Raw genomic sequence first — 137670 nt, forward strand, 5'->3', positions numbered from 1 at the left:
AGCCCAGCTGTGGGGACATCCACAACCCCCCCGGTCAATACACCCAAACTCCCTCCCCCCAGAGGCCAGATGTGGGGCCCCCCTTGTCCAGGTACCCATACCCCCACCCCGCAGAACCCAGCCACAGGGCCACCCCTAGCCCAGACACCTGCCCCCATACCCCTCAGAGCCCAGGGATCAGAGGGAGAAATAGCCTGATGCTTGGTCCCAGGCTTGTGTAGAGTTTCCTGTGCACTGCCATCTCCTTCTCTCAGAGCACGAGGGGAACTGCGGCCGCCGGATACTCTCAGCTCCTCCTCCCCCTCCTCCTCCTGGCAGTGTCTTCTATGTATGAGCTGGGCTCTGCCAGGTCCAGTGGCCCGTAGTGGTGGCGAGCAGCACTGCAGCCCATTTCTGTGTGAAAGCCAAGGGGAAAGAGCTGGTTCTAAGAGATTTCCTGTTTGCAGGTGACGCAGCCTTGGTTGCCCACAGTGAATCTTCCCTGAAAAATCTCTTCGGTAGATTTTCTGTGTTATGCAAGAGCTTCAGCTTAACCATTAGTTTCAAGAAGACTGATCAGTGACGATGAGATGGTCGAGTTCAGGATCCTGACACAGGGAAGAAAGGAGAGCAGCAGAATACAGACCCTGGACTTCAGAAAAGCAGATTTTTGACTCCCTCAGGGAACTGATGGGCAGGATCCCCTGGGAGAATAACATGAGGGGGGAAAGGAGTCCAGGAGAGCTGGCTGTATTTTAAAGAATCCTTATTGAGGTTACAGGGACAAACCATCCCGATGTGTTGAAAGAATAGTAAATATGGCAGGCAACCAGCTTGGCTTAACTGTGAAATCCTTGCTGATCTTAAACACAAAAAAGAAGCTTACAAGAAGTGGAAGATTGGACAAATGACCAGGGAAGAGTATAAAAATATTGGTTGGGCATGCAGGAGTGAAATCAGGAGGGCCAAATCACACCTGGAGGTGCAGCTAGCAAGAGATGTTAAGAGTAACAAGAAGGGTTTCTTTAGGTATGTTAGCAAAAAGAAGAAAGTCAAGGAAAGTGTGAGTCCCTTACTGAATGAGGGAGGCAACCTAGTGACAGAGGATGTGGAAAAAGCTAATAATGTACTCAATGCTTTTTTTGCCTGTCTTCACGAACAAAGTCAGCTCCCAGACTGCTGCATTGGGCAGCACAGCATGGGGAGGAGGTGACCAGCTCTCTGTGAAGAAAGAAGTGGTTCGGGACTATTTAGAAAAGCTGGACGAGCACAAGTCCATGGGGCCGGATGCGCTGCATCCGAGAGTGCTAAAGGAGTTGGCAGATGTGATTGCAGAGCCATTGGCCATTATCTTTGAAAACTCATGGCGATCGGGGGAGGTCCCAGACGACTGGAAAAAGGCTAATGTAGTGCCCATCTTTAAAAAAGGGAAGGAGGAGGATCCTGGGAACTACAGGCCAGTCAGCCTCACCTCAGTCCCCGGAAAAATCATGGAGCAGGTCCTCAAGGAATCAATTCTGAAGCACTTAGAGGAGAGGAAAGTGATCAGGAACAGTCAGCATGGATTCACCAAGGGCAAGTCATGCCTGACTAATCTAATTGCCTTCTATGACGAGATAACTGGCTCTGTGGATGAGGGGAAAGCGGTGGACGTGTTGTTCCTTGACTTTAGCAAAGCTTTTGACACGGTCTCCCACAGTATTCTTGCCAGTAAGTTAAAGAAGTATGGGCTGGATGAATGGACTATAAGGTGGATAGAAAGCTGGCTAGATTGTCGGGCTCAACGGGTAGTGATCAATGGCTCCATGTCTAGTTGGCAGCCGGTATCAAGTGGAGTGCCCCAAGGGTCGGTCCGGGGCTGGTTTTGTTCAATATCTTCATTAATGATCTGGAGGATGGCGTGTCTTGCACCCTCAGCAAGTTTGCAGATGACACTAAACTGGGAGGAGTGGTAGATACCCTGGAGGTTAGGGATAGGATACAGAGGGACCTAGACAAATTAGAGGATTGGGCCAAAAGAAATCTGATGAGGTTCAACAAGGACAAGTGCAGGGTCCTGCACTTAGGATGGAAGAATCCCTTGCACCGCTACAGACTAGGACCGAATGGCTCGGCAGCAGTTCTGCAGAAAAGGACCTAGGGGTGACAGTGGACGAGAAGCTGGATATGAGTCAACAGTGTGCCCTTGTTGCCAAGAAGGCCAATGGCATTTTGGGATGTATAAGTAGGGGCATTGCCAGCAGATCGAGGGATGTGATCGTTCCCCTCTATTCGGCATTAGTGGGGCCTCATCTGGAGTACTGTGTCCAGTTTTGGGCCCCACACTACAAGAAGGATGTGGAAAAATTGGAAAGCGTCCAGCAGAGGGCAACAAAAACGATTAGGGGACTGGAACACATGACTTAGGAGGAGAGGCTGGGGGAACTGGGATTGTTTAGTCTGCGGAAGAGAAGAATGAGGGGGGATTTGACAGCTGCTTTCAACTGCCTGAAAGGGGGTTCCAAAGAGGATGGCTCTAGACTGTTCTCAGTGGTAGCGGATGACAGAGCGAGGAGCAATGGTCTCAAGTTGCAGTGGGGGAGGTTTAGGTTGGATATTAGGAAAAACTTTTTCACTAGGAGGGTGGTGAAACACTAGAATGCGTTACCTAGGGAGGTGGTGGAATCTCCTTCCTTAGATATTTTTAAGGTCAGGCTTGACAAAGCCCTGGCAGGGATGATTTAGTTGGGGATTGGTCCTGCTTTGAGCAGGAGGTTGGACTAGATGACCTCCTGAGGTCCCTTCCAACCCTGATATTCTATGATCGTATACCGAAGGGTGGAAGAACCAATGCCTGACATAACTCTGGAGGGTAAATCTCATGGCATCGTAAACAGCTTTTGCTACGATTGGCAGGAATCTTGACCCTCAGACTGAACCAACAGGATTGGAAAAGCAGCTAAGAATTTTGGGGTATTCGAGAAATGTGCATGGAATAACAGCAAACGGTTGACTGAGGTGAAGATGCAAATCTGCGAGACTCGTATGCTGTCAGAAATGTGGGCTACATGTGGTAGGCACAACAGGAGACTGAATAGCTTCCACATGAGATGCCTACACAAGATCCTGGAAATTAAGTAGGAAGACAAAATACCAAATGCAGAGGTGCTGGAGTGTGCAGGACTGACACATTTACAGACCACTATCAAGAAGAGGAGGTTGCAATGGCTCGGTTATGTTGGAAGAATGGGAGGAGACCATATCCCCAAGAATATTTTGTGAAGCGAGTTTCGAGATGGCCCTAGAAAGTGGTCGCTTTTTATGGTGGTACCACAATGTGTGCAAAAATAATATGAAGTCGTTCAGCATCAATGTAGAAGGCTGGGAGGAGTGAGCAGAATCCTGTCCAATCTGGAGGGACTATCCAGCAATGGGTGCAGCTCATCATGAAGCAGCTTTGACCCAGAGGATGAAAACAAAGTGAGAAAGAAGGAAGTGTGCTGTAATCTTGGACTCCAACTCAGACAACCCATGGATCTGAGATTTATAACAAGCTGTGTCACTCTCGCATTGGACTTGGCAGGCACGTGACTAGACCTCTTACGTGTACACCAGGATCCAGTGGATCAACGGTTGCTTATGGTAGAACACTGTTCAGATCCATCCACACTGACCTATCAAATGCTGTAATAAATCCTTTTAGTTGGAAGAGTCTTCAGTTTAAACACAGTTACAAACCTGGTTTAAAGATAGGAGCCTACCCACACTGGGCTAATGATCCTTACATGCTGTTTTGCTCTTTTCAGTTTCCAGGTCAAGCAGGGGCTCAGTAATAGAAGAGTCTTTAATGCTGTCCTATTCGTGAACCTACATTTTGAGACAGTGACCATTTTAGCAAAAAAAGATAAAATAAAATAAAAATTATAACTTAATGGAAGACACCATCTTAACTAAAAAAAATTAAGGACAAAGAGTGATTAGTACTAGGATACTTTCAGTGCTCTAAAATGGAACAATAATCCTGTAACAACATTTAGACTAAAAGAAGTGTGAATATTTACATTGCATTGACAGTGATATTAGCTTGCTATGCTCTTCATTTTCAGGTTTGTTTTTTTAAACTACTTACTAAATATGTCAAATGGATAAGTACAGTAACTCCTCACTTAAAGAAAAGGAGTACTTGTGGCATCTTAGAGACTAACCAGTTTATTTGAGCATAAGCTGTAGCTCACGAAAGCTTATGCTCAAATAAATTGGTTAGTCTCTAAGGTGCCACAAGTACTCCTTTTCTTTTTGCAAATACAGACTAACACGGCTGTTACTCTGAAATCCTCACTTAAAGTTGCATTTTTCAGGAACATAACTACAACGTTAAGTGAAATGATGATAAGCAAATCCAGTTTCCCCATAAGAATTAATATAAAGGGGTAGGGGGTTAGGTTCCAGGGAAATATTTTTTTGCCGGACAAAAGGCATTATATACATTTTTAAACAAGCAATTTAATACAGGTATAAGTTTTAAACAATTCAATACTACAGTCATCACTGCTGAGTATGAAGCTTGGTTGAGGTGGTGGAGTCAGAGTGGAAGAGGGTGGATTGTTTGGCTTCTCCTTTTGCTGAACTTTCTGAACTCGAAAAAACACATCTAGAGATTGTTTTGCTTTCCTTTTTTTTTTCCTTGGTAAATTTCTTTATAGCAAGTCATTAGATGACCAACTCCCCGAATCACTTTGGAGCTGTGTTCCCTGTCAGGGTCATCATCACTCAGGATTTGCAAGCCAGCCTTAACCTGCCTCTTCTCTCCCCCCGCCTCCCCCCCCCCGCCCTTTACTCCGCATGCTGTGTCCTCCCCCCTCCCCGCAGCCATCAGCTGCTTTGTGGCGTTCAGGAGGGAGGAGCCAGGACTTGGTGCACAGGCTCCCCTTGCCTCCTGAATGCTGCAAACCAGCTGATTGCCGTGGGCAGGAGGCGGGGGGAGCAGGGAAAAGGTGCTGATCCATGTGGTCTGCTGGTGGGCGGGAGGCATAGGGGAGCTGCCAGCTGTGGACAAAGCTGGCAGCCAAATGACGTTCTAGCAGAACATTGCACAACTTTAAACGGAGTATCTTTTGTAATGAAGCAGGGACGTAAGATCAAAACAACGTTAAGCAAGAGGATGTTAAGTGGGGAGTTACTGTATTTGCTATAATTCCACTTTGATTTTCTTAAATCAGGTATCTTACCATTTTGATAATACTTTTCATCATATAGAATGTCTAGACTTTTTAGATAATATACAGACTAATGCTATTAAGTTTGTCAGCGCTTGCCATAGTTTGCTCCCACAGCTGTGGCTGATTTACTGATGTAATTTAAAAAATAGCATTTTTTTTTTTTAGACACTTTAAAGAAGGCTGTTTTTCTGTCTTAGATGGTGGCCATGCAAAGAGATGTCTTCTTCTGGAAGCTGGTTTCACATGGTGGCTTAGATTTTCCCATCTTTGTATCTAGCACCATTTGAAATCAGTGTTCTAGGAGTAAGAATTACAACATGGGAAAAGAAGATCCAAGAAGCAGCTTGCTAACTTCATCAAATGGGTCAACTCTTCAGGTTAGTTTTAGACTGAGTGGCAAGTTTTGAAGCATCCCTTGTTTGTCAGTTTAGTTAGCTATTGGATTTGTAACAGTCACATTTAGGGTTGTTGCAAGGAAGAACTTCTTTGGAATGTATTTTTACCCAAGTAAGGATGAGCATAATGGGTGGGATCCACAAAGGTACTTACTGATTTCAATAGGAGTTAAGTGCATTAGTTACCTTAGTGGATCCTCATCCTTCAAAGTGTCCACAGTGAAAACACTTATCAGGTTGTGTGAAGACTGAAGAGTGATTAGTACTGTATCTAGATAAGCAATATGGGAAGCTTAAGTGACTGGTATGATGGGTAATTTCATATATCCATTAGTGCCATAATAAATCATGGCATTTTAGCGCCTGCTTTTCAGTAGTGATAAAGTCAATGGGAGCTGCAGGTGCTTATCTGGGACTGTAGGTACTCAGCACCTCTGAAATTCTGACCCCTTCTCTTACCAGTAGGTGGTGGAAGCTTGTGTACTGAATATCAGGCTATTTTCTTGAGAAAGATGTTACCGTTTAAAAAACAAAAAATCAAGGATTACTTATTTCTAGTAGCTCCTGTTACAAGTAAAGCCATAACCCTCCCATATTTAATGCAGACCACTGAAGATACTGCGTTCTACGGTAGGCAAGTTTCTTCAAACTGACTACGTTTCAGAGGCTTTTGTGGCATGTCCAGAAGCATCCAGTCAGACCATTGGTACAGCAGTTTTTTTTCAAACAGACCCGTTGGCTGTGACCTAGAGGACTCCCCTCCTTTCAGCTGGGAAAACATCTCTTACACAGGCTGACCGATCTCTCTTGGTGTTCAGAGTTTGTTTTTGTCTAGCACCATTTGAAATCGGTTATGATGTAGGGGGAAAAGCAACACTAATGGAAACTCACTTTTTCCCCTCTCCACAAGCACCTATATTCACATCACGGAGGTCCCAGAATGCTTTCAGCAAAAGTGTCATCTTGCTCCGTAAGTGTGTGTATTAATGTAATACTTGTGCTTGTATTCTGTTGAACTGGTAGGAATAGTTTCAATGAAGGGTCCTGTGTTTGGGTCACACATAGGGTAGTGCAGATTCTTCCTATTCAGTGGACAAGGAGGCGCAGGGGGGGTGAGTGGGTGTGTGTGTGTGTATACACACATATATATAAAAAACCACCCTCCCCCACTTTCTTGGTGACTTACATTCAGCAAGCCAGTAAAACAGCTATTTGTCTTTCAACTGTGGGTGACCTACTTTGATTTAATTTTTCTTTTAAATCAAGATAGTATTGGCCTCTGGCTCACGTAAAGACTGACAGGTGCAAGCATGGTTTACTTTCACTCCTCCAGTCCAGTTTCCATCATCTTTAGTAACTGACAGTTAAATTTATATTTGAATATAGCTCCCCTGATAGATTAATACTTGCAATAACTTGTGTTTAGATTGAATATTTCAAATGTTAAAGTTAAGTTTGAAGTTAAAAGTTAAAATTGAATATTACTTCATGCAGTTTTAATTTACCTACTGGATGGTGATACTTTGCATCCCTGTAAGTCTAAAGTGAGCATAGTATAAAATATGTATGGAGTAGAGCTATGCAAGTAACTCATTTTTTGATTTATGACAACCCAAAATAGTATTTTTTTTCCCCAGCACGATGATTGATGAACTGGATCAAACACTTTTCATTATTTTAAAAGTAAAATTGAAATGGCAAAATCTGAAATAAGTCAGACTAGTAGTCACATAGCATGCTGCTTATTAAAAATCAAAGGAGAATGAGTGACAAACACTTCACTTAAAAATCATCACTTTATTAAGAATACAAGACAAATCCTTCTTGTGTTCATAAACTGAACATTAATAGTATTAAATAAGGAATATAGTTAAAATCACACTGTAGCATTTTACAATTGCCTTGCATTTTAAATAGCTCCCCCCCGCCCCCTTAATGCTGAAAGGCACTATATAACAATCCAATGATTGATATAATAGGCATTTCTAATATACCCTGTAGTTAAAAAGCAATTCCTGGAATTAACAATTTTACCCCCAGTCTAACAATGTTTTCTTATACACATTGTGAATAGTCCCACTATGTAAATCTTTGCAGGACCAGGGTCCTAGCTGTTAAAGCTTTTTTGATAAGCAAAATGATTAGTAGACATTTTGGGCAACATTCACAAAAGGATGTATGCATCTAACTGCCACTTTAGGCAACTAAAGCCTAAACCCCAGAACGGTGTCTCAACCAGGAAAAGGGAGATGGTTCTCTAACTCATCTGTGGGGCCCTATCAGGTAAGCATGCTCAAACCTTGCCTGCTGGATCAAGGCCCTATAGATGAGCTTGCACAAAATGACTAGAGGACAGGGAAGAGGGGACAGATTTTCCTTCCAACTTTTAGCCCAGTGAATAGGGTACTCACTTGGGAGACCCATGGTTCAAGTCCCCCCTCCACCTGAGGAAGAGAAGGGATTTGAACAGGGATCTGCCACTGCTCAGTGAGTGCCCTAGCCATGTGGTAGGAGTCTTTCAGTATCTCTTGTTGAAACCTGTTCCACTGTGAATAATTTTAAGAGTCACTGGAGCAGATGCCTCTCTCTTAAGTGCATGCTCCCTTTTGCTGGACCAATGTAGAAGCTGTTGTATGATGGATAAATGTTGACTGAGCGTATGCAAGCTTGAGCAACACCCCAGGCTTCTTGCAAAAACAGTGTAGGTACTTTACCCCCCAGGATTCACAGCAGGGAGGTACCAATCTCAGAGAGGGGTAGAGCTTAGCACATATGCCTTGGCTTTGTACCACCTATTGGCTACCTTATGCAAGGAGCATCTTAAAAACATGCTGGTTTTTGTGAATCCCATGCTCTGGCTTCTGACTCTCCCAATTCATTGCACAGCCAGCCTAGACTTCGTGAATTCCAGTGATTTTCTAGGCACCAAAAAGTTGTTGTGAATCTAGCCCTTCCTTGTTAAGCATGCCCCACAGAATATTACTGTTTGATATTGTGCTAGGGGATCATAATTATTCAAACAAATGTTTCTGATCAGAAATGTTAAAAGTACTAATACAAATATATACATCCATATCACACAGAACAATGAATATCTGAAATAAAAAAAACGGACTTAAATTGCATCCACTTCCTTCTGTGGGAAAGTGAACCTGTAAACAGAACTGCCTACATGGTCTGTGGTAAAAGAAAAAGGGTTGGTTTATTAGCTTTGCCACACATGGCTATGAGATAAACAGATCATGACAGTTTTCATAATGATACACATTTAGAGTTATAGCTGCTGAGTTCAATCCAAGCTTCAATTCAGAGCACACCATATGGGAAAGTATATGATTTCAGATATGCACCAAGACCCCCAACTCCAGTAGGAAATCCCCTGTCCAAGATCCCTAATGTAATAATTTTTTTGAGCTGTTTCAGCTGACAAGTGTTTGCTGGTCCTTCAGCAAGGGGGGAAAAAAAGTCTGTCCTCATCCAACTTCCACCTCAAGATTGTATTTATATTGCAATTAAAAGAGTGTATGTGCCAGCACTTTGTCCAGTTGTTTGTATCTTCCATTACCTCCAGTGGGAAGCCTTCATTATCTAGCAAGTCTGAGGCGCAAAAAATGTTTCTGATGTGGTCACTCTCTTAATTCCCCATTCAAGGTGGTCCTTTGCAATCTTAACTGGGACAGAATTACTACCCAGACTCCCCATGTTGCCCACCAAGACCAATTAATTGCCTTAAGAGGAAGGTTACAAAAACCTGGTTTAGATGCACAGTATATCCAAAAGCAGTGGACAGCAAGAGAAGTAGTTTAGTTTCATATTTAGTACTTGCAAAAATAAAGGGAATGATGTGCAAAACTTACGTTATGAAAATTAAACTAGGTACCATATCTTTCAGTAGGTAGTCACCTTCCTCAAATAGAGGTAGGTAAATTTAAACAATATGGCCACTAATGCAACATAAATCATATCAAGAACCTACCACGCACTCTCCCATTGCCTAGTCTCTTCTGGAAGCAGGAGGATGCTGCAAGGCAGAGAAAGAAGGCAGCTGGCATAATGCCCTGAATGCAGAGTTTTAGTATTCCAGGCTGCTGTGACAAGGCTATGGGCACAAAGCTTTGTATAAGTTAATTTCACACAGACAAGTGAGCTAAAAGGGATGGTACTGGTATACATTCTGGCTTTGTGCCTTAGTAAAGATGCAGTAGATGTCTACAGCAGTCAATCACAAAAGGAGAAGAAAAATCTAAGATGAAAGCATCTTCAATTCTGGTGAAAGTAGGTGCTAAATATTCCACTACAGAAATATAGTGCAAATGCAGTCCTTTTTCCATCTGTGAAAGAATTCTTTCAGCACTGCTCCTTCCCCTCCAATCAATCAAGTTTTACACAAGGTGTATTCAGCAGTAGGTGAAGTGGAGACATGTTTCCTGCAAAAACAAGAATTAGAATTTTTATTTTTCATGTAATCTCATTTGTTTTAATTGGTAATTTAGCATATTTCTTCCTGTTAACAACAAAACTGGCGATATTTTCCAAGTCATCTTTTCTATTACTTCAGAGACATACTGGCTGCTGGTACACTTATAAAAAGTTAAAATGCAAATAGGCTCCTATGACGTTGGGGTGTTTTGTTTTTTTTTTAAACTAAAGCAGTTATCAAGCTGTTAACATCCTGCATTTCTGCTCTCCTGAAATGCTTGTTATATATGGATTATTTTGGTTGAAGAGATTGTCACAATGTTGGTAACTACAGAACACTAACGCTGTTTATTTTACAATTAGTTAGGAATCCCATGCTCCTGAGAAGTCACTTCCTTAAGCATATTTAGGACTGTTGGAGACATGTGAACCAGTGGCATAAATTAAGAACCAAAAGCTGCATGGCTGTAAGGGATGTAATTTGTAGTCCAGACTATCCAACTTGAAACTAGATACCTAAAATTTATCAGTTACAATACAGAAGAGAGTTTAACCTTAATTTTTTTTTTAACTGAATATCCTCCTAATAAACTTTTTGGAAGCAGCCAGGATTGAGATGTTAGATCTCCAGTCCATTACCACCACCTTCTTGGAAGCCATACTGAAGGATTTGAGACTGGGATAAAGGGAAACTCTGGTTTCAAAGGACTTGTTATCTCTGCATGTAAAACTGTCCAGCATTGGGATTGTCCAGCACTCAAGTGCACACCCCTTCCAGAGTGTAAACCCAAAATTGTATTGTTTTGTCTTGCACTGCACTAATATATATTAGTGTTAAAAAACACTGCCAGAACTTTGTCACCACTGAGCACAGTGAACAGCAGCACGTTGGTCCCTTGTTCTGATAGGTTTGAAATATAACTGATTATTTTGAAATAAACATTTTGACTCAACTGAGGTGTAAGAATAACCACAATTGTTGCCAATTATACAGGTCCACCAGGTTTATCAATTAAAGTACAGTAGAACCTCAGTTATGAACTTGGGAATGGAGGTTGTTCATAACTGAAATGTTTGTAACTCTGAACAAAATGTTATGGTTCTTTCTAAAGTTTACAACTGAACATTGGCTTAATACAGCTTTGAAACTTTCCTATGCAAAAGGAAAAATGCTGCTCTTAACCATCTTAATTCAAATGTAACAAGCATAGAAACAGTTTCCTTACCAAGTCAAAACTTTTTAGACTTTCTATTTTTAGTAGTTTACTAAAAACTTTAACACTTTTTTTGTTTCGAAGAGGATGGTGATTAATTGTTCTCCATGTCCACTGAAGGTGGACAAGTAGCAATGGGCTTAATCTGTACCTAAGGAAGATTTAGATTGGCTATTAGGAAAGACTTTCTAACTATAAAGGATAGTTAAGCACTAGAATAGACTTCTAAGGGAAGTTGTGGAATCCCCATCATAAGAGGCTTTTGAGAACAGACAGGACAAAACTGTCAAGGATGGTCTAGTTGTACTGGTCCTGCCTTGGTGAGGGGGCTGGACTAGATGACCTCTTGCAGTCTCTTCCAGCCCTACATTGTTATGATTACTTCCTTGTAATAACTAAAGAGTATTTTATGAAAATTTTACTGAAAAACTTAAGCCACTAGTATTTTAAAATGAAAATCTGAAATATTTCATGCATGCCTTTAAAAAAAACCACTTTAAACCAAACTGCATCTGATAGGGACCACTGTACATCACCAGGTTTGAAGTGACAATATTTCTCCTTTATCAAAAGGAGGTTAACACATGAGAATGAATTAGTCCAAAAAATACATACCATACAGGAAGACCTATGAAAGTAACTTGTGGTCTTCACCCAATACATAGCAGTTACATACCACATTTCCCTTGGAAATATGAATAAGGCATCTAATTTGGACATTTTCAAGTGGAAAGGAAGTTTAAACAAACTATACCTTTTAATGTTTCAATTAATTCTTTAATGCAGATACTTCAATTTAATCTGGTGCTTTAGCCTTTAACATGCATGCTTCTTGGCCGTTTTCATCGGTTTGGTATGAGCTGAACAGCAGAGGAGGGGGAAGTCTAATTGATTAATATTCTCTATGCATGGTGAGTTAAGCCCAAGGGAGTGGAGGAAAGAGGGAAATAGCTGGTGAGATTATTTTTACAGGAGCCTTAAGTTTAGAAATTGAATACAGAGATTGGTGCCTGCAGCGATTTCCAAAATAAGCTCTAGTCTATATCTAATATTGGAGCCAAAACAGTCTGTTGAATGGTCTCCATTTTCAAATCTCCCTGCCCTTCACAGAAGACAAGTGGGAGCATAAACCTCATTTTGATTTGTTAAAAATTAACCTGGCTCTTGCACTTAAAAAGTGTCAAAGGTTCATGGAGTATAGTTAATGAAAAAAGCACATGGTGTGCTAATGCTCTGGATCCAGCAAAGCACTTAAAGGTAAATTCTGAAGTCAACCGTACTATTCACCTGCTTAAAGTTGGGCATGTGTTTAAGTGCTTTGCTGACATGAGGCTTAAGCCCTGTATTTTGTTCTTTACATCCCTTTGAGTTTCTCTACACTAAATATTTTTGAAAGTATGTTCTGTCCCCAACCCCCTCCCCCCCATAAGATTCTAACAAATGCTTATCACCATCGTAAAAAATAAATAACTTGTCCTAGAAAGTGGACCTCATGAAAAGTGTATGCAAGGTATTAAAGAGGAAACTCCTCATGAATTCAGTTAGGCTCCAGTCCTTACCTGAGAACTACATGGATGCAGGGCCCACTGTTCTCAGAGCAAGGTCAGGTTCTAATGTTCACTTTTTTTTTTTAAATTTACAAAAACTACTTCTGCCACTATACAGGTTTGCTAGGAATCTATACAAATGAAATGTCAAACATTTGTATTTATTGGGTAGTTTCAAAATGTAAACACTATACATCTTTTTTCTATACTACCTACTGTTTTGTATTATGAATAGTATGAAAGTATTGTATAAAATAAAAATTGAACGTTACACACGTGTGCATGCTGTTTTAGCTTTCCCTTGTGTTGTGGGTGTGCAGGGGGATTTAATTTACCTGTTAAACATTTATTCAAATGGATTCTTGATGAGATAAAATAGATATTTTTGAGGAACAGACAGACATGAAAAATAAAGTATTTTGAATGGACAAGCAATGGGTCTTACAGATTCTTCCCTACTGATGTCAGCTGCCCTGGAGGCAGCAGAGTAACAAAACCTGATGAGGATGGCACAAGCGTGTGCTACCATCTAAATTACTGGGGGAAAAACTGGTGTGCTTCTGAGCAGGGCACAGGCATATTCCTTCCACAAGAAAATTATTGTATTCCTAGGGTCCTGTGTCAGAACTAAGCCTACCTCAGAATGGCCATATTTAGTCAAACTAGCGGTCCATCTAGCCCAGTGCCAAATGCTAGCGATCCATCTAGTGGCCAGTGCCAAATGCTTCATGGGGAATGAACAGAACAGGGCAATTTAATAGTGATCCACCCCCTGTTGTTCAGTCCCAGCTTCTGACAGTTGAAAGTTTAGGGATGCCCAGAGCGTGGGGTTGTGTCCCTCACCATTGTGGCTAATAGCCATTGATGGACATCTCCATTAACTTAATTCTTTCTTGAACCCAGTTATACTTTTGGCCTTCATGATGTCCCCTGACAACGAGTTCCACAGGTCGTCTGTTGTACTCCCTTACTAGTTTTCAACCGGCTGCCTATTAATTTAATCAGGTGACTCCTAGTTCTCATGTTATGTGCAGGGGTGAACACTTTCTCCTCACCAGTCATAATTTTGTAGATCATATTCCCCCACCCCCAGCTGGGTCTTTTCCAAGCTGACTAGTCCCAGTCTTAATCTCTCCTCATACAGAAGCTGCTCCATCCCCCTCATCATCCTTTGTTGCCCTTTGCTATAGTTTTACAATTTTAAGTATCTTTTTAAGATGGATGACCAGAACTGCATGCATCCTTCCATGTGTGGGTGTACCATGGATTTATGTAGTGGCATTATGAGCTTAAATGCCTTACTATATGGGAAAAGGCCATGTGCAGTCTTTAAGGTTAATTCACAGCTTTATATGGGTAATTATCAGAGCCAAGTGAGAACAGGTTCAACACTGAATTTGTAAAAGTAGATTAAAAGCTAGAATTTTTCATAGGTTAGTGAATACAAAGGCTAATGAAAGCTCAAGTAGCTACCGTACTGGCTTATGCAAAAAGGAAAGGTATCAGGAAGCTGACAAACAAGCACAAGGAACAGGTGTAGACTTACCTTTTCTGTGAAAAAATTTTCTTATAGACCAAAGTTACTATCAGCATCACTGCAGCGATTACAATTACTTGAAAGGAAAAAAAAAAAACTGGGTGACAAGTCACTGTTAGCTCAAGAACACACCCATGATTAACGAACGTCACAGGTTTAGAAATGAAGTTCATGATGCTTTTTAGCAATGCACGTGTTCAACCACAATACAATCTCCCCCCACCTCTGAATCTTTAATCAAAGTATTAAATATTCAGTGCTCAAAGGAACACACAGCTAGTGAACTTATCTCAGGGGAGAGGAAAAAGCAGACCCAAAATGGTAAAGCTGCACCCATTGCATTACAGGGAGCTTCACTGGCATTCTCTCTTTTTTTAAGAATTGCTGTGAACACCTTATCACAACCACCCTTGAAGGGGTTAAGGTGGCTCAGAAGGGACTAATTAACCTGTTAGGCTGCATGGGACTTGGTTGACAAGCACTAATTGAAGATAGTGCCCATCTGGTGGGAGTAGGTGGGGCTTGTATAAAGCCAGGAAGGGCAAGCAAAAGGGCTGTAATGTAGAAGTTTGTAGTTAGTGAAGACAGAAGGTGGAAACTCACGGAAGTAGAAGCCCAAGACCTAGGCTCTGAGGGAAGGGTTTACTCAGAAGCGTGGTGGAGAAGAAAGCCAGCAGAGGGCAGTGTAGGAAGCAGCCCATGGAAATGGCAGTAAGAGTTGAGATGGTGCAGACCTTGGCTCCTGATTGTAGGGTCCCTGAGCTAGAAGCTGTAGTAGTGGGAGGGCCTGGGTTTCCTTACCAGCTACTGGGAGTGGCACAATCTTGAATCAAAAGACTGCCTGGAATGACACCTGGTCTGGTGACTTTGTTAACGTGAAAGGGGAAAGCTGTATAGTGATCTGGCTGGAGAGCCAAACAATGGAGAGGAAGCACTGAGTCCTAGAGACCAAGAGGGATGGTGCTTAATCAAGTGATGGAAGGGAATGTCAGCCTCAGCAGAGTTAATCCCCAGCTGCAACCACAAGGGGTAAGTAAACCTTGTGACTATGCCTAATGCTGCTTGTTAAAATAACCATGCTCTAGGGTGGCCAGAGAGTTGTGGCACTGAAGTAAGAATGCCAGAGAGTCCAAGAGAGGATCTTTTTGTTTTAAGCAGTCCACAAAATTTAAAAGTTGAAAACCAAGTACTAAAGAGGGAGGGAGAGGAGAAAAACCTTTTGTAAGATGGGGGAGGCCCAGCTTGTTCATGATGGACCTATTATTGCCTAATTATAGTTCCAACAAAACCCAACAGGTTCCAATACAAAGCCAAAAATGTGCTTCAAATTCTTTGCAGAATTTAACAAAAAAAAATTTGCTCTGATTTTTATTACATAGATGACAAACAAGAAAAACCCCACTTTACATTAAAACTATGATTTATAGCAGTTGATGCTAATACACCTGATCAGTTTTTTCAGGAACTTTACAGCACTGCAAAGGAGTATGCAAGTAATTCAGTAAGAGAAACTCCCAAATCACTGTACGTTCCTGCAGTCATGTACAACGAATTGAAATAGAAGTAAAACACTGATTTTATACAGTGACGCTTATTTTATATTTCATGTATCTCATTTGGTGTTAATAAAGTACTTACCACAAAGAAGAATTATGATGTACACACCTAGAACAAAAAAGGGTGAATTCAATTTAAGAGCATGAATGGTAATTATACAAGGAGGTGTACATGTATTATTCTCTACTGGACTGTCTCCAAGAAAATCCAGCATAAGTGTTAAATTAGGACAAGAACCAATTAAAAATAAAAAACATACTGAATAGTCTTCCAAGTACTGTGTCTAGATAAATAAAATCTAATAGAAGGCTAATTTATATAATAAAACTCTCAAATAGAAAGGGATTAGCCATGTCTCACCCCAAACTCTTTAAACAATGTGCATTAACAATACCTCTTTAATGAGAAAGTGTCCCCAAGTGACAACTTCCTGAATCCCAGATAGCATTCGGGTGTCAGACATATTTGGAATATGCATTTTTTTTTGCAAAATGTTTTTTTAGAATTTATCACATTTATACTTACTTAGTCTACATTCTGGAATTACAGGCTCCCATTTAAATTTATCAGTGCAATGAATCTTAGGTTCACCAGGCATTGTGTAGGCTGCATAACATTCAATTGTAACATGATCTCCAACAACATAATGAGGTTTTGCTCCAGACTTTACTCTTCCATGAGAGATGACCAGGTCTGGACAAACCCCTGAAGATGAAAAAGTGAAACACACACTTGTTAAAACAAAGTAATACAAAACCCAAGTGCAAATGAGATTAGGCTTCCCATTTTAAAAATATTTCCTTTCACATGCATTTTAAAATACATACCCCATTGAATCTTTCTGCTACTTTTAAGATGTTTGGTTAGAACCAAATATTTCAGAGCACCTGTTCCGTACCTTACTCAACATTTTTCATGTTTGTCTACTTTGCACCGATTTACTGAAGGAGTGGAAAACAGCCACATTATGTAGACAGGAATCTTACAGTCTCATGGACCTGTTTATTTCCAGTGATTTACTATTATTTATGTATAGGCATTTATACAATGCTTATCCTACCAAATGAGCTAATGAGAGGCACTGGAAGAGTTAAAATAGCCATCCAACCAACAGTCTGAAAGCCCCTCACACAGTGTGGAGCTAATCTTCATCAACAGAGAAAGTATTAGGACAGAAAAAGGCTCAAAAACTGTATTAATAAAGCTGTTTGTCATGTCACTTAAGGAGCTCTATTAAGAGTTCATTCCCCTCCAATATGAAGAATGCAGCATGCACTCCCCTTGTGGGGAGTGCATTCTTTGGTGCTCTTGGCATTGGTGCTTTACGAAAGATCAGAGAAAGACAGCAGAGACAGAGCTGGTGTGAAAGTTCCACTTAAATGAAAATTAAACTCCACATACTAAATATTGCATTTTACTCAGAGGGCATCTATTAATTGTTGGTACATTAGTCCTCATCTTATATAAAATCACATTAGAGCAACAGTTACCAATAAAGCCAAACAAAACTTCAGTTGTACCTGTGCTATGCCCCACCCTTTAAAATAGTTTTCATATTTAAAAAACAATTTAAAAAAATCTGTAACCTCCCATTCCACACCTGTATACATCAAGGTGCTTCAGATGATAAAGCAACAGACAGATCTGCAGTGCTCCTGTGAACAAAAGCCCTTTGCCTCAGATTTAAGAGGACAAGAAAGCACATGGTTTTAGAACCTCTAAGATAGTCACTCAGTCCATTTAAAAAGGTAAAATGTTAACTCCACCCTCAGTACAGAATCTTTATTTACCTTGTAAGAGAAAGTTTCCTTGTGCCTAGACTCTGCAAAAGCAACATCTGTGCTAATGCATGTGCCTCTGAAGCAGGAACATGACAGTCTTATCTAGACTTATTTAGGCAAGTTTGTACAGGGGGATCCCACACAGTTTCCTTTGCAGTGAACAGTCATTGATTTTGCACCATCAGGCAAGACATAATTCACCTCGCAGGTCAAGATAATAATAGCATCTCCAGTGACATACTGAGGTTTCGATGGAAGCATTTTTCCATTTGGGAACTGTGGAGCGCCACAGACACTTGGAGGTACTGTAGTAAAAATAAAGGGGTGACATGCCCTGGACTCAGATTTATTTTAAATAATTTAATGACTCAACAATATTTATCATGTCTGGCCAAGGACATACATCCCAGAAGCTGGGCAACTATCATTCACAGGACAGCTTGATGTACTGTCCTTTGGCAAGGGCAGTGTAGGGAATAACTACCAATCTCTCCCAAAGAGCTAATGTTCTAAGAGACATAACAGAACATGCAAGCAGATTACTTGCCTGATTTTCTGCTAAGCATATTAGAAGGGCCTCCTAAGGAGAAGGAGCTGGTCTGGCAAGACAAGAAGGGTGGTCTATAGGTAGGATATAGAGATAGTTGCTAGAGAGGCAGTCACACGGAACATCAAGGCTAACAAATGAAAAAAGGACAGGTAAGCAAGGGACAACTGTGTACAGCCTTAGAAGTTAAGACTAACTTGTACCTGATGTGGTGGAAAAGGGGTGAAGATTTCTTGTCCTAAAGATCTCGTCCTCCCCATAGACAATGCAGATGCTACACAAAGGTCTGTCCTCTTGGCTTCTGTGGGATTCTCCAAGGCAGTCTCTGGGCCCACACATGCAGCCAGACATACGTTAGAGCCTATCTTGAGCCTAGCAGTGGCTATTGAGACACCACCAGTGTACTACTCTCCTGGTCTAACCACCACCTCCTCCTCATCCAGGCAAAGATCAGAGGCTTCCTCCTTCCACCAAAGTAGTGAACAACCACAGCTAGTATGCCCCTAAAGACTCCTGAACTCCTCTAGGTTTTAAACTTTCACAGTCACACACATGCAAGGCCAAGCTGCCAATGAGTTAGTACATCTAACGTCCACTGTCACTGATGCCTTGGCCCCAAGCTGCTCAATTCTCCACCACTATCGCCACTGTTCACAGATGAACTATGGCAGATAAAGCACACTAATGAATACAATATTTTGAATGCACCTGCCAGCAGCATTGGCTCTTACACGACTATGTCACTGCAGTGAAGGCAGCAAAAAGAGCATTCTATTCTGCCATCAGAGAGTCAATATCAGCGAGCAAAGCTATTTCACATAGCCCTCGGGTTACTCAGCCCAGACATCAGACCCAAGCATTGACCATTACCAAGAACTCTCAGCTTACTTCACTGATAATCAGTCAAGCTTAACTGGGAAAGACAAATCCATCCCTGACCAGATCATATTATCCACTCCACAACTCAACAGCACGACTCCACCATGTATGCCATAGCTCAGGAAACCCTAAAAAAATATTTAAACCACAAGCTGTGAAATGGGTCCATGGCCTTCCTGCCTAGTAAAAGCCAGTAGGGAACTACAGCCACTACTTCTCTCTGAGAAGTACTATTTCCATAATCACCAAGCCCCTTGCAAAACAGTAGCTTCCCAATCCTCAAGAAGCCATAACTGGACCCTGAAAAACTCTTCAACATCCCATTCTTGGGCAAAGTAACTTAGAAAATAATAGCTACTGCGTACATTTAAGGATAATCAAAACCTTAAACTCCCCCCTCAATGCAGAAACCCTAATGGCTGACAATTAAAAGCTATTTATCTTAAACTTGAGTTTAATAGTAATGTTGCTTCTGCAGATTCTAGGCACTAGGAAACATCTGTGTTAATGCACATGCCTGTGAAGCAACAGCGGAAAGGACCATGACATTCTTATCTAGACTTACACTGACAAATTTGTACAGGAGGATCCCACACATTGTTTCCTTTGCAGTGACTAGTCATAGATTTTGCACCATCGGGCAAGACACCATTCGCCTCGCAGATCAAGTTAATACCATTTCCAGTGACATATTGAGGTTCTGATGGAAGCATTTTTCCATTTGGGAACTGTGGAGCACTGCAGACACTTTGAGGTACTGTAGTAAAAAATAAATAAAAAGAAAAGGAGTACTTGTGGCACCTCAGAGACTAACCAATTTATCTGAGCATGCATACTGTGGAAACTGCAGAAGACATTATATACACAGAGACCATGAAACAATACCTCCTCCCACCCCACTCTCCTGCTGGTAATAGCTTATCTAAAGTGACCATCAAGTTGGGCCATTTCCAGCACAAATCCAGGTTTTCTCACCCTCCGCCCCCCCCCCCCCCCCCCACAAACTCACTCTCCTGCTGGTAATAGCCCATCCAAAGTGACCACTCTCTTCACAATGTGTATGATAATCAAGGTGGGCCATTTCCCTGCACAAATCCAGGCTCTCTCGCCCCCCTCCAAAACCCACACATATAAACTCACTCTCCTGCTGGTAATAGCTTATCCAAAGTGACCACTCTCCCTACAATGTGCATGATAATCAAGGTGGGCCATTTCCAGCATTAATCCAAGTTTAACCAGAACGTTGGGGGGGGGGGAGGAAAAACAAGGGGAAATAGGCTACCTTGCATAATGACTTAGCCACTCCCAGTCTCTATTTAAGCCTAAATTAATAGTATCCAATTTGCAAATGAATTCCAATTCAGCAGTTTCTCGCTGGAGTCTGGATTTGAAGTTTTTTTGTTGTAAGATAGCGACCTTCATGTCTGTGATTGTGTGACCAGAGAGACTGAAGTGTTCTCCGACTGGTTTATGAATGTTACAATTCTTGACATCTGATTTGTGTCCATTTATTCTTTTACATAGAGACTGTCCAGTTTGACCAATGTACATGGCAGAGGGGCATTGCTGGCACATGATGGCATATATCACATTGGTGGATGTGCAGGTGAACGAGCCTCTGACAGTGTGGCTGATGTTATTAGGCCCTGTGATGGTGTCCCCTGAATAGATATGTGGGCACAGTTGGCAACGGGCTTTGTTGCAAGGATAGGTTCCTGGGTTAGTGGTTCTGTTGTGTGGTATGTGGTTGTTGGTGAGTATTTGCTTCAGGTTGGGGGGCTGTCTGTAGGCAAGGACTGGCCTGTCTCCCAAGATTTGTGAGAGTGTTGGGTCATCCTTCAGGATAGGTTGTAGATCCTTAATAATGCGTTGGAGGGGTTTTAGTTGGGGGCTGAAGGTGACGGCTAGTGGCGTTCTGTTGTTTTCTTTGTTAGGCCTGTCCTGTAGTAGGTGACTTCTGGGAACTCTTCTGGCTCTATCAATCTGTTTCTTCACTTCCACAGGTGGGTATTGTAGTTGTAAGAATGCTTGATAGAGATCTTGTAGGTGTTTGTCTCTGTCTGAGGGGTTGTATCGCAGAGCTTGGCTGTAGACGATGGATCGTGTGGTGTGGTCAGGGTGAAAGCTGGAGGCATGTAGGTAGGAAATACATTTTTACAAATCAAAGCAGAAGCAAGGTGTTCTGGAAGTTCCAACAGCATGTGACCAGGATGCCTCAGAATTAGGGCTTGGACCAGGACATAGCACAGAGACTGTTCTAAGTGTACAAGACAATAAACTTCTTGCCTATGTCCCTGATCACAAGATTTGCTCATATTCTTTGACCTCTATTGCTGCCTCTGAGACAGTGGACCATAAGCAAACTGCTAATCCATCTACATGACATAGCAGGAGCAGATGACTCAGTACTCAAGTGGTTGAAACTCAGTGGTTGATGGCTCCTCCTAATGGATGGCCCTCACCTGTGAGATTCCACAGGGAGCCATGCTATCCCCTTTCCTCTTCAATATCTACAGGAAACCACTGGGAGAGAGAATTAAATACCATGTGCTCAGTTGCCAACACAGTATACCAACACTCAATTGTATTTTTCATTCTCAATAGATGCAACCACTGCTACTACTGAAATGTCAGAGTGCCTCCTCCCCCCACCCAAAAAAAAAAAAAAAAATCAGCTAGTAGAGATTAACTCCCTTAGGAGCTTTGGAGAAATCCCACATTAGGTCTAAAGTTTGCATTTCCTTTCTTCACTCTGAACAACCCTGTAGTCTAACCAAGTCTTGGAAGAACAACTGTAGACTTTTATAATGCTGTGTGCGCAATGTGTAAGGGAAGTTGACCTCTCAAATCCCATTTGCACTTACTTTCACAAGTTGGTACTGGAGGAGACCATAAATTATTTGCTTGGCATACAATCACACGACTGCCAACCATGAAGTAGCCAGCCTCACATCCAAACGTAATGGCATCTTGATATGAATAGGAAGGACCAAATCCACTTAGTTTTCTCCCATTTTCAACTTCTGCGTTACTGCACTTGACCACTGAAAATGGGTAAGAATGTGAAACTCATCTTCTAAAGAAAAAATAAAGCCCTGAAACATGTGAATAGCATATCTTTACATTTTTTAAATGGTGGCTTTAATTCTGCATCCCCTTCTCCCCCTGACCTAATTTTAAAAGTTTTTCTACAACAGCTACCTTGGAGCTAGACAAGGGGGAAAAAAATTAAGTATATCAAAATGAGCCTTCAACTAAACCACCAGACAGATGCATACAGATATTAAATCACAACACTGCACTTAATTGGATTCCTATTCACAAGTCTAAGAAATAACAAGGTTAAGGAAGAAATTCCCTTAGGTTTACCACAACCATGCTACGTGTGACACTTTAAGTAGACCAATGACACAATTTCACTTCAGACAAAAAACCCTAAATTTTACTGAGGGTGTCCATATGTCCAATTGACAAAACATTAACTTTGCTACTCATACTTAGTGGGTTTATGTCTTCTAGGACTTTTCTTTGCTTCTTCACTCTTCATTTAGTGGATTTGTTGCTCTTGACCAATCAACACTACTCTCCCTCTTGTTCCTCAGCTCTCAAGATCCAACTCTACTATATTCTTGCTTCTTGTTGTCCTGCTTTTATTGAACTTTATATTCTCATTTCCCCTAGCCCATCCTATGATTACACTTTCCATCAATCTTCTTTACAAACAAACACTGATCCCTGGTCCTGGTCCAAATTCTCAGCTGGGGTAATTATACAGAATCATTGATTTCAAGGGCACTACATGAGTTTATACCAACTGAGGATTTGGTCCCTTGTGTCTTTACTAGTTCATTATCCCTTGCAGAGGATAAGATTCTCTCTATTTGACAGCAACACAAAGCGAACACATCCAATGCTACTACGAAGAGAAGGGAGAATTCCAAGCTTTGTCACTAATACAAACGTTGTCCAAATCAGTTTGGGATTGGCTGGTTGGGCTCATTAGGATTCTATTCTACATAGGTTAGAATACCATGCTCATAATAATAGTGGACTGCCTTCCATTAGTGCAGAGGTCTCAAACACGCAGCCTGTGTGGTCCGCAAGCTTATTTTCTGTGGCCCGCCAGCTCCCCACGGCACCCCCCCCCCAGCATTTACCTAGAGCGGCTCCGGGCCCACATGCACCGGGGCAGGGCAGGCTCCCTCCCTGCCTGCCTGCCCTGCCCTGCCCCCCCCACCGCTCCAGGAAGCGGTCGGGACCTGGTGGGGGCCTCACAGGGGTCTGTGTGTTGCCCTGGCCGCTCCTCCAGGTACCTTCCCCGAAGCTCCCATTGGCAGCAGTTCCCTGTTCCCGGCCAATTGGAGCTTCGGGGGAAGTACCTGGAGGAGCTGCCAGGACAACACACAGACCCCTGTGCCCCCACCTCCCCCAGGTTCCATCTGCTTCCCGGAGCAGCGCGGGGGCAGGGCAGGCAGCCTGCCCTGCCCCCGGTGTGCACCGGCCCGGACCTGCCTCCCAAGCCCCTCCTGTAGCCGAAACCCCTGCCCTGAGCCCCCTGCTGCACCCTGCACCCTTCCTGCACCCCAACCCCCTGCCCTGAGCCGCCTGCCACGCCCTGCACCCCCTGGGGTGGGGATTTCAGGGAAGGGGTGGGAAGAGGTGGGGCCTCACTGAAGGGGTGGAGTGGGGGCGGGGCTGGGGCAGCAGTGGGGGGGGGGTGGTCAGTGGTGGTCATTGCCCTCCAGCCAATGTACTAGTCCTCATGTGACCCTCGTGGTCATTTGAATTTGAGACCCCTGCATTAGTGCATTAAGCAACATGCCTACATATCTGTCAAATGTTGATGTCATACCATTGTTTAAAGTCAAGTGAAATACAAAGATAACATCTGTGTGAGTGGGAGTAACCTAAAGCTGACTCACCTGTCTGGGCACTTGGAAACTGCCCTCATGTGAGGCACACTGGGGAGATAACTGGTTAAGGACTGGGTGATTAACCAGTTAACAGGTTGGTTCAGCTCACCAGCTGAGGACAGCTAAAAGACAGGAAGAGAGGTAGTCTGGAAGGAAGGGTTGGAGAAGCCCAGGATCACAGGGAGATAAGATCCCTCAGCCTGTCCCTAGGGAGAAGGTAAGAGCCTTGTGCTGTGGGGAGCCTGTATTGTTATTTCACAGTATAAATACAAGCACATGACGCTGAGCTTGCCAAAGAGTGCTCAAGGACGGTTTGCGGTGAGGGAACCCTGCCCTATGACAATCAGCTACACCAGATCTCCTTTTTGTAGTAGTAATCTATATCATGCGAGTGGGAGATGAAAACTGAGCTCAGAGATCTTTACCACTACTTTTAAAGTTCTGAAGGGATGTACTACAAGTTTTTAACCAGCAAAAACTATTTGTCCTCCTGTCCCACACAGTTCAACACATTCTGTTGAATCTTTTTTTCAAATTAAGGAACTCAGGGGAAGAGACAGGATTGTCTAGCAGTGGGGATTTTTAAAGAAAAATACTAGTCTCCTGATGCCACATATCTGAAAACTAAACAGCGACACCTTTGAACAACTAAGAAATCTGACATGGGAATGTTTAGGATTTGAACAAATACCACAGAAGCAAAGGAATTCAAAGTTAAAGACAAAACACAAACATGACATCTGGGGTACCCTATTTTATCCAGCTGAGATGTTTAATCTTGAGTATCCTTTTGGTATGATTTTATAGAAGCTACAAAAAATAGTGACCTTTACACTGAGGGGGCTCTCCACTCCAAATTCCCTTTTGGTCTTTGTCAGATGTACAGTGAATAGATGCCTCTCCAATGAGTGAGAAAGGGTCTGTGCCTCTTGGTACAGTATTACAGCTGTAAGTTACTATTGAGCCATAGGTGTATTCAGGATTGGAGTCACCGGAATGCCTCCCATTCTTAATGTCTGGAGGCGGACGACATGGAATTGCTAGAAAATATTAAAAGTTAAGAAAAAAAGCATTTAACTGAAAGGAGAAAAACTGCCGTAGCAACAAGCAGAACAACAACAAGGTACACGGTCTACAGGCAATAGGGCAACAGTCATTCAGGCAAGCGCAAAGAATTACAGAAGCCTACGGATTTTTACAGCAATATTATTCAAGGCAAGGGGATTTCCAATAGATCTGATGCATGAAAGCCTGCAATCTGACCTATTTTAGGTGTCTAATACACAATTTTTTAAAAGTGATTTCACTGAATCAGCTAAACTATTTGATAAAGGGGGTTTGTGGTTAACACAAGTGCAAAACCACCAAAAAAGGTCAGAAAAGGAGAAGATGGAGATGTAAATATGTACAATTTTATGTTAGCAGTATATTGGGGAAAGGAGATGGTGAGATGGTAGATGAACAGAAAACAGAGGAAAAAAGAACTCTCTGAAAACCTGAAAAAAGTCAATACATTTGCACTGGAAATCACAGACTTGTTTTCTCAGTGCCTTCTGAAGGAAAGTTATGAATATTATGTTAACATCTTCCGGCTATTTAATTGGAAAACCTGAATGTATTTTGATAAAACTTTTCTATTACTTAGGAAACCAGAAGTAAAAATGTAAATGTTATGGACATTAAAGGAAAGTTAGCGTAATACAACTTTTTCTAGAAATGCAGCTAGCCTGTATGCTTGATTAACCCCTGTATGTGGTGAAGTTATATTTGAATCCTTTTCCTTATAATTACTCAAAATTATTAAAAGAACAAGCCCCTAAGGTATGCAGAAATCTAAAACTTAGTCTAGAATGAAATCATCTGACTAGCCTTCCATTAAAATGTATCTGAAAAGAATTTCCATAATAAATATACATTTATGGCACTGGATGAATAAAATATCTTAAGAGTCTGAAAAAAGCAAGCATGGTTTAGCTCCTACATAAGAACAATAAATCTGAAACCGAACACGGCAAAACAGAAGTTGAAATCATAAAACTGTCTACAAATAAGTCATGGAAAAAAGCCTACTGTGATACAAAGGAAGTAACAGGATAATTGGGTATCAGGATTATAAATGAAAACATATCCTGTTCACTTAAAATCAGTCAGAAACTCAAATCCGTTGTAGAACTATTTTCTTCAATATAGTGTAGACAGAATGAATTTGACACTGCCATAAATTCCACGTAAACTATTAATCACAAGGTGACAGTTGTGCTACCAGTTATTCAACAGGTAAAGTTTACTCCTGATTTTCAATGAGTGAGTGAATTTGACCCATATGAGCTATCAGTAATCTCTGGGCATTTTCAACAGACTGGTACCTCCATTAGCTTTTAAAATGGTGAAATAAACACAAGACTAAACATTTTAACAATACTTATTTTCTGTACTACTGAATTCCTTTTACAGCACAATTTACCTAAACTAGTTGCATGAACTGGCAATACCAGAACTGAATCATAAATGTATAAAATCCACTTACCTTCACAAAATGGAAGTTCATGATTCCATGTGACCCTTGTTTCATCAATCACACACAGACTAGTATTAGGTCCAACTAATCTGAACCTAAACAAGAACATTTTTTAAAAGGCAAAATTGCTTAACAAATTACCGAACTTCTAAACCATCAGCTCAGATATTTTGAGTATACTTCTGTTCTGCCAGCAGGTGGTGACGACACACTGAATTTCAGGTGATGCCATTCTTATTATAAGACAAGAGTTACTTATTTTGCTAAGTATTCTGATCAAAGCCAGAAAATAGCAAGTGAGAAGAGTGACTCCATCTAACAAGGATCGACATCTGAGACTTACATATTAGAGATACCCAGTTCACCACTGCTGATTCTTTGAAAATTACCAAAGTAATGCCAAAGATACTGTAGAAGAAGGAAAATAATTGGCTACCAAATTCAGAACTAACTCAGTGCAAGAGCTCAGTGCATTCTGTTTTTATTTGTTTGATGCATGACCCTATATCCCAAACATCTAGAAAGAGGCAGATAAAGTTAATACAAATTACAAAATTCTGCCCTATGTACCTATTTAATTATACAATTATAGATGTGTACCAAAATATCAACACCAACCATAATATTTGAAAAAATTTTATAAAGGGGAGGCGTATTTAAAAATTTTTGAGGACCCTATTTAAAAAAAAGCCATTCCAAGATTTGTAAGCAAATCTTTTCAAATTTGAATACAAGGTACTAAAAAGGGAAGGTTCACACAATGGAAACATTGACCCAACCTTCTTTGCATTGAACATGCAGAACAGCTAAAAGGTTGCAGCTATTTATTTCAGGAACTTCGTATTCCAGAATGCCCCACTGAAGGTTTGTCATAATTTGCTATCTAGACCTTTGTACTGACAACAGAAGTAGTATGGGGGGGGGGGGGGGGGGGGGGGGAAATCTTCGACATCCTTACCCTTCGTCACAAGAAAATGTAATGTTCGAACCAAATCGGAGATCTGTGATATGAACCTTGCCATTAGCTAGGTCTCTTGGATGTCCACATGATTTCCCTAAAGAGAGAATATAACGGGAATTAGATTTTTCTTTCTGTTCTGTTACAAAAGATAACTAAAGGTAAATAATAAGTGACCCACATTTTTGCACGTGACTAATGTAAAGTTAAGTGTTTATATTAATTTAAAAAACCTATGAAAACAAGAAAGGCCCCCAAATGTGATGAATTTACATATTATTGTGTTATGAGTGGAATGGATAAGACCAGTGCCCTTCTAGTGAAATATCATCCCTATTGGTTATAAGCAATCACATTGCCAAGCTACAGATTGAGTCCTGCTAATATACCATACAACTTATTCAAATTACTAGGAACCCAAATCAAGTGAATTACACAAAAAATAATACAACCAGATGCCAAAAATTTTGTGGCAGACTTAAAGAGCTCTATCCTGCAAGATGCACTTTTACTTTCCAGAAGGATGCGAGAGCTAAAGAATTCTATCCAACATTTCCTTTCTCAAGGAAAGCATAACCCTCCACACAGCACTCCCAACCCACAGAGAGAGAGAAAAAAAAATTTAACTGATATCATCACAGCAATGCAAATCAGTATCACCAACTCATAGGCTTGGCATGCTTTTGTCAATAACTACATGCAATGTCTGCATTAGTTTAGTCTCCATGTACAATCCTGGCCCTATTGAATGGAAGTGTTGCCACTGACTTCAAGTAGGCCAGAACTTCATCTTCTGTGTTAAAGTTTTACATTTTGATTCTTTAGGGGAGCTTTATGCACCTCCTAAAAAACAAACAATTTTGTCTGAAAAACTGTGTCCCTTTCAAGCTCCAAATCATGAAATGTTACAAAATCCTCATTCCAGTCCAGAAGAGCCTTTAACCTGTTAGTGTTTTCTGACCCAAGTGTGGAGGGGTGGCAGAGGGAAGAGAGGAGAAAAACCTTACCTTGACAAAACATTTTGGGTTCTGACCACACCGATTCTCCTTCACAAGTAAGAGTGGGTGACTGTCCAGCGACTCTTTGGTAACCTGGGCGGCAATTATATGTCACTGTGGTCCCAACTGGAAACTCTTCCTTGGCCTTAGACTCATCTTGCAGTTCAGCAAAGCTTAGCCTTGGTGGGGTACCACAACTACCTATAAAAAAAAAAAAAAAAAAAAAAAAAAAACAGCATTTTAACTTTGGGGAAAAAACCCCAAACTCTTTAGTTTTTGTATTTTAAACAAGCCTTAATTGACACAGAGGATGGGATTTTCAAAAGAGCCTAGGAAAGTTTCAATGGGTTCTGGGCATAGAACTTCCTTAGGCCCTTTTGAAATCCCAGCTTGAAATCTTAAAACAAGGAGTACAAACAGTAACTCGCACTACCAATCTGTGAGGCACAAGGTAAGAAGAAGATAACATACAGTACTGTGTTTAGATACTTATTGAAAAGAAAATCCTAAATCCACAGAACAAGCGTGACTAGTTAAGCAGTGGTAAGATCAATAGAACTTGAAATTTGAAAGCAAATGTTATCTGCCACTGTGGCATGCAATTTTCAGAGATACCAACCCTTTAACTTAATTGCATGTCCAACAGCAAGAAGCAATTTGATTCAAGTCCAATCAACAAGGATGTTTGTTGAAGAAAAAAACGCTCCCCTTTTTCTTGATCTGCTTCTTCACCTTATGACAGTGTGACAACTCCACTTCCAACTGCATTTCTCTAAATCTGTAGCATTTTGACCAGTTTGCTTAGGCAAACAAATCTGCAGAAACATACGGCTGCACATCAGACCTCAACTTTCCACTAAATGATACTTACTCTGCAGTAAAGGAACAGCTACTTAATCTACAGTATTTATGGTTCCAGATGTGTTGGACACAGATTCCACTCTTGATGCACATGAACACCATGCACTAGAGATTGGAATCTTTTTGGCTAGCAGTATCTGTTGGGGCCATATCTGGATCCTTGATCAATCCCTGACCACCCTCAGGGCATAAAGATGAGGGAAACCTAACCATCTCTCAGTTCATGTGCCAACATAGAATCCCAGAGGATTAGGACTCCACATTAGGGCGGAGACGGAACTGTCTGTTCAAAGCCCCAGACTGTGGAGCACCTGAGGAAGTTGCAGAGGTTGCCTGTGGTGAAATCTCTGCTTTTTCTTCAGAGGCTCAGACAATCAGGGAGCACTGCCTGAACTATGGCTGTTTTTGTTGTTCTCTTTTACGGGATGGGACACTGCACTCCTTAGGGCTCAAAGCAGCCCTGCAATTAATCCTTCAGAGTCTGGAGTGCCTCATTGTTACCCTCAAATGGAAGATCTTCAATTTTTGCCTCTTGGAATCCCTGAGGGTTGCAGTCATGGCAATCGCCTCATAGAAATGGCAATGGCCACTGTTCACACTGCAGTGTCAGACAGTTAGTCTGCAGAGGATGTTCTGGCAGTTTTAGACCTCTGCCATAAGTGTGTTCAGTTCTTCCTAGTGTTCCTTGGATAATTTATCCACAAAATTAGGCAGTTCATCCCAGTTTAATTTTTTTTTTTTTGTAAACCACACAGTAATGCTTGGTAACTTGCTACCCTCATTTATAGACTTGTGGAAGAACAGACCTTTCAGCCAGAGAAGTCAAGCTTTTCAGAGAGGAGGCAAGGAGTCTCTCTCTTGAGGGATGGACTTTAGAGGCCCGTACTGTTTTGTTCTGTACTGTACTGCTTGTACAACCACAGAGCCAGGTGTAGGTACCTCAAAAATATTTAAGCCTCTTTGTGGGGACCTGATTGACAGTCTGCATGCCATGTTCATTCTTTTTTAGAAACTATGATGAATTTTGTACAAAGTATGCCTTTTGAGACATGTCCTGGGTAGATAAAGCCCATCAAGGGGCGTCTGGTCACATAGTCAGCAGGGATTTTACACCCCAACTGCTAGTGTCTCTGACAGCTTAACACACAAAACAGGAGTGTGTGACCTAGCAGTCTCAGTCCCCTAGGGCTTCCCTTGCTACCAGGGTAGCACGACCTAGCAGTCAGGGTAGATTGCACCATCACCCAAGATCTCAGGCCCTCAGTCAGGGCAGAGCAGCAAACACACACACAGTCTCAATAGTCTAGCATTTTGACTCTGGTGAATAGTAGACTGTAAACCTCTAGGTCTATGGTGGGGGAACTGCCACCCCAGTGGGGGTTAGCAGCAGGGGGACCCAGCCCAGGACCCTAACAGAGTATTATGCCACTGGGTCAGCAGGAATCTGCCCCAAACAGTGAGATCTCAGTCCTATGACCAGACTAATGTCTACTTCCCCTGCGCCACTTCCTACCTGGTCTCCTAGTACAGCAGTCCATGGGTGCTCTGGGGACATCTGCTGGCAAATTCTGCAGCAACTCAGTCCCCCCTCCCAGGTTACCACTGGCTTTCCAGTGTCCACCAGGGGTTCAGCATGCCAAGCCTCTATGAACTGGGGCTCTCCCAGGTCCATTGAAGGAGCTCATAATAGACATCCTTTCTCAGCAGTCCAGCCCAACTGAGCTGCGCTGCTTCCCTTTATACCCTGTCTCCAGGCTGAGCATGTTCAGCAGGGATGGAGGGGTGTGGCTTCCTCAGCATGCAATGCACAGTTAATCCCATGGGGGCCAGTGTGGGGTAGATAGACCTCATCACAAGGCATCATGTGAAAACTCATAATCTGCTGGACCTTATTATCCTGGTAAAATATGTGGCAACACTGTATGTAAAGTTAGAAGATTCTACTGTATAATGTCACTGTGACATGTTCCAAAGTTAGAAAAACAGGCCCAAACCAGTTCTTCAAAGACAAAAGACACACTGATGCCCTGGCTACGCATCAACATAATCAAATGGACTACTACGTGGCCATGCTCTGTCAGAAAGAAGGGCGTGAGCTAGAACTTTACATACTGGCTATGGAACAGCTGGGGGTTTTCCATGTAAACAGACTGTTGCCTGAACCCCAGCTGTAGATAGGCCTCAAAGAGGGGAGAAGGTTATAAGACTGAGAAACAGAAACTCCCAAATCACCTCTCTCCACTCATGACATCAATAATGTTTGAAACATAAAGGAAGCATCACTGAACTGGGGGGAGGTCCTAGCTGAAGCAATCCAGCCAGACGGCTATACGCTGGCGGGGAGGCAAACCTTTTTGCTTTTAAGCATGCTTAGTTTGTGAAATTAGGTATTAGTGTGCATTTTACCTTTTATTTCTTTTTTTGTAACCAATTCTAATTTTGATGCCTCATTACTTGCAATCACTTAACATCTATCTGTAGGTAATAAACTTGTTTTATTGTTTTATCTAAACCAGTGTGTTTGGATTGAAGTATTTGGGAATCTCCACTTGAGAGAACATTTGTGCACATCATTTTCCACTGATGAAATGATGGCCTTTATGTGAGCTTCCATTGTTCAGTAGAGAGCTTGACAGTACAAGAAACACATTTCAGGGACAAGATCTGGGACTGGGAAGTTGCTGGTGGTTCCCTGTATGTAATTCATGAATGGCTGGCCAGAGCATTCATGTAATTCAGCTGGGCATGATTTTGCATGCTTGAGGCTGTGTGTGATCTGGCCAGGAGTGATTGTTCTCACAGTAAAACAGTGTACAAGGCATCCCAGACTGGAAAATTGAGGGGACACAGTTGACCATCTGTCCAGACTGTATCCTTGGGAATATCACACTGATATCTTCCGTCCACTTTCTTGGAGGTAGCAGAGAGAAAAACCAGTGTGTGAGGTTCTGTCTTGTAGTCATGGGAAGTAAGAAGAAAGTGAGAGGTGGCTGGGCCCACTCCACCCTTTGTACCCCCTGGGGGAGAGGATTGGAGGAAAAGGGCACAGATGCAGCTAAATGGATACCACTAGCCAAAAAGCCCTGGCTTTTCAACCCATGGGGGGCATGTGTACCAATCGTGGAATCTGTGTGAACAGTCACTCAAAGAACAATCTGTTTTTGCAGAAGAAAAATATCGGCAGCTGATTAAAGAGGCTCAGCAATAGGGCAGCAATAGGCGGGCCCTATAAAGCCCAGAACTGAAAGGCAGATACACTCAGGAGAAAGGGAGGAGCAAATGGAGACTACAGTCACTTCCTGGGAAGAAGAAGGAGACTTTTGGGAACTAACAGGCCGAGGAACAAAAAGGGAACTAGAAGTAGGAAGTAGCCCAGGGATAGAGCAGTGAGACGGCCCAGACTGCTAAGCTGAAGGTCCCTGGGCTAAAACCTAGAACAGAGGGCAAGCCTACGTTCCCCTACCAGCCACTGGCTGAACGATACTGAGGCAGTGAGCGAGAGGACTGCCTAGGATTATTGATGGCTAAACCACCCTTGGAAGTGGGGAGCACAGTCAGTGACATGGCCAGAGGGTTGAGCCATGAAGAGGACACTATGGTTTCTGAGGCTGCGGGAGGAGCTAAAGGCAGATGGAGTGACGGTGTGCGAACTGCGGGGGGACTGGCCTTGAGCTAATCCCCAGAGTATCAGGAGGAGGCACCAGGCCAGAGGTGAGTGGTACATCCTGTGACAGGCAGGCTTCCTTTCAACACCTCCCCATGGGGCCTCCCCTCCTGAGGGTTGGCAACCCACCCACCTAGAGCCTTCCTGCAGGAAGTCAAATACAGAGAAGTCACAGACAAATCTAGGAATCACAGTATCCATAACATTCTCTGTACTGAGAAGCACTTGCAGTATGATACAAAGTGGGAGACTAGGCTATGGCTACACTACCGCAGTGCTACTCAAAGTGGTGGTCCACAGACCGGTGCCGGTCCGCGAGCCATTGGCTGCCGGTCTGTGCGCACATTGGGGGAGAAAAAATTGCCAGCCCCCCCACATCAGATAGCTTGAGAAGCACTGCACTAGAGAGCTTACAATGGCCCAGCTGCAGCAACGCAGCTGTGCTGATAGTGTAGCTGCTCTAAGGCAACTGGAGAGACCTCTCCCATCAATTGAGCTACTGCTGCTCGTTTGGGGGCATTAATTATGTTGATGGGAGAAGCTCTCCCGCTGATCTAGCACTGTTCACACCAGCACTTAGGCTGGTGTAACTTAGGTCGCTCAGCTGGAGGTTCATTCACATTTGAACGACGTAATTGGTAGTATAGACATAGCCCCGGTCTACACTAGGGGGGATCTATGTAAGATACGCAACTTCAGCTACGAGAATAGCGTAGCTGAAGTCGGCGTACTTGGATAGACATCTTCACGGCAGTGAGTTGGCTGAAGCCACTCCCCCGTCGACTCTCGCAGCGGTGGACTACCGGAGTCGACAGGAGAGCGCTCGGGGATCAATTTATGGCGTCTAGAAGGCGGGTAGTGTAGACCTGCCCATAGCTATAGTATAAACAAGGGTCCTTTGGGCTCTGGCAGCATTAGCACCTGGTCCATTAAACCTGTTCTATTTTCAGAGACGATAAGCATTAATAAATCCCAAGGAAGACAAAAGAATTGCAGGTCCCTTAGTACCTCTGAAGACTAAGCCTGGTCTCAACATAAAACTTAGGTCGTAGCAGCTAGAGGGAGGACATGCCACTGCTTCTGGGAGCTTACTGAGGTAAGCGCTGCCCGGAGCCTGCACTCCTGATCCCCGTCCCACCCTTCGAACCCCTTGGCCCCAGCCTGGAGCACCCTCCTACACCCCTCATCCCCAGCCCCACCCTGGAGCCCGCACCCCAAGCCCCAATTTCGTGAGCATTCATGGCTCGCAATACAATTTCCATACCCAGATGTGGCCCTTGGGCCAAAAAGTTTGCCCACCTACGATGCAGACACTGCTAGACATCGTCCATTGATCTAGCTACTGCCTCTTGAGGGGGTGGATTTACTACAGCGATGGAAAACCCCCTTCGGTCACTTTAGCAAGTGTCTATAATAAGCAGTGTAGTTGCAGCTGTGTCACTGTAGTGCTTGGAGTACAGATGTACTCTGAGACACTTACGTTTTTCAAGTAAGGAGTAAGAAAGTTCAGTTACCCGAAAAGACAGATGAACTTGTCACTAAATATCATCACAACTAAAATGGAAAAGAAATATGGAATGAAAAAGAGAAAATTGGCTCTTTAATTTTTCTTAAGATAAAAGAGTCTCCGGAAGAAGACCTTCCAAAAACAATGGTTGTGTTTGTTTGTTAAAAGTTCAAAACAGCTTATCATTGCAAAACTCTGATATCTGCCCACCCAGTTTCAAGACAGGTAAGTGTCTTCACTTCCAGACATTTTAACATAATTTTTATTGCTCCTGTATTTAAAGACGGTATTAACAGGAAGGAAATCTGGAAGACTACCACTTGCTGGTTTGGCATTGGTAAAAGATGGCAAGGTACTGGTATCACAACTGCCTAATGATTCAAGATTAATGCTATTATGTTCCTAATTATATGAACTCCAACTGGGAAAAAAGTCATTTCTTGGTTACTAGTACCTAATGGGTTACATTTGTTAATAATGGTGAAACCTAATATGCTGAAAGTCCAGATTCCAAATAAAGATCTGCTACCAGGGTAAACAGTAAAGGGTAAACAGTTAACAATGTAGTATGATACTTTTTTCAGTTTTAATAATAGATAAGCTTTTTTAAAAAAGCTTATCCTAATATTGCATTAACATAGAGATGAAGTCAAGTGATATTCAGTGAGTCAGATTTAAAAAAACTAAAAACATTCAAAGGAGAACTTGGAGAGAGGTCTAAGTCTTCACATCCAGGCTATGTCTACACTATGGACCTCGCAGCAGAGCTGTAAGGTCTCCTGTGTAGCTGCTCTTGTTGGCAGGAGAGCTCTCCTGCCGGCATAATTAAACCACCCCCAACAAGCAGCGTTACCCATGTCAGCAGCAGAGCCTCTCCTGCCAACACCAGCACTTTGGCCGGTGAAACTTATACTGGTTGGGGGAGTATTTTTTTTTCACACCCCGATGGACAAAAAGTTTCACTGACAAAAGTGGTAGTGTAGGTAGACAAAGCCTTAGTCTCGCAGATTCTTTCTGCATAACATCTTTAAGATAGATCTTCCTTCTATCCACACAGCTAAAACTCTCGTCTAAGCTCCCATCACCTCATGTCATGATTACTGTAACATCCTTTTCCGGCCTTGACAAATGCTATCTTGCCCCACTCATAACCATTCAGAAGGCTATTGCAAAGATCATTTCTTTAGCTCATGCTTTGATCATTTCCACCCCAAACTTTACAACCTTCCACTGGCTCAGTCTTCTCCATTGTAATGAACATAAGCTACTTGTCTTCACTTTCAAGGCCCTTCATGACCTATCCTAACCCTATCATCTCTCATTCAGTCTCAAAAGTCAACTCCCACCTCCAATTAGGCTATGATGCCAGCCTCTAAGGCCCACTTGTTACATTTGTGTTTTTTGCCATGCTGCTCTTCATAGTTGGGAGGAGCTCCCAGGTAACATCTGCACATATTATCTGCCTTCAAATCTCCTGTGCCATGCTGCCTACCAAAACAATTGATAATAATTAGGCTGCTGGTGGGCTGAGACCACAGTCCATCATGCTGACCAACATCATCTATTCCCCTGTACTCCTCCATTGGTCTGTCTATGTCCATTTGTTAACTCTTGTCTTAAACTGTAAAATCTTTGGGGCAGGGACCATCTTTTTGTTATGTGTTTGCACAACACCAAGCACAATGGGGTCACAGAGTACCACCGGAGCTCCTAGGCACTACAACATTACCATCTCATGGAAAAGTTTGTGTGTGAGATTGGAGCTGGCTAATAAAAGTGTGGGGTGCAGCTTTCATTGGGGGTGGAAGGAAAATACTGCACTCACATTTTGAAAAAGGATGGAGTCGGGGTCAGGAAGTAATCCAGCTATAGGACCAAGCCATACTAGGTCAGACCAAATTGTCCACCTAGCCCAGTATCCTGTGTATGACAGCAATCAATGCCGGATGCTCCAGAGGAAATGAACAGAACAGGGCAATTAACTAATAATCCATCCTATCATCCAGTCCCAGCTTCTGGCAGTTGGGAGCTTAGGGGGATACAGTGCATGGGGTTGTATCACTGACCATCTTGGCTAACAGCCATTGAAAGACCTAGCCTCCATGAACTTACCTAATTTGTTTTTTAAACCAGTTATGCTTTTGGCCTTCACTACATCCCACGGCAACAAGTTCCGCAGGTGGACTGTGCCTTATGTGAATTACTTGGTTTTCCTTTGTTCTAATGCTGCTATTTATTAATCTTGTTTTCTGTGTTTTACAGACTCCTGTGTACAAATATCACCACTCAAAAATGGGATCTGTCATGGTCACTCATACATCCATTCTCCCTGCAGATCTTGTCAAAGGAAACTCAGCCTGCCCACTGCAGACCACAACCTTCTCCAATTCCTTTTCTCCTATTTTTTGCCAAAGAGCTGCTGACACTCTGCTAGAAGAATACCCTACTTGCTCTCCATAGTGAGATCTGGAATGTACCAAAGTCTTTTGAAAAACCATTAGTAAATTCATGCAGTAGCATTCACCAATTGCGTTTCTTCTGTGACGCTAACAATAGATTCAATCCCCTTATGTATCCTCTCTTTTTAAGACGGAAGAACTGTGGGGAAGAGACCAAAAAGAATGTTTGTGAAGGGCCTCTATGCCGGTAGCGTGTGGCCTGCCTGTTAATCATGGTAGTAATCCTGCATTTCTATTATACTTTTCAACCTGTTAGGACTATTTCATCTGTCAGAGAAATGCAGCTATTTCACCAAGGCCCCAATTCAGAGAAGCACTTAAGCATGTGTTTAACTTTAAGCATGGGAGTGGCCCCATTGAAGTCAGTTTGGCACTCATGTACTTAAAGTTGAGCAGAAAGCCAGGATTAATGCTTTAAGAATGTTGCAGGATCTTCAATGATTACATGGGTGTGGGACTTTGCAATCAGCACCCAATGTTAATATTGGAACAGTCTTAAGAGAGATTCTGAAGTGAACAGGGTGGAGATGTGAATTCACATCCTGTTGCTATAACTGTTCAATTAGAGAACGTTTCCTTTGAGTTGATTTACGCATTGAAGAGTCTTTAACACATAAGAAGGTAATTTTACATTACACAGTCTAAAACTTCCAAAAAATAATACAGTTGCCCTTCGTTTATCAGTGTGGTGTCACTAGTTAAATGTAGTCTGCCTACTTTTGTATATAGCTAATGTCAGCTGAAGGGCTGTTGCACTTTTTGTCAGTTTAAATATCTAGATTCCATTTAAAAATAAACCACAGAAGTATTTTGAAACAATTCGTAGTGCACGTTACCCAGAGATACTTGGTTCTTACCACTGTACAATAAAGGTACCAGTCAGTCAAAACCTGGTGATTTTGAAAACGCTTCAGTTGAGTTAGACTGCAGTTACCTATATTTAACTTTTGCTAGTGTTACTGAACACACGCTACTTAGGTCAGGCCATGAATTCAAAGTAATGCCCGTAATTTATAAAGCCTTCAACCAGCAGAGATGTAGTTGCCTACTAGATGGTCGGATCATCTTTGATGTGAGACCATGCTTGAATGTTTCTGCTCTTTGACCTCAAAAGTGCTCATGCTGATGGCAGTGGAAGCAGGCATATAAATGACAGCAGGAAGGTGGAGAGACAAGGTGGGTGAGGTAATCTCTTGTATTGGACCAACTTCTGTTGGTGAGATAGCACTAGAGCGCTGCAGCTCTGCTACTGTAACGCTGTAAGTGTGGACAAGTCCAAAGTGAGGACGCTACCTATGCCGATGGGAGAACCACTTTCATAGCTATAAGTGCTCCGCCTCCCCAAGAGGTGGTAGCTATGTCGACAAGAGAAGTCCTCCTATTGACACAGCGCTGTCTACACTGGGAGTTCTGTTGGTATAACTGGGTTGCTCAGGGGTGTGTGTTTCCTATGCCCCCAGCAACTGTAGTTATACTGTAGTTATACTGACATAACTTTGTACTGTAGGGCAGGGCGGAGACAAGCTTCCCAGCCATGCAGAGCTCTTTTTCAGAGCTGGGAAGGGTACGCCAAGCATCACAGCTAATCCAAGATGAAACAGACTGTTTTGCGTAAGGAGTTAGCCCCTACTCTAAGGGGCCACGAAATACAGAGTGGCCCATCAACACAGGACAAAAAGTGGGAGTCAGTGCGTTACAGCTTGTTCTAATAAGCCATAAATCCAGAGTCTCTGTTCGGTCTATGATTTTTAATGTCTAGCAGAGTTTTGAACTAAGTGCTAAGTCTTGTCTGTTCAAAGTGTTGTGCAGGTTACCTTTGAGGATGAGGACCGATAGGTCAGACATACAATGATCGCTCTGTGAAAAGCATTCACCTATAAGCGTTTTTTTTTTTTTTGGTCTTTTATCATGTTTGAATAAACTCATACAGGAAAATCTCCAATATCCCTAGTATGTAGCTTAACTACAAACTATAAGGGGGCCCCTTCTTCTTGTTTTGGCCAAATTAAAGTGCAACAGCCTCAAAGCAGGAAGACTGAGAAGACTCACTGGTCAAATCCCTTCACCTTACTAGGTAGAGGAAGGAATTGAAGAGGATCTCTAACAGCATTGGAGAGTATCCATACTAGAGGACGTCTCGTAGTGGCATTGGCCCAACGAATATTTAATTAAAAGAAACCAGCTTCACCGAACAACGAAGAGTACCCTACACCAGCATACCTCATAGTCCACTACTTAGGACATTTGCTTTAGTAGCAGGAGAGTGGTGTTCAAATTATTTCTAATCAAGAAGAAGAGGGACTGAACCACAATTATCCACACCCCATGTGAGCACCCAAAACAAAGGACCATAGACTGTCTCAGGGCCCGCATCGGGTAGCGAGAGGAAACTGCACCAAGCTCTCCCCTATCCTGGATGAGTACTGTAACCACTGAGCGAAATATTGTAAGGAAGGCCGTGTCCTCCATAACTGCCTTGTGGGGTGTGAGATGGCCTCTGAGTAGGCATAACTCCCTCTGCCAGATCTACAAAGGGCCTTAGCTACAGCAATAATCAATGTTGCCATCCCTAATTTTTAGATGCCTAGAAAATCACTGGAATGACAACGGGTGCCCTGAAGCTTAACTTAGGCACCTGGGCTCCCCCTTCAATGAATGGGGAGGGATAGGCACCTAAGCATGGGATGCACAAAAGCCAGCACACTAGGCTAGGAGCCACCTAAGCTAGCCAGTGGGAAATGATGATGCGAGGAGAATGACCAGGGCAATGCTAAGTGCTGCCTTTCATGGAGTGCGGTGCTTCTCTCTGCTCGAAATCCACAGGCAGGAAATCCTTGCCTGAAGTCAGCTGACTTAGGTGCCTAAACCATTTCTTGTGAGATTGCTAGCTACCTGCCCACCACCACACAAAACAGAAGAGGGGAGAGGGGGGAAGATGACAGAGGTCTTACATTGTGCTGTTAGCTTAGGGGTTAGGGCCGTGGCCTGTACCATGAAAGATGGTTTAATTAACTTAAAAGAAGGGAGATGAATCTGGAACTGCCAGCATATAATGCATCTGCCCTAATTACTGTATTAAGGGCTAGTCCACTGTGGGGTGTTCTTTTCTAGTTGAAGCTGGGCTACGTTAATTAAGCCCTCTACAGTGTGGGGGTTAGAGAACACCCCCTGCTACAATTTCTCCCTCTAGCTGACGGGACATGAACTGGAAGCTCCTCAGGCTTTCCCCTTGAAGCTGTTCCACTTTAATTCAATATTGACTGGGCCAAAATAAGCCCAAGAAGCACTCAATAGTAGAGTGGTTACATGACTCTCATAGGCTCTTGGGGAGGCTGATTTAATTCCTCCACCAGCTGAAAAAGAAGGAATTTGAACTGGGAGCGCCTGTTATCTTTCCTTTTCAAGCAGTTCCACTGGAAGAAAATATTAATTGGGCCAAAGCACATGTGAGAAGCCTTCTGTAGTATAGTGGTTACATTATTCATGTGGGACGTTGAAGATGTGGCTTCAATTCCTTCCTTTACTTGATGAAAAGAAGGATTTGAAGAGGGAGCTTCTTCAGTCTTGCCTCTTGAAGCTGTTCCACTTGAATTAAATATTAAGGGAGCCAAAATCCAAGAGAGAAGCTCTCTGTGGTACAGTGGTGAGGCTAAACATGTGGTGCATTAAAAACCCTGCTTCAATTCTTCCCTTTGCCTGATGAGGAAAAGGGATTTGAAGTGGGCACTCCCTCAGCTCCTTCTCTTAAAGCTGTTCTACTTTAATTAACTATAAATTGGTCTGATAAACCCCCAAGGAGCCTCTATAGTACAGTGGTTAGGCTTCTCCCTGTGAGAACTCTTAGCTAATGTGGGTTCATTTTCCACATGTACCAGATAAACTAACAACTCTGTTTCTCTTAAAGCTGTTCAACTTTAATTAACTAATAACTGGGCCAAATCAAAACAGACAAGTACTCTACAACAGAGTGGTGAGGCTATTCCCCTGGATGGTTGGAGCTGTGGATTCAAGTCTTCTCTCTATCCTTTGCAGGGATTTAAACTGGGCATGATGCAGCTCTTGTCTTGTGAAGCTGCTCCACTTTAACTCAATATTACTTGGGTCAAGCAAAGAATGAAGAGTCCTCTATAGTAGAATGGTTCAGCGCCTCGCTTGTGAGATGTGGATTTACTGATTCAATTCCTCCCCCGACGAAATGAGGAGAAGGTGTTTGAATGGGAGTGCCCTCAGTCTGACCTCTTGAACCTATATCACTTTAATTGGGATAAAAAACACAAGCAGCTACTATAGTGCAGTGGCTGAGTTGATGCCCTTGGAGTCTAATTAAGCAGGTTCAAGTCTCCCCTTGAGATGACAGGATTTGAAGCAGGAGCTTCCTAAATCCTTCCTCTTGAAACTATTCCACATTAATTAAATAGTAATTAGGCCAAAACAAAAACAAGCAGCTATCTATGTTACACTTGTTAAGCTAGTCGCATGGGGAAACTTGGAGTCGCTAGTTCCATTTCTCCCTCTATTGGACGATGAGGAGAAGTGGTTTGAACAGGGAGCTCCTGACGTCTTCCCCCTTGGAAGCTGTTCCACTTTAATTAAAAATTGGGCCAAAACAAATGTAAGAAACTCTCTACGGTACAGTGGTTAGGTTACGCCCCTGAAATCCTTAAAGTCACTGGTTCAATTCCTTTCACTGCTGAATAAGGAGAAGGGGTTTGAAGTGGGAGCTCTTTCTGTCTTGCCTCTTGAAGTGGTTCCATATAAAATAAATAGTAATTTGGCAAAAGTAAAAAGAAGCAGCCCTCTACATTACAGTGGTTAGACTCCTCCCATAGGAAACTTAGCGTGGTTGGTTCAATACCACTGTCTCCCTGAGAAGAAGGGGACTGAACTGGGAGCTCTTTAGGTCTTTCCTCTTGCAGCTGTTCCATGTAAATTAAATAGTGACTGGGCCAAAAAAAAAACCAAGAGGCCCTCTACACTAAAGGAGTTAGGGAAATTCAAGGTTACTAGTTCAATACCACTGTCTCTCTGAAAAGAAAACAGGGATTGAATTGGGAGCTCTTTAAGTCTTTCCTTTTGCCGCTGTTCCATGTAAATTAAATAGTGATTGGGCCAAAAAAAAAAACCCAGAAGCCATCTACACTAAAGTGGTTAGGCTACTCGCCTGGGAAATTTGGTGTGTTTGGTTCAATACCACTGTCTCCCTGAAGAAGAGACAGGGATTGAAATGGGAGTTCCTTAGGTCTTGCCTCTTGCCGCTGTTCCACGTCAATTGAATAGTAATTGGGCCAAAGGCAAAGCAAGAAGCCCTCTACACTACAGCGGTTAGGCTACTCCCCTGGGAATCTCAAGGTTACTGGTTCAATACCAGCACCTCCCTGAAGAGGAGACAGGGACTCAGTTGGGAGCTCTTTAGGTCTTTCCTCTTGCCGCTGTTCCACGTCAATTGAATAGTAATTGGGCCAAAGGAAAAGAAAGAAGGGGTCTCCCACAGCCTGACCCATGGGGGGGCAAAAGAGTGATCCGCATTTTTGGACCCCCAAGTCACAGCTAATTACAAGAGGAGCCTACAGTGCGCCGGGCCCCGCTCTCCCCACGGCCCCTCCTGCTCCCACTCGCCAGCCCAGCGGAGGGCGAGGCCAGCTCAGGGGGCGGGGCTGGGGCCCGGGCGGAGGGGGCGGGGGGAGCCCCCTTCCCCCCGACACTCACCCAGCGCTCCCCTGGGAAGCAGCGCGAGCGCCAGCAGCGCCGAGAGACGCGGGATCCAGCCCGGCCGAAGCATCTCCATGGCGCCGAGCAGCGCCGCAGCCGGGCACCGCGCCGCGCACTGCGCATGCGCCGAACCCAGCCGCCGCCGCCGCCTCGGGAGCGCGCTCGCGGGTCGCTGCGGCCGCCGCAGGGCAAGGGCAAGGGCAAGGGCAGGGGCGAGAGAGGCGGCGGCCGCCCCGCCCGGGAAGCCCGCGGCGAGGCTCGCACAGCGCGGCGCCGGTCCCCGGTCCCCGCCCGAGGGAGGGAGGCCGCCAGCCAAGGCCTCGCTGCGCCGCCGGTTTTCGCCCAGCTCCGCGGCTCCCCCCGTCGGCCCCTCTATGTTGCGACCCAGCGGGGACCCGGGCCGGGGGCGGCTGAAGGCGCGCAAGCCGGGGGCAGCAGTGCCCCTGCGGGATTCGGGCCTGAGCGCTGCTGTCTGGGCGCTGGCAACTGCTGCACCTTCCTACCCGAGCTTGTTTTCTCTGCCTGGCTGCATGCCCGGAAGGGGCTGCTCGCAGGCGTCTTTCTCCCCGAGTTTGTGTCGCTGCTCAATGGCGCAGGTCCACCCGCTTCAGACTAAAGGGTGAGTTAATCCCCCCCCCCGACCCCCTTAGCCTGATGCTAATCATTGGCTGGGGGTGGGACGGGGCCCCTCTCAGTGGTAGGGTGACGGCTAGAGACGGGTCATCTGTTGGTTTGTCCCAGGAAAACTGTTCCACTCTCGCTTCCCGGTCGGACAAACAGGCTTTAAGAAAGACCAAAAGGGCCTTTAGTCCTCGGTCAAAAGCAGAGCGAGAGAGAGAGAGCGTTTGCTCCACTAAGTCATGCCACTTAAAAGCTTGCCACTAAATGTTACATTTCATTTGTATGAGTCCCTAGACCCGACTGGAGAGCGCATTGCCGCAGGCCAGTGATACTCAGATTGAGGCTCTTGAGCTGCAAGTGGCTCTTGAATGCTTCTCTTGCAGCACATGAGAGGAAAACAATGCATGATATTAAATAAGTAACCAATCAGAATGCTCTTACTAGATGAATGCATTGTAGTTGATAAAACAATAATAATACTTGGCCAGTTGTTTTGCTGTGCGAATAAAATGTGTCGATATAAAACTGAAACCTTTCCTGTGTCCTACTATAGTAAATAAAACCATTAATTTAACACTGTGGCTCTTTAGGATGATGGTGATTGCTAATTTGGCTCCTCAACTACTGAGGTCTCAGAGCAGCCATCCTGAGTACTGAACACACAACCAGTCAGAGACAGTTTCCTATCTGTTTCTCTCCTTATCCTTACCCCCTTCTCCCCCCCTGCCCAACTCTACGCATCGCACTTAGTTTGAATTTGGTTGCAGTACCATACAGCAATCCTACTGAAACCACTCTTTTAGCTTCACTTATCGGAATGCTTGTCAACCACAGGGCTCTCTGGCTTGTTCCAAGCAGCTTTATAGTATTTTACCTGCATCAGTTATTGAAAATGGGCTGAAAGACGGAGTGTCACACCCATTCAGGAAAGGAGCGATGAGGCTTTTGCTCCTTCTTAAAAACTAATGCCACTGAGTTGTATATTAAAGTGTACGGTAGAATGCTTGTGTCAGAGCAACTGAGCTGACTTATCTTCCCAGTTAACAGTGGGAAGTTGGAGAAAGACATGTGCATTGTAGTCTGTTCACCACAGCCTTGTCATTTGGGCCCCTTTTCTGCACAAGTAACCTAAATGTAATCACCGCACATTTATCTCATCTTGGCAAACTGCTTTGCACTTAAAAATGACACACTTCACTAATGCTGACCCACAAACCAGCTTACTACTGTTACAAGAAGTTGCGGGGGGGAGTGAGATAAATGGAGCCGAAAGTCAATGAAGTAAAAGGCTCTCTTCTGTAGAGGCTCTCACCCCGTGCCTCTTGCTGTTTCTCTGCACCACATCTTAGGCTGCAAGCTCCTGGGAGAGGAGACCTGTTTTACTTGCCAAAAGCATCGCACAAACCTAGGGCAATGTCTAAACACCACAGGAACAGTAAGGTCTGAAATGAATCCAGAAGCTTGGATGCTCTTTAGCATCTGTAACAGTGCACATTCTTTGGAGACCCTGCAGTAGCCTGCGTTAAGCATAGAAAGAAAAGGCTGCATCCTCAAGGCCGCACCTTGAGTCCTGTGAAATCAGTGGGAGTTCTGCCAGCAACTCTACTGGGCCCAGAAGGGACTTATTCCTGAAAAGTTTGTCTAGTTTATGAAGTTATGCAGATAAGATCCCTCCCTCAAGCTTTCGTGAAGCTGTTCCACTTTAATTAAGTATTAATTGGGCCAAACTTAGAACAAGAGGCTTCTATGGGACATTTGGAGTTGCTGGTTCAATTCCTTCCTCTTCCCAAGGAGGAAAAGGGGATTGAACTGGGAGCTCCTTATGTCTTTCCTCTTGCAGTTGTTCCACGTCAATTAAATAGCGACTGGGCCAAAGGAAAAGCAAGAAGCCTTCTACGCTACAGCGGTTAGGTTACTCCCCTGGGAATCTCAAGGTTGGTGGTTCAGTGCCACTGCCTCCCTGAAGAGGAGACAGGGACTCAATTGGGAGCTCTTTAGGTCTTTCCTCTTGCCGCTGTTCCACGTCAATTGAATAGTAAGTAATTTGGCCAAAGGAAAAGCAAGAAGCCCTCTACGCTACAGCGGTTAGGCTACTCCCCTGGGAAACTCAAGGTTACTGGTTCAATACCACTGCCTCCCTGAAGAGGAAACAGGGATTGAATTGGGAGCTCTTTAGGTCTTTCCTTTTGCTGCTGTTCCATGTAAATTAAATAGTGATTGGGCCAAAAAAAACCAAACAAACCCACAAGTAATCTACACTAAAGTGGTTAGGCTACTCGCCTGGGAAACTTGGTGTGTTTGGTTCAATACCACTGTGTCTCCCTGAAGAGGAGACAGGAATTAAATTGGGAGCTCTTTAGGTCTTTCCTCTTGCAGTTGTTCCACGTCAATTGAATAGTAATTGGGCCAAAGGCAAAGCAAGAAGCCCTCTACGCTACAGCGGTTAGGCTACTCCCCTGGGAAACTCAAGGTTGCTAGTTCAATACCAGCACCTCCCTGAAGAGGAGACAGGGACTCAATTGGGAGCTCTTTAGGTCTTTCCTCTTGCAGTTGTTCCACATCAATAGCGATTGGGCCAACAGAAAAGCAAGAAGCCCTCTGCGCTACAGCGGTTAGGCTACTCCCCTGGGAATCTCAAGGTTGCTGGTTCAATACCAGCACCTCCCTGAAGAGGAGACAGGGACTCAATTGGGAACTCTTTAGGTTTTTCCTCTTGCCGCTGTTCCAGGTCAATTGAGTAGTAATTGGGCCAAAGGAAAAGCAAGAAGCCTTCTATGCTACAGCGGTTAGGCTACTCCCCTGGGAAACTCAAGGTTGCTCGTTCAAGTCTGTCCTCTACCAGATGAGGACAAGGACTTTAAGTAGCAACTCCTTCATTCTTGCCTCTTGAAGCTGTTCCACTTCATGTCAATAGCAATTGGACCAGCAAGACAATCAGGATCACTCTGTAGCCCAGTGGGTAAGCTACTGACATAGAAAGTGGGAGACCCCAGTTCAAATCCTCCCTTGGCCTGTTAAGAAGAGGCTTGGACAAGGATGGATCACCTCCCAGGTGACAGGGCTGAGGGTGAGCGGCCCCTGTTTAAATTCCCTCCTTTCTCAGGAGGCCCTTGTTTTTCTGGAAACACAGGAGGTCTAAACAATGATCCCCCATCTCTCAGGTTCCCTTGGGTGTGGGGGTCGGGGGGTGGGGTGGGGTGGAGGTGGCGGGGAAAGAGGTCCCTGGGAGGTGGGACACCCCTGTTCAAATCCCTTCACAGAGGAGGGGTTTGAACAGGGGTCTCCCACAGCCTGACCCATGGGGGGCAAAAGAGTGATCTGCATTTTTGGACCCCCAAGTCACAGCTAATTAAAAGAGGAGCCTACAGTGCCAGATGCCAAGGTCAACCCCACCCCCCACCCCCGCCGCGTCACGTGAAGGGTCTACACACTAGACTAGAGAGGGCTTCTCCTTCTTTCTTGGGCCCAATCAATATTTCCTGTCAGCTCATACTGTCCTGTGACTACAGACTTCTGTTGTAACCAAAGGCAAAACAGTCCAGACAAATGCATAACCTGCATGTGGCCTGCCAAATCTGGTCAACATTCAACTGGGTCTCTATGCGTTACGGCCCTTTGGGTGATCTGATGATCGTGTTCAGGCGGGATGCCCAATAACGTCTAAACACGAGGCGATGCAGAAGAACTGCCCCACTTCCAGCATCTACGGCCACGCTGCGGACCACCCCAGCGCCAGCCACATGCCTCATGCCACAGCCATGAATGGCTTCCAGCCCGCGGGTGACCCTGACTCATTACTAAGCCCCCTTCGCAAGCCTGCCCGGCAGACTCGGGTCGAGTCCAGGGAGCTGTCAATGGCAGACAGGGCCACGGCCCCCAGCCCGCCAGGAACGGTCTCCCCCTGCTGCCCCCACCCCTCCGGATTCACGCCCCGCCTGCACCCGGGCCCCGCTCTCCCCACGGCCCCTCCTGCTCCCACTCGCCAGCCCAGCGGAGGGCGAGGCCTGCTCAGGGGGCGGGGCTGGGGCCCGGGCGGGGGGCCGGAGGGAGCCCCCTTCGCCCCGACACTCACCCAGCGCTCCCCTGGGAAGCAGCGCGAGCACCAGCAGCGCCGAGAGACGCGGGATCCAGCCCGGCCGAAGCAGCTCCATGGCGCCGAGCAGCGCCGCAGCCGGGCGCCGCGCACTGCGCATGCGCCGAACCCAGCAGCCGCCGCCGCCGCCTCTGGAGCGCGCTCGCGGGTCGCTGTGGCCGCCGCAGGGCAGGGGCGGGGCCGAGAGAGGCGGCGGCTGTGCCGCCTGGGAAGCCCGCGGCGAGGCTCGCACAGCGCGGCGCCGGTCCCCGCCCGAAGGAGGGAGGGAGGCCGCCAGCCAAGGCCTCGCCGCGGCTCCCCCCGTCGGCCCCTCTATGTTGCGACCCAGCGGGGACCCGGGCCGGGGGCGGCTGAAGGCGCGCAAGCCGGGGGCAGCAGTGCCCCTGCGGGATTCGGGCCTGAGCGCTGCTGTCTGGGCGCTGGCAACTGCTGCACCTTCCTACCCGCGCTTGTTTTCTCTGCCTGGCTGCATGCCCGGAAGGGGCTGCTCGCAGGCGTCTTTCTCCCCGAGTTTGTGTCGCTGCTCAATGGCGCAGGTCCACCCGCTTCAGACTAAAGGGTGAGTTAATCCCCCCCCCCCCCCGACCCCCTTAGCCTGATGCTAATCATTGGCTGGGGGTGGGACGGGGCCCCTCTCAGTGGTAGGGTGACGGCTGGAGACGGGTCATCTGTTGGTTTGTCCCAGGAAAACTGTTCCACTCTCGCTTCCCGGTCGGACAAACAGGCTTTAAGAAAGACCAAAAGGGCCTTTAGTCCTCGGTCAAAAGCCCAGAGAGAGCATCGTTTGCTCCAGTAACTGCTGCCCCTAAATGTTACGCTAGATTTGTATGAGTACCTAGACCCCACTGGAGAGCAGAGTCCCTTTCCTGTAGGCCAGCGATACTCCGATTGAGGCTTTTGAGCTACAAATGGTTCTTACCTGTGTCCTTTGTAGCTCTTTGTAGCAGAACCAATCAGGCTGCTCAGCGTGTTAGTAGTTGATCAAATGATTATACGTGGTCAGTCATATTGCTGTGAGACTATTTAAAAACTCAATTTCTCGTGTTTTCCTGTTTAAATATGAATAGACAGTTTTATAGTAAAGGAAACCATGAATTCACAGTACTTGGCCTCTGTTGGATAAGGCGATTGCTAATGTGGCTCCTCAACCACTGAGGGCTGAGTATCTCTGTTCTAAGCATTGAACATACCCCCAGGAAGTGACAGTTGCATATCTCTGTTTCTCTCCCGTTCCCTACCCTTAACTACCTCTTCTCCCCAGTGTCCCAACTTTAACCACAACATTTAGTTTGTGTTTGACTGCAGTACAGTTACTCTATTGAAACCACTCTTTTAGTTGGACTTATCAGAATGCTTGTCAACCATACAGCTCTCTGGCTTGTTCCAATCAGTTTTATAGTCTTCACCCCATCTGTTACTGAAAATGGGCTGGAAGATGGAGTGTTACACCTATTCAGGAAACAAGTAATGAGGCTTTTGTTCCTTCTTAAAAGCTAATGCCACAAAGTTGCATATTAAAGTGTATATAGTAGAATGCTTGTCAGAGAAGCTCAGCTGAATTGCCTTCCCAGTTAACAGTGCAAAGGTGTGAAGCCAGATTAAAAAAAAAAACAAAAAACAGATTAATGTGTGTACAGAACAGGCCTGTCCCCGTAGCTGTTTTCTCCACAATTGAACCTAAATGTATGTCACTGCATGGTTGTCTGATCTCTTCAAACCACTCTGCATTTACAATGATACTTTTCACCAATGCTGACCCACACTCCAGCTTATGCTGATACAAGATATTGAAGAAAAATAGGGAGCCCATAGTCAAAGCAAAAATAAGTAGCCCAAGGCTTAAAGGGTAAAAGGCTCTTTTGTCTAGAGATACTCACCCCTGGCCTGATGACATTTCTATGCAGCATGTCTTAGTCTGGAAGCTCTTCAGTGTAGAGACCTCTTTAACATGCCAAAAGCATCTCACAAACCTAGGGTACTGTGTAAACACCCCAGGAAGAGGAAATTCTGAAGGGAATCCAGATGCTTGGAAAATGTATGATGTCCTTTAGAGTCCCTAATTGTTGCTTGTATAAAACAGTGCACGTTCATTGGAGACCCTGCAGTAGCCTGCATTAAGCATAGCAAGAAAGGGCTACACACTGAATGCCAAAGCTTGAGCCCAGTGAAATCAAGGGGAGTTTTGCCAGTTACTCCTCTGGGACCAGAATTTAGACTTAAATCTACTGTCTTTGGTTTCAACTGACAGTTTTTGGGGTTCATTTTTGAATCCTAAAAAGATGTCACTTAAGGCTTGCCTTTGTGAGGGAAATTGATTGGCACAGCTGTAGCAGAATAGCTTTTGGTGTAATTCCCTTGTGGACACTCATTGTGGAAGAATATTCTTACTTTCAAAGTAACTAGTTTGAAATAAACAATTATTCTAGAAAAAAGTCACTTTTATTCCAGGACACAGTGAGGGGGAGTTATACTGGAATACAAGTGTTCTAGAACAGTCATTCTGCTATAGTTATGCTAGTCCGTTTTCCCCAGGTCAAAAAGCTATTAGGCTACTTCCCACTATCTGACGACCCCACTATCATTGTTACAAGTCTTCCCCTGGTAGCACAAGAGGCCTGGTTTGTGAAACTGCCCATTCTTAATCCCTGGATCAAGGACACAATGAGTCACACCTTCTTTGTACTGCAGCTGGCGTTCACAAATGCCTCCAATTAATGTATAATTGAGGGATTTTACAGGGATGCAAGATCAGTCCCTTTACCGGGTTTAAGGGAGGCATTTACTTCTTCGTGTGCAGGTTCTTTTAATTGTAGTTCAGATTAGAAATTCAGGGTAGGAACCTCTGCCCAAAAATATGGCAAGGTCTCCGAAGATGGAGGCATCATCAGGATCTGCATCACAAAATTACCAAGATTGGTGAATTTACAGCAACACATTTTTAAAATCAATCTCCCTTCTAAACAAATATTTTCTCTTTTAGAGCACAACATTATAAATTGCAGACATTTTATACACAGCTTTTGATTTAAAAGCAGTATTTAAAAAGTTTAATCTGTAGTTTCACACCCATGAAGTCATTTTAAAGTAAGTGATCCAAGAAGAAAAAATTAAATATTGAAGGCAAAATTTCATCTGAGTCTTATTTTTAGAGGGGTTAAAAATTACAAGGGGTTGTAAAAGAAGTTGATTGTATCTCTACTATAAGGTGAAGAACATTAAGTGCTGTGTCTTTGAAGAGCAAGTAAAAGGAAAGAGATACAGGGTTGGCAGTCATGAAGCCCTTTTATAAAATCCAGCAACTCCTCAAAATTAAGGTTCCTTTCACACACAGCCTTCCGAAACTTTTCAAGAAGACAGCTGTGGCAGTTAATGAAGCATGCTCAGGAGGAAGTTCAGGGTTTTGTGCTTGCAATTTTTTATCAAGGCAGGCTCAGCAGCACTTGCGTCATCTCCTCTTCCTGGTGACAGATTGCTTAGTCAACTGGTCAGAAACAAGAAGTTCCATTAAAGGGAAAGAAGGCCAGAGCATAATCTGAGGAGTGAGCATCCTTGATGCTGCAGGGTGGTTGTTCATCTCAGAAGTCTGCATGCAAGACGTTTTCATGGACAAACAGCAGGAGGGCAGCCTAAAAGCTACAGTCTGGTGCTGTGTAAAGTTGAACTTCATGAACTAAACTGCTGCTATAAGGATCTAATGGAAGCAGCTGCATAACGTCGTCAACTATATGCTATGGCTTTGCATTTTCCCCTAGAGAACTTCATTGCAAGAATGTAAATTACCCACAAAGAAGGTGAAGGAAATGCTTCCATGTTCTCCACGCAAAATGCACACCATGAGGAGAAGTGGTTTCCTGCCTGCAGAAAGGGATACATCAATGTTAAAACAAAACTTGGTTCTTCTATGCTCCTGCCAATCTTTAGAAACATTTTATTGCAATTTTATTACTTTCATTTGGACAAAAAGTAATCTTTTTGAAATGTTTACATTTCCTGGGGAAAGATTGTCAGATCAGCCTACTTTTAAAAAAAATCTGTTTACAAGTCAAAATAAATAGCACATTGTGAACTTGTTCATGTCAGACTGTATTTCATGCTGTATAATACACAATCATGAGGTAGTAGGTATATTTGAAGTATAAAGGCAGGTAGCTGTTGGTGCCATTATGTTAAACGTCAGTATTCTGAAGAGAAGCAACACCAGCAAAAGTTGGTTTTCATTATGGACAGTGACAGCCACAGGACTACATGCAGATTCAACGGTAAGCGGAGCAGCCACCGCAACACATATTTAAGCAGACAGACCCAAAGAACTGTTTGAGCCTTATTCTAGTGTGGTTAGAAGTAAGGTGTATAGAGAGCAGATTTCCCCACAACTTTACAAACAAAACATGGTTTCTAAGGTGGGTAACATTTGACCCATGATTTCCATCTTCCTTTGTACTAGATGGAAACAGAATTAATGCAAGTAATGCTTCAGAACTGATTTTGTTGTACTACCTTCCAAAAAAGTGTTGTGACATTGCAAATGTGATCTGCTCGTTTGCTACAAACAAAAGGTTAGCCAAACCAGAAGTGTTTGTGGTTACAACAGGTGCTATTTTTATTCAAGAAACATAGGAGCAAGGAGACTGGGAGAAAAGTAGTCATTTTCCATTCAACATACAGTGTCTTTGCATTAGAGCAGTAATACTCAGATCTCTTTGGTTCAGGAGCCAAATTAGCAATCATTACCCAAAGAAGCCACAATAGTAGAAAATTATTATTCTCACAGCAAACAAGTTAATAACTCAGTGCACGCTGGTAATTGGTTAACATAGTAAAAGCATCCTGATTGGTTAATAACTTATGTGCTGCAAAGAACTACAGGAGACACATTAAAGAGCCATTTACAGCTCTCAAGCCTCAGTCTGAGTAACACTGCATTAGAGTAAGGTAGAGCTGACATCATTCACAATTTTGACATTTTTATGTTGAAGAAAGTGATTTAAAATAAGCCCATACCTGCTATGGTGCAAATGAATTTTTTTGTTCAGTTATGTGGGCCAAAGGCATCCGGTACTTGCAGTTTTCATGTGTATAGTAATAGCTGAATGGTGAAGAGGAAAAATAAGTTACATTTTCAAAGGAAAACTCTCATTTAGTTTATTTTAAAAGGAGAGACTGGAAGTAAATTCATATTTAGCCTCAAAACTAATTTCAGAGTTTTATGGCTGCTGAAGTTTGGAAAGTTGATCTGAAGATATTTGAGATCTCACTGATACCATCAGAGGACACCAAGATTGATTAATTTACCAAGACAAAAGATGAGGAGGGTTCTTATATTAAAGTTGCCTGATTTAAGAGGGATGGTGTGAGGGGGGAGGGAAATCTTCATTTAAAGGTGATATGCAAAATAGGAAAAAAATAGGGCTTATGCCACTTTAATACTGTTTTGTTACATAGCCAAGCAGGCTCAAGGGTTTTATTATTAGAAATGCAGTTATTGGCAATTAGAGAACTAATAAGGCTAGGGTGGGACACTGCAAAAGACTAAACATAGAGCAAGTGAGAGAGTGGAAAGGATTTTGGATCAGACTGTTTAAGACCCTTTATTTACAACTATTTAAGTCCATTGTCTAACTGACAGTTTGGAGAAGCGAGGGAAAGGGTTTTTGTATTTTTTTTTTTTTTTTTTTTTTTTTTGTAATTTTTAAATACCTTCTGCTGCTGCAATTAAAGTTTGAGGGCTCACAATATATATTCTCAAAATTACTTCCATTCCTAGTCCCAGAAAACCTGAGAGAACCACGTTAATCGCTGATATTTCAAAGATAAAAAAGCAGAAAAACCCCCCACAAACTTTACATCCTTTCCCTCCCTCTCTTCAAACTTTAGTATATTACAGAGATGCCCCCCCAAAAAAACAAAAACCCCTTTCAGATCTAAAGGGGAAAAATCCATCATGGGCCTTATTTCTTTGTATCATGCTAATATCCTGGTGACAGAAGAATGTTTTGGGTTTGTTTATTTTTGTAAAAATACATTATAATAATGCTTCTTCCAGAGCAAAGAGAAGAGGAGGGAGAGAAGTTTTTAAATATTATATAAAAGGATGGGTATGTGAAGAACACTAAACTATTACTACCTGCAGACTCACAAAATTACACTAGTGATTACCTGTTTCTCTTGTCCCATTGTTGCAAATGGAGATCATGAGTCATTTAATGAAATGTTTGGCCAGTATTAAACTGTGGAACCAAACAACAGTCCATACGTGTATTGAAATGAATGGAAATTTAGAAAAATCCCTCACCCTGCATTCTGCTTAGACATAATCCTCGAGATAATGATGGTAACCAGGAGAAGCAGCAGTGCCCCACCTGCGATCCCTGAGAGACAACAAGGAGAGAACTGAATTAGTCTGACAAATGGGCTTATGAAACACAGAAATAGTATTATTGGCCTTTGCAGATTTTTAATTAACTCTCAAAATCCCAAGCAAAGTTAAGAGGTCATGGCATTCCTCTATCTGTACCCACAAGGGTTTCTGAATCCTGAGTTATTGTCTGTGTTTACAAAGTTAACATTTCATACTGTATCCTTTTCAGATTTTGATCTTTAGGCAAAGTCATAACATTACTACATTCAAAATGTTCACTGTGAATAAGACCACCTATTAGTATTTAAATATAATATGTGGATTCATAGTGGCACCAGCAAAAGGAGATTTACACCATGCACAAATGGGTCACGATTCACAAACCAGTATCTAAAACCGAGAGCACTTGAGACTGCTTGAAATGATGAGATCAGCTATGTTCCAGTATATGAAAAACCCAAGCTACTGCACCCCTGTGGCGTGTTAGTGTAGATGCTATCTATCCATTTGTGTACGTAATTTACCTCCCCAAAAGGTGCTAGCCAGGTCAACGGCAGAATTCTTCCATTGATCTTGCGCTGTCTATGCAGGGACATAGGTCAGCTTACCAACTCCATTCAGGTGTGGATTTTTCATACCCCTTACCAACACAGTGAAACTGAGCTAATTTTTTAGGCTAGTCCAGACCTGAGCCAGGTGCTCTAGAGAGGAAGCCCTGCAGCAGACTTGCAGAATGCTAACAAAGCTGACAAAAATCCTAGCCCAAGTGGCTTTGGCGCATACTTCTTTTTGGACATAAAACAGTTGTTGGGTTCTAAACAATGGAATCTCAAGCCTTAGGGAACTCCACCAGGAACTGAGGTTTTTAAAGAGTCTGATTGTGGAGGTACTGTACTTTTCCTGGTTCACATGCAGTCTTATGGAGAAGCAAAGGTTTGAAAGCTGGGAAACTGACTCTATAACAGGTTTCAGAGTAGCAGCCGTGTTAGTCTGTATCCGCAAAAAGAAAAGGAGGACTTGTGGCACCTTAGAGACTAACAAATTTATTTGAGCATAAGCTTTCGTGAGCTACAGCTCACTTCATCAGATGCATTCAGTGGAAAATACAGAGGGGAGATTTATATACACAGAGAACATGAAACGATGGGTGTTACCATAAAGAAGGTTTAGAAACAACGGGCCAGATGTTCAACTAGGGTAAATCAGCATAGGTCCACTGAAGTCAGTGGAGCTATTTCTATCTACCCCAGCTGTGAATCTGACCCCAGGTCTTTTTAGTAAACTACTTACCGAGGACTACTGAGATGAAGTTATAGGAACCTAGAATTGGGGGTAGAGAGGGGAAAAAAAATTGAACTACTATAATATGAAATGAATCACAGCCACATGATTTCTTCAAAAATATTTATCCAAACATTTTCTGTATCAGGCATGTTACAGATTTTATTGGTGAGAGCTAGAAAGCAAAATTGCTTAAAAGTCCTCCCCATATTGCCAGCTATATAGAAAGGCCCTTGCAACTTTTAAAGGGAGATAAACCACTGTAACCCAATCGCCTCCTCCAGCACAAGAGAAAGCTCAGCACTGTATTGACTGGCTGAGCAAGAAAGAAGCTCTTTCAGTTTACCTGCTAAATCAACCACATATCAACTGTGAGGGTCTTGGGTAGGGTGACCAGATGTCCCAATTTTTGGGTCTTTTTCTTATACAGGCTCCTATTACCCCCCACCCCCTGTCCCGATGTTTCACATTTGCTGTTTGGTCACCTGAGTCTTGGGAGCATGTCACACACACACAGTGAGTTAAGCTGTAAGGACAAAGCTGTTGCTTAGAGAACTGCCTTTTACTGATAGGGAGAAATATTTTAAGTAGAGAATAAGACATATTTTGAAAACTCCAACCTAAATGCAGTGAGTTTTACACAGAATAACATAACAAAAGCCATGGTTGTAACACTGATTGGTGGTCTCTACACAGTCAAAAAAACTCAAACCATATTAGGATATCATATTACATTTTAGACAGGCCTCAAGTTGAGAGAGTTTGATTTTTACCTTCCCATATTTAGGGCCTGTCTACACACAAAAATCACACTGGTTTAAGTTAAATCAGACTTTAAATCAATTTAGGTAACTGGGGGCAAGCCCCTGTGTAGGCATGCTTTTATCTGTTTGAAAATTCTTATCTTAGTTGAGCTTGCATTCATAATTGATAGGTGCAGGCTACACTGATATAAGCCAAGTTGGAATTGCTTTGAGTGCCCACACACAAAGTTGCAATAGTATGATTAAATCTGCTTTTAAAAAAAAAAAAAAAAGCACCTTTAGTTAAGCCCTTGCAACTGTGTATGGGGATCAGGAATTAGAAACAACTAATGCAGATATGTTCAGGAGACATATACACATTGAGTTCATTTTGTGTAACTTTGTTCAAATAAAAATCTGAAAACCTTACATACAATCTCTTTTCCATCCCAGATAGGTATTGTCTACACAGCCAAAGATACATTTTATCTTGTCTGCACACAAACTTGCACTGGTTTAACTAAATTGGGTTTAAAAAAAGACCTGTCTAGCGTTGGAAATCTCTATGTAAAGCAGGCCTCAAAATAGACAGGGGGTTTGTGTTGCAGATCCTGCAAAGGGCAAATCTTATTTCAACCTCTATTGTCATTTGACCACTAGGTGGAAACCTAACACAGGGCATGAATTTTTCCCATTTATTCTATACATACTGGATCTACAGACTGGTACAGGTTTCAGAGTAGCAGCCGTGTTAGTCTGTATCCGCAAAAAGAAAAGGAGGACTTGTGGCACCTTAGAGACTAACAAATTTATCTGAGCGTAAGCTTTCGTGAGCTACAGCTCACTTCATCGGATGCATTCAGTGGAAAATAACACTGAATGCATCCGATGAAATGAGCTGTAGCTCACGAAAGCTTACGCTCAAATAAATTTGTTAGTCTCTAAGGTGCCACAAGTCCTCCTTTTCTTGAGACGGGTACAGGAGGATCCCAGGTAAAGTCATGTTGGCACTGTATTAGACTGCTGCCTTCCAGCACATAACCGTTGTCACATTCCAGAGTAACATTAGTTCCAAATTGATATGTAGTTCCCGCTACTGCCTTCTTGCTACTTTGAACTTCTGGGAATGCACATCTGATCTCTGAAATAAAGGTCAGCAAAAACAATAGTTCAAGACAAGGAAGAAAGTATGTTGCAGAAGATGTGATTGCAATTTTTTTAGGTGTAATCAAGGCCATCGCTAGGGGGTGTGGGACTGACCCCACCAGGCCAAATGCACCAGTCTGCGGGGCCCCCAAAGGCCGGGGCCCGGAGCGATCGCCCCAATTCGCCATACCCAAGGCATGGCTCTGGGTGTAGTTATATTCACTTATGAAGGTGACAAGAACAAACATGTAATCCTACTACTGTACCAAGGTGTAATTTGCTGCCTTGTCGCTGGAGGAATGCAGACATACAGGGCAAAATCCTAGCCCACGGAAGTCAGTGGGAGTTTTACCAGGATTTCAACTCATAGTCTGTTTCAGTCTTTAGTTTTTATGCACTCTCTCAGTACTGCATTGAAGAGTACAACACAGCAGGAGAATGACTTCAGGCTCTTCAAGGCAGGCAACTGCCATTTTATTTTTAGTTGGATTGCGGGGGAAAAACACATTAAGTCGTTTCTGTCCTGAACGTTTTGTAGAACAGCGCAAACATGACAGGACAAAATCAGAAAGGCTAAGGAACAAAATGGATTACACATAGCAAGGGACATAAAAGGAAATAAGAAGAGGTTCTTTAAATACATTAGGAGCAAGGAGAAAGACAACGGAAATTGTAGGTCATCTACATAGTGGGGAAGGAGAACTAATTGATGACATCAAGAAGGTTCAGGTGTTTAATGCCTATTTTGCTTCAGCCTTCACTAAAAAAGTTAATGGTGACCAGATACTCAACATAATATTAACAAGAAGAAGGAAGGAACACAAGTCAAAACAGGGAAAGAACAGGATAAAGAACATGTATTCAAGTCAGCAGGGCTTGATGAAATTCATCCTAGCGTAATTAAGGAAGTAGCAGAAGCACTCTCAGAAATATTAGCAACTATAGTCAAGAAGTCATGGAGGATGGGTGAGGTCCCAGAGGGCTGGAAGAAGGGCAAACACAGTACCTGTCTTCAAAAGGGGGAACAAAAAGGACCCTGGGAATTATACACCAATCAGCCTAACTTCAATATCTGGAAAAGATACTGGAATATTAAAAAATATATAATTACCTAGAGAATAACAGGATGATAAGGAATAGCCAGCATGGATTTGTCAAGAACAAATCATGCCAACCAATCTAATTTCCTTCTTTAACAGGGTTACTGGCCTAGTAGATAGGTGGGAAGAAGTAAACGTGATGTATCTTGATTTTAGTAAGGCTTTTCACACAGTCCTATATGAAAGGGGTTCTCAACCTTTTTGTTTTTGAGCCCCTGCCTGCCCCCCCCCAAACATGCTATAAAAACTTCAAGGTCCACCTGTGCCAACTGGTTTTCTGCATATAAAAGCCAGGGCCAGCATTAGAGGGTAGAAAGCAGGACAACTGCCTGGGGCCCCAGGCCACAGGGACCCCCATGAAGCTAAGTTGTTCAGGCTTTGGCTTCAACTTTCAGCCCCATGCAGTGGGGCTTCAGCTTTCTGCCCTGGGCCACACTGAGTCTAACACTGACCCTGCTTGGTGAACCCCCTGAATCCTGTTTAGGGGCCCCGGGGCCCTGGTTTAGAACCACTGCTATATGACATTTTCAATAAGAAAACCATGGAAATATGGTCTAGATTAATTTACTATAAGGTGGGTGCAAAACTGGTTGAAAGACCGTACTCAAAGAGTAATTATCAATGGTTTGCTGTCGAACTGGGAGGGCATATCTAGTGGGGTCCTGCAGGGGGTCAGTGCGCTTGGTCTGGTACTAATCAAAATTTGCATTAATGACTTGGATAATAGAATGGAGAATATGCTTATAAAATGTGCAGATGCCACCAAATTGGGAGCGGTGTAAGCAATTTGGAGGACAGGATTAGAATTCAAAGTGACCTTGACAAACTCGAGAATTGGTCTGAGACCAACAAGATGAGATTCAATAAAGACAATTGCAAAGTACTTCACTTTAAAAGGAAATCAGATGCACAACTACAAAATGTGGAGTGATTGGCTGGAGGTTTCTCTGCTCCCTGAAGTATTTAAACCATGATTAGAGGACTTCAGTAGCTCAGGCATAGGTAGGGGTTTACTACAGGAGTGGGTGGGTGAGATTCTGTGGCCTGCATTGTGCAGGAGGTCAGACTAGATGATTCTAATGGTCCCTACTGACCTCAAAGTCTATGAGTCTATATGTGGTAGTACTGATTAAAAGAATTCGGGGGTTATAGTGGATCACAGATTGAATATCAGATCCACATACTCATTTTCAGTCGTGCCTAACAACAGTGAGGCAAACAAACAACAGAGGTAAAGTTACTGACCTACCTTCCCCTCCATCACATTTACATCCCCCCAAAATACCTTTAACTTCATTTTATTAGTATTTCTACACTATTCCATCTTCCTGCTGACACTCAGAGAGCCGCGTTCTCCACCAGCAACAGCACGCAAGTTCTACTGAAGTCAACTGAGCTTTTTGTGCTGGCAGTGATTTTATCCCTGTGTGTCTTCCTGGGGGATCTATTCCCAGCTGTGAATTTTGTTGCATTAGCTAGTGTGTTTGAACATTCTTTCTTGCATTTTAAATCCCGTTGGGTGACTGACACACCTACAACCAAAGGGAACAAGCCAACTGAAAATCCATTCACCTTCACATAGAGGAGAAGGGTGGCTCCAAGTTCCAGATGTGGTACAATAGATAGAAGCCTCTCCACGGAGGGCGTAGCCGGGGTCACAGCTGTAGTTCACATATGCTCCACTGGGGAAAGCTGCCAATGGCTTGCCATTGTGCTTCCCTTTGACGATGACCGGAGGTGGGGGACACAGCAACACTAACAGGGGGAGAGGGGATGCAGAATATTTCAGGGAAAATCTGAATCCTGTTCAAGAAGAGCATAAAATAGGCTGGTCTCCAGGAGGGGGGAAAGCCCAGGATGCCTGTGTTGTGTCAAACCCTGCATCGCACTGGTGATGCAACACATCCAAAAAAGATTAAATATCACCGACCTCGATTCCCCTTCACCCCGGAACTCAGATTTTCCCAATCTGCTACTTTTCGGACCCTAGAAATCTCCCCTCACTCCCTTAAGAATCCAAAATATAATTTGTGGAGAGTGGGAAGAGTTCTGCTCTTTTGTGTTTCCATTCACAGCTTTAGGATGCTCAGTGAGACAGACCATTGCCAGATCTCTCCCTGTCAGGAGGGCAGGGCAGGAGCAGGGGATCAGCTATCACAGGGATGTGCACAGTCAAAAGATTAGGGGGTGGACGGATATTTGTATGTTCCCCATTCTCAGCTGAAATGTGACCCCTGGATTCAAAGGACGTTTTTTTTTTTTGCATCCAGACACATCCCTACCAGATATTGATCATCTCAGTTACTCAGGAGACAACACTGATTCACACAACGTGAGCCCTGACTGGTGGGATTCAGGCTTTGGCTTCGGCCCCAGGCAGAGAGGCTCGGGCTCCGATCTCAGTTACTCAGAAGTCAGCCTAGATTTTCTCTTACCCTGTGTGCAGGCTGGAACAGGAGGATCCCACGTTCCGTCATCTCGGCACTGAATCTGATGGCTGGCATTCAGGGTGTAGCCAGGATCACATTCAAACCTAACCGTGTCCCTGGGTCTGTAGACAGGTCCATGTCCAGCTACTTTTCTTCCATTCTGGATTTCTGGGGCGATGCAGAGAATCTCTGAAATTGAAAAGGTGCAGAAGGCGTCAGCCTGCCTGGCAAGCAGTGCTGTTCAGTGGGCGCTTGGCACCTGTGTTCTGCACTGGCTGCCTACCAGTTTCTGGGGAGAGTTTATGGTGTTGCTTTTAACCTCTCCACTGCAAACACTATCGTGCAAGCCTGCCTAAAACCACATCCCACGGGGTACCATACTGCTCCTCTCGTGGTGGATAGAGGTCCCAGAGGGATCCCTCTCAGTGACAGAGAGATCAGGGCTGGCGGGAGAGCTTCCTGTGAGGGACCCTCAATTTGGAGCCTACTCCTTGTGCTTGCTGTTAGACAGTACAGGCCTGTTGGCCTTTAGGGGACACACTGCAAATCTTTCCTGTTCACTCAGCATGTAGCAGGGGTAGAGATTGGAGGCAGAGGTTTGTCTGTCTGCCTGTGTGTGTGAGGGGAGCGTGAATATTAGTTTCTAGTTTTTGTAATTCATGTAAAGCGTGGTTAGGGTTTCAGACAGATGCTTTTAAAAATATTTTCCTCGTGAGTATATATCTGTTTATACGCACGTAGGAGTGCGGAGTGTGCATACAATGCCTTTATTTTCAAAAGCATTTATTTCATCTTGAGTCTAATTAAATGGAGCTTTAATTCCCTGCTATTAATTCTGTTGCACTGGTGAGCTTGTCTTTTGAGTTAAAACCTGTTGTAGGAGCTTCTTCCTCTTAGTTCTAGGTAACAGAAAATAAATGCACCTTCACACTGAGGAGGGGGAGGGCTCCATGTTCCAGATGCCGCACAATAAATTGATGCCTGCCCATTAAGAGAATAGCCGGGCTCACAGCTGTAATTTACAGACGTTCCAGTGGTGAACACTGCCAAGGCCTGGACGCTGGGCTTCCCATTGGTGATGGCTGGAGGAAAGGAACACTGCAGCACTACAGGGAGGAAAGAGAGTCTTAACTGAACCAGAGCTCATGCAGGCTAATTTATAGGAGGGAAAAGATCCACATGCTCATTTTGAGTTGTACCCAACACGACAGCAGTAACCCTAACGGACACCAGGGTAAAGCTACCTATCTCCATTCCCTCGACCTCATTCACATCCCCCCATATACCTATGTAGCGTGATGAATCAGTCATGCTTCTTGACACCTACAGACATGTTCTCAGCCATCTTAGTAAGGCTCCAACAGTTATTTCCATTGTTTATTTTGTGTTTACATTGGGAATTCTGCCACTTTGGAACCATTCATTGGTTGGATGGCTAGTTGGGTGGGGCCTTCTCTAAGTTCCCTTAACTTGGGAGGGAGCTTAAGTGGGAGAACCTGGCCAGGACTCAGTTCTTCAGGGATCTTTTCGGAGAGTGGAAAAGCCCAGATACTTTGGAGAGGAGCATGGGAAACACTGGGATAGCGACAAAGATATTTGCATTTCCCTTGTCAGATCTCAAACTAATCCCACAGTCCTTTTGGCCTCCCGGCTCAGCCCTGCCAGATCTGACTCCTCACAACAGGATCAAAGATGATCAACCTCAAAGCCTTAGTCACACTTACATCTTTCACAGACAGGGACAGGAGGATCCCATCTACCATCAGCTTGGCACTGAGTCTCAGGGCTGCCGCTCATGGTGTAACCAGGGTCGCATTCGAACACAACCATGTCGCTGGGTCTGTAGGCACGCTGTACCCCATTTGTTCTTCCATGCTCCACTTCTGGGCTTACGCATGTTGCTGAAAGGGAAAGCATAACAAACCCTTTAGACTCTAATGCACTTGTGGGATGAAATGGGCAGTTTACCCACTGAGCCATTTCCTTTCACAAGTCTTTTACTTCACTTTCATAAGTATTTCTATATTCTCACATCCTCTCACATCCTCTGTAGCAATTCTTTCAGCATGAACATTACCCAGCTGCACTCACAGAACCATTCACCACTGGTACAAGTGGATGCAATACCACTGAACTTAAAGGAGCTCCTCTTGCCAACAGTGACTTTGGCCCATGTCTCTCACTGGAAGTTTAATTTCCAGCTGTGGAATTTGCTGAATTGGTGGCTTGTCTCAAAGTTCTTGTGGTGTCTACTTAAATCCTTTTGCGTGTCTGACGCACCAAGCGAGAAAAAGGGAAGCAGCGAACAAAACAGAAACGCACCTTCACATTGAGTGTGGGGGTTGCTCCAAGGTCCAGACACTGTACAATGAAATGATGTCTCCCCAAGAAGGGAGTAGTCAGGATCACAACGGTAATTTACAAACATCCACCACCCAGAAAAAATATCGGCCTCCTTAAAGCATCTCAGTTGGACAACCAAAATCCACCGGACAATTTAGGTTCACTATTTAGTGTCTAACATTGCAAGAGCTAACGGCCGATTGCTTTTCTGAATCTTTTACTCATTTGTAACACTCTCATCCCCACCCCATTATAGAAAAGAGCTTGACTGAAAGACCAGTGTGAGGGGGAAAATCAGAAGTTAGTTCATGATTATTCCACGTGCAGGAACTAGAGGCCATATTCCACCTCCAAAGGAAGAGTGAAAAGCGTGTGTAGTTACTGGAATTTTATCATAATTGATAAAAATAGTGAAATTCAGCAGAGGAAGCAGAAGTACCACCCGCAAAAGCTGCGGTGGACCAAGAAGTTATTGAATATCATCTTCTAAATCACTTCCAGTTCCCATTTCAAGATGGGACAGACATGAGGATCCTGAGCAGAAGAAGATAAAAGTGCTCTGCTTTCACCTTTATGGTACAGTAATTCCCCTCAGCAGACCCATGGCTCTTGCCAACTTGGGTCACTTCTTGCAGCTGCTGCAGTTGGAGGAATCCTGACCCCCAAATGCATTGTGGGAAAGCACGAGCTTTGCAATAAAACAGAAGGGACAAAATTACTCATCTGTCATCCCCACTGCTCTCGGAGCCCTGCCAGCACCGCCCCCAACCTGGTTCATTTCTCATCCTCTACGTCTGTTCCTAACAACTGGGACCGTCCACCTCTCCCCTCAAACCAGTCTGTAAAGTCTCTGGATTTGAGGCAAGCAGCAGGCAGGACAGATCCAGACGGGGTTAGCGTTGAAGGTGCTCACGGATCAGACAGAAGGGAAACCTGTTTCTAGATGCAGGATACAAACAAATCAGAGTTTTGACACTTGCCTGGCTCACAGACTGGCAGAGGTGGATCCCACGTGTCATCAGTTTGGCACTGACTCAGACTGTGACCCTTCATGGTGTAGCCAGGATCGCACTCAAAGGTAACACTGTCATTATATAAATAGACATGTCTATCACCAGATACTCTTCTTCCATTCTGGATTTGTGGGGCTGGGCATCTAACCTCTGAAAAAGAAACGCTTTAGCTGAAACACAGGGCCAGAGAGGAAGAAAAACATCTCCACAGCCTAGACAGCTCTCAAGCCTTTTTTAGGCTCTCAAGATTTTCCCTGTAACTTGTTGCACTAGCCTATATTATTCCAACTTGAAACTGCAGATTGTTGTGGGAAATGTGGAGGGCCACCCTGTGAGGAGGAGATGGAGATACACTGGTAACAGCATAGGTCCCTTCATGGCAACTTTGCAAGGGTTCTCTCCTCAAGCAGTGTCCTGTGTACAATCCTCCTCATGCCTATAACCCTGAGAGGCTCTTGTGGTTAAAGTCCTGGCTCGGGACTTGGTGATCTGGATTAAATTTTTGGCTGTACCACTGACCAACTCCATGTATCATCCGGATAACTCACTAATCTCTGTGCCTCATTTCTCCCTCTGTAAAGTGGAGATTATAATTCTTCCCTCCCTCTTAATTAACATTTGTGAGGCAAGCAGAAAAGAGAGAAAAGGGCACATAACCACATGGACAGACAGTTGTGACCTACTTACGCTCACAAATGGGATCACCACCACTCCATGCAACATGCATGCCAGAAATCTCACATCGTCTGTAAGGCTGTCCAATCAACCGGTGCCTGGAGTTAGGCAAAGGGGGTTATTATTTCTTACCTATTCCTTTGGTATATGAGTTCTCCTGTGAAGCTCAATTATTTGTGAAATTCTTCTCCCCAGCCACAGCAGATGGGGACCAACACCACTGACTACGGAGTGATGATCATAAGAGAAAAGGCTCCTTGCCAACTCAGAACTCCCCAGCCCCCTGTAGAATTACACCACGGAACAGAATCCAGTGTAGGCCCAATGAGCTGGCATTCTTTGAGCCAGGGGATGCAAATGTCCTTCCTGTGCCCTCAAGTCCTACTTACCACATCAGCAGAATCATTCTCCTCCATGGAATCACAAGCCATACGCAAACAAGTAACAACATTTTCTCCCAGCACTTTCTGGCAGGTTGCTGGCGGAGGGGTATTATTATGTCTGATCGAGAGGGGTTTTGATTTTCTCATAACCGATAAGTTTTTGAGGGAGTGGGCCAGGCAGACCCAGCTGGGGTCTGGCTAGCTTGAGATACTTAAATTAAGTCAATCATGACTGTTGTAATGCATGCAGAAGTAACACCCCACCCCAGCAGAGAGGTCCAAAACACAGACGCTATACAGCAAACCTCAGCTGAGCTGGCTCTGGAGTTCAGCAGCCAGCTGTCGTTACAGGCAGTGTCAGTGAAATGAGACTTTCTGTGGTAACAGGTTCTTCCCTTTCGCCCCCACATAGGACATGCTCTACAAGTGCATAAGCCAGCACTACAGCTGCAGACCTTTGTTTCTCAGACCCCTGAAGCACAGTCCTCATCTTTCAAATGGAGAGGGCCAGTGACACCCTCTTCTGCTACCTTATCCCCAGCTCTCTCACTCAGGCACCTTCCCCAGCAGGGTTTCCCTTCGAGACACCTCATCAGTCTGGCAGGTGGGCAGTTAGTCAGTGATAACCCTTCCACCCAACTCCGTATGGGAAAACAGCCAGATCCAATTATTCAGAAGAAGAACTGTTCCCATGTCAAAGCACAGGTAAAATCCAAGAGATTCCAAGGTTTGCCCTGGTCACTTGGATCCTACTCTCCACAGGAGACATCTGTGCTCAGCCAGCACATGCAGGCAGAGCATTCAGCTGGCCAAATTGCAACTAAAGTTTGTACAATAAATGACAGAGCATGAATGAAGAAAAGAGGGAGACTTATTCCAATCCGTCTTTCCTCGCATATAAAAATTATATTGATTGAGCCAAGAAGATGGAGGGCTGCTTTAGTATGGAAGAGTAAACTGCTTTCAGGAGTTGGGAGAATATGAGGATATCCATTTGTGTTCCACAGCTGTAAGCGAAGCACAAGTAAGTCAGCTCAGGCAGTCTGAAACTTACCCTTCTTCACATGTGAAGTTGACGGTTGACCCAAAATGGATATCTGTTACAATAACTCTGCCGTTCTCCGGCTCTCCTGGATGACCACACGATTTCTCTGATAGAGAACAAGGCTAGGATTAGGATGCTCTCTTTCAGTGCAACAGTGATCCCAGGGATCTGTCCATATTTAACACACTCCACAAAGAAGACATTTAGAAGGACCAGAAAAGGCACAGCTAGAGAGAACTTTACGAATGACTATTAACTATTTAAAGGCACATTAGTTGTGTCCACGCTGCAAAATGTTAAGGCCATTAAGACCTTTACTGAACAATGGAAACAAAATTCATAATGATATTCACTTTTACAGAACTTGAGTGCTTCTGACCACGTTCGATTTTCAAGGCATGTAACAGTGGATTGCATATGCGGGTGTCTACTGTATCCAGGCCGGCAAGTATAGTTTATAGTCTTCCCAACAGGAAAGGAAGACTGATTTTTATACTCGCTCTTCAGCTCAGCAAAGCTTAACCTCGTGGGGACTCCACAGCCCTCTAGGAAGAAAGGAAATACATATGAGAAAAAAAGAACCATATCTACTCTGCTGGCATGTACCACGTCAGGTGCAGGTAGATACAACAACAGTTACAGAGAAACAACTGCAGATCTGCTTTACAAATATTCTTCCAGGTGTTACACTAGGATTGAAGCCGAGGGAAAGAGAATGATGAGACAAAGGTGCTAATGCAACAAAATCCATAGCTGGAGACCGAATCTCAAATAACACACACACACGGCCAAACTTACCACTGGCACAAGAATCTCTATTTACGAATCAACTAAAACAACATATGCACCTGCCCTGTTTACCTCAGGTCCTAATATCCATCCTTGGGCTGCCCTACTCCCAGGACGCTAAAATGTGCCATTTTTCAGTAGTACTGTCAGCGAAAGACTAAAGTATCCCAATCGTGGGTTCTGGCCTGAAAGAATATGACTCTATAGGTTCAGCAATGCCCAACGGAATTAATATCCACATAGAGCATCATCTGTTAAAGGACCCAAGCCCTTCACAAACTGATACGACATCCCATTGATTCAAGATACTTAAGTTCTCTCTTACTCTCATTGAGCGGCTGAGGCTGAGCTTCTTGTGCCGGCAGAGATTATAGCCCTTTGTGTGTCCCTGGGGATCTATTCCCAGCTGTGAATTTTGTTGCATTAGCTGGTGTGTCTGAACATTCTTTCTCTCGCTATCAATCCTGTTGGGTTAGTGACAAAAGGAAGAAGCCAACCGAAAATCCATTCACCTTCACATAGAGGAGAAGGGTGGCTCCAAGTTCCAGATGTGGTACAATAGATCGAAGCCTCTCCACGGAGGGCGTAGCCAGGTTCACAGCTGTAGTTCACATATGCTCCACTGGGGAAAGCTGCCAAAGGCTTCGCATTGTGCTTCCCTTTGACGATGATCGGAGGTGGGGGACACAGCAACACTAACGGGGGCAGAGGGGATGAAGAATATTTCAGGGAAAATCTGAATCCTGTTCAAGAAGAGCATAAAATAGGCTGGTCTCCAGGAGGGGGGAAAGCCCAGGATGCCTGTGTTGTGTCAAACCCTGCATCGCACTGGTGATGCAACACATCCAAAAAAGATTAAATATCACCGACCTCGATTCCCCTTCACCCCGGAACTCAGATTTTCCCAGTCTGCTACTTTTCGGACCCTAGAAATCTCCCCTCACTCCCTTAAGAATCCAAACTATAATTTGTGGAGAGCGGGACGAGTTCTGCTGTTTTGTGTTTCCATTCACAGCTTTAGGATGCTCAGTGAGACAGACCATTGCCAGATCTCTGCCTGTCAGGAGGGCAGGGCAGGATGCAGGGGATCAGCTATCACAGGGACGAGCACACTCAAGAGATTAGGGGGTGGGCGGATATTTGTATGTTCCCCATTCACAGCTGAAAAGTGACCCCTGGATTCAAAGGACGTTTATTTTTTTGCGACCAGGCACATCCCTACCAGATGTTGATCGTCTCAGTTACCCTGCAGTCAACCTTGATTCACACTCACCCTGTGTGCAGGCTGGAACAGGAGGATCCCAGTTTCCGTCATCTTGGCACTGAATCAGACGGCTGCCGTTTAGGGTGTAGCCAGGATCACATTCAAACCTAACCGTGTCCCTGGGTCTATAGATAGGTCCACGTCCAGCTACTTTTCTTCCATTCTGGATTTCTGGGGCGATGCAGAGAACCTCTGAAATTGAAAAGCCGCAGAAGGCATCAGCATGCACTGGCATGCACTGCTGTTCAGTGAGCGCTTCGCACCTGTGCTCTGGACTGTCTGGGAAGAGTTTATGGTGTTGCTTTTAACCTCTAAAATGCAAACAGTATAGCCCAAGCCTGCCTAAAACCACATCCCACGAGGTACCCTACTGCTCCTCTCGTGGTGAATAGAGTCCCCAGAGTGATCCCTCTCAGTGACAGAGAGAGCAGGGCTGGTGGGAGAGCTCCCTGTGAGGTACCCTCATTTTGGCACCATGGTCTTTAACAATACTGGCCTGTTCGCCTTTGGGGGACACACTTTCCTCTTTACTCGCGTGTAACAAGACAAGAGTGGGGATAGTGTGCCTGTCTGTGAGTGTGAGGGGAGTGTGGAGATTAGTTGCTAGTGTTTCTAATTTATGTCAAGGGTGCCTCGGGTTTCAGACAGCTGCAGCTTTTAATGTTTCACGAATGTGGTGTGTATGTGTGCACAGGAGTGCAGAGTTTGCATACAGCACATTTATTTTCAAAAGCATTTATTTCACCCTGTGTCTAATTATACAGAGTTTTAATTCCTTGCTGTTAAATTTGTTGCACTTGTGACCTTGTCTTTTGAGTTACATTCTGTGGTAGGAGCTTCTTCCTCTTAGTTCTAGGTAACAGAACATAAACGCACCTTCACACCGAGGAGGGGGAGAGCTCCAGGTTCCGGATGCCAAACAATAAATAGATGCCTGCCCAGTTACGGAGTAGCCAGGCTCACAGCTGTAATTTACAGACATTCCACTGGTGAACACTGCCAAGGCCTGGCCACTGGGCTTCCCGTTGGCGATGGCTGGAGGAGAGACACACTGCACCGCTGCAGGGAGGGAGGAGAGCTTTAACTGAAGCAGAGCTGATGCAGGCTGATCTCCAGAAGGGAAAATATCCACATGCTTGTGTTGAGTCATGCCCAACACAACAGCAGTGAGACAAATGCAGATCACATACCTCCATCCATTCACATCCCCCCAAATGCCTATAAAGAATGATGACTCAGTTATGCTTCTTGTAACCCCCAAACATTTCCCAGATGCCTAAGTAAGGGTCCAAGAGCCATTTCCACTCTATATTTTGTGTTTATATGGGAAATGCTGCCACTTTGGGACTATTTATTCGTTGGTAGGGCCCACCCACAAGTTCCCTTAACTTGGGAGGGAGGTTAAGTGGGCAAAACTGACCAGGACTCAGTTCTTCAGGGATCTTTTTGGAGAATGGAAAAGCCCAGATACGATGGAGAGGAACACAGGGAACACTGGGATAGCGACACAGATATTTGCATTTCCCTTGTCAGATCTCAAACTAATCCCACAGTCCTTTTGGCCTCCCGGCTCAGCCCTGCCAGATCTGACTCCTCACAATGGGATCCAAGCCTTAGTCACACTTACATCTTTCACAGACAGGGACAGGAGGATCCCATCTACCATCAGCTTGGCACTGAGTCCTAGGGCTGCCACTCAAGGTGTAACCAGGGTCACATTCAAACACAACCATGTCTCTGGGTCTGTAGGCAGGCTGTACCCCATTTGTTCTTCCATGCTCCACTTCTGGGCTTACGCATGTTGCTGAAAGGGAAAGCATAACAAACCCTTTAGACTCTAACGCAGGCGTGGGATGGAATGGACTGAACCATTTCCTTTGGCAAGTCTTTTACTATAGTTCAATTTCATAACTATTTCTATACTATCACATCCTGTTGTCACTTTTATCAGTTCTTTCACCATGAACATTACTGAGCTGCACTCGCAGAATCCATCACCACTGTTCCAAGTGGATGCAATGCCACTGAACTTAAAGGAGCTCCTCTTGCCAGCAGTGACTTTGGCCCGTGTGTTTCATTGGAGATTTAGTCCATAACTGTGAAATTTGCTGAATTGGTGACTTGTCTCAAAGTTCTCATGGTCTCAATTTAAACCCTCGTGTGTGTCTGACACACCGAGCGAGGCAAAGGGAAGCAACTAACAAAACAGAAACGCGCCTTCACATTGAAGGAGGAAGCAGTTCCAAGCTGCAGACACTGTACAATGAAGTTATGTCTCCCCAAAAAGGGAGGAGCCAGGATCACAATGGTAATTTACAGACACTCATCACCCACCCACCCACCCCCCAAAATCAGGCTACTTTAAGCATCTTATTTTAGTCAACCAAAAATCACTGGACAATATCAGCTCACTATTCAGTGCGTTATATTGCAAGTACTTAATGCCTGTTGTTTTTTATGAATCTTTAACTCATTTGTAACAATCTTGTCCCCACCCCATTATAGAAAAGAGCTTGACTGAAATACCAGTGTGAGGGGGAAAAACAAAAAATGGTTCCGTGATTATTCAGCGTACAGGAACTAGAGGGTCGTATTCCACCTTCATAAGAACATAAGAACGGCCATACTGGGTCAGACCAAAGGTCCATCCAGACCAGTATTCTGTCTACCGAGAGTGGCCAATGCCAGGGTCACTCACTCTGGGGCACCTAACAGGTAATGATCAAGTGATCTCTCTCCTGCCATCCATCACCCGCCTCTGACAAACTGAGGCTAGGGACACCGTTCCTTACCAATCTTGGCTAATAGCCATTAATTGACTTTACCTCCATGAATTTAACCAGTTCTCTTTTAAACCCCGTTATAGTCCTAGCCTTCACAACCTCCTCAGGCAAGGAGTTCCACAGGTTGACTGTGCGCTGTGTGAAGAAGAACTTCCTTTTATTTGTTTTAAATCCGCTGTCCATTAATTTCATTTGGTGGCCCCTAATTCTTATACTATGGGAACAAGTAAATAACTTTTCCTTATTCACTTTCTCCACACCACTCAATTTTATAGACCTCTATCATATCCCCCCTTAGTCTCCTCTTTTCCAAGCTGAAAAGTCCTAGTCTCTTTAATCTCTCCTCCTTTGGGACCCGTTCCAAACCCCTAATCATTTTAGTTGCCCTTCTCTGAACCTTTTCTAATGCCAGTATATCTTTTTTGAGATGAGAAGACCACATCTGTACGCAGTATTCAAGATGTGGGCGCACCATGGATTTATATAAGAGCAAGAAGATATTCTCCGTCTTATTCTCTATCCCTTTTTTAATGATTCCTAACATCCCGTTTGCTTTTTTGACTGCCACTGCACACTGCGTGGATGTCTTCAGAGAACTATCCACGATGACTCCAAGATCTTTTTTCCTGATTAGTTGTAGCTAAATTAGCCCCCATCATATTGTATGTATAGTTGGGGTTATTTTTTCCAGCGTGCATTACTTTACATTTATCCACATGAAATTTCATTTGCCATTTTGTTGCCCAATCACTTAGCTTTGTGAGAGCTTTTTGAAGTTCTTCACAGTCTGCTTTGGTCTTAACTATCTTGAGCAGTTTCGTATCATCTGCAAACTTTGCCACCCCCGTTTACCCCTTCCTCCAGATCATTTATAAATAAGTTGAATAGGATTGGTCCTAGGACTGACCCTTGGGGAACACCACTAGTTAACCCTCTCCGTTCTGAAAAATTACCATTTATTCCTACCCTTTGTTCCCTGTCTTTTAACCAGTTCTCTGTCCATGAAAGGATCTTCCCTCTTATCCCATGGCACCTTAATTTACGTAAGAGCCTTTGGTGAGGGACCTTGTCAAAGGCTTTCTGAAAATCTAAGTACAATCTAAGTACGTTCAAAGGAAGAGTGAAAAGCATCTGTCGTTACTGGAAGGACCGCTCATAATTGATAAAAATAGTGAAATTCAGCAGAGGAAGCAGAAGTACCCACAAAAGCTGCAGTGGACCAAGAAGTTATTGAATATCATCTTCTAAATCACTTCTAGTTCCCATTTCAAGATGGGACAGACGTGAGGATCCTGAGCAGAGGAAGATAAAAGTGCTCTGCTTTCAACTTTAAGTTACAGAAATTCCCCTCAGCAGGTCCCCTCTTGCCAACCTTGGTCACTTTTCGCAGCTGCTGCAGTGTGAGGAATCCTGACCCCCAAATGCATTGTGGGAAAGCAAATCCAAAATATAATTTGTGGAGAGCGGGACGAGTTCTGCTGTTTTGTGTTTCCATTCACAGCTTTAGGATGCTCAGTGAGACAGACCACTGCCAGATTTCTCCCTGTCAGGAGGGCAGGGCAGGATGCAGGGGATCAGCTATCACAGGGACGAGCACAGTCAAAAGATAAGAGGGTGGGCAGATATTTGTATGTTCCCCATTCACAGCTGAAAAGTGACCCCTGGATTCAAAGGACGTTTATTTTTTTGCGTCCAGGCACATCCCTACCAGATGTTGATCATCTCAGTTACCCTGCAGTCAACCTTGATTCACACTCACCCTGTGTGCAGGCTGGAACAGGAGGATCCCAGGTTCCTTCATCTCGGCACTGAATCTGATGGCTGCCGTTCAGGGTGTAGCCAGGATCACATTCAAACCTAACCGTGTCCCTGGGTCTGTAGACAGGTCCACGTCCAGCTACTTTTCTTCCATTCTGGATTTCTGGGGCGATGCAGAGAACCTCTGAAATTGAAAAGGTGCAGAAGGCGTCAGCCTGCCCGGCAAGCAGTGCTGTTCAGTGGGCCCTTGGTGCCTGTGCTCTGCACTGACTCCCTACAAGTTTCTGGGAAGAGTTTATGGTGTTGCTTTTAACCTCTCCACTGCAAACACTATCGTGCAAGCCTGCCTAAAACCACATCCCACGGGGTTCCATACTGCTCCTCTTGTGGGGAGCAGAGGCCCCAGAATCTATTAACTTAGGCTTGAATAAAGACTGGGAGTGGATGGGTCATTCCACGAAGCAAAACTATTTCCCCATGTTTATTCCCCTCTCTCCCCCATGACTGTTCTCAGATGTTCTTGTCAACTGCTGGAAATGGCCCACCTTGATTATCACTGCAATATGTTTCCCTCCCCGCCCCGCCGCTCTCCTGCTGGTAATAGCTCACCTTACCTGATCACTCTCGTTACAGTGTGTATGGTAACACCCATCGTTTCATGTTCTCTATGTATATAGATCTCCCCGCTGTATTTTCCACTGAATGCATCCGATGAAGTGAGCTGTAGCTCACAAAAGCTTATGCTCAAATAAATTTGTTAGTCTCTAAGGTGCCACAAGTCCTCCTGTTCTTTTTGCGGATACAGACTAACACAGCTGCTACTCTGAAACCTATTCCCAGCTGTGAATTTTGTTGCATTAGCTGGTGTGTCTGAACATTCTTTCTCTCGCTATCAATCCTGTTGGGTTAGTGACAAAAGGAAGAAGCCAACCAAAAATCCATTCACCTTCACATAGAGGAGAAGGGTGGCTCCAAGTTCCAGATGTGGTACAATAGATCGAAGCCTCTCCACGGAGGGCGTAGCCGGGGTCACAGCTGTAGTTCACATATGCTCCACTGGGGAAAACTGCCAATGGCTTGCCATTGTGCTTCCCTTTGACGATGACCGGAGGTGGGGGACACAGCAACACTAACGGGGGGAGAGGGAATGAAGAATATTTCAGTGAAAAAAATCTGAACCCTGTTCAAGAAGAGCATAAAATAGGCTGGTCTCCAGGAGGGGGGAAAGCCCAGGATGCCTGTGTTGTGTCAAACCCTGCATCGCACCGACGATGCAACACATCCAAAAAAGATTAAATATCACCGACCTCGATTCCCCTTCACCCCGGAACTCAGATTTTCCTAATCTGCTACTTTTCGGTCCCTAGAAATCACCCTTCACTCCCTTAAGAATCCAAAATATAATTTGTGGAGAGCGGGACGAGTTCTGCTGATTTGTGTTTCCATTCACAGCTTTAGGATGCTCAGTGAGACAGACCATTGCCAGATCTCTGCCTGTCAGGAGGGCAGGGCAGGATGCAGGGGATCAGCTATCACAGGGACGAGCACAGTCAAAAGATAAGAGGGTGGGCAGATATTTGTATGTTCCCCATTCACAGCTGAAATGTGACCCCTGGATTCAAAGGACGTTTATTTTTTTGCGTCCAGGCACATCCCTACCAGATGTTGATCGTCTCAGTTACCCTGCAGTCAACCTTGATTCACACTCACCCTGTGTGCAGGCTGGAACAGGAGGATCCCAGGTTCCTTCATCTCGGCACTGAATCTGACGGCTGCCGTTCAGGGTGTAGCCAGGATCACATTCAAACCTAACAGTGTCCCTGGGTCTGTAGACAGGTCCATGTCCAGCTACTTTTCTTCCATTCTGGATTGCTGGGGCGATGCAGAGAACCTCTGAAATTGAAAAGGTGCAGAAGGCGTCAGCCTGCCCGGCAAGCAGTGCTGTTCAGTGGGCCCTTGGTGCCTGTGCTCTGCACTGACTCCCTACCAGTTTATGGGAAGAGAGTTTATGGTGTTGCTTTTAACCTCTCCACTGCAAACACTATCGTGCAAGCCTGCCTAAAACCACATCCCACGGGGTTCCATACTGCTCCTCTTAAGGGGAGCAGAAGCCCCAGATGGCTCCCTCTCAGTGACAAAGAGAGCAGGGCTGGCAGGAGAGCTCCTGTGAGGGGCCCACAGTTTGGGATCTACTCCTTGCACTTGGTCTGAAACAGTTCAGGCTTGTTGGCCTTTCCAGTACCCACTGCAAATCTTCTCTGTTGACTGAGTGTGTAGCGAGGGGTAGGGATTGGCGGCAGAGGTTTATGTGTTTCTCTCTGTGTGTGTGAGGGTAGATATTAGTTTCCAGTTTTTGTGATTCATGTCAAGTGTGCCTCGGGATTCAGACAGATGCTTTCTCCCCCACCCCCCCCCAATATTTTCCTCGTAGGGGGTATATCTATGTGCACAAGCGCAGAGTGCGCATACAGTGCCTATATTTTTCAAAAGCATTTATTTCACCATGTGTCTAATTAAATGGAGCTTTAATTCCCTGCTATTAATTCTGTTGCACTGGTGAGCTTGTCTTTCATCTTAAATCCTGTGATAGGAGCTTGTGCAAGGAGTAGACGCCAAACTGTGGGCCCCTCACAGGAGCTGGGTCTGTAGGCACGCTGTACCCCATTTGTTCTTCCATTCTCCACTCCTGGGCTTACGCACGTGGCTGAAAGGGAAAGCATAACAAACCCTTTAGACTCTAACGCACGTGTGGGATGAAATGGGCAGTTTACCCACTGAGCCATTGCCTTTGACAAGTCTTTTACTTCAATTTCATAAATATGTCTACATTCTCACGTCCTCTTGTCATCTGTAGCAATTCTTTCAGCATGAACTTTACCCGGCTGCACTCACAGAATCATTCACCACTGGTACGAGTGGATGCAATGCCGCTGAAGTTAAAGGAGCTCCTCTTGCCAGCAGTGACTTTGGCCCCGTGAGTCTCCCTGGAGGTTTAGTCCCCAACTGTGGAATTTGCTGAATTGGTGGCTTGTCTCAAAGTTCTTGGGGTATCTATTTAAATCCTTTTGCGTGTCTGACGCACCGAGCGAGACAAAGGGAAGCAGCAAACAGAACAGAAACGCACCTTCACATTGAGCGTGGGGGTTGCTCCAAGCTCCAGACGCCGTACAATGAGGTGATGCCTCCCCAAGAAGGGAGTAGTCAGGATCACAATGGTAATTTACGGACACTCATCACCCAGAATTAAAATCAAGCCCCTTTAAGCATCTTATTTTGGGCAACCGAAAATCATTGGACAATTTAGGCTCCCTATTTAGTGTGTTACATTGCAAGAGCTAACGGCCGATTGCTTTTCTGAATCTTTTACTCATTTGTAACACTCTCATCCCCACCCCATTATAGACAAGAGCTTGACTGAAAGACCAGAGTGAGAGGGAAAATCAGAAGTGAGTTCATGATTATTCCACAGGCAGGAACTAGAGGGACATATTCCACCTCCAAAGGAAGAGTGAAAAGCGTGTGTAGTTACTGGAAGGACTGCTCATAATTGATAAAAATAGTGAAATTCAGCAGAGGAAGCAGAAGTACCACCCGCAAAAGCTGCGGTGGACCAAGAAGTTATTGAATATCATCTTCTAAATCACTTCCAGTTCCCATTTCAAGATGGGACAGACATGAGGATCCTGAGCAGAAGAAGATAAAAGTGCTCTGCTTTCACCTTTATGGTACAGTAATTCCCCTCAGCAGACCCATGGCTCTTGCCAACTTGGGTCACTTCTTGCAGCTGCTGCAGTTGGAGGAATCCTGACCCCCAAATGCATTGTGGGAAAGCACGAGCTTTGCAATAAAAGAGAAGGGACAAAATTACTCATCTGTCATCCCCGCTGCTCTCGGAGCCCTGCCAGCACCGCCCCCAACCTGGTTCATTTCTTATCCTGTACGTCTGTTCCTAACAACTGGGACCGTCCACCTCTCCCCTCAAACCAGTCTGTAAAGTCTCCTGATTTGAGGCGAGCAGCAGGCAGGACAGATCCAGACGGGGTTAGCGTTGGAGGTGCTCGCGGATCAGACAGAAGGGAAATCTGTTTCTAGATGCAGAATACAAACAAATCGGAGTTTTGACACTTGCCTGGCTCACAGACTGGCAGAGGTGGATCCCACGTGTCATCAGTTTGGCACTGACTCAGACTGTGACCCTTCATGGTGTAGCCGGGATCGCACTCAAAGGTAACACTGTCATTATATAAATAGACATGTCTATCACCAGATACTCTTCTTCCATTCTGGATTTGTGGGGCTGGGCATCTAACCTCTGAAAAAGAAACGCTTTAGCTGAAACACAGGGCCAGAGAGGAAGAAAAACATCTCCGCAGCCTTCGCAGCTCTCAAGCCTTTTTGCACTTTCAGTATTTTCCATGTAACTTGTTTCACTAGCCCATGTGTTCTCAAGCTTCATTACACCACGACCCCCTTCTGACAACAAAAATTAGCACACGACCCGGGAGCGGGGGAAGAAAGACTGAGCCAGCCTAAGCCCTGCCGTCCCGGGCAGGGTGGCCAAAGCCAAAGCATGAGCCCCTGTGCCCCAGGCGGGGGAGCCACAGCCCAAGAGCTTCAGCCCCAGGTAGGGAACCTGTGACCTGAGCCCAGCCACCCAGGCCACCCTCGGGCTTAGGCCAGGGGCGGTGGGACTCGGGCTTTGGCTTCGGCCCCAGGCAGCGGGGCTCGGCTTCAATCTCGGGCCCCAGCAAGTAAAGCCAGATCTAGTGACCCCATTAATACGGGGCCACAACCCATTTTGGGGTCCTGACTTACAGTTTGAGAACCGCTGCACTCGTCTATGTTATTTCTACTTGAAAATACAGATTGTTGTGGGAAATGTGGAGGGCCACCCTGAGAGGCGGAGATGGAGATACACTGGTAACAGCTTAGGTCCCTTCATAGCAACTTCGCAAGGGTAATCTCCTCAAGGAGTGTCCTGTGTGCCAATCTCCAAGTCATGGGAGCACCCCCAGGGTAAAGCCAAGGAGCTCAGTCCTACAAGGAACCAAGGGGCCTTCACAGCCATTGACCTCAGACATTGAGGGAGCTCAGCAATCTGCACAGTCAAGCCCGAGATGTTTCAGGAAGCTGGTGGTCCCAGCAATGTACCCTCTCTTCATTACCGTTAGAAGTGCCAGGTCTTTCAGCTTGCCTACCAAACTCCTCCAAATATAAAATTCCACAAGTCTGGCTTATATTTATCCCAAGGGCATTAGTAATAAGAGGTCAAGTGCTTGGGACTGACACAGCTTTACTCCACCCCATTATCCACTGCACCAGCAAGCCTGTGTCCTTCACTCATAGCGGGGTAGACTTTGCATCCACACTGAAGGAATTACTACTAAACGCTGTGCACGCTCCGCATACAGAGGTCTCGCAGGATTAATTCTTTTTCTTTTTAAGGAAGATTTTCCTGATGTGCATTCAGTTGTCCCTTCAAATGCCAAGAATAGAAATCCCCATACTAATGGGAAACAGAGCGCTACCATAATATCCCTCACTTTCATTCCCTTGTGGCTGGGATCAAAGGTCTTTAACAACCTTAACAGAAGTTATGACCCTACATGGGCTGAACACAGAGCTCCTCGATGGGTGCATCCGGTGGCACCAGTTTCTATCTCAAATCTTTAACCCTGCTCCAGAGCTATTCAGTCTCCAACATGAATCCTGGAAAATCTTGTGGAGATGTTGCCACGGGCAGGCACACTAAGTGCAGGGATTTAACTGGAGTCTCACATTTGTGGGTTTGTCTAGACCTGAACTTTCTATACATGAAACAACAGAGCTGGCAGGAGTTTTTCACCTCCACAAACCCTACCTCCACACCGAGGGGGACGTGCACTCCACACGCCGTTTAGCCCGTCCTTGGTTGTGCAGTGAATAGAGGCCTCTCCAGTGAGCAAGTAACCATTTTCACATTTGTAGGTTACAGCTGACCCAAAAGAGAAGTTTTTTGTGAACTTGCCAGTGTGACTTCCATTGGGGATGTCTGGAGGCGGAAGGCACGGAATACCTGGAGATACACAGGAGGAGTGTATTTTAGAATCAATACTGGTAGAGAAGCAGCTCCAGTTACTTGATCTGCTAAAGAAATTTAGGAGCCCTAACTATGAAACCACTGGAACGAGCAAGGCCGACAGGTAACGCGCAACAGGTAATTATACCCAATTCTCTTTCGCACTGATGGTCTGTAAACTGTGAAAGAGACTTACTAGGATAGTGTCTTAATGGTCTACACCTTCCTTCATATGGACTGTTTTAAGACCAACCTGTTGAATCCCTACCAGGTGTTGAAAAACGCATGATTTTCCTGCTGCACCATAAGTTGGTGAGCACGCCAGGGCAGGCGAACGCCTTAAAGCACAGGTAATGAGCTTCGTGTCTGGTTTTGGATGAATATAAGTGGGTATCAGGTAAACCTGTTGTGCTATTCAGAAATCCAGAAGGGCCAATAACCACCTTAGTGGGGCATTTTTGCCATACCAAGCTGAATGCCTTTTGCTATTACTCAGTTATCAAAGAAAGACCAAATTCTGATTGTCAGGAAGTTAACACAAACATTTCTCTCTAAGGTGCAACCTCCCTTCAATATGGTCTTGTTCTTAAAATACTGGCATTGGACTCAGGAGACCTGGGTTCAATTTTTGACAGGCTACTGACTGATTCCCTAAACGATATGTCACATAATCACTCTGTGCCTCAGGTGAGACTTTCCGGGGTGGGGATCATAATTCTTCCATATCTGTTTATTCACATTTTGGGGGGGGGGCACCTAAGCACTTCGACAGACAGTTGTGACCTACTTACGCTCACAAATGGGAACATCATCACTCCATGCAACACGCATGCCAGAAATGTCACATCGTCTGTAAGGCCGTCCAATCAACCGGTGCCTGGAGTTAGGCAGAGGGGGTTATCAGTTCTTATCTATTTCTCTGGCGTTTGAGCTTTCCTGTGAAGCTCAGTTCTTCTGGGAAGCTCTTCTCCCCAGCCACAGCAGGTGGGGACCAACACCACTGACTTCGGAGTGACCATCACAGGAGAAATGCTCCTTGCCAGAGCCGAACTCCCCAGCCTCTTGTAGAATTAATCTCTGGTACAGAAGCCTATGTCGGACCAATGAGCTGCTATTCTGTGAGACAGGGGATCCAAATGTCCTTCTGGTTCCCTCAAGTCCTACTCACCACATCAGATGGATCATTCCCCACCACTGAACCACAAGCCAAAGGCAAACTAGGAACAGCACTACAGCATTTCCCCCTGGCATTTTCAGGCAGGTTGCCCAGAGGGGTTTTGATTTTCTCATGATGGATGAGATACGTTTCCGTGGGTGTGGGCCAGGCAGACCCAGCTGGGGTCTGGCTAGCTTGAGATTCATAAACTAAGTCAGTCAAGACTGTTGTAACGCATGCAGGAGTAACACCCCACCCCAGCAGAGAGGTCCAAAACACAGACGCTATACAGCAAATCTCAGCTGAGCTGGCTCTGGAGTTCAGCAGCCAGCTGTCGTTACAGGCAGTGTCTGTGAAATGGGACTTCCTGTGGTCACAGGTTCTTCCCTTTCGCCCTCACATAGGACACACTCTACAAGGTCACGAGCCAGCACTACAGCTGCAGACCTCTGTTTCTCAGACCCCTGAAGCACAGTCCTCATCTTCAAATGGAGAGGGCATATGACGCCCTCTTCTGCCACCGTATCCCCAGCATTCTCACTCGGGCACCTTCCCCAGCAGGGTTTCCCTTTGGAGACACCTCATCAGTCTGGCAGATGGGCAGTTAGTCAGTGAAAACCCTTCCACCCAACTCCGTACGGGAAAACAGCCATTTCCAATGATTCCGAAGAAGAACTATTCCCATGTCCAAGCAGGGGTAAAATCCAAGAGATTCCAAGGTTTGCCCTGGTCACTTGGATCCTACTCTCCACAGGAAACATCTGTGCTCAGCCAGCACGTGCAGGCAGAGCATTCAGCTGGCCAAACTGCAACTAAAGTTTGTACAATCAATGGCAGAGCATGAATGAAGACAAGAGGGAGACTTATTCCAATCCGTCTTTCCTCGCATATAAAAATTATATTGATTGAGCCAAGAAGATGGAGGGCTGCTTTAGTATGGAAGAGTAAACTGCTTTCAGGAGTTGGGAGAATATGAGGATATCCATTTGTGTTCCACAGCTGTAAGCGAAGCACAAGTAGTCAGCTCAGGCAGTCTGAAACTTACCCTTCTTCACACGTGAAGTTGACGGTTGACCCAAAATGGATATCTGTTACAATAACTCTGCCGTTCTCCGGCTCTCCTGGATGACCACACGATTTCTCTGGTGGAGAACAAGGCTCGGATTAGGCTTCTCTCTTTCAGTGCAACAATTATCCCCAGGAACTGTCCATATTTAACACTCCCCATAAAGATGGCATTTAAAAGGGCCCAGAATAGGCACAGCGAGAGAGCTTTACTAGTCACTATTAACTATTTAAAGATACGTAACATTTTGCAGCGTGGACACAACTTAGTGCCTCGAAGACCTTTACTGAACAATAGAAACAAAATTCATTATGATATTCACTTTTACAGAACTCGAATGCTTCTGACCACGTTCGATTTTCAAGGCATGTAACAGTGGATTGCATATGCGGGTGTCTACTGTATCCAGGCCGGCAAGTATAGTTTATAGTCTTCCCAACAGGAAAGGAAGACTGATTTTTATACTCGCTCTTCAGCTCAGCAAAGCTTAACCTCGTTGGGACTCCACAGCCCTCTAGGAAGAAAGGAAATACATATGAGAAAAAAAGAACCATATCTACTCTACTGGCATGTACCACGTCAGGTGCAGGTAGATACAACAACAGTTACAGAGAAACAACTGCAGATCTGCTTTATAAATATTCTTCCAGGTGTTACACTAGGACTAAAGCCGAGGGAAGAAGAACGATGAGACAAAGGTGCTACTGCAACAAAATCCATAGCTGGAGACCGAATCTCAAATAACACACACACACGGCCAAACTTACCACTGGCACAAGAATCTCTATTTCTGAATCAACTAAAACAACATATGCACCTGCCCTGTTTACCTCAGGTCCTAATATCCATCCTTGGGCTGCCCTACTCCCAGGACGCTAAAATGTGCCATTTTTCAGAAGTACTGTCAGCGAAAGACGAAAGGGTCCCAATCGTGGCTTCTGGCCTGAAAGCATAGGACTCTATAGGTTCAGCAATGCCCAACGGAATTAATATCCACATAGAGCATCATCTGTTAAAGGGCCCAAGCCCTTCACAAACTGATACGACATCCCATTGACTCAAGACACTTAAGTTCTCTCTTACTCTCATCTAGCGGCTGAGGCGATAGGACGAGCACACCTCACCGACGGCAGACGTGGGAACATAAATAACCACTCCTCGCGCTGCCTCAACCGTGAGCGCTGACCTCTCATTGTATCTAGCAGTGTGTACACACCCAGATTCGCACCTTGGGAGATTCAGACTGTTCTGGGGAACGCACTCTCTGCCACTTCCTTCGTTTACATTTTCAAATTCAATTGTCTCATAAGAATATATTTGCATTTGTAATAACAGCAAGTGTCTGGGTTCACACCATTAGTGAAACCACTGCAACATCGATGGGTGGACATGCCCTAAGAGTCTGCGTGGGAGTTTGTCTACAGAGTCATTTCTTTTGCAGAGCCTTTGACGTCATTTTCGTGAGTATTTCTACACTATTCCATCTTCCTTCTGACACTTTTATAAATCCTTTCAACTGTAATCTTGTCCGGCAGCACTCAGAGAGCCACGCTTCCACCGGCATCAGTGTGCAAGTTCCACCAAAGTCAACTGAGCTTCTTGTGCCGGCAGTGATTATAGCCCTGTGTGTCTCCCTGGGGAATCTATTAACTTAGGCTTGAATAAAGACTGGGAGTGGATGGGTCATTCCACGAAGCAAAACTATTTCCCCATGTTTATTCCCCTCCCTCCCCCATGACTGTTCCTCAGATGTTCTTGTCAACTGCTGGAAATGGCCCACCTTGATTATCACTGCAATATGTTTCCCTCCCCGCCCCGCCGCTCTCCTGCTGGTAATAGCTCACCTTACCTGATCACTCTCGTTACAGTGTGTATGGTAACACCCATCGTTTCATGTTCTCTGTGTATATAGATCTCCCCGCTGTATTTTCCACTGAATGCATCCGATGAAGTGAGCTGTAGCTCACAAAAGCTTATGCTCAAATAAATTTGTTAGTCTCTAAGGTGCCACAAGTCCTCCTGTTCTTTTTGCGGATACAGACTAACACAGCTGCTACTCTGAAACCTATTCCCAGCTGTGAATTTTGTTGCATTAGCTGGTGTGTCTGAACATTCTTTCTCTCGCTATCAATCCTGTTGGGTTAGTGACAAAAGGAAGAAGCCAACCGAAAATCCATTCACCTTCACATAGAGGAGAAGGGTGGCTCCAAGTTCCAGATGTGGTACAATAGATCGAAGCCTCTCCACGGAGGGCGTAGCCGGGGTCACAGCTGTAGTTCACATATGCTCCACTGGGGAAAACTGCCAATGGCTTGCCATTGTGCTTCCCTTTGACGATGACCGGAGGTGGGGGACACAGCAACACTAACGGGGGGAGAGGGGATGAAGAATATTTCAGTGAAAAAAATCTGAACCCTGTTCAAGAAGAGCATAAAATAGGCTGGTCTCCAGGAGGGGGGAAAGCCCAGGATGCCTGTGTTGTGTCAAACCCTGCATCGCACCGATGATGCAACACATCCAAAAAAGATTAAATATCACCGACCTCGATTCCCCTTCACCCCGGAACTCAGATTTTCCCAGTCTGCTACTTTTCAGACCCTAGAAATCACCCTTCACTCCCTTAAGAATCCAAAATATAATTTGTGGAGAGCGGGACGAGTTCTGCTGATTTGTGTTTCCATTCACAGCTTTAGGATGCTCAGTGAGACAGACCATTGCCAGATCTCTGCCTGTCAGGAGGGCAGGGCAGGATGCAGGGGATCAGCTATCACAGGGACGAGCACACTCAAGAGATTAGGGGGTGGGCGGATATTTGTATGTTCCCCATTCACAGCTGAAAAGTGACCCCTGGATTCAAAGGACGTTTATTTTTTTGCGTCCAGACACATCCCTACCAGATGTTGATCATCTCAGTTACCCTGCAGTCAACCTTGATTCACACTCACCCTGTGTGCAGGCTGGAACAGGAGGATCCCAGGTTCCTTCATCTCGGCACTGAATCTGACGGCTGCCGTTCAGGGTGTAGCCAGGATCACATTCAAACCTAACAGTGTCCCTGGGTCTGTAGACAGGTCCATGTCCAGCTACTTTTCTTCCATTCTGGATTGCTGGGGCGATGCAGAGAACCTCTGAAATTGAAAAGGTGCAGAAGGCGTCAGCCTGCCCGGCAAGCAGTGCTGTTCAGTGGGCCCTTGGTGCCTGTGCTCTGCACTGACTCCCTACCAGTTTATGGGAAGAGAGTTTATGGTGTTGCTTTTAACCTCTCCACTGCAAACACTATCGTGCAAGCCTGCCTAAAACCACATCCCACGGGGTTCCATACTGCTCCTCTTGTGGGGAGCAGAGGCCCCAGATGGCTCCCTCTCAGTGACAAGGAGAGCAGGGCTGGCAGGAGAGCTCCTGTGAGGGGCCCACAGTTTGGGATCTACTCCTTGCACTTGGTCTGAAACAGTTCAGGCTTGTTGGCCTTTCCAGTACCCACTGCAAATCTTTTCTGTTGACTGAGTGTGTAGCGAGGGGTAGGGATTGGCGGCAGAGGTTTATGTGTTTCTCTCTGTGTGTGTGAGGGGAGCGTAGATATTAGTTTCCAGTTTTTGTGATTCATGTCAAGTGTGCCTCGGGATTCAGACAGATGCTTTCTCCCCCACCCCCCCCCAATATTTTCCTCGTGGGGGGTATATCTGTGTGCACAAGCGCAGAGTGCGCATACAATGCCTATATTTTCAAAAGCATTTATTTCACCATGTGTCTAATTAAATGGAGCTTTAATTCCCTGCTATTCATTCTGTTGCACTGGTGAGCTTGTCTTTCATCTTAAATCCTGTGATAGGAGCTTGTGCAAGGAGTAGACGCCAAACTGTGGGCCCCTCACAGGAGCTGGGTCTGTAGGCACGCTGTACCCCATTTGTTCTTCCATTCTCCACTTCTGGGCTTACGCACGTGGCTGAAAGGGAAAGCATAACAAACCCTTTAGACTCTAACGCACGTGTGGGATGAAATGGGCAGTTTACCCACTGAGCCATTGCCTTTGACAAGTCTTTTACTTCAATTTCATAAATATGTCTACATTCTCACGTCCTCTTGTCATCTGTAGCAATTCTTTCAGCATGAACTTTACCCGGCTGCACTCACAGAATCATTCACCACTGGTACGAGTGGATGCAATGCCGCTGAAGTTAAAGGAGCTCCTCTTGCCAGCAGTGACTTTGGCCCCGTGAGTCTCCCTGGAGGTTTAGTCCCCAACTGTGGAATCTGCTGAATTGGTGGCTTGTCTCAAAGTTCTTGGGGTATCTATTTAAATCCTTTTGCGTGTCTGACGCACCGAGCGAGACAAAGGGAAGCAGCAAACAGAACAGAAACGCACCTTCACATTGAGCATGGGGGTTGCTCCAAGCTCCAGACGCCGTACAATGAGGTGATGCCTCCCCAAGAAGGGAGTAGTCAGGATCACAATGGTAATTTACGGACACTCATCACCCAGAATTAAAATCAAGCCCCTTTAAGCATCTCAGTTGGACAACCAAAATCCACCGGACAATTTAGGTTCACTATTTAGTGTGTTACATTGCAAGAGCTAACGGCCGATTGCTTTTCTGAATCTTTTACTCATTTGTAACACTCTCATCCCCACCCCATTATAGAAAAGAGCTTGACTGAAAGACCAGAGTGAGAGGGAAAATCAGAAGTGAGTTCATGATTATTCCACAGGCAGGAACTAGAGGGACATATTCCACCTCCAAAGGAAGAGTGAAAAGCGTGTGTAGTTACTGGAAGGACTGCTCATAATTGATAAAAATAGTGAAATTCAGCAGAGGAAGCAGAAGTACCACCCGCAAAAGCTGCGGTGGACCAAGAAGTTATTGAATATCATCTTCTAAATCACTTCCAGTTCCCATTTCAAGATGGGACAGACATGAGGATCCTGAGCAGAAGAAGATAAAAGTGCTCTGCTTTCACCTTTATGGTACAGTAATTCCCCTCAGCAGACCCATGGCTCTTGCCAACTTGGGTCACTTCTTGCAGCTGCTGCAGTTGGAGGAATCCTGACCCCCAAATGCATTGTGGGAAAGCACAAGCTTTGCAATAAAAGAGAAGGGACAAAATTACTCATCTGTCATCCCCGCTGCTCTCGGAGCCCTGCCAGCACCGCCCCCAACCTGGTTCATTTCTTATCCTCTACGTCTGTTCCTAACAACTGGGACCGTCCACCTCTCCCCTCAAACCAGTCTGTAAAGTCTCTTGATTTGAGGCGAGCAGCAGGCAGGACAGATCCAGACGGGGTTAGCGTTGGAGGTGCTCGCGGATCAGACAGAAGGGAAACCTGTTTCTAGATGCAGAATACAAACAAATCGGAGTTTTGACACTTGCCTGGCTCACAGACTGGCAGAGGTGGATCCCACGTGTCATCAGTTTGGCACTGACTCACACTGTGACCCTTCATGGTGTAGCCGGGATCGCACTCAAAGGTAACACTGTCATTATATAAATAGACATGTCTATCACCAGATACTCTTCTTCCATTCTGGATTTGTGGGGCTGGGCATCTAACCTCTGAAAAAGAAACGCTTTAGCTGAAACACAGGGCCAGAGAGGAAGAAAAACATCTCCGCAGCCTTCGCAGCTCTCAAGCCTTTTTTACACTTTCACTATTTTCCCTGTAACTTGTTGCACTAGCCTATATTATTCCTACTTGAAACTGTAGATTGTTGTGGGAAATGTGGAGGGCCACCCTGAGAGGAGGAGATGGAGATACACTGGTAACAGCTTAGGTCCCTTCATAGCTACTTCGCAAGGGTTCTCTCCTCATGGAGTGTCCTGTGCACCAATCTCCAAGTCATGGGAGCACCCCCAGGGTAAAGCCAAGGAGCTCAGTCCTAAAAGGACCAAGGGGCCTTAACACCCATTGACATCAGACACCGAGGGAGCTCAGCAATCCGCACAGTCAGGCCCAAGATGCTTCAGGAGGCTGCTGGCCCCAGCAACGTACCCTCTCTTCGTTAGCATTAGAAGAGCCAGCGTCTTTCAACTTGCCTACCAAACTCCTTCAAACACAAAACTGCACAAGTCCGGCTTACAAATATCCCAAGATTATCTATCTACCTATAACAAAACAGTAAGCTACGTACCTAGCTACACCAACAGCGCCAGACCATTGGGATATCGGAAATAAGTTAACCCTTGCTGTTGGAACAGATCATTGGTGTGAAGGAGATTGCACAGAAAGTAGATTCTTTGGCCCAACTGCCGCAGTTCTTCCAAACCACCCACACAACACCACAACCGCCACACACAATAACCCCTCACAAAACAGCCTCTCCCCGCAGCACACACCACTCCCTCGCCACCCACAGACACAAAATCAGAACAACCACCCACACAACACAACCAGCACACACAGTCAGCCCAGACACCCACAGCCCCTCTATGCAGCATACGTCCCTCAGTTCTTGAAACCTGCACAAATTAACACAATTATCCCAGTGCCATACATGGTCACCCACGTCACTGGATTAGGACTTCTTAGAGCCATCTGCTTGGGGTGCAGAGCAGCTAGGAGAGCTGCCTGGGCATGCAATCTAGAAAATTACACCCACCACCTCCCTAACATTCACCAGTGTCATCCCTCTGCCGCAAAGGTTAAAGACCTTTAACAGCATTCCTATACAGTTGTGACCCTAACTGCTCTGCTAACAGAGCTGCTCTATGGGTGCATCCAAATGCACCAGTTTCCACCTCAAACTTCAGCCCTGCTCCAGAGCTATTCACTCTCTGTCTAACATGAATCATGCAAATCTTGTGGAGATGTTGCCACGGGCAGGCACACTAAGTGCAGGGATTTAACTGGAGTCTCACATTTGTGGGTTTGTCTAGACCTGAACTTTCTATACATGAAACAACAGAGCTGGCAGGAGTTTTTCACCTCCACAAACCCTACCTCCACACCGAGGGGGACGTGCACTCCACACGCCGTTTAGCCCGTCCTTGGTTGTGCAGTGAATAGAGGCCTCTCCAGTGAGCAAGTAACCATTTTCACATTTGTAGGTTACAGCTGACCCAAAAGAGAAGTTTTTTGTGAACTTGCCAGTGTGACTTCCATTGGGGATGTCTGGAGGCGGAAGGCACGGAATACCTGGAGATACACAGGAGGAGTGTATTTTAGAATCAATACTGGTAGAGAAGCAGCTCCAGTTACTTGATCTGCTAAAGAAATTTAGGAGCCCTAACTATGAAACCACTGGAACGAGCAAGGCCGACAGGTAACGCGCAACAGGTAATTATACCCAATTCTCTTTCGCACTGATGGTCTGTAAACTGTGAAAGAGACTTACTAGGATAGTGTCTTAATGGTCTACACCTTCCTTCATATGGACTGTTTTAAGACCAACCTGTTGAATCCCTACCAGGTGTTGAAAAACGCATGATTTTCCTGCTGCACCATAAGTTGGTGAGCACGCCAGGGCAGGCGAACGCCTTAAAGCACAGGTAATGAGCTTCGTGTCTGGTTTTGGATGAATATAAGTGGGTATCAGGTAAACCTGTTGTGCTATTCAGAAATCCAGAAGGGCCAATAACCACCTTAGTGGGGCATTTTTGCCATACCAAGCTGAATGCCTTTTGCTATTACTCAGTTATCAAAGAAAGACCAAATTCTGATTGTCAGGAAGTTAACACAAACATTTCTCTCTAAGGTGCAACCTCCCTTCAATATGGTCTTGTTCTTAAAATACTGGCATTGGACTCAGGAGACCTGGGTTCAATTTTTGACAGGCTACTGACTGATTCCCTAAACGATATGTCACATAATCACTCTGTGCCTCAGGTGAGACTTTCCGGGGTGGGGATCATAATTCTTCCATATCTGTTTATTCACATTTTGGGGGGGGGGCACCTAAGCACTTCGACAGACAGTTGTGACCTACTTACGCTCACAAATGGGAACATCATCACTCCATGCAACACGCATGCCAGAAATGTCACATCGTCTGTAAGGCCGTCCAATCAACCGGTGCCTGGAGTTAGGCAGAGGGGGTTATCAGTTCTTATCTATTTCTTTGGCGTTTGAGCTTTCCTGTGAAGCTCAGTTCTTCTGGGAAGCTCTTCTCCCCAGCCACAGCAGGTGGGGACCAACACCACTGACTTCGGAGTGACCATCACAGGAGAAATGCTCCTTGCCAGAGCCGAACTCCCCAGCCTCTTGTAGAATTAATCTCTGGTACAGAAGCCTATGTCGGACCAATGAGCTGCTATTCTGTGAGACAGGGGATCCAAATGTCCTTCTGGTTCCCTCAAGTCCTACTCACCACATCAGATGGATCATTCCCCACCACTGAACCACAAGCCAAAGGCAAACTAGGAACAGCACTACAGCATTTCCCCCTGGCATTTTCAGGCAGGTTGCCCAGAGGGGTTTTGATTTTCTCATGATGGATGAGATACGTTTCCGTGGGTGTGGGCCAGGCAGACCCAGCTGGGGTCTGGCTAGCTTGAGATTCATAAACTAAGTCAGTCAAGACTGTTGTAACGCATGCAGGAGTAACACCCCACCCCAGCAGAGAGGTCCAAAACACAGACGCTATACAGCAAATCTCAGCTGAGCTGGCTCTGGAGTTCAGCAGCCAGCTGTCGTTACAGGCAGTGTCTGTGAAATGGGACTTCCTGTGGTCACAGGTTCTTCCCTTTCGCCCTCACATAGGACACACTCTACAAGGTCACGAGCCAGCACTACAGCTGCAGACCTCTGTTTCTCAGACCCCTGAAGCACAGTCCTCATCTTCAAATGGAGAGGGCATATGACGCCCTCTTCTGCCACCGTATCCCCAGCATTCTCACTCGGGCACCTTCCCCAGCAGGGTTTCCCTTTGGAGACACCTCATCAGTCTGGCAGATGGGCAGTTAGTCAGTGAAAACCCTTCCACCCAACTCCGTACGGGAAAACAGCCATTTCCAATGATTCCGAAGAAGAACTATTCCCATGTCCAAGCAGGGGTAAAATCCAAGAGATTCCAAGGTTTGCCCTGGTCACTTGGATCCTACTCTCCACAGGAAACATCTGTGCTCAGCCAGCACGTGCAGGCAGAGCATTCAGCTGGCCAAACTGCAACTAAAGTTTGTACAATCAATGGCAGAGCATGAATGAAGACAAGAGGGAGACTTATTCCAATCCGTCTTTCCTCGCATATAAAAATTATATTGATTGAGCCAAGAAGATGGAGGGCTGCTTTAGTATGGAAGAGTAAACTGCTTTCAGGAGTTGGGAGAATATGAGGATATCCATTTGTGTTCCACAGCTGTAAGCGAAGCACAAGTAGTCAGCTCAGGCAGTCTGAAACTTACCCTTCTTCACACGTGAAGTTGACGGTTGACCCAAAATGGATATCTGTTACAATAACTCTGCCGTTCTCCGGCTCTCCTGGATGACCACACGATTTCTCTGGTGGAGAACAAGGCTCGGATTAGGCTTCTCTCTTTCAGTGCAACAATTATCCCCAGGAACTGTCCATATTTAACACTCCCCATAAAGATGGCATTTAAAAGGGCCCAGAATAGGCACAGCGAGAGAGCTTTACTAGTCACTATTAACTATTTAAAGATACGTAACATTTTGCAGCGTGGACACAACTTAGTGCCTCGAAGACCTTTACTGAACAATAGAAACAAAATTCATTATGATATTCACTTTTACAGAACTCGAATGCTTCTGACCACGTTCGATTTTCAAGGCATGTAACAGTGGATTGCATATGCGGGTGTCTACTGTATCCAGGCCGGCAAGTATAGTTTATAGTCTTCCCAACAGGAAAGGAAGACTGATTTTTATACTCGCTCTTCAGCTCAGCAAAGCTTAACCTCGTTGGGACTCCACAGCCCTCTAGGAAGAAAGGAAATACATATGAGAAAAAAAGAACCATATCTACTCTGCTGGCATGTACCACGTCAGGTGCAGGTAGATACAACAACAGAAGAAGAACGATGAGACAAAGGTGCTAATGCAACAAAATCCATAGCTGGAGACCGAATCTCAAATAACACACACACACGGCCAAACTTACCACTGGCACAAGAATCTCTATTTACGAATCAACTAAAACAACATATGCACCTGCCCTGTTTACCTCAGGTCCTAATATCCATCCTTGGGCTGCCCTACTCCCAGGACGCTAAAATGTGCCATTTTTCAGAAGTACTGTCAGCGAAAGACGAAAGGGTCCCAATCGTGGCTTCTGGCCTGAAAGCATAGGACTCTATAGGTTCAGCAATGCCCAACGGAATTAATATCCACATAGAGCATCATCTGTTAAAGGGCCCAAGCCCTTCACAAACTGATACGACATCCCATTGACTCAAGACACTTAAGTTCTCTCTTACTCTCATCTAGCGGCTGAGGCGATAGGACGAGCACACCTCACCGACGGCAGACGTGGGAACATAAATAACCACTCCTCGCGCTGCCTCAACCGTGAGCGCTGACCTCTCATTGTATCTAGCAGTGTGTACACACCCAGATTCGCACCTTGGGAGATTCAGACTGTTCTGGGGAACGCACTCTCTGCCACTTCCTTCGTTTACATTTTCAAATTCAATTGTCTCATAAGAATATATTTGCATTTGTAATAACAGCAAGTGTCTGGGTTCACACCATTAGTGAAACCACTGCAACATCGATGGGTGGACATGCCCTAAGAGTCTGCGTGGGAGTTTGTCTACAGAGTCATTTCTTTTGCAGAGCCTTTGACGTCATTTTCATGAGTATTTCTACACTATTCCATCTTCCTTCTGACACTTTTATAAATCCTTTCAACTGTAATCTTGTCCGGCAGCACTCAGAGAGCCACGCTTCCACCGGCATCAGTGTGCAAGTTCCACCAAAGTCAACTGAGCTTCTTGTGCCGGCAGTGATTATAGCCCTGTGTGTCTCCCTGGGGAATCTATTAACTTAGGCTTGAATAAAGACTGGGAGTGGATGGGTCATTCCACGAAGCAAAACTATTTCCCCATGTTTATTCCCCTCCCTCCCCCATGACTGTTCCTCAGATGTTCTTGTCAACTGCTGGAAATGGCCCACCTTGATTATCACTGCAATATGTTTCCCTCCCCGCCCCGCCGCTCTCCTGCTGGTAATAGCTCACCTTACCTGATCACTCTCGTTACAGTGTGTATGGTAACACCCATCGTTTCATGTTCTCTGTGTATATAGATCTCCCCGCTGTATTTTCCACTGAATGCATCCGATGAAGTGAGCTGTAGCTCACAAAAGCTTATGCTCAAATAAATTTGTTAGTCTCTAAGGTGCCACAAGTCCTCCTGTTCTTTTTGCGGATACAGACTAACACAGCTGCTACTCTGAAACCTATTCCCAGCTGTGAATTTTGTTGCATTAGCTGGTGTGTCTGAACATTCTTTCTCTCGCTATCAATCCTGTTGGGTTAGTGACAAAAGGAAGAAGCCAACCGAAAATCCATTCACCTTCACATAGAGGAGAAGGGTGGCTCCAAGTTCCAGATGTGGTACAATAGATCGAAGCCTCTCCACGGAGGGCGTAGCCGGGGTCACAGCTGTAGTTCACATATGCTCCACGGGGGAAAACTGCCAATGGCTTGCCATTGTGCTTCCCTTTGACGATGACCGGAGGTGGGGGACACAGCAACACTAACGGAGGGAGAGGGGATGAAGAATATTTCAGTGAAAAAAGTCTGAACCCTGTTCAAGAAGAGCATAAAATAGGCTGGTCTCCAGGAGGGGGGAAAGCCCAGGATGCCTGTGTTGTATCAAACCCTGCATCGCACCGATGATGCAACACATCCAAAAAAGATTAAATATCACCGACCTCGATTCCCCTTCACCCCGGAACTCAGATTTTCCTAATCTGCTACTTTTCGGTCCCTAGAAATCACCCTTCACTCCCTTAAGAATCCAAAATATAATTTGTGGAGAGCGGGACGAGTTCTGCTGATTTGTGTTTCCATTCAGAGCTTTAGGATGCTCAGTGAGACAGACCATTGCCAGATCTCTGCCTGTCAGGAGGGCAGGGCAGGATGCAGGGGATCAGCTATCACAGGGACGAGCACACTCAAGAGATTAGGGGGTGGGCGGATATTTGTATGTTCCCCATTCACAGCTGAAAAGTGACCCCTGGATTCAAAGGACGTTTATTTTTTTGCGTCCAGACACATCCCTACCAGATGTTGATCGTCTCAGTTACCCTGCAGTCAACCTTGATTCACACTCACCCTGTGTGCAGGCTGGAACAGGAGAATCCCAGTTTCCGTCATCTTGGCACTGAATCTGACGGCTGCCGTTCAGCGTGTAGCCAGGATCACATTCAAACCTAACAGTGTCCCTGGGTCTGTAGACAGGTCCATGTCCAGCTACTTTTCTTCCATTCTGGATTGCTGGGGCAATGCAGAGAACCTCTGAAATTGAAAAGGTGCAGAAGGCGTCAGCCTGCCCGGCAGGCGGTGCTCTTCAGTGGGCCCTTGGTGCCTGTGCTCTGCACTGACTCCCCACCAGTTTATGGGAAGAGAGTTTATGGTGTTGCTTTTAACCTCTCCACTGCAAACACTATCGTGCAAGCCTGCCTAAAACCACATCCCACGGGGTTCCATACTGCTCCTCTTGTGGGGAGCAGAGGCCCCAGATGGCTCCCTCTCAGTGACAAAGAGAGCAGGGCTGGCAGGAGAGCTCCTGTGAGGGGCCCACAGTTTGGGATCTACTCCTTGCACTTGGTCTGAAACAGTTCAGGCTTGTTGGCCTTTCCAGTACCCACTGCAAATCTTCTCTGTTGACTGAGTGTGTAGCGAGGGGTAGGGATTGGCGGCAGAGGTTTATGTGTTTCTCTCTGTGTGTGTGAGGGGAGCGTAGATATTAGTTTCCAGTTTTTGTGATTCATGTCAAGTGTGCCTCGGGATTCAGACAGATGCTTTCTCTCCCACCCCCCCCAATATTTTCCTCGTGGGCGGTATATCTGTGTGCACAAGCGCAGAGTGCGCATACAATGCCTATATTTTCAAAAGCATTTATTTCACCATGTGTCTAATTAAATGGAGCTTTAATTCCCTGCTATTCATTCTGTTGCACTGGTGAGCTTGTCTTTCATCTTAAATCCTGTGATAGGAGCTCGTGCAAGGAGTAGACGCCAAACTGTGGGCCCCTCACAGGAGCTGGGTCTGTAGGCACGCTGTACCCCATTTGTTCTTCCATTCTCCACTTCTGGGCTTACGCACGTGGCTGAAAGGGAAAGCATAACAAACCCTTTAGACTCTAACGCATGTGTGGGATGAAACGGGCAGTTTACCCACTGAGCCATTGCCTTTGACAAGTCTTTTACTTCGATTTCATAAATATTTCTACATTCTCACGTCCTCTTGTCACCTGTAGCAATTCTTTCAGCATGAACATTACCCGGCTGCACTCACAGAATCATTCACCACTGGTACGAGTGGATGCAATGCCGCTGAAGTTAAAGGAGCTCCTCTTGCCAGCAGTGACTTTGGCCCCGTGAGTCTCCCTGGAGGTTTAGTCCCCAACTGTGGAATCTGCTGAATTGGTGGCTTGTCTCAAAGTTCTTGGGGTATCTATTTAAATCCTTTTGCGTGTCTGACGCACCGAGCGAGACAAAGGGAAGCAGCAAACAGAACAGAAACGCACCTTCACATTGAGCATGGGGGTTGCTCCAAGCTCCAGACGCCGTACAATGAGGTGATGCCTCCCCAAGAAGGGAGTAGTCAGGATCACAATGGTAATTTACGGACACTCATCACCCAGAATTAAAATCAAGCCCCTTTAAGCATCTCAGTTGGACAACCAAAATCCACCGGACAATTTAGGTTCACTATTTAGTGTGTTACATTGCAAGAGCTAACGGCCGATTGCTTTTCTGAATCTTTTACTCATTTGTAACACTCTCATCCCCACCCCATTATAGAAAAGAGCTTGACTGAAAGACCAGAGTGAGAGGGAAAATCAGAAGTGAGTTCATGATTATTCCACAGGCAGGAACTAGAGGGACATATTCCACCTCCAAAGGAAGAGTGAAAAGCGTGTGTAGTTACTGGAAGGACTGCTCATAATTGATAAAAATAGTGAAATTCAGCAGAGGAAGCAGAAGTACCACCCGCAAAAGCTGCGGTGGACCAAGAAGTTATTGAATATCATCTTCTAAATCACTTCCAGTTCCCATTTCAAGATGGGACAGACATGAGGATCCTGAGCAGAAGAAGATAAAAGTGCTCTGCTTTCACCTTTATGGTACAGTAATTCCCCTCAGCAGACCCATGGCTCTTGCCAACTTGGGTCACTTCTTGCAGCTGCTGCAGTTGGAGGAATCCTGACCCCCAAATGCATTGTGGGAAAGCACAAGCTTTGCAATAAAAGAGAAGGGACAAAATTACTCATCTGTCATCCCCGCTGCTCTCGGAGCCCTGCCAGCACCGCCCCCAACCTGGTTCATTTCTTATCCTCTACGTCTGTTCCTAACAACTGGGACCGTCCACCTCTCCCCTCAAACCAGTCTGTAAAGTCTCTTGATTTGAGGCGAGCAGCAGGCAGGACAGATCCAGACGGGGTTAGCGTTGGAGGTGCTCGCGGATCAGACAGAAGGGAAACCTGTTTCTAGATGCAGAATACAAACAAATCGGAGTTTTGACACTTGCCTGGCTCACAGACTGGCAGAGGTGGATCCCACGTGTCATCAGTTTGGCACTGACTCACACTGTGACCCTTCATGGTGTAGCCGGGATCGCACTCAAAGGTAACACTGTCATTATATAAATAGACATGTCTATCACCAGATACTCTTCTTCCATTCTGGATTTGTGGGGCTGGGCATCTAACCTCTGAAAAAGAAACGCTTTAGCTGAAACACAGGGCCAGAGAGGAAGAAAAACATCTCCGCAGCCTTCGCAGCTCTCAAGCCTTTTTTACACTTTCACTATTTTCCCTGTAACTTGTTGCACTAGCCTATATTATTCCTACTTGAAACTGTAGATTGTTGTGGGAAATGTGGAGGGCCACCCTGAGAGGAGGAGATGGAGATACACTGGTAACAGCTTAGGTCCCTTCATAGCTACTTCGCAAGGGTTCTCTCCTCATGGAGTGTCCTGTGCACCAATCTCCAAGTCATGGGAGCACCCCCAGGGTAAAGCCAAGGAGCTCAGTCCTAAAAGGACCAAGGGGCCTTAACACCCATTGACATCAGACACCGAGGGAGCTCAGCAATCCGCACAGTCAGGCCCAAGATGCTTCAGGAGGCTGCTGGCCCCAGCAACGTACCCTCTCTTCGTTAGCATTAGAAGAGCCAGCGTCTTTCAACTTGCCTACCAAACTCCTTCAAACACAAAACTGCACAAGTCCGGCTTACAAATATCCCAAGATTATCTATCTACCTATAACAAAACAGTAAGCTACGTACCTAGCTACACCAACAGCGCCAGACCATTGGGATATCGGAAATAAGTTAACCCTTGCTGTTGGAACAGATCATTGGTGTGAAGGAGATTGCACAGAAAGTAGATTCTTTGGCCCAACTGCCGCAGTTCTTCCAAACCACCCACACAACACCACAACCGCCACACACAATAACCCCTCACAAAACAGCCTCTCCTCGCAGCACACACCACTCCCTCGCCACCCACAGACACAAAATCAGAACAACCACCCACACAACACAACCAGCACACACAGTCAGCCCAGACACCCACAGCCCCTCTATGCAGCATACGTCCCTCAGTTCTTGAAACCTGCACAAATTAACACAATTATCCCAGTGCCATACATGGTCACCCACGTCACTGGATTAGGACTTCTTAGAGCCATCTGCTTGGGGTGCAGAGCAGCTAGGAGAGCTGCCTGGGCATGCAATCTAGAAAATTACACCCACCACCTCCCTAACATTCACCAGTGTCATCCCTTTGCCGCAAGGGTTAAAGACCTTTAACAGCATTCCTATACAGTTGTGACCCTAACTGCTCTGCTAATAGAGCTGCTCTATGGGTGCATCCAAATGCACCAGTTTCCACCTCAAACTTCAGCCCTGCTCCAGAGCTATTCACTCTCTGTCTAACACGAATCATGCAAATCTTGTGGAGATGTTGCCACGGGCAGGCACACTAAGTGCAGGGATTTAACTGGAGTCTCACATTTGTGGGTTTGTCTAGACCTGAACTTTCTATACATGAAACAGCAGAGCTGGCAGGAGTTTTTCACCTCCACAAACCCTACCTCCACACCGAGGGGGACGCGCACTCCACTCTCCGTTTAGCCCGTCCTTGGTTGTGCAGTGAATAGAGGCCTCTCCAGTGAGTGGGTAACCATTGTCACATTTGTAAGTTACAACTGAGCCATAAGAGAAGTCCTCCATTATCACCCCAGTGTGCCTTCCATTGGGGATGTCAGGAGGCGGAAGACACGGAATACCTGGAGAGACACAAGATATTTAGAATCAATACTGGTAAAGAAGCATCTCCAGTTACTGGATCTGCTAAAGAAAACTAGGTGCGTGAGCTATGAAACCACTAGAATGTACTAGCCCAACAGGCAACGGCCCAGGGATGTCGGATTTGATTGGGCACTGATCTTCCGTAAATCACCAAGCTGACTTACTAAGACAAGTGCTAACTGTAGTAGCTTACTGATGAGTAAGACTGGAAAAGGGCAAATATAGTGTCCATCTATAAAAAGGGAAATAAGGACAACCCAGGGAATTACAGACCAGTCAGCTTAACTTCTGTACCCGGAAGGATAATGGAGCAAATAATTAAGCAGTCAATTTGCAAACATCTAGAAAATAATAAGATGATGAGTAACAGGCAGCATGGATTTGTCACGAACAAATCCTGTCAAACCAAGCTGATTGATAGCTTTCTTTGACAGGGTAACAAGCCTTGTGGATGGGGTGGAAGTGGTAGACTTGGGATATCTTGACTTTAGTAAAGCGTTTGACACTCTCTCGCATGACCTTCTCCTAAACAAACTAGGGAAATGCAACCTAGATGGATCGACTATAAGGTGGGTGCAAAACTGGTTGGAAAACCATTCCCAGGGGAGTAGTTATCAGTGGTTCACAGTCATTCTGGAAGGGCATAATGAGTGGGGTCCTGCAGGGATCAGTTCTGGGTCCGGTTCTGTTCAATATCTTCATCAATGATTTAGATAATGGCATAGAGAGTACACTTATAAAGTTTGCGGACAGTACCATGCTGGGAGGGGCTGGAAGTGCTTTGGAGGATAGGATTAACATTCAAAATGATCTGGACAAACTGGAGAAATGGTCTAAAGTAAATAGGATGAAACTCAAATGCAAAGTACTCTACTTAGGAAGGAACAATCAGTTGCACACATATAAAATGGGCAATGACTGCCTAGGAAGGAGTACTGCGGAAAGGGATCTGGGGGTCATCGTGGATCACAAGCTAAATATGAGTCAACAGTGTAACACTGTTGCAAAATAAAAAAAAAGCGAACATCATTCTGGGATGTGTTAGCAGGAGTATTGTAAGCAAGACAAGAGAAGTAATTCTTCCGCTCTACCTTGCGGTGATTAGGTATCAACTGGAGTACTGTGTTCAGTTCTGGGTGCCACATTTCAGGAAAGATGTGAACAAACTGGAGAGAGTCCAGAGAAGAGCAACAAAAATGACTAAACATCTAAAAAACATAACCTATGCGGGAAGATTGAAAAAATTGGGCTTGTGTAATCTGGAAAAGAGAAGACTGAGAGGGGACGTGATAACAGTTTTCAAGTACGTAAAAGGTTGTTAGAAGCAGGATGGAGAAAAATTGTTCTCGTTAACCTCTGAGCACAGGACAAGAAGCAATGGGCTTACACTGCAGCAAGGGAGGTTTAGGTTAGACATTAAGAAAAACTTCCTGACTGTCAGGGTGGTTAAGCACTGGAATAAATTGCCTCGGGAGGTTGTGGAATCTCCATCATTGGAGACTTTTAAGAGCAGGTTAGGCAAACACCTGTCAGGAATGGTCTAGATCAGGGGTTCTCAAACTGGGGGTCAGGACCCCGCAGGGGGTCGTGAGGTTATTACATGGGGGGTCACGAGCCGTCAGCCCCCACCCAGACCCCGCTTTGCATCCACCATTTATAATGGTGTTAAATATATTTTCAAGTGTTTTTGACTTATAAGGTGGGGGTCGCACTCAGAGGCTTGTGATGTGAAAGGGGTTACCAGTACAAAAGTCTGAGAATCACTGGTCTAGATAATACTTAGTCCTCCCATGACTGCAGGGGACTGGACTAGATGACCTCTCAAGGTCCCTTCCAGTCCTATGATTCTATGATCAATCAACTCATCTAGATATTTGCCTAGTTTTACAACAGGCTACATAAAAAGCACTAGCAAAGTCAGTGCAAACTAAAATGTCATACAGTGACTTGTTTATACTGCTCTATATACTATACACTGAAATGTCAGTACAATATTTATATTCCAATTGATTTATTTTATAATTATATGTGGTAAAAATTAGAAAGTAAGCAATTTTTCAGTAGCAGTGTGTTGTGTACTTTTATGGCTCATTTTGCAAGCAAGCGGATTTTAAATGAGGTGTAACTTGGGGATATGCAAGACAAATCAGACTGCTGAAAGGGGTACCGTAGTCTGAAAAGGTTGAGAGCTGCTGGCCGAGTATACAGGAAGCGTGGCATCTCCACGCTTTCTGGAGGAGTTTTATCTAACACTCTATTGAGGAAGGGACTTCAATATGTACTGTTTTAAGATCAAGGTGTTCCATCCCAATCAAGCATGGAAAAACGCATGATTTTCCTGCTGCACCATAAGCTGGTGGCCACACTACCAGGGCACAGGCATGCCTTGAAGTGCAGGTAATGAGCTTCTTGTCTAATTTGGGATTAATACAAATACCTATCAGGCACACCTCTTGCTTTATTTAAACATGCAGAATGGCCAATAACCATCCTGGTAGAACATCGTTGCCACACCAAGCTCAGTGCCTTTTTCATTTACTCAGTTGTCAAAGAAAAACTAAGTTCTTATGGTCAGGACCTTGAAACAAGAAACTTCTTCCTAGGATAAACCCCCTTCACACACACACATATCAACCCAAGATGCTCTTGCGGTTAAGATACCTGGGACTTGGAGATCTGGATTAAAATGTTGGCTCTGTTATTGACCACTTCCCTGTATCACCCTGGGTACATCACTTAATCTCTCCATTTCTCAGTTCTCCCTCTCTAAAGTGGTGATCATAAAGCTTCCCTACCCGTTTTTTAACATTTAAGACGCAAGCAGGTAAGAGACAGAAGTGCCCACGTAAGCACCTGGACAGACGTTTGTAATTTACTTACGCTCACAAATGGGAACAGCACCAGTCCATTCAACTTGCCTGCCAGAAATCTCACATCGTCTGTAAGGCTGTCCAATCAACCGGTGCCTGGAGTTAGGCAGAGGGGGTTATCAGTTGTTACCTAGTCCTTTGGTGTAGGAGTTCTCTTGTGAAGCTCAGTTACTTGGGAAGCTCTTCTCCCCAGACACAGCAGGTGGGGACCAACACCACTGACTACTGAGCGATGATCATAAGAGAAAAGGCTCCTTGCCAACTCAGAACTCCCCAGCCCCCTAAAGAATTAAACCATGGAACAGAATCCTATGTAGGCCCAATGAGGTGGCATTCTTTGAGCCAGGGGATCCAAATGTCCTTCCTGTGCTCTCAAGTCCTTCTCGCCACATCAGCAGGGTCATTCCCTGCCATGGAATCACAAGCCACAGGCAAACTAGTAACATCTGCACTTTTGGGCAGGTTGCTGGGGGGTTATTATTGTGCCTGCTCCATTTTGGTTTTATATTTTTCGCGGTGGAGTGAATAGGTTTTTGTGGGCCAGGCAGACCCAGCTGGGGTCTGGCTAGCTTGAGATAATCAGTCATGCCAGTCGTAACCACTATAAGCCACCGCATCACACAGGTCCATATGCACAGATATTGTTGAATAAACCAATGCAGAGCTGGGTCTAGAGTTCAACACCAGCAGCTGCTATGGCTGTTTTCCGTGACATGGGAATTTATGCAAGAAGAGATTGTTCCTTTTTCAATACAGACATGACACTCCCTACAAATGTTCCAGCCCATCCTGCACCTGCAGACCTCTGCTTTTCAGGCCACTGAAGCACAGTCTTAATCTTTCAAAGGAGGGGGCAGGCAACAGCTCTTCTGCCACCATATCCCCAAAGCTCTAACTCAGACAGCTCTCCGAGCTGGGTTTGTCCTTGGAGATAGATGGGAAGTTAGCCAAGGAGTCCCTTCTCTGCATGGCCCTGAGGAAAGGCAGCCATTTCCAATTATTCAGAAGAAGAACTATTCCCATGTCCAAGCAGGGGTAAAATCCAAGAGATTCCAAGGTTTGCCCTGGTCACTTGGATCCTACTCTCCACAGGAGACATCTGTGCTCAGCCAGCACCTGCAGGTAGAGCATTCAGCTGGCCAAATTATAACTAAAGTTTGTACAATCAATGGCAGAGCATGAATGAAGAAAAGAATAAGACTTATGCCAATCCCTCTTCCCTCACATATAAAAATTATATTGATTGAGCCAAGGAGATGGAGGGCTGCTTTAGTATGGAAGAGTAAACTGCTTTCAGGAGTTGGGGGAATATGAGGATATCCATTTGTGTTCCACAGCTGAAAGCGAAGCACAAGTAGTCAGCTCAGGCAGTCTGAAACTTACCCGTCTTCACATGTGAAGTTGACGGTTGACCCAAAATGGATATCTGTTACAATAACTCTGCCGTTCTCCGGCTCTCCTGGATGACCACACGATTTCTCTGGTGGAGAACAAGGCTCGGATTAGGCTTCTCTCTTTCAATTCAACAATTATCTCCAAGATCTGTCCTATTTAACACTCCCCAAAAAGATGGCCTTTAGAAGGGCCCAGAATAGGCACAGCTAGAGAGCTTTACTAGTCACAATTAACTATTTAAAGATACGTTACATTTTTGCAGCGTGGACACAACCTAGTGCCTTTAAGACCTTTTTCTAACAATGGAAACAAAATATTCACTTTTACAGAACTCGAGTGCTTTTGACCAGCTTCCATTTTCAAGGCATGTAATAGCGGGTTGTAGCTGCGGGTCTCTTCTATATCCAGGCCGACAAGTGTATTTTGCAGTCTCCTCAACGGAAAACTTATTCTGATTTTTATACTCATTCCTCAGCTCAGCAAACCTTAACCTCGTTGGGACTCCACAGCCAACTAGCAAGAAAGGAAACACAGATGAGAAAGAAAAGCCACATCTACTGTGATGGTACATAAAATGCAAACATGGCAGGTGCCGGCAGATAAAACAACAGTTTTACAAAGGCCATGTCCACGCTACCATGTATGCTGGCAAAACACCCCCTGAGCGACATACATTTCACTGGCATAAGTGGTAGGGTGCACAGGGCTATGTGCTTGTCCCGCCAACATACTTTCCACCGCGCTCGGGGGTGGTTTTGTTCTGTCAAAGGGAGCGCTGTCTCCCGTCAGCATAGAGAGACTACCTGAGCAATCTAACAGTGGTGCAGCTGCATCAGTACAGCTGTGCTGCTGTCAGCTCACTAGTGTAGACATGGCCAAAAAACTAACTGAGGATCTGCCTTATAACATTCTTCAAGATGTTACACGAGTGATTAACACACACACACACACCTCCACCCCATTTCCATCTGGTTATAAAGATTCATCACTGGATTTCCTTAGTCCAATGTCATAAATTATGCCCTTGTTCAGTGGTACTATCAGCTGGAGACTAAATGATTATAATTATTCCTTCTGGCCTTAAAATATATGAATTAATTCCCATTGTAACCAGATCCCTTGAGTCCCTGTCTAGTGCTTTCTCCACTAGACCACACTGCCTCCTTCCTCTGAATCAGGCTGGTAAGCTAGAACAAAACATCTAATGTTTAATATGTATATGTTAGACCCCAATCCTACAACAGTCCCAAACAAGCAGACCCCTGAGCATCGTGACAGCTAATTGCAGGAGCAGGATGTAACTGTTTATACTAAAGCATTTCTAAAAATAAATGAATATTCAGACTGAGCTCTCCAGTCTCTATTAGTGGGGTTGGTGACTATTCCCCACCGACAGTTTTGATTGTGTACATGGAGCACCTGTTATACTGATTTTCTGCAAATCTTTCCATTCCTTTCGATGGATGTTTGGATATATTCCCGCAGAAATACCTCTTACCCTGCAAACTCAGAAAACAAGGGATGATATTTCAGAGACATCACTTTCCAACTTTAAAAAAAAACCCAAGATTATATAAAAGTAACAAAAAAGTCTTTACTAAACAGGGGTTAAAATGCCCCAATCTGTGCCTGTTCCTCTCTACATACAAACTTTGATACTTTTATTAATTAATATCTGATTTAAAAACTCACACCAGTCCTATTACATTTTCTTTAATTCTGTCTTTTAGTCTACTAAAGTTTCCCTTTTAAATTAGATTCCCTTATCAGTTTTCTTTCTTTCTTAGGGCTTTATATTTGTGCCTGTAGTACCTGAGCACTTCCCATATTAGATAGATCAACAGAGAAGAGGCAGCTAGAAGACATAATAGAACCTCCTGTGCTTCTCTTTTCCACAGTTATCGGAAACGCTGTTTAGAGTGGGCTTTTTTGGAGAGGTTCAGTTATAGGAAACGGCTTGCAGAGAGAGTTTTTCATTACTTCAGTAAATATTATTGTGGCGATGAGGGATTTCTCCTTGTGTATTTTGTCTTCCTGCTTCTTTTGGGTTAGGAGGCCACACTACTGCCTTCTAAATGCTTTTCATGAACTCTTCTGCATCAAGTTTTGCTACGTTCTGCTAAATGGTGCAAAGCTACCTTACTTAGCCCAGGGAAAGCCGTTTAAATAGCGCTCAAGTGCTACTGCTTGCTTTGCTGTTCTTACACCAACCCTGAAGGTTCTCCACTTCCCTAAAATTATTAACAGCTTACCTGCAGACTGCAAGAAAAAGGGGCCATTATTTAGAACCCAAGGTATAATTATTGGAAAGAAATGGAAGTCAAAATAAAAGGCCTGCAGCTACAAAAATGAAATTTCTGAGCTTTCTGAATTCAAGGCAGATATCAAACTCCTTTATCAGTCAGATTTTAACTGCCTGAAGGCCACTGAAATACCACAATGACATCTGCAAAATTATAAATCAGTTGGTTTCAGAACTGGTGGGAAACCAACAAAATAAAAAGTTATGAAGACTCACAGTTTAACACTGACATAAAAGCCTTACCCTGAACCAAGAATCACCGCTACAGTCTCCTAGCCAAGTTTAATAATACTGAGCACTTAAACAGCACTTTATGTCGTCACAATCCTGTAGGATTATTAACTAGTTGCAGGATCAGGGTTGAAGTGATTACACTAAAGAGTTCCCATAAAAAAAGAAATATTACATCTGGCCTCCCCTGTCTCTATTAAGAGTCTTAGAAGATAGTCTCCTCCGAGAGTTTTGACTGTCTATGTGAAGCAACCATTATCCTGATAAAACAAAGGGATTCTTCCCGAATCAAATTTCATTCAGTAGCTAAGAAACCCTATAGTTTAATGCAGGGAACAAAGGAAATGGGGTACAACTATGTAATATTTTAATTCTTCACGTATCTTTCACTTCTGCAAATGAACGGTAGTGGTTTGACAGTGCTCATCGACCTACTATATTTATCCATGTATAAAGTACGCCTTCTATTTCAAAAATACAGTGCATCAAAGCTTAACCTGAGGTCTCACTTCCCACATCCCCATGATAAATGCCATTGCAATGATGACTTTCTTTAGCTAGTTAAAAGAAAAGGAGTACTTGTGGCACCTTAGAAACTAACAAATTTATTTGAGCATAAGCTTTCGTGAGCTCACAAAAGCTTATGCTCAAATAAATTGGTTAGTCTCTAAGGTGCCACAAGTACTCCTTTTCTTTTTGCGAATACAGACCAACACGGCTGCTGCTCTGAAACCTGTCTTTAGCTAGTTAGCCAGTCACAACTGGGTGAAATTCCATAGTCCCGAGTTAAACAAGACCCCTGTGGTTGTGAGTGGGGAGTTACGCTTGAGTCAGGGAATTCAGAATTTGGTCTGCTGACCTAAAAGAACAAACCAGCATCTGAGCAGCACCTTTTACCTTAGAATCTGACAACATTTCATTGAGCCTATGGCAGAGTACTTACACCCATTTCCCGGAGGAGTAAAAGGAAAGCACAGAAGGATGAAGGGACTTGCCCACCTGACAATGACTCTGGCCAGCCTAGTCCCACTGTCCCAAGGGGAGCTAAGGGCCAAACGTCACCCAGCAGCACACAGGGGGAGAGAGAGAGACAGGAGATGGTTTTGTGACCACCCTTCCCACTTTAAGACCCCAGGAGGGTGTGGATAATGCAAGGGGAGAGCTGCTGTCAATACATGGCCTTGAACCCCGGCGTGTCCTTCTAGACCCTGACACGGCCCCCTTAGAGTGGGCGCCGACCTTCAGAGGCACCAAATCCCCCTTTTTTCTGGTATTGCGGGGGGGGGGGTCCCGAAAACACCCCCCCCCCCGAGTGATAACACACCCAGGGCTGGCCCCGCTCACCCGCAGGCACCTGCCCGGGGGCCGAGAGCGAAGGGGAGGGAGAGCAATGGGCCCGGGGGGGTTGGGGAACGGGCTGGAGAAGCGGGAGCCGGGACCAGAGGGACGCGCAGGGCTCCAGCATCGGCCCCTCACCTGCACCCCGGGCGGCGGCGGCCAGAAGCGCAGCGAGGCCGCCCAGAAGGCGGAGCAGCAGCGAGGCGCGGCGCATCCTCCCACCCGGCGGGGCAGCAGCGAGTGCGGGGGCCCCCCGGGGCCGGCGGGAGATATCGCCCGGCAGCCGCCCCCGCCCCCGGGGAGGGACCAGGGCGAGGCGGCGGGTCTTTCCGCGGGCGGCGTGAGAGGAACAAGCGCGGCCCCCCCCTCCCCCCCCCGGGGGAACCGGCCGCGGCGGGGGCGCCGCGAGCTCCCGCCACCGAGCCGCGCGGGAGACTCGCTGGTCCCCTGAGCAGCCGCGTGCGCAGCGGGTTCCCGCCTCGCCGCGGGGCGGGCGAGAGGGGCCCTGGGGGGCGGGGGGTCACGCCTCGGGGCGGGCTTCGCCCGGGCGCTGCAGTCCCCGCTCGCCCCAAGGGTTTGTGTTTTGCCCTGGGCCGATGGGGGCCTGGGCCATAAACCATGGGAGGAAGCCAAGGGGTCGGGAGGAGCTCTGCCATTTACTGCTGTGGGGCGCGGATTTCACCTTTTCCCTTTTGGACAAACTTAGCCCCCAAGTCCAAGCCTCCGTTCATGGGCCGCTGTTTCCGCAGTCTCACACGAGGGGGTGTTTGTTCTCAAATCCATCCACCCCCCTCCCCCGCGAACAAGGGACATTAAAAATTTAAATACTGAAAGTTGCTCGAGTGACCCAAAGGCCAAAAACAAAAAACCCAGACCCCCAAAAGTGTACTTTAAAAAGCATCATCTCCGGCTTTCTAAAAGCAGAGTCTGTTTTTGGAGGCCTGAGTTGAGGTTTTCAAAGACTTGGGCTTGGCAATTCTGCCACTGCTGGTGGCATTTACCTTTGCCAACTGACGTTTGAAAAAAGTTGGGAAACTTCGAGGGAACAGCTGTGCTAGCGGGGGGTCACTAAACTTCTGTATGGGTGCTTTCTTGGATGGGGGCTATGTTTAGAGAAGGGGATTTTTGCAGAGTGAATTCTCTGTGATTGCTGCGAAAAGAGAAGTTGCTCAGCTGTTGCAAGGGCACAGGCGTTTACTGTGATTGCATTGTTCAAGAGAACAAAGAGGGTGGTTACCTGTGAATTTACCAAGAAGAAGGGCTTGTTCCTCCTTCCCAGAGCACCCTTTTAGCATGGTCAAAAGTAACCCCCATGTCCCAAAGGGCTGTAAACAGCCTTATTGGGATCCGCCCGCCCACTGCTAAAGGATCCCCCTCTAGCCTAAGGGGGGTGTGGTCCACAGGATCTGGAAAACCAAATAATTATGGGGGACAACTAATGAACAACAGGGACAGGAGTGTGGTCAAAGGGTCAGACGAAGGGAACCGGACGGGGACACGGAGCAGAGGACCCCGGACAGCGCCCACTGCTCCTCAAAGGCGTCAAGGGAGTCAGTGGCACAGGGCAGGAAGCTGAGACAATGCAAAGAGCAGAAAAAAGGCACAAAAACAAAACTAAGGTAAAAGTGTAGCTAGGAGGATTTTCCTCATCTATGAGCAAGTCAGTGAGAATTGTGCAATTCATGAGCAACTGGAGGGATGCGGCACTTGCAAGTGATGCTCGTAAGTCCCGCACTAGTACTGGCGCTGTGGAACCAGCTGAAGAGGAGCATGCTGTCTATCTGCGGCTTCAGTTGCATTTCCTTTCATGCATCTCTCCTTCCTGAAGGTCAGCATAAGAGGCAGGTATCGAAAACCCATTCTGTTAATTATCAAGTAACATTCACAAGGTTGAAGTTTCTATCTCATATTTAAAACCGCATGCACTGGGTTAGCTAGACCTTATACCTCCCACAGATTCATGTTAAAACTGGTCTCATCTCTCTCTCTCTCTCTCTCTCACACACACACACACACCCACCTGCAGCGCAGGGTGACCAGCAAGATGAGAGATGGAGAGCCACATACAGCATCTACTGCCTGCAGAAACTTTAGTCTAAGCACACAACACTGCCAGGCTGAACGAGTACCACCACTCATTGATATATTTTGCTTTTCACAACTAAATCTCTGTACAACTTTTCATGAGTGATGTACCCGAGCATTTGGATTCTAATATCTAAACTATGTTGTTAAATCTGTTCACCTAAATTTGGGTTATTGTTGATTGTGTACTCTAAGTATCATATGACTTTAAAAAACAAACTTTGTATTTGTGGATAATCTAAGCACTATACCCAGATGTATAGACACTCTTCCCAATTATATAATTTTAACGTTAGCTTTAATAAAATTTTTAAATCTGTTTTACTTCACCATCCCAGCCCCTCACTAACCTTTACCAAATTTGGTGCATTTCTACACATTTTATGAAAAAAGCATTTACTATTTTCCTGCAGTTGAGAAGCCTCAACTTCACCTTAAAGTGTTTTTTCAACAATTTCCATTTCATAACCTCATTGTATGGAAAGTTATGAGCAGAATCACTATGCTACGGAACAGAGACAGGCAGCTAATGTGACTCACATCAACTCCCCCCTTCATCTCAAGTCAGCTCCCAAAATCTCTCAATCGGACTTTTCCTCCTTAACTCACTTGGGCTCTTTTGAAAACACCATTAATTGTGTTTAAAATGCCAAAAGCACCCACTGGCCCATCTACACTAAACTTCCCAATGCTACCGCCATTGGTGGCCTTGTGGACACTGGGAGCTGGTCTACACTAAGGCTGTAAGTCAAGCTGAGTTATGCAATTTACGTAACTGAAGTTGACATAATTTGGGTTGACTTACAGTGGTGTCTGCACCAAGCTGTGTCAATGGAAACACTCTCCTGTCAACAAAGCTTCTGCCTCTCAGGGAGATGGAGTACAGACATCAACAGGAGACCATTCTCCCATCGACTTAGCGTCTTCACCAGACCTGCTAAAATAGACACTGCTGCATCAATTGCAGCAGCGCCCATTTAGCCAGTAGTGTAGACATGGCCTGAGCTTTTGTTCTGCTTTCAGCCACTAGTGGTCTGACACCAATATAGCTCCATCAGTGCTCAGTCATAGTGTAGACAGGAAAACTGCTATAAACTGCTTACACCTACCCAGGCTTGAAAACATAAACCGCACTCGTGCAAAACAAGGCTTGATAGGGCAAATCTGATGTTATGCTGGGGATTTGAACTGCTAACTGAAAACCAGGACACATCCCCAGTGTAGCTATGACCTTAGCAACAGTGGCAAATTACAACATCTAAATCCAGACACATCCTTCAGGTAATCTGAGCAAAGGCAAAGGTTCATTAGATTAAACATCTTTGCAGTTTCTAATGAGTATCAGAAATCTGTTTCTTTCACATAGATCCTAATCCTATTGTAACACCGACAGACCCCAGTCGGGGACCTCTGGAGCTTAGTGCATGAGCCTCTACCGCATGAGCTGAAAGCCAAGTGGCTGTTAGCAAAGGCTGTAGAGCAGACTCATGTCTCTCTCTAAGTGGTCTTGGTGCCACTAAATGGGACAGAACACCACACCCAGGAGGTGTGTGGGTTACACTATCATGCTCTGATTCGGTTTGGATAGTATCTTACTGCACAAGTGATCCCACAGAAGGTATACACCCTGTAGTTTCCTGGCAGTGCATTGTTACAAGGCTGACAAAGTGCTACCCCTTGCTAGAAAGATCCATGCCCTAGGAAATCATGGATTTTTGTGTGTGTTGGGGGGGGAGGGAAGGAGGGAGCGTGCGTGCAAAAAGTAGTACTAGTTTCATCTGCTCTAGAAAGCAGCGACCAGATCACAGTAGAGGGGTAGATTTCAAACACATTTTTACATCGCTATTAAGACAGTTTCTATTTTAATGCACAAGGGAAAAAATAATCAGGATGCTGTCGTCTTTGTACAGTATTCCTTTTATTCAGCGAAAAGACTTAAGTACAACATAGAAATTCCAGTTTTTTCATTTCATAAATATGCAGATTGCCAAGTAAAATTCTGTACAACTTATATAAATACAAATTTATGTTTTCAGTGATAGTGACAAAACAGCATTTGGTTATGAATACCTTCTCACAGCAGAGAATTATTTCCTGAATGTAATAAGCTTGCTTTAAATGCTACCAAACTTATTTTCAGCTACTGAAATAGAAAAATAAAAGACATTTCCTTTAGGCACAGAACCACAAGTATAACCATTTTATTGCTTACTCATCAGAAAGTGCTCATAAGGAAACAGAGATAATTTATTTTGGCTCTCGGTACAAACTTAAAAAATTTGATCGTGTGGATTCTGAACACTTGAGTCTTACACACATCCGCGCACTTCATCCTGGGATGCTACACTGAGGACACACAGAACACAAGACTTGGGGTAAGAATACTTTGGGGTTGTTTTTTTTTGTTGTTGTTTTTGGAGTTTCCTGGACATGATAGCAAAGGAACACTGATTATTCTGGAGATGTGATTTAAAAACTGAAGATACATTTGAATTAATAAAAGCCTACAGCAGTTCAAGGAGTATATTTGGCATCATTAATCTGTATTTTAAAAGGGATAATAAGTACTTAAAGATAGAAACCTCCAAATACAAATCTCAACCAGGCTCTTGCTCGCAATAGCAAAATCTACAACCCCGAATACAACTGTAGTGAGAGGACTCTGGGATCATGAGATAAGTTTAGTACAATCATAGGACGTTGCCCACAATTTTTCTATTTTCTTCCAATATCATGTTCACTGTCTGATGAACAAGTTAGTAATCAGCACTGCAAGAATGATAGGCATCTTTCCTGCAAAACCAAAATAAAGGAAGTGTTATAACCAAAGTAAAAATGCATATCTTGACTTCACTCCAGATGTTTAGGTTAATGAGTTTCTTCATTTTATGTTCTGTCTGAAAGATTTGTTTTGTTAATTTTAGAGTTACATTAACTAATTTCCAATTAAAGCACCATTCATGCTGTTTCTTCTCAGAGGCCATGTCCAAAACAGAAAAGAGGCAGAAAAAAATTCATGAGTAGGATTAATCTGTACTCAAAGTTGGCAAACCGTGATAAGTTAGCTATTACATATCCTAAATACAAGAGAACTGGACTATCTATGCTCCCTTCCCCTAACGCTCAACTGTTTAGAGCACTGGAAAGGCGAGGGGGGTCATCTATAACATAACACTGTTTTAGGACATATTAGTTTCTTTCACTGACTAATCACATTATAGAAGAAGCTTATTCAACTGTACACCCCAAGAATACCACGCAGAGCACTACTGAAGAGTCAACAGTACTTTTGTACACTGTCAGGGCCCACGGTTTCACAGTGAACCCACTATGGAACACACCCACACCACCTGAGTTCTTCTTCAGCAGAGATCTGTTTAGCATCTCCTGCCTGCTGGAAAGCTCTGCATACAAAATTGTAAAATATAAAGTCTGTATGTTACTACTAGTCTACTGAATGAAGTCTCGGATTTAAGGATATAATTGCAACCTTACACCAGAAATGAAGGTCTAACATGGGCTTTATAGCATTAATATTCTTCTGGAGAAAATATCTGTTCTTATATTATCAAAATGGTAATATACTGAAGTAACGTTTTTATATGTTAAGACAGAGCTGTTAATGACAAGTTACATCACAAGGACATAAGGCACACAATGCATTCATAACTGCTGTAGTTGACAAAATGGTTACATAGAAATGAAGAATTTAGTGGATATTCACAAAAGTGTCACATTCAACATATCTGTTCAGGCCACAGAACAAAGGTAACAAAGTAATTTATATTTAATTGATATGTTGCACAGTTGTATTATGTTCTTGCAGATAATGGTTCATCAGAACCACACCATCTTTTCACATTATAGAAAATATTTACTTCAAAAATACCTTTCAAGACCCGAGTTAGTTTTTTTTCCACGTTCCTGTAGATCACTGAAGCGCTGATTTGCATCATATGGGCTGAACAGCAAGAAAGGAGAGAAACTAATTCAATAAAATATGACTCCAGAATTCAAGAGTAAAAATCAAAGTTGCTTTTGCTTCTTTTTACATAATTAGAACTCCAAAGAAAACTGATGCTTAATACTAGAAAATTTTTTGATGGCAATGGATTTTTTTGGGGGGTGGAGGGAAAGGAGGGCGAAGTAGTGGAAGCCCTATTAACTGGAACTTTTAAAACTAGCATGGACTAAAATGGTAGAAAAAAGTACTGTAGAGAACAATCCTGCCTTTGCAGGGACAGGATGACTCGACAGGTCCTCTCTCTCAGAGTTCTAGAATTCTACAGTCATGAGGTTAACTGGTTTAAAAAAATCCTTGTGTGTTATTCCCATATCATTTGATGATTTAAAAAAAGTGAAAGATTTTTTTAAAAAAATTAGTTCATGCTATTTATTTATTTTTGCATTTCTTTCAATGCACATAGGGAAAATTTACTTTCCAAGCACTAGTACAATGCAGCATTGCAGTGTTGTAAACACTAAGAGAATGTTTAAATCCAAAAATGTTATAAAATTTTATGTACAATTTTCTATGAAAACTCAATTGTGAAAGAAATCCCATACAAGGTAAAATCTATACGCAATCTACCCAGCTATGCCCCTTTTAAAGGAAGCACAGTTTTAACTCAAGCTTCCTGTCAATATTTATATTCATATTTCTGCCCATCAAACATCCCCAAGGGACTGCAGCAAACAGAGGTGTCAGGCTTCAGGTTCACATGATTGGGTATGTAGGGACTAATTTATAATTAGCATATGTGCTAGTACCCCTTTACTGAGTGAAGTCTCAGATTTATTTAAGCATATTTCTCTTCTGGAAAACATTCAAAAGAGCTATTAATAGTTTGACAAAAGATTGGTCAGTATGCAATTTAATTAAAGACAAGTATAAAGCTTTTAAAAGTGTTTCCTAAAAACTGAAGTTAAATCACTGGAAAAACCTATGGCTTAACATTTTCAGACAGCAAACTGTCTCTGGGATTAAGTTAACACAAAAACAATACACAACATTAAAACTTCTGAGTTTTAGATTTCAGTTGTGTGTTTGATCATTGTTTCTCACAAAAAAAAGGTGTATGTGTTTTGACAAAGGTTGAGTAAAACAAGCCACATTGTGCCATGTCCTGAATCAGAAACTGTTGGTCAGAATCCTGTTTCCTCACACAAAGTCATTGTTGTACGTGGGCTAGTCTGGGCATTGTAAAAATCGCAGTGGAATGCAAGAAAGCAATGTACTGATTTTCTTCTCTAATGTGCATGTCTTTTCCTATTTAATAGATAGCTCTGGTTAAAACGTCTTGGAGGACGAGTTACCTCATTTAGGATAGTTCTCTTTCAAAACTGTCCCCAGTTAAATCCTAGCAAGTCCGTATTTTTCATAGTCAGAGAAAGACTACATAGCAACATGCTACTTGCAAGTCATCTTAATGTTGGATTTGTTTTATTCTAGCAGTAAAAGCCCATTTTAAATGCAAGTATCTTTTTCTTGTGGACCTTCAACACTAAATATTATTCAAAAGATTTTACTAATTGGGCTTCCGAATACAATATTACCTTCAACAAGCACCAGGCTTGATGATGATGACAAAAATGCAACACGTCACAACGAGCGTAAGTTGTTGTGACGTGTGATGATGACAAAAATCATCAAAAATGTTGTGACGTGTGATGATGACAAAAATGCAACACGTCACAACGAGCCTAAGCACCATCACCCCATAAGTCCCAGCGTCGGGCGGAAGAGGCTGTCTTTTACCAAGAGCGCGTGTTTTACAAATCGTGGAAACATGGACTCCTTCACCACCCCCGTGAGAACTTCGGACTTTGTTTTAGCCCCGAGGGCCTTCGACAAACCGCGGAGAAAGCGCTACCTCAGCGACAGTTCCGAGGAGGAGAAGGGGGCGATTGAGGGGAGCCCTTTGGCCCAGCCATTGATGGATACCCCGGACCCTGAAACCCAGCCGCTTGTGGGGCCCCGCGATGAGCATGATGGCCTCTTGTTGTCCACCCCCCTGGAGGAGGAAGGTGATTGCAGCTCGGGGAAGTCACTAGTGGACAAGATGAACGGAAGAAACAACGCTCAGGTAAATGAACGCTTAAGAGGTGACGGTCGAGGTTGGGTGTGTAACGGGGCTAGGAACCAGGGATTGTGTAAATCAAAAACCAAGCAGTGGGGTGCTTACTCTGTTTCTTTTCTAAAAAAGAAAAAAAAATCTCTCGACAGTTCGATGATGCCTTTCTAGAGGACCTGGAGACCCTGGACAGCGTTACACCAAGCAGCGAAGATGAACCGGGCCCTCCTTGTTTTTGCTCAACGCCGATACAAAATGTTGAAGAGGACTCCGAGGATGACGGCTATGAGGAGTTTAGGAGGAGGCTTGGCATGGAACTGACTGAGCCAGTGCCACGTTGTGAGCGTAAAAAAGTCATGCGGACTATTTTACGTGTTGCTGTTTATTCTGTTCTTAATCACTGTCTTAGGGAAAAGCTTTTTGAAGATTGTGAGGGCTGTGTCATAGATGCACCAGGCCAGCGGCACCATGACTGTGTGACTTGGACTTCAGTGGATATAAACTGCAAGCTCCAGGGCCTGTGTGCTGAGCTGTGCTTGGAAAGCTTATTAAACACTGTTATTGCCATAGGTTATGCTATGCAATGTCTGTGCCTAACCCAAGAACATTTAGCACAAGGGGTGACCTTGATAAATGCTGTGCAATTCAGTGGAGACCCTGACCATGTTTTAAAGAAAATGACCAAACCGGAAGATGCCTGCTTAGAGCGTTATATTGACCGTCTGGTCCGCACAAAAAGTTACAGAACTCTGCTTAAGAAAAAGGCTATTTGTAAGAAATCTAAAAGGATTAAGTTAGAAAATGGTGAGGGGCCAAACATGCGATATAAAAGTTGGTAGCTGTAAATTTAAAAAAAAAAATCTATTGAAAAGGGTGTTGGGGACACTGGGGCATGGCCACTAGGTAACTCGAGGGGATGGAAGACCACGAGTGTCGATGAAGCCCCCTCGCACTAGGCCCAGGTGTCCTTGGCCCCCCCCTCCCGCCTGGAGGCACTCACAGCAGCTCTGCGTACTAGGCCCAAGTGTCCTTGGCCCCCCTGCCTGGAGGCACACACAGCAGTTCTGCTGAGAATCTGCAACAATATGCTGCAGAGTCAGACTGCCTGAAACTAAGCAAGGCCAAACAGGGCAGATATGGAAGAACAATGCTGAATAAAGCAGCTTTATGTATAGTTTAACAAATGATACAGAGAACCAGGGAACTAGCTGGGAACTGGATTGGCTGGCTATATGGATACTTGGGGCAGCTTGCTATTGGATAAGTATGCTGGGAAAAAGGATGTATAAAAGCCTGTGTAACTTCCTGCTCTGGGTGCAGGATTTGAGATTCAAATCTCCCTGTACCTATTTGAAGCTTCAAATAAACTTTTCTGCTTCTCCACCCCGTTGTGATTATTGGGTGTAGCACACCGGGTAACGAACCAACTCAAGCTGTTGTTCAGCCTCTCGGCACTGGGTGCCGGCAACAGCTTTTGGCGTCCCTGGGTGGGCCAGAGGCTGCAATTTAGCCTTGCCCGGACCCCTCCTGGAGGTCGAGGATTGCGGCGAGAACCGACGCCCAGTGCGCACCGGTGAGTTCACCGGGGCCTCGGAGGAGACGTGATTTGATCGACCCCGGAGGGCACAACGGTGCAACGCACGCATATAGTGGAAAAGCAGTTGTGGACGGCGGTAAAGAACCGGTCCCTTAGACATGGGGGAGAAACAGCTGCAGGCCACGGTGAAGAACCGGTCCCTTGGATAAGGTAGGAACCTTTTAAAATCCGGATTGTATGCTCTGTTGGAACCTGGGGACGCCCAGAGTTACCCTGTAGGTATGGGACAGGGACAGAGCTCAGGGGTTAGGGCACGGTGTACGCCCCTAGAGTGCATTCTAGCAAACTGGAAGGTATTTGGTGCGGATCCGATGACTAAGAGCCAATTAAAACGATTCTGTACAGTTGACTGGCCTCAATATCAACTAGAGGACCAGGAGTGGTGGCCACCAGGAGGGTCAATTAATTACAACACGATCCTCCAATTAGTTTTGTTTTGTCAGTGAATGGGTAAATGGAATGAATATATGTACGTGCATTTGTTTCTGACTTTATGTACTCGACCAGATATTTTACAGCACTGTAATCTGACTCCGACTGGTTCGGTAGCAGCTAATGTTAGTCCCCAGACCCCCACCCCCACTGTAATGGCAGAGCCGGTGTCCCCTTCGGCCCCTACACCCACACCTTGTAAGTCCCCCGAGCAGACCACAGGTGGGATCCAAATGATGAAAGGGATATGACCCGCCTTACCTCCTATAAGGAGTTGCTTTTGCATGGACTCCATCACTCGGCTGTCCGACATAATAATTGGGCAAAGCCATATGAAGTAATGCAGGATTTAAAAGAAAGCCCAGGGGCCTTTCTACAGCGTATTCGGGACACCATTCTACAGAACACTAATGCAGACCTCGATGATCAGGCAACTGAGTCAATTATTAAGGGAATTTTTACGAGCAGAGCAGCCCCTGATATTAAGAGAAAGTTACAAAAAAAGGAGGATTTAATGGGCATGACCATGGCACAAATCTTAGAGACTGCAAACCGAGCTTATAGTCTGAGAGAGACAGAGAAGGAGAAAAAGCAAGTGAGAGTGATGGTAACAGCGTACAGGCCGGCACTAAAAAAAGTGGCCGGGGAGGAAGGGGCCGTGGACGCGACCATCCGGGCCCGCAGGAGAGACGACTGGGTCTCAACCAGTGTGCCCTGTGTTGACAGGAGGGACACTGGAAAAATGAGTGCCCAAAGAGGAAAGAAAAGGGGGGTTCCCCTATGATGGCGATGGCGGAGCAGGAATAGGAGTGTCAGGGGAGACGGACCACCCTACCCCCGGAACCCCGAGTAAAGATGTGGGTGGAAAGCTCAGAAATAGATTTTTTAGTGGACTCTGAAGCGGCCCAAACTGCCGTAAATCAGCCTCTTCAGTTGCCAGTAGCAGATTCCCTTACTGTGATGGGAGCCACAGGCAGGGACACCAAGTGCCCAGTGTATGCCCCAGCGGAATGCGCTTTGGGAAACAGGACTATATCCCACAAGCTGGTATACCTCCCTGAGTGCCCAACACCTCTGCTGGGACGGGATCTGCTTTGTCGCCTTGGTGCCACCCTGCATTTTACTGAGGACGAAATAACCCTTACCTTATCCCCTGAGAATGCATGGATCATGACCCTTGCAGTTGAGCCCTCAGCTATGCAAGCCCCAGAATGGAGCCCGTGGGAAGACCAGGTGTATCCCTTCGTGTGGGCATCAGGGATTCCAGGAAAGGCCACCCACCAGACCCCCCATTACTATTCAGCTCATACCAGGGAAAGGCCCAGTGCAAGTAAAACAGTATCCAATCAAGAGGGAAGCCAGAGAAGGTTTACAGGAAACTATAGATCGATTCCTAATGTATGGTATTCTCCGGGAATGTCGGTCAGCCTGGAACACTCCCATTCTACCCATACAGAAGCCTGATGGCACGTATCGGCTGGTACAGGACCTAAGGGCAGTCAATGAATGGGTTAAGACTCTGCACCCTCTTGTCCCTAACCCGTATACCTTATTGGCTTCTATAGGGTGACAGTATACCCATTTTTCAGTCCTTGATCTGAAAGATGCTTTCTTTACCATCCCAGTTGCCACCCCGTCACAGGAGATCTTCTCCTTCGAGTGGGAGGACGGAAAAAGGGTTAAAAAGCAACTTTGCTGGACAGTGTTGGCCCAGGGATTTAAAAACTCCCCCACCCTCTTTGGCCAGGCTCTGGCCAGGGACCTAGAGGAGTGGGATAATGAGGAGGCTCTCCTTCTGCAGTATGTAGATGATTTGTTAATTGCCCCTGTGGGCCAAACCCCCTGCCTTAAAGCCACCATGAGCCTCCTGAATTTTACTGGACTCCGGGGATATCGGGTAGCACGGAGTAATGCTCAAATTGCCCTCCCAGAGGTACGGTACCTCGGGTTTCAAATACAGCAAGGGGAGCGTCAGCTTTCAAGCGAAAGAAAGGAAGCTATCTGTCAAGTTCCTACCCCAAGTAACCGTAAGTGGCTCAGGGCATTTCTGGGTATGGCAGGCTTTTGCAGGATATGGATCCCAGAGTTTGGACTGTGGGCTAAACCCCTGTACGACTGTGTAAAAGAAGCAGATCATGGCCCCTTCTGTTGGACCCCAGAGGCTGACAGGGCATTTAAAATCCTGAAAAGAAAACTGATGAAAGCCCCGGCTCTGGGCCTGCTGGATCTCTCTAAGCCGTTTCAGTTGTATGTACATGAATGAAGGGGGGTGGCCCTAGGAGTGCTCACACAGCTGTTAGAAGCATCGAGACGTCCCGTGGCTTATTTTTCTAAGCAACTGGATCAGGTTGCAAAGGGTTGGCCGGCATGTTTACGGGCGGTCGCAGCTACTGCCCTAGTGCTTAAGGAAGCCGAGAAGCTAACATTGGGAGGGGTTATGCAAATCTATACTCCCCATATGGTCCGAGCCGTATTGGATGCAAAGGGAGGGCTTTGGCTCACCCAGGCTCGGATTGCTCGGTATCAGACTAAGCTGTTAGAGAACTCTGAAGTCACCTTACAGCCTTGCCCCTCCCTTAACCCAGCCACCCTCTTGCCAGAAACAGAGGAACAGAAACATGACTGTTTAGAGATCACAGATGCCCAGTACTCCAGCCGTCCGGATTTAAAGGATGTACCTCTCCCAAATGCAGATTATGAGTGGTACACTGATGGTAGCAGTACTGTAATAAATGGGCAAAGAAGGGCGGGTTATGCTGTTGTGACCCTCCATGACACTGTGGAAGCTGAAGGTTTGCCTGCTGGGACCTCTGCCCAGCTTGCCAAACTGATAGCCCTGACCCGTGCACTTAAACTGTCAAAAGGAAAGCGGGTCAACATTTTTACTGATTCAAAGTATGCTTTTGGTGTGCTGCATGCTCATGCTGGCCTATGGAAGCAAAGGGGAATGCTGACAGCCCAAGGCTCCCCAGTCAAGTATGGGCCCCAAATCCTCCGGCTCCTAGAAGCCGTACAACTTCCCTCGAAAGTGGCGGTGGTACACTGTAAAGCCCATCAAAGGGAGGATCAAGATGTGGCCAGAGGTAATGCCCGGGCAGATAGAGAGGCTAAGCATGCTGCCACCCTGCCATCCCCTCAGACTGAGAACGCCCATATGCATGCCCTTATCCCATCAGTAGGGGAGCTTCCAACCCCTAGGGGAGGAGAGACAGCTAACTGACAAACTCGGTCTCCGGGAAAAGGAGGGATGGCTCCATTCCCCAGAAGGAAAGGTCCTCTTACCAAAGGGCCTAATCCGGCCAGTGCTGCAGAAACTACATCAAACCACTCATGCTGGCAGGGAAGCACTTATCCAACTAATGGGAAAATACTTTATCACTTCCGGACTCCGACCCCTGGCTGCCCAGGTACAAGCGGACTGCTTAGTCTGCCAAAAGAATAACCCCCGACCGGGACATCCTGTGCCACCAGCTGCCCTAGAACCCACTCCGGGCCCCGGACGAGTGTGGCAAATAGACTTTACTGAGTTTCCCCGGACCCAAGGGTTCAAATATCTCCTTGTTATAGTGAATCGGTTCAGCGGATGGCCAGAAGCCTTCCCATGCCGTAACTGCACTGCCAGAACAGTGGCCCTCAAGTTTGTTAAGGAGATCATTCCTCGCTCTAGGCTCCCCCTGTGGATGGAATCTGACAACGGGACACACTTCACATCAAAAATCATTCAAAGCATCTCACATGCCTTACAGATCCCCTCCATACGCCCTGGAGACCACAAGCCAGTGGGGTAGTGGAGAGTACCAATCAGACCCTTAAACGGCATCTCTCAAAAGTGTGTCAAGAAGCCTCACTGCGATGGCCTGATGCTTTGCCCCTCGTCCTACTCCGTATCCGCGTTCTCCCAAAGGGTAGATTAGGGCTCAGTCCCTTTGAAATTATGTTTGGAAGGGCATGGCCTATGAATGGCACCCCGGTTCTGTCAGGGGAATGGGAGCTGGGTAATGGTTTTTTGTCACAGTATATGTGTTCCCTGTCTGCTGTTCTCTTGTTTCTTCACAGGTATACCAAGGATTCCCAGCCTCTCCCCTTGGACTCTCCCGTCCACTCCTTACAGCCTGGTGACTCTGTGCTTGTTTGCACCTGGAAAGACGAGCTTCTCCAGAAAAAGTGAAAAGGACCCTATACCGTCCTGCTGGTCTCCCATACAGCGGCAAAGATCGAGGGACACAAGAACTGGATCCATCACTCTCGTCTGAAGGCAGTACCCGCCCCCTCGTCAGCAGAACAGTGGACCGTCCAACCTGCTGACTCCTCATCTAGTGACAATCTTGGGCTAAAGCTACTGTTTAAAAGACACAAATAGCGGGCACCTTAATGCTAAAATGGACCCACCCAGGTACTGGAGACCCTGGGTTGGGAAGACTCTGGTGATAATTAATTGGGTAACATTGTTATTCTCTGTATTGGTATTTCCAAATTGTGCATATCGGGAGCATAACTCCTTTGTTTCGCTTGCGCACCATGTTGCTACTTTAACAAATCAGACTGATTGCTGGGTATGTGCTCCAACTCCACTATCCCTCAGAACGGGAATGCCCCTTGACATGCTGCCCCTAACCCTAGCAGAATTAGCCACCACCAAATAGCGGAAAAGAACGGACTCCCCGTTCTGAAATAAGACCTCTTTACAGCAGGCCACCTATCAGGACCAGGAGTATTCAGTTGCAGTACTCACTGAGGGAGTGTTATGTTTTACCTGAAACCAATCTGATCACTATGGGCGTCCTGTGGGAAACAGCTCCTGTGTTATTACACAGTGGGCTGATGGGTATTGGATAAAGAACAAAAGGGGAGGCCAGCAGTGTGGGTGTAATGGTTCCTTCCCTTTTGGGGAAACTCTTACAAATACTCTTACCACAAAAAAGGGGTTTGGAAATGTAACTTGCCATCCAGTTAATATCTCCAATGTAGCAAGCCAATGGTGGGTTTGTAGTGGTCCCTATGGCGAGTGTAATTTGAACGGCACAATTAGAAACGCCCCCACTTGTACCCAATCAGGAGGATGGGATGCCCCCCTAGGGGCATATAAACTGTTTGAAAAAGCAGCCTTAAGTATCCCAGGAATCCCCTTAAGAAACAGTCCTTACTGGGCCCTACAGGGTCACTATTTTGTATGTGGCCAAAAGGCTTACAAGGTGCTGCCAGCCAACTGGACAGGTAGCTGTTATATAGCTCATGGAGTTCCTCATCTGTCAATAACTGCCACACTGCCCAAAGGAAAGATTAGAAATGCCCGAGACACCTCTGTTGAGTCACGAAAAAAGACCCTGCGGCGACTGACTACGGCATTGGAGGGCAATATGAAGAATCCCCTCACAACCGAGAAGCTTGTAGGGTGCTCTGTACTGGGAATAGCGCCACTGGTTTCCGGACCAGCCATGGCATGCATAGGCTGCTATACTGTAAGGCTGCAAATGGTACTTGAGAAAGTTGCCTTAGAGTAAGAGGACTTGGTTACTGATTGAGGGTCAGCAGTAAAAACATTAAATAAAGAGGTACAGCAGCTCAGGACGTTTTCCCTCCAAAACAGGCTGGCTTTGGACTATCTCTTGGCATCCCAAGGAAGGGTTTGTGCCCTCGTCGGGCCCCAATGTTGTGTATAGGTAAATGATAGCAGTTATAAAATCTGTGAAAAGGTGGTACAGGCTGAGGCCCATGCCCAAGCCGGAGCACAGGTTGCCTATACTGCCCCAGAGAACAATTGGTTGCAAACCTTGTTTTCAGGCTGGGGTTTGTCGTCTTGGCTTTGTGGTTTATTTAGCCTGCTATTGAAAATTCTCTTTCCTATATTGCTTGTATTACTGGTATTATGCTGTGCAGTATCATGTGTTAGGGCCCTTTTGCAAAAGTTAATAAGTCATTCTCTTCAGGGCTATCACAAAGTGCTTATGCAAAGTCCTATTGTAAAGAAATAAGTAGCCCAAGTGAGAAAACTCATAGCCAAGGTTGTTGAGTGTTCTCAAAGGGGGGAGTTGTTGGGGACACTGGGGCATGGCCACTAGGTAACTCGAGGGGATGGAAGACCACGAGTGTCGATGAAGCCCCCTCGCACTAGGCCCAGGTGTCCTTGGCCCCCCCCTCCCGCCTGGAGGCACTCACAGCAGCTCTGCGTACTAGGCCCAAGTGTCCTTGGCCCCCCTGCCTGGAGGCACACACAGCAGTTCTGCTGAGAATCTGCAACAATATGCTGCAGAGTCAGACTGCCTGAAACTAAGCAAGGCCAAACAGGGCAGATATGGAAGAACAATGCTGAATAAAGCAGCTTTATGTATAGTTTAACAAATGATACAGAGAACCAGGGAACTAGCTGGGAACTGGATTGGCTGGCTATATGGATACTTGGGGCAGCTTGCTATTGGATAAGTATGCTGGGAAAAAGGATGTATAAAAGCCTGTGTAACTTCCTGCTCTGGGTGCAGGATTTGAGATTCAAATCTCCCTGTACCTATTTGAAGCTTCAAATAAACTTTTCTGCTTCTCCACCCCGTTGTGATTATTGGGTGTAGCACACCGGGTAACGAACCAACTCAAGCTGTTGTTCAGCCTCTCGGCACTGGGTGCCGGCAACAAGGGCTTTGTGACTATCTGTATTTCTGTTAAAAGGTCTCTGGCCCTTAAGGGAGCTTAAAGTTTTTTTTTTTTTCTTTCTTTTTTTAATGGAGCATCTTGGTTTGTTTTCAAGGAGCTGTATGTCTTTTAAATAATAAAAAAAATTGTTTGTGAGAACCTAGCTCTTGTGTCTTTTGTGTAAGAGAGACCCATTTACAGCAAAAAAAAAAAGAAAAAAAAGCTGAAATGTATGTTGTGGGAGGAGGAAAAATATCCTAAAAATGTGTTTACAATAAAACAAACAGGGATGGTTCAGACATGTGGTTGAGTACAATCGAGCTGACTGATTCTGTTGAACTGAACGGGTTTAACCACCCCCCCTCACCGAATAGCCAGGGTGACTGTGATTACTCACCCTTGTTGCCATAGGGTTAATTTTGATGGGGGTGCACCCATAGTAAGGGAGGTGGGTGGGTGAGGATGGTGAGTTCTGATTAATATGAAATGAAATAAAACCTCAGGAGTTCACAGATGCTATTGGACAGTTTAAATATAACCCCTGGAGCTGGTGGAACGCTATAGGCCAGTTTAAATATGGCCCAGGAGTTGGTTGAAGGCCAGGGGGCACTTCTTCTAGAAAGCACCCCCGCCCCACCAAACTTTAAGCATGAAAGAAACATGTTTTTAAAAACAAAAACAAGCCCCAAGACATTCATTGATATCTGCAAAGGCCCCTCACTTGAAATGGTTACTGTAAGAAGGCCCTACAGGGGGGAAAAAAAACAAAAAGTATTTGAACTTAAAAAAGAAAAAAAGAAAAGCAGCCCAATTGTGCAGAAAACTTATTCCCCACCCCCGATCACAAAAGGGAATGCTAGGGAGGGGTGATCCAATCAACCTGCTAACTATTTTGAAACAAAAGAGTTAGGATGGTGTAAAAAAAAAAAAAACCTCATGTAGCTTGGAGACTGTCTCTTTTCAACAGAAACTCTCTTGAATTGCTGCTGGACTGCAAGTGGAGGTATGTTCCCTGTTTTTTTAACTCTGAAAATATATATATATATTATATAATGCCATTCTTTGGCTATGCTGTCTTAGTAAATAATGGTGCATTACTTTATTGCAGTGTGATCTGTTTAGCATGGAGCCAGTAACTTTAAGTTGCAGTTCATCACCAGGCCAAGGTAAAAACCATTTTTAACTGTAGTTGTGCTTAATAACTTCAGGTATTACATAGGTTGAATAGGGATTTGGGAGCTAATCCTAACTAACATTTTGGCTTGTTTTTTACCCCAAAGACCCCAAGCACACATGGCTGGGGCGGGGCAGGGGACAGAACAACCAGGGGTCTTTTTAAAAGCATGTGAGTTTATTGAAAAGTATTTTGTTGCAAACAGTGTTTTAAACTTTGTGTGTGTGTGTGTGTGAAACATAGGTGGTTTTTAAAAAGTGTATGTCTACAAACTGATGGTGATGGTGTGTTTCCAATTAACAGGGTTTTTACTTTGCAAAACGAGATGTATTTTTTAAAAAAAATATTTGTGGGGGTTGTTTTCAAAGTGGTAGAAATAAACTCAAAACCTGTGTTTGTTGTACAGCCTGAAATGGATTATTTTGTTTTAAAGCTATGACTTTTTTAAATAGAAAAAACACCCCAATGGATATTTTTTATTTTATTTTAAAGTTTACTTGACAGTTTCATGTGTTTTATTAGAATGTTGTTTGCTTTACAGCACGGTCAAAACATGAGCGGGTAAAAATGCTCAAAAGAAAAAGGAAAGAGACAACTGAAAAGAAAAATTCACAAGTATCAGTGACGGATGGATGAAGCCGGGTAAATATATTTTGCTTATTAGTCTGGTTAATTTATGAGGTTTTGTATTTTAAGTACATACATAGGTGTGGGTGAGAAAGCTGGCAAAGTTACGTTTTTGTAAAATGCTGTTTTTTCCCCCCTGCCCCAATCAGGCATATGCAGCCCTTCTGACAAGGCTGTAGTGGGAGCTACAAGGACCCCTCCCCGAGAACCACCAAAGAACCAGGAATCTGCTTTGAGACCTTTAACAACGCAAAACAGCACAAGAGTGCAGATGAAGCATCAGCCCAGTCCAAACCTCATTTACGTCAAACCCAAGGACAAAACAAAACACTCTGGTAAAAAACATCCATGCAAACACAACTCCAGTTCCTCAGCGGCCACCGCCATGCCAAGCCCTGAGAAAACTGTGAGCGAAAACGCCCACATTCACAAACCCGGAGCAGGCACTCTAGGGGTTGTGAATAAAAAACCAAGGATAGAAAACACCTGCGATGCCAAGGTATTGCAACCATGCAAACACAACTCTAGTTCCTCAGCGGCCACTGCCACACCACGCCCTGAGAAAACTGTGAGCGCAAACGTCCACATTCACAAACCCGGAGTAGGCACTCTAGGGGCTCTGAATATGTGCAGAAACACACACATTCACAAACCCAGAGCAGGCGCTCTAGGGGTTGTGAATAAAAAACTAAGGACTGACAAGCCATTCTCCCAAAACCATAAGCTTGTCACAGATCCCCCATATTCTAGTATTTGGGAAGAGTTTGATGCTTCATTCAGAAAACTGATGGACGCTGTATCCTCGGGGGGTCTAAAACTACGGCATTCTAAAAAGATTTGGAAAAAATACGACGCTTTGTTCAGAAAACTGATGACGCTGAATCCTCAGGAGGCCTAAAAGAAAGGGGGGCTGGAAAGGGTGGCTCTGATCAGGCATGACTAGGTGTGGAAAGGGGTACCCTCAAGGGTGCACATCAGCTCATGTGTAAACAAAAGGGCGGACGGAGCTTGGGGGATAAACAGATGGCTGCCAAAAAATTCCAGGCCAGGGTCGCTGTAAAAATTTTAAAAAGGGCTAAAGAGGTAATGAGGGAAAAAAAACAAAAAGAGATGCCCCCTACCAGAGGCTCTCAAACTTGCATGTCTGAAAATGGGAAGGCGAAATCAGACTCTGGTTTAGAAAATTCCCCAGAGGGCTCTCTAGACGGGGTCCCATCTACTCCCAATGACCCTCACGGGGGCATCGCAGAGTCTGACTCTCAATTAGTATCTGATGTAGAAGATGCCATTGATGGTTCCGTAGAGGAACTAGGCATGGCCAAGTATTTAAATTTATTTTTTACAAAATTCATCACCATCCGGTCGTTTTGCACTAAGTCATTAGAATACAATTTTAAAATCCGGTCAAAAGATAAACCCTTGCTACGATGGTGTAAGAAAAACATGCAGTGATAGCCGCGGGCGACGGAGCTGGGGTCTTGTAATTGTCTGTTGTGAAACACAATGTCTGTGGCATTTTTGTTTAAAAATTTCATAATGCTTTTAGGAAAGAACACACTGTCTGGGGGATGCCCGTATGAGTCAAAAAACTCTCCAAGGTTACGCTCCACCAGATACACGGCAAGCCAGTGTTCACCCGGTCGGTTGTGTGGATGCGTGTTGACCACCAAACCTAGGGGTCTCTGAGACAGCTTGCCGCCAGGGAGCCAATCGCAGGGAAACACGTCTAAGAAATTCTTTTTCATGTAAGGGTCCATTGATAAGACACGTGAGAGCTGCACAGTGTCCATGTTCACATGTAGTCAAACAGAACATTTCTCCTCTGATTTATCTCTATTATATTGTCAAAAACCCCATACACGATCATATTGACGGTAATGGTTAAAGCCTTCCCAAAACGAATTTCTGCTCTCAGGTTCCCAGTTTTAATCAGGGAATAGTGATCTGCGCATTCCTGGTCGGGGGACAGGTCAAAGGCAAACATGGTGTAAACCTGTGCAAACTCCTCACGGTCAATTAACAGAGAATGATCTTTCAAGTGTTTACCGGCCGTCTGTACCAGATTCATGTATTCTCTCATGCAGCGTCCTGCCTCGAAGTCTGGTTGCAGAGGCTTGGTCGGTATCTGCTCACCGTCCACATACAAGGCCACAAAATTAATATCGTAATGCTTAAATGAAAGGGATTTTTAGCGTAACTTCCGCTAAAGGCATCGTTATCCACGAACCCCAGGACAAGCATTTTGGGTAACTGTCCCAAGAACAGGTTCTCCTGGTTACTGACCCTGCTGTCTGCAGGGATGCTAAACACTTTCATTCCCACACAGTCCATGGGGTATTTGGCATTAGCGGTAAGCAGGGCCTCGGTGTGCCCCAGACGAATGCTCGGGACCACCCGTACTTTCTTCACAAAAAGGGATGCTGATAGAATGCGCAGTTTAAAGCCTTCGGTTCCGCTGCCCATTAAACAGAAAGGATCTTTACTGCGCATCAGTTTAATTTTCACATCCACTCCGTTCAACAATAGTTTTTCTTGAAAAAACAGGTCGCTGTGTAGATGACCCAGAAGCTCTACTGTTCTGCTTTGAGCGGTCAGCTTTGCACGCCGCACAAACCGTAGATTCTCACCATCCAAGTCTGTGTCTTCCTGTTGTCCGGCAGTGTCTTTGTAAAAGAGGCCAGCGGAAAATTGCGTGGCGAGGGTGTCATTGCTGTAATTGAGCACCGATTCTATAAAGGCCCTGTAAGGGTAACAGTTGTTGCTTTGGCTTACAAGGCGGTCTCTGAGCGTGACATCCAGCTGACTAAAAATAGAGGCCACTGGGTAATTCACCAGGCCCACCTTGGCGTCCGCGTCGAGTTCAGTTCCGTCTCTTTTTCCAATCTTGCAACACAGGTACAGAAGTGTGTTGTTTAAATCCATATAATCTACGCCATTCCCTGCTATAAAAAGGTCAATGGGGGCAGACTCCGTAACGGCCGACAGAGGTGGCACCTCGATGTAGATGCTTTTCTCAATGCTGGTCTGCGTAGGGGCTATTTGGAACGAGTCTACTTCGGATTTGGTGCACTCTTCAGACAAGCAGTGAACGAAAGCCATGTTGATTAAAATATATCTCTCGTATCAGCCGGCGAGTGTTTCCTCTTTCGCCCAGGCTTCCTCTTGGACTTTCGCTTATGGCCGACCCTGCGGGTCAAAGCCCTTCTTTTAAAGGGTTTCGGGGGACCTGCGCATCGCGGGTCTGACGCATTTCTCTTTCTCTTCTTCCTCCTTTTAATGTACATCAGCCCCGATCCTTCCTGTGAAGCTGTGTACCCCACCTTCTCCAGAGCAGTGCGGGAGACGTGACCTACCACGTCTCTAGCTATGTTTTGAGCAGCGTTTTTTACGTGGGGTTTAATAATCTCTAGCCCCCTCCTCAAAAGCGGTACGGCTTTTCGAAAGAGGCTATGGAATATTCCACCCACGCCTGCCCCATACATCACGGGGGCCCCATGATATCCGGGAAGGGTGTATCCCGCCTGGGCTTTGTAATAGTTTCTGTAGACGTTGGGGTCGCCGTAATTTTTTAGGATCGCCATAATACTGTTTTGCTTTTTTAGAAAACTCGCTCTCTCCGGGGGCACAGGTGTAGCTTGATGATCACCTTGCCAAAGCGAAATGAGACGCTTTTGTTCTGATCTGTCTTTATTTCAATGGTAATGGTGTCGATGTGATGTTTACTGATAGGGACGTAATGAGGTTTATCGTAGGTGATGGTGACAAACTCATTGTTCCTTCCTTGGACGGGGACACAACGTAACAGGGGAACAGAAAAGTCCCCCACAAACTGATGTTCTACGATATCCGTGTACAGATACAAGGAATTAAACCCCCCTGTAATGTCTGCCGAGAAAGGGAATTTTTGGACGCTGTGTTTGGGGCCCAAGCCCAGAATGTTAGCTAGCTCGCCGCTGGTAGAAAACATATAAGTAAAAGCGGCGGATTTAAGTCTAATTTTTCTACCCACAGGGTCGTAGTTCATGACCATCTCAGGAGGTCCGGGGTGACGAGCTATGATACTGTTCATATGATCCAGTAATTCGGGTATGGATGCGTAATAACCTTGTCATAGGATGAAACTCCATGCCATATCTCCAAAAGTGACTTCAAAAGGGGTGTCTTCGTTGATAGTGTTCCAGCTGTGCGGGTATTGTATTTCCACTAACCCCACCTCCCAGGCACCCCAGAGATCCAAGGGCTTAATTAGCCGTATTGTAAAGTTCAAGCTGGTGTTTTGGGGAAAAACTGCAGAGCTGGCGTTGCTGGGCAAAGTCATGTAAAACCCGCCGTCGCTCATCTTCTCTGTCTTTGCGGGGAGGAATAACTTTTGTTTGTTTGCGTCTAAATGTCACAGAGTTGAGAAGCTTTCACCCAGCTGTTAAACTAATCAGGCCACCCCAACCATTTCACCAGTAGTTGCTTTTTTCTCCCTTTTCCTTTCTCCGCTAGAACTTTTTCAATCCTGTAAATCCTGTCTCGTTTGGGGTTTACTTTTTGTAATTCTTCAGGGTAAAAAGATCCAGTAACTGTCTCACCCTCGTAGTCTTTTAATCGGTATACAGGTCTCTGACCCCTGGTTAAGGCTTCATCCACTATGAATATCTCATCGGTAAATGTCTGTTCATAACCTTTTTGAAAAGCTCCTTTGGTTTTAGATAGTCTCACGTGGTCGCCTTTTCTAAAAGGGGCAACAACCGGTTTTATTTTAAAACCATCGCCATAAACCATTTTCCATACCTTCAGAGAATTTGAAGGGTTAACATCAGTGGGTCTGGTATGTATGGTTCTGTGAAAGCTCTGGTTGTAACTCTTTGTAAAGTCAGGTAACACATCAATGTAGGGAAAGGTGTTATGGGCTGTAAAATATCTCCACATCCTAGTTTTTAAAGTTCTGTTAAATCGCTCCACGACCCCTGCTTTGACTTCATTATTAGTAACAAAATGGTGAACGCCGTGCCGCTTTAACAATCTGCTTAAGGGTTTGTTTAAAAATTCTTTCCCCCGATCGGTTTGTAATTTTTGAGGCACACGCCCTTCGCTAAAAATAGCTTTAAAGGCCTTGATTACCTCCCCACTCGTCTTGTCCCTTAGGCCTAAGGCCCAGGCATATTTGGATAGAATGTCTACCACTGTTAAGATGTACTTAAAATTGCTGTTATGTTTGGAGAACTGGTGCCTATCCACCAAATCTGCCTGCCATTGCGCATCCACATCTGAAACAATGGTCTTGTTTCTTTTAAAACGTATTCTAGCCGGTTTGTGTAAAGTGTAAGCATCCTGGTCTGAAAGCCAAGCTGTTACTTGTCTTCTATTTAAAGTTTACTATGCTTTTTGGCCACTTGAAAAAGAGGGTTCACCCCACCAAAGCTCCCAACTTCCCCAGGGGTGTAATATATTTTCTTTAACAGAGACGCCTGTGGAGACATGACTGTTACCGGTACCATCTTTTACTAACACAAGTGAGGGTGGGGGACAACATTCATATGAACACATTTAAATAAGTTTTATTAATCGCCTGGTTTAACACAACCTTTTACAACCGCCTGTAAAAAAGGACGCCTTGACTCCTAACATGAGGGTGTCTGTGCTGGTTCATTCTTCCATTTTGTCCTTTTCCTCTTGAGATCTGTGTCTCAGACAGGAGCAAAAACAGCTGATGCATGATACATTTACTCCCACAGGGCTACTGATGTGTAAGTTCTCAAAGGCCTCCAGAAAGGCGTCATCGAGCTGTCGAGAGATTTTTTCAAAAAAGAAATAGCGTAAGCACCCCACTGCTTGGTTTTTGATTTACACAATCCCTGGTTCCTAGCCCCGTTACACCCCCAACCTCGACCGTCACCTCTTAAGCATTCATTTACCTGAGCCACGTCTTTTTCATTCACCTTGTCCGCCCGTAACTCCCCCAAGCCATGATCCCTTCCACCTCTCGGGGGGTGGACAACAAGAGGCCATCATGCTCATCGCGGTGCCTCACAAGCAGCCGGGTTTCGGGGTCGGTTTCCGGTGTGTCCATCAACAGCTGGGCCAAAGGGTCCTCCTCAGAACTGTTGCTGATGTAGCGCTTTCTCCACACAAGTCCAAAGGTCCTCGGGGCTAAAACAAAGTCCGAAGTTCTCACGGGGGTGGTGAAGGAGTCCATGTTTCCACGATTTGTAAAACACACGCTCTTGGTAAAAGACAGCCTCTTCCGCCCGACGCTGGGACTTATGGGGTGATGGTGCTGCACTCTGATTGGCAGAGGGGTCACACGCCTCTCTTCTGGGCGGTTCACCCCGTCCCCGAACGTGCCCTATTTTGGTCAAATCTGGTCTCCGGGCGGCCTGATTGGTAGAGGTCGGTGGGAGGAGTCGTTAGAGGGGTCACACGCGAATCATTTCCGGTAGGGTTACCCCACCCCGGAACTCATCCTGATTGGTCAAATCTCCTCTTGGGGAGGTTCTACAGGGGAGAAACCTCTCTTGATTGGTAGAGGTTTGGGGGCGGAGTCGTTAGAGGGGTCACAAGACCCACTTCCGGACGGGTCACCCCTGCCCCGGAACTCGCCCTGATTGGTCAAAGCTCCTCTTGGGGGAAGTCCTACAAGGGCGAAACCCATCCTGATTGGTAGAGGGTGGGGGGAGGAGTTGTTAGAGGGGTCACAAAACCCACTTCCGGAGAGGACACCCCGCCCCGGAATTCGTCCTGATTGGTTAAATCTCCTCTTGAGGGGAAGTCCTACAGGGGCGAAACCTCTCCTGATTGGTAGAGGGCAGTGGGAGGAGTTGTTAGAGGGGTCACATGACAAACCTTGCTTCCGGTCACGTGGCAGCCTTGACCCTGGAAGTAATACCCCAGATGGGGGCGGGACTTCCAGTCAAGGGGGGTGGGTCAAGGGGCGGGGTCAAGGGGCGGGTTTAGGGTTTGATTGCTTCCAGTCATGTGGCAGCCTTGACCCTGGAAGTAATACCCCAGATGGGGCGGGACTTCCGGTCAAGGGGGTGGGGTCAAGGGGCGGGGTTAGGGTTTGATTGATAGTAGGGCCCCCTTGAGCTGGGGTCGGGGCTAAGGGGTCAAGGGGCGGGGTCAATGGGTCAGGTGGCGGGGTTAGGGTTTGATTGACGGTAGGGCCCTTATACTACTTGCAGGGAAACCCATTGGCAGCAGCAGTGGGAAAGCTGCTGAGGGTTATGCGGGGTTGTGACTATTCCAGGAACAGGTGGGACCTGTGTGGGTGCGTCGTGCTCTAATGTACACAGGAGGCTGCACAGGCCCTCAGAGCCTGAGGAGCCCAGAATCAGAGAGGTATAAAGGGGGCTTAAAGCCCCGAGATCCTGGTCAGAGCCTTGTGTGACACGCCTCTTGTGAGCGGCAACACAGAGTCTTGCTCGTATCTTTCAGTTGCAGCACTTCCTGTCAGTGAAGATTTGAACTGTTAGTAGTCTCCACCCTCTACCCCACCCCAGCCCACCCTCCAGCCTCCACCCCAAACCCCGCTCCGCCTCCAGCATGTATAATGGTGTTAAATATATAAAAAAGTGTTTTTAACTTATAATGGGGGTCGAACCCGGAGGTGTGCTATGTGAAAGGGTTCACCGGTACAAAAGTTTGAGAACCACTGCACGAGACGCATCCTTCCCCTTTGAGAACCAGGAGTAGAACCCGGGCCTCGTGGCTGGGCCCGGTACCCGGTCAGTTCCTTCGCTAGGGCGGGGACAGCCTCTCCTGTGGTGTCTCCGTCCTGCTGCACCATGGCAATGTCACAGAGCACCAGGATCTGCAGAGACGCATGCTGAGCAGGGAGGCGTGGGCAGCCAGGTACCGCACTGGCTTCATCAGTTCCTGCTCTCCGGGCAGAGCCCGTGACAGACCCACCTCCAGCCCTCCAGAGCCAGGCTGGTCCCTAAAAACCGCCTATGGAGCCAGGCCGCTCTCAGAACCAGCCCCCAGCAAGCGCCTCAATCAGTGCTCTTATCACCCACGCCTTGGCCACTTGGCCTCTCCAAAGCAGCGCACGTTGAAGGCACAGACTTTGAAGGTGGCCCGGGCAAGGTGAATCCTGAACTTGACCAGGAGCAGGGTGGGAGAGTGTTATAGCAGGGGGAGCCTCAGGCAAGCAGGAGAGGGCCTTGTGGGTCAGTGCCCAGGCTGGGGGCGGGGGGAGTAGAGGGGAGCAGTGATCTGGCTTATTGCTGAGTAGATGGCTGGTACAGAGGTCCTTTTGACTGGCAGATCTCAGGACATTCAGGGGAGAGAACAGCCTGGGCTGTGGTAAATCCCCTCTTCTCCCTCCCCTGCTCCCGTCCGTGTCCATGCCCTGGGAGTCCTGGCTTCTACCCCAGACTAGACCCCAATCCCCTCCCTGTGCTGGGGACAGAGCAGGCATCCTGGTTTACAGCTCCCCCCATGAGCTGCAGTGCATTTTCCAGCTCTGGCCAGGTTTAAATCAAGACGGGGTGTTTTCCTAAGAGATCTGCTCTGGTTCCAGCAGGGATTAATTCAGGGCCTGGGTCAGGCAGGGGGCCAGATGACATGATCACAGGGATCCCTTCCAGCTTTGAGATCTATGAGAACCTTGAGCTGTCAGCAGAGCCCCAGGGCAGCTCATTGTAAGGGCTGACAGCACAGTCCTCATCAGCTGTGGATGCCTTGGTAGGAGGAGGAGCCAGGTTGATCTGCAGGTGGACAGGGAGTTTCACCACCTGCAGCTGATCAGTGAGTAAAGCAGGGCCAGGAAGTATATTTAAGGGCCGGCTCTAGGCCAGGCTCTCTTTTATGGGGAAGGTTATGACAGAGAATCCCCTTTGAAAACTGCTCCAGCTTGCTGCTAGTTTGGGGTTTTCCAGAACCTTCCCCCTCCACTGGGGGTGGGAACAGGCTTCTCATTTCCAGCCTCAGCTGATCCCTGGTGAGTTTATTCCCCTTGGCTTTTGGGCCAGCATTGTCCTTTAGCTTCACTGGCTCTTTCTCTTCCCTGGTGTACTTACAGGGAGCAACCACATCCGCTCTTTTTAGGCCACACAAGCCAAACTCTTTCAGTCTCCTCTCTGAAGAGTCATGGGCGGTTTCCCTAAGCATTGTAGTTGTCCTGCTCTGTCTTAGTTAGGATTCCTATTTGGGACTCCAAATAGGACCTAGGATTCCAGAGAGGCCTGGTCCACAGAATTGAAATGTTTCAATAGCTCCTGGAAATACATGGCCTGGTACATCAGCTGAGTATCACCTGACAATGCCAGCAGGAGGACAACCCTGTGGACTCTCAAGTCCCTAAAAGCAAGATGGGGAGGTGAGCAGAGACAGGGAGGGAGTGGGGGAGCCATATGGGCTTTGTTTGTTCTATCTGAATATCCATCACTCTTGTGTGCGTTGAGGGTAAAAGTTACTGTGGTTAAACTCCTCTTGCTTTGCCTGTTGTGCTGTTCCCAAAGAGTTAAACTATAAACCGGAGTGCCCATGGGGATTCTTGTATAAACAGCCCCTGCTCCCCACCCCAGATATGGCTGCATCTCGGCACCAGGCAAGGGAGGTTCCTGTATAAACAGCCCCTGTGCCCCATCCCAGAGGTATGAGGATTCATACCCATTCCAGAATATGTGGCCATTAACTGTTGTTATGCTGGAAGGTGATCATGGGTCTTTGTCTTTAGATCAATTACAGACCTGAGTGTGTGAAGAGCTTTTCTTTCCAGCTAAGTGGAAGGAGCAATTAAATGCCCCTTTGTGTAGAGATAGCTCTGAGCAATGGGGAGCCACCACCCGAGACACTGGGCCACATGGTACAGCCGATCAGAAGCTCAGGTGTGTCTCTGGGACTGGTTGTAGATGCAGAGGCTGAGGGATAGGCTGTGTTCTGGGCGGAAAGTTGGCAGACAGTAAAGGAAGCCAGGCCCCTGGAAGTAAGCAGAGAAACAGCTCCTTTGGGCATGGGGCAGGCCGGAGAGGCAGGCTGGGGTGTCGGAGCAAGGAAAGGGCCTAGGTCTGGGTGGTTTGATTCCCTTGAGGAACAGGACTGTGAGTAACTCAGATTGTGCCAGATGGAAATAGTTCAGCACAGTCCCAAGTAACAGCAAACCATGGGGGCCAAAGGAGTTACTGTAATGTTGCTGATCATGTGTATCTCATAATTCCACTTCTGCCCCCTGGGACTACCATAATGCTGCTGCTGATGTGCACTATAAAAAGGGGAAGCTGTTACTGTAACGCTGCTGATAATGTGTACTTCATACTGGGGCACCTCCCAGGTGGTATGATAATATTGGGTGTTGCAAAAGGGGGGACAAGCAGAGGCACGCCCCCTCCCCAGTAATTTTCAGGGACACTGAACTTCTCCAGCCCTGAGGCTGCAGTGGTGGGGAGAACGAGCTCCTGCTGGAGCCAGGGTGGGGGGAAAGAGCAAGCTCCTGGCAGAGTGGGGAGGGGGGGAAGGGAACAGTGGAGCACAGTGGCTGCCCTCCCGCCCCCCCCCAAAAGGGGTCATAGTTAAATTTCTGTGCATGTCCCTGGATAATGTGCACTTCGTTCAGGGACAGGTGCTCCCATACAGGGCATGCCCCCCAGGCACCATAAAAAAGGGGAGCCCATAGGTGCTATTGTAGTGCTGCTGATAACGTGCACTTCCTAAAGGCCCCCACCCGCAGGTGCTACTGTAATGTGCTGCTGCTACTGTGCATGCCATAGGGTCTCCATCTAGGTTTTGGGTGTCTGTGCTACCATAATACTGCTAATAATGCCCCTGCCATAAGTGGGCCCTGATTTTGGTCGGTGCCCCTATAGCCCACACAACAGTGATCCCAAGCGGCCCAGCTGTGCCGCCTCCTGGCTGTTGCTGTCCTTCACCCCCCGCCCCTTTCAACTCTTTCTTTCTCATTGCCGCTCTCATATCAGCTGCCTGTTCCAGGGGAGTAGGAGTCGCATCACCAGAAGAGCACAGCCTGCCTGGATGGTGTTACTGCTGGAGTCACTAGAGGGGAAAAGGATAATGGGTGCAGTGCGGGGCCGCGCCCTCAGAAAGTCCAACAGCTGTTTGACTCTGGGCTGGATTCTGCTTTTGATTCCTGCTGTGTAACCCCACTGACTCCACTTCAGACCAGATATCCCCCCACCCTGTCTCTCCCCATTGGGTCATTCTGGTTTTGCGGGTCTAATCGGAGCACCATTGACCACTGTATAGCCTGGTCTCTCCAGGAGCCGTTCAGGGACCCGGGCGCTTTGGTGAATTGTCACAGCATGTTTGAAACCCTGTTGGTATTTCTGTAACCTTTGGGGGCGTTTTTAAGTCACGGAAATAATTCTGTAGGAAGAGAGACACTGAGACCAAGGCATATCTCCTTCAGTCAAAGCGGTGTCAAATGCCAAGGAGAGGGCGGCCCTTATTTAAGGGCGAGGGCGTGGGGAGGAACAAAGACGGGCTTTACTTCAGCAGTGAATGTGCCAAGCATTTAAGGCCGATGTCCCAGGGTGGCTGGCTTCTTTAAGAGGTGCCAGGTTCGGGTCTAGTCATGATGACCTTTTTAAAGAAGGCACCCACCTATAATTAACGGCCGATGTGGCTGGTGGGCAGTGTTGATGAATGATAGCGTCAATTGCTTGGCCATGCTTTGGTTTGTTATGAAATATATAAAAGAGCTCAAATAACCAATATCAGTGAGGTTTATTGCAGAAAGTCAATAATGGCATAGTACAGGAAGAAAAGTTCAATAAGATACCGTGACAGAACGCACCCCTGTATTCACATCTGACACTACTGTAAAAATCTTTGTACAAAATATGCCTGCTTGAGGAACTGTGTGACAAGTAAAACTTGCTGCTAATGATATCACGGTAAAATGTACATAGCGACATTATCGGTAAAGTTCTAAACATAACCTGAAATCAATACTGTGTGTTTACCGGACATGTCTGAGGAGTGGGCAAACCTGTTTCTCAAACACAAAAGACAAGTTGATACCCCAGGCGGGTGTCATCACCTATCAAGTGCAGGGCCGGATTAATGCAGGGGCTTTAGGGGCTGCAGCCCAGGGCCTTGGGCTAAGGGGGGCCCCTCGGACCCTCCAGCCGGATGTAGCCCACTGCTTCTTTTCATCTGGCCCGGGGTAAGTCTCCGCGCTGCGGGCTGGACACTGTTCCCCAAGCCTCGGCGCCCCCTTCAGGCCCGGAGCTGCTAGCACAGGCTCGCCAATGTGCCCTTGCGGCATCTAGGCGAGGGGCGTTCAGGGAATCTCTGTGTGCTGCCCCCAGCCTCGGCTCCACAGCTTCCATTGGCCGGGTATCCCAGGAGCTGCCCAAGGTAAGCGTCTCCCGGCTGGAGCCTGCACCCCAATCCCCTGCCCTGGGCCACTCCCCCACTCCAAACCCTCAGGGGCCCCACAAAAATCGAATAGTCCTGGGCCCACAGGAGAGTTAATCCGGCCCTGATCAAGTGGTCATTCTTTGGCAAGGAAGCAGGGCAGGAACACACAGATCCGATCTTGGCAAATGACAGTATGAAACCTTTCCCCCATCAAACTCTGTGTCTCCTTGCTCTCAGCTGGAAAGCGCTTTTAACCAGGGGTCGTGCTCAGGAACATGGTTTCCAAAGGGTGACTGAGCTATGAAAGAGGGGCAAAAACATCCCAAGTTATCTCTTCTTGTCCACCTCTCTTTCACCTAAGCGGACAAAAGGAAACAGCCACTGGACCTTGGGAGCAGATCCTGCCCTGTAATTTGGTCAGCAATGCTACTGAACATCTGTGGTAAGAATTTCACCTTGAAGCATGTCTAGTTTAAGATGAGAACTAGGAAGCGTTTTATGATTGTCTTGTAATCATTTCTGACTATAATTTGTACTTTTAAAAAATCTCTTTGTAGTTAAATAAACTTGTTTTGTTCTTTAATCACAATTCATCCAGCATTGTGAATTGTGTGGGGAACTCCATTTAAGGTGTTGTAGTTTGATGCCCTCACAGAGGCAATGGACAGAATGTATCTGGACAGCTGGGGAACAGACCTTTCTGTGGGGAAGACCGGGAGTGTGCCGGGATCACCGCGCACGTAGTAATAGAGGCTGCCAGAAGCCAGAGCGTGGCTGGTGTTTGCTAACAGGCCACCAGGATCTGAATCGCTGGACCACGTCTGTGGTGATACACAAACGTTCAGGGTGTGACCTGCAAGTCGTTTGGCTGTTTGTGAGCGGCCCTGCTGGGGAGCCACAGCAGCAAGGCATTGTGAGGCACCCCACGTTGCAGGGGAGGTTGTGTATTTCTAGAATGATTGTACAAGTTAGAAAACTCTTCATGTTACTAAAATCCAGCCCATCAGTTGGTTACAATTCTTCCACTTGTTACTCCTGGGGGGAATTCTGTACCCCTGTGTGTGCGCAGAATTTATGTCCCTTGCAAATTTCTTTGCTTCCCCCCAGAAAAATACCTCTTTGATAGGGAAGTCACAAGAGCGGTCATGCAACCTTTCCAGCGGTATGTTTTGGTGTCCAGGGCAGCCGGCAGAGAGGTAAAGCATTCTGGGGTAGGGGGCAGGACTGGAAAGACCTGGCTGGTAGTTCAGCTGCTAGTCCCATCTGGGCTGGGGGGGACAGGACTTCCTCTTCCACTGCACAGCATCCGGGGTCGTTTCAGACCCACCCCCAGATTTCTCTCCCAGCTGTAGGACGTGCCGCGTGCACATCCCGCCACCCCCACCCCAACACTTCCTGCACCCATTGCTCTTCAGCTACAGGGGGGAGGGATTGCT

The 137670-nt window shown here is 45.6% G+C and overlaps 4 protein-coding genes and 3 long non-coding RNA genes across 17 annotated transcripts in view; 4 read left to right on the forward strand and 3 right to left on the reverse strand.

The window, feature by feature from the left end:
• Positions 1-7349: 7349 nt before the first annotated feature.
• LOC102932699 (C4b-binding protein alpha chain) lies at positions 7350-47551 on the reverse strand. Of its 10 annotated transcripts, XM_037884785.2 has the most exons (12): positions 42638-42770; positions 28450-28641; positions 27443-27539; positions 26494-26579; positions 24794-25006; positions 21918-22097; positions 19619-19810; positions 16372-16551; positions 15928-15954; positions 14299-14365; positions 11960-12065; positions 7350-9999 (listed from the first exon to the last, which is right to left on the reverse strand). In XM_037884785.2, exons 1-11 carry the CDS (start codon positions 42714-42716, stop codon positions 12002-12004), a joined length of 1377 nt encoding a protein of 458 aa, XP_037740713.1. In that variant the 5' UTR covers positions 42717-42770; the 3' UTR covers positions 7350-9999; positions 11960-12001. The 10 variants fall into 10 exon arrangements, 9 of the variants coding, with proteins under 9 accessions (XP_037740713.1, XP_037740712.1, XP_043389437.1 ...); XM_037884784.2 differs by lacking the exons at positions 11960-12065; positions 42638-42770 and adding an exon at positions 47334-47481; XM_043533502.1 differs by lacking the exon at positions 11960-12065.
• LOC122463445 lies at positions 23755-37611 on the forward strand. Its single transcript, XR_006286840.1, has 2 exons — positions 23755-24183; positions 36735-37611. It is a non-coding gene; the product is annotated as an uncharacterized LOC122463445 (long non-coding RNA).
• On the forward strand, positions 42715-51426 carry LOC119564413. Of its 2 annotated transcripts, XM_043533510.1 has the most exons (3): positions 42715-43016; positions 47671-47913; positions 50686-51426. In XM_043533510.1, exons 1-3 carry the CDS (start codon positions 42715-42717, stop codon positions 50888-50890), a joined length of 750 nt encoding a protein of 249 aa, XP_043389445.1. In that variant the 3' UTR covers positions 50891-51426. The 2 variants fall into 2 exon arrangements, with proteins under 2 accessions (XP_043389445.1, XP_043389446.1); XM_043533511.1 differs by lacking the exon at positions 42715-43016 and having other exon boundaries at positions 47396-47913.
• On the reverse strand, positions 48841-105565 carry LOC119564405 (complement receptor type 1). The gene is made up of 43 exons (XM_043533799.1): positions 105451-105565; positions 101763-101954; positions 101430-101526; positions 100057-100142; positions 96960-97154; positions 95371-95575; positions 94604-94677; positions 94389-94493; positions 92972-93154; positions 92208-92390; positions 90421-90612; positions 90078-90174; positions 88668-88753; positions 87679-87873; positions 86112-86294; positions 84637-84687; positions 83690-83827; positions 82926-83108; positions 81067-81258; positions 80724-80820; positions 79314-79399; positions 78325-78519; positions 76594-76776; positions 75118-75168; positions 74175-74312; positions 73411-73593; positions 72466-72648; positions 69551-69727; positions 68800-68982; positions 67933-68115; positions 67172-67354; positions 66224-66415; positions 65880-65976; positions 64455-64540; positions 63735-63917; positions 62136-62312; positions 61335-61517; positions 60418-60600; positions 59555-59737; positions 55003-55032; positions 53647-53722; positions 52356-52440; positions 48841-51209 (listed from the first exon to the last, which is right to left on the reverse strand). Exons 1-42 carry the CDS (start codon positions 105524-105526, stop codon positions 52359-52361), a joined length of 6027 nt encoding a protein of 2008 aa, XP_043389734.1. The 5' UTR covers positions 105527-105565; the 3' UTR covers positions 48841-51209; positions 52356-52358.
• Positions 105566-109296: 3731 nt separating this feature from the next.
• LOC122463441 lies at positions 109297-111424 on the reverse strand. The gene is made up of 2 exons (XR_006286836.1): positions 111287-111424; positions 109297-110190 (listed from the first exon to the last, which is right to left on the reverse strand). It is a non-coding gene; the product is annotated as an uncharacterized LOC122463441 (long non-coding RNA).
• A 1387-nt stretch (positions 111425-112811) lies between these two features.
• LOC119564407 lies at positions 112812-114336 on the forward strand. Its single transcript, XM_037884779.2, has 2 exons — positions 112812-113483; positions 113624-114336. Exons 1-2 carry the CDS (start codon positions 113031-113033, stop codon positions 114308-114310), a joined length of 1140 nt encoding a protein of 379 aa, XP_037740707.1. The 5' UTR covers positions 112812-113030; the 3' UTR covers positions 114311-114336.
• A 17955-nt stretch (positions 114337-132291) lies between these two features.
• Positions 132292-137670, forward strand: part of LOC122463446 — a 5457-nt gene continuing 78 nt past the window's right edge. The window contains exons 1-3 of the long non-coding RNA XR_006286841.1: positions 132292-132854; positions 134843-136676; positions 137342-137670. The exon at positions 137342-137670 is cut by the window's right edge and continues 78 nt beyond it. This is a non-coding gene — a long non-coding RNA (uncharacterized LOC122463446). The remainder of the gene's footprint in view (positions 132855-134842; positions 136677-137341) is intronic.

Source organism: Chelonia mydas, chromosome 21 (assembly GCF_015237465.2).
Source record: "Chelonia mydas isolate rCheMyd1 chromosome 21, rCheMyd1.pri.v2, whole genome shotgun sequence".
Classification (NCBI taxonomy): domain Eukaryota; kingdom Metazoa; phylum Chordata; order Testudines; family Cheloniidae; genus Chelonia; species Chelonia mydas.

Excerpts from the sequence above, each read along its gene's own strand:
- LOC119564413 (XM_043533510.1), top strand. The coding sequence starts at position 42,715 with ATGGCGCCGAGCAGCGCCGCAGCCGGGCACCGCGCCGCGCACTGCGCA. Across the intron at positions 43,017-47,670 it reads CCCCCCGTCGGCCCCTCTAT|GTTGCGACCCAGCGGGGACC; the intron begins GTTGCGACCCAG and ends CGGCCCCTCTAT. Across the intron at positions 47,914-50,685 it reads CACCCGCTTCAGACTAAAGG|CCTTCCGAAACTTTTCAAGA; the intron begins GTGAGTTAATCC and ends TTTCACACACAG.
- LOC102932699 (XM_037884784.2), bottom strand. The coding sequence starts at position 47,454 with ATGCGCAGTGCGCGGCGCCCGGCTGCGGCGCTGCTCGGCGCCATGGAG. Across the intron at positions 25,007-26,493 it reads TGAACTTCCATTTTGTGAAG|CAATTCCATGTCGTCCGCCT; the intron begins GTAAGTGGATTT and ends AATATTTTCTAG. Across the intron at positions 15,955-16,371 it reads AATTCCAGAATGTAGACTAA|GTGTGTACATCATAATTCTT; the intron begins GTAAGTATAAAT and ends TTTTTGTTCTAG.
- LOC119564405 (XM_043533799.1), bottom strand. The coding sequence starts at position 105,526 with ATGCGCCGCGCCTCGCTGCTGCTCCGCCTTCTGGGCGGCCTCGCTGCG. Across the intron at positions 94,494-94,603 it reads ATTCAGAAAAGCAATCGGCC|TGTCCGTAAATTACCATTGT; the intron begins GTTAGCTCTTGC and ends CTGGGTGATGAG. Across the intron at positions 60,601-61,334 it reads TCCCCCTCCTCAGTGTGAAG|AGATTCTCTGCATCGCCCCA; the intron begins GTGCATTTATTT and ends TTTCAATTTCAG.
- LOC119564407 (XM_037884779.2), top strand. The coding sequence starts at position 113,031 with ATGATGACAAAAATCATCAAAAATGTTGTGACGTGTGATGATGACAAA. Across the intron at positions 113,484-113,623 it reads ACGGAAGAAACAACGCTCAG|TTCGATGATGCCTTTCTAGA; the intron begins GTAAATGAACGC and ends ATCTCTCGACAG.